Source organism: Rhinolophus hipposideros (assembly GCF_964194185.1).
Source record: "Rhinolophus hipposideros genome assembly, chromosome: 6".
NCBI lineage: Eukaryota > Metazoa > Chordata > Mammalia > Chiroptera > Rhinolophidae > Rhinolophus > Rhinolophus hipposideros.
The window spans coordinates 50,243,722-50,387,900 of record NC_138052.1 but is presented as its reverse complement, the minus strand read 5'-3'; the positions used below and the strand labels follow the sequence as shown (position 1 = coordinate 50,387,900).

At 36.8% G+C, this 144,179-nt stretch overlaps 4 protein-coding genes across 9 annotated transcripts; 2 read left to right on the top strand and 2 right to left on the bottom strand.

Annotated features, from left to right (window-relative positions):
* Positions 1–46,469: 46,469 nt before the first annotated feature.
* Positions 46,470–86,861, top strand: GPR155 (G protein-coupled receptor 155). Of its 3 annotated transcripts, XM_081052379.1 has the most exons (18): positions 46,485–46,697; positions 48,875–48,958; positions 50,327–50,450; positions 50,786–51,280; positions 58,146–58,545; positions 60,254–60,419; positions 61,708–61,863; positions 65,336–65,419; positions 66,026–66,143; positions 69,365–69,449; positions 70,107–70,197; positions 71,198–71,408; positions 74,233–74,337; positions 76,724–76,860; positions 78,355–78,450; positions 80,479–80,543; positions 81,802–81,939; positions 84,554–86,861. In XM_081052379.1, the coding sequence occupies exons 4-18, from the start codon at positions 50,815–50,817 to the stop codon at positions 84,843–84,845; spliced, it is 2,610 nt and encodes an 869-aa protein (XP_080908505.1). In that variant the 5' UTR covers positions 46,485–46,697; positions 48,875–48,958; positions 50,327–50,450; positions 50,786–50,814; the 3' UTR covers positions 84,846–86,861. The 3 variants fall into 3 exon arrangements, with proteins under 3 accessions (XP_080908503.1, XP_080908505.1, XP_080908504.1); XM_081052377.1 differs by lacking the exon at positions 50,327–50,450 and having other exon boundaries at positions 46,470–46,697; XM_081052378.1 differs by lacking the exons at positions 48,875–48,958; positions 50,327–50,450 and having other exon boundaries at positions 46,588–46,697.
* LOC308499281 (T-complex protein 1 subunit zeta) lies at positions 62,431–64,436 on the bottom strand. The gene has a single exon (XM_081052380.1). It carries the CDS (start codon positions 64,334–64,336, stop codon positions 62,741–62,743), a length of 1,596 nt encoding a protein of 531 aa, XP_080908506.1. The 5' UTR covers positions 64,337–64,436; the 3' UTR covers positions 62,431–62,740.
* Positions 81,949–114,001, bottom strand: SCRN3 (secernin 3). 3 transcript variants are annotated; one of them, XM_081052382.1, is made up of 8 exons: positions 113,911–113,996; positions 111,938–112,106; positions 110,327–110,508; positions 109,574–109,773; positions 107,120–107,332; positions 96,648–96,810; positions 95,514–95,694; positions 81,949–83,517 (listed from the first exon to the last, which is right to left on the bottom strand). In XM_081052382.1, the coding sequence occupies exons 2-8, from the start codon at positions 112,094–112,096 to the stop codon at positions 83,494–83,496; spliced, it is 1,122 nt and encodes a 373-aa protein (XP_080908508.1). In that variant the 5' UTR covers positions 112,097–112,106; positions 113,911–113,996; the 3' UTR covers positions 81,949–83,493. The 3 variants fall into 3 exon arrangements, with proteins under 3 accessions (XP_080908508.1, XP_080908507.1, XP_080908509.1); XM_081052381.1 differs by lacking the exon at positions 81,949–83,517 and adding an exon at positions 86,843–89,419 and having other exon boundaries at positions 113,911–114,001; XM_081052383.1 differs by lacking the exons at positions 81,949–83,517; positions 111,938–112,106 and adding an exon at positions 87,684–89,419 and having other exon boundaries at positions 113,911–114,001.
* An 18-nt stretch (positions 114,002–114,019) lies between these two features.
* Positions 114,020–142,624, top strand: CIRSR (corepressor of RBPJ and splicing regulator). 2 transcript variants are annotated; one of them, XM_081052385.1, is made up of 10 exons: positions 114,044–114,175; positions 118,181–118,275; positions 120,238–120,311; positions 120,890–120,900; positions 120,990–121,054; positions 121,427–121,475; positions 122,664–122,781; positions 137,873–137,979; positions 139,102–139,187; positions 140,384–142,618. In XM_081052385.1, the coding sequence occupies exons 1-10, from the start codon at positions 114,104–114,106 to the stop codon at positions 141,108–141,110; spliced, it is 1,404 nt and encodes a 467-aa protein (XP_080908511.1). In that variant the 5' UTR covers positions 114,044–114,103; the 3' UTR covers positions 141,111–142,618. The 2 variants fall into 2 exon arrangements, with proteins under 2 accessions (XP_080908510.1, XP_080908511.1); XM_081052384.1 differs by lacking the exon at positions 120,890–120,900 and having other exon boundaries at positions 114,020–114,175; positions 140,384–142,624.
* Positions 142,625–144,179: the final 1,555 nt, after the last annotated feature.

Genomic DNA, 144,179 nt, shown 5'->3' with positions numbered 1-144,179 from the left:
GGGGGGGGGGGGAATTCATTGCCTCAATGAAGTCTGATAAAATTTAATTACAGGATTCTTGGGGAAACAAGTCTGGATGGTATTAGATATTAATCTCAAATTTAGCTTAAATCTTTGACCAGGAAGATGGCTGCCAGAACACCTGGAATATCCATCATGGACTTAACATAAACGTGTTTTAGTCATGAGGAACTCCTACTTTTTCCCTGTTTGCTGTCCTTCTTAGCAAGTTAGTAAGTTCAAGGTTACCTGCCAGAATGCTATTTCAGATAGGTCCCTGAAACAAACAGCAGCAGATAATGGGGAAAACCCTAATGTTTCATGGAGCTATCATATTCCGAGATTCATTTTTACATTTATTCATTCAAATCACCAACAAACACAGATTAACTACTATTTAAGCATTGGAAATACAAAGATACACATCATTCAATAGAAAAGTACTAGTCCTAGAACCAAGGGTGTGCATTTAAGAACTTCAGCCTACTAGAGTAGGCACAGTCCCACTCTAGTACTGGTTCTGGAATGTTCTTCACCACTGACACTGGATTGGCTGTGTGCATGAAAGGGAAATTCTCCTTGGTACTTTCTGCTTAGACTTACTCTTAGAGCAAAGGCATGGATAAGTCCCAAATGAGACTACCATGGAATAAATGGAAAAACATTGAACACAGAAGTGAAAACACACTAATTTCATAACATTGTGTCCTTCGCCTCAGTCTTACAACCTGGGACTTATTCACAGGAGAAATGAAGGTAGAGCGAAAAGACAGTCATACCCAAGAGAAGTGAAGTGGTTCTACAATTTTAAAGCATTTTCACATGTATTACCTCATTTTTACCCCACAGCAGCTCTGTAAAAGGAAGAAACTGATTTCCCATGTTACAAACGCTGGGCTCCGTCCCTGAGAGGTGACATGACTCAAAGGTCTCACAGCTAGTGGGTAAAGAGGCCAAGACCAAACCGTCTGTTGCAATCACACTCTTAAAACTGTGTTTTTACCCTTATTGTCTTCATTCATTTGACAAATATTGAGCATGTTCTCAATAATGAGAATGAGCACATTCTCAATAATAAGTCTAGAATGAGGCAGAATATATGTGCTATTCAAAGTCTTGAAATAACGCGCCACGGGGATCCAAAGCAGGTACAACTCCTATGAACTTGGCTGAGCTTTACTGTCTCACACTCACATCCATTTTCCTCCTCTTTCTGACTCAGACTTGCAGTGTTTCTCAGAATGAAAGTTAAGGACCACCTCCACGAGAATCACCTGGAGTGCTTGCTAGAAACAGATTCCTGGGCTTTTTAGGCCTCCCAAAATAAAAATCTCTCAGAACCCTGAGAATTTATATTTTTAACAAACTTAAAGATCATTCTGATGCACATTCAGGATTCAGGACCACTGTTCTAAATCTTTGACCTTGCATTAGGTCATTAAAAAGAATATACGCATACACAAAATGTATGAAATCATATGAAGATTAAATCACAAGATGGCATTTACTTTTTTGTCATATTCATTGACTCCAGTTAACATTGCCCTATGCATGCTGATTCATTAGAATGTTATTTGTCTCTAAAATGCTTCGTTAGAAAATTATGTCTGTCTATCTATCTAATAGTCTATTACCAAACTCTGGTGCTAAGAGTGACCTTATCCTCTCAGCCAAAGAAAAATTGTATAATGACAGCACCACACAGTCCAGGCCAGGCCATACTCTGTACTAAATGTATGTCCTACTGTGTTATCTTGAATTAACAGTGTTTGCAATGTGGTCTTTCCATACCATTTTCTGGTGAGTTCTGGGAAATAATTTTGACCCACAAGGCTATCAAGAGATCACAGTGCAGGTTTTGCCATAAAGAAATGTAGAAAGACATCGTGGTAAATGTTAAATTTTTTAAGCAGATCATGATGACTTTAAGGAAATGGTTATAACAGAGGGTAAGAAACAACATGAAGTCAGGCTGGTAGAAACCTTCTGACATTATGATGGGTATCATAAAGGTCCCTCCTACCAAGGGGGACAGACAAACATTATGACTGGCAACGGAAAGAAACTATGGCTTGGGAGGTCAGGAGACCTAAAGAGAAAAGAAAACCTACTTAACAGAAAACCCTGGATTTGAGGACTTGACCAAATGAGCCTGTTCACTTAGGCTTCCCTGGAACACACGCCCCTGTAGTTAACAGGGAATACCGATAGCGTTGCCAGGATTGGAGCTTCTACTTGCCAATGTTTCACTGTAGCCTATGGAAAACAGTTACAAGATGTTAGAGCAGTGGTTCTCCAACTTCAGAGAATGACCTGGAAAGCTTGTTAAGACAGAGTCCTGGCCTCCACTGCTAGAGATTCTGATTCAGCAGGTCTGGGTGGAGCCTGAGAATTGGCATTTCTAACAGGCTTCTAAGTGATGCTTGATGCTGCTGATTCTCAGACCATACTATGGCACTGATGACTATCTATAATAATGGAACACTTTTCTTTGCATTCAACCAATATGTATTTATAGCATCAAACCTAAATACTGTGTCCATTATTTGCATCATGGTTGCAGAAACTTAGCTGACTAAAGTAGAAAACCAGTGGACATGGCATTGTTGGACCTGAAACAGTACTCTCTCTTTGACCATTAACATATCTATTCATCTTTTTTGTTGTTTTTGCCTTGCCTACATATCATGGGGGGTGGGGGTGGAATCCACATTAATAAGTGTTAATTATTGAGTTTTAAAAATCAAACCAGCAAATGTCATGAAAAAATAATTCATAAAAGCTGACAAGCCTTCACCTTTAATCATCAGTTCAAGGTTAAATAATGATCCGAATTCTTTCAGTTGCAGTACTTATGTTGCATCTTGATGTTTGACTATCATATAAATATAACTGTGCTATTAGGCTCTATTTTTCATTGCAGATGAAATTGATGCATCTTTGTGTGGTATAGTCTGACATAGTAAAATTGTTACTCTCTAGGTAGGATATTCATAAAAATGTAATTATCGTAATCAGAACAGTCTTTAAGCTCATGAGAGGGGATTGCCAGACTTGTGATTGGCAGTTTTCAATCACTTCACTTATAATAAAGAAACTTAAAGCAGCCTTGGAAATCACTCATATCTTACAGAGGGAAAGCATGCTGACCAAACAATAAAAAGTGTTGGGACATGGTGATGAGAACTCCAGTTGGCTTCTTCTGCCTGGGTTTGGGCAGCATTGGACGGAGCCTTTTAACAAATTTCATTCAGTGCTGTTTGCTGGGAGAGTGTTTTGAGAAGAAAGAGATCCTAGAAAGACCACTGTTACTGACTAGAATGCATTTATCATTTTCCTTGTTGAGTTTATAACTTGCTGGAGGAACAGCCCTGGAGCTGCTGGGCATATACCATGCCACCTGGGAAAATGTGGCAAGTCCTTCAGTGGGATTCAGCCCTTGGTCCAACGGAGTCTCCAGTGTTCTTAATGTCCCAAATGCTGCATGTTTAGTAGATGTAGATACCACAGACAATCCTATGTTGGTGGGCTAGAGTAATAAAAAACCAACAAAATAAAATTCATAGGCTGTTCAATATGAAGAAGAAAATAATCTATTCAAATCAGAAAGCAACTTTGTTTTTGATTCCCTCTGTCCCTTTTGAAATTTTTCAGTGGGAGAAAATTCTTCCCCTGCCACTGGATTAAAACATCTATCATCCTATGACTTATTTTTAAACACTCTTAAGTAATAAGAAGTCCTACAGGCACTTTAAGTCTCCCACAGTCTCAATTTAAAAGTTAGAATATTCAATCTTGTGTAATAATCAACTCTTGGAATCAGATTTAAAGGTGCAATTTTTCCCTTCACTCATCTGGGGTCTTGTGTGGCCAAGAAACCAGGGAAGGGGAACATTCTATCTAGTGTTTCCAACTGTCTGCCCCATTTCACTAACATGGTTTTGTTCCAGAGTCAAAGTAGGAAAAGGGAAGAGAAGTAAGTGGGGAAGAGAGAGGAAAGTTCTAAATTGGCTGGTTATCTTACTAAGTGGCCTCTCTCTTTCTGGGCTAGGCAACGATATTGAAAGTCACCTTTTCCTCATGTGAGGAAAAGGGTTTTTCAGAGACCCACTACCCCCCATTGCTGGGGACCTCTCACCGGAAGTTCCCTTGATCAACAAAACTCAGTTGTCAAAACTGAGTTTTTGACAGTTTTGTGTCAAAACTCCAGCTTCTCCCTGCTGAGTCCTAAGAGCCCCTCTAGGTGGCCCTGTTGCACAGGAGCTAAGTTTCTCCTTTTCTCTCTTCCAATCCCGGCCTCGCAGTCCAGCCATCTCTCCTTCGCTGTTAGAATTCTTTCCTTCCGGAGTTTCCAGATGGGAACCAAATACCAGTTGCCAGCATCCTACGCGCGCATCCTCAAAGCTGCAGATGTGTGTAAAGCTCTCTGAATGAAGAAGCCTTTTCGGTGGGAAAGCAACTTTGGGGTGGGAGGGGCTTTCAGACTAGTGTCCTCCTGAGAAACCCTCTTCACAAACCTTCCCTCACCATCTTCAAACCCTCTGACTTTTGTTGTGGGGAATGGCTGTTCCCTACTCTTGTAGAGTCCTGCACTAGCTGTAACACTAGGGGCTCTTCCTGGCACCATTTATGGACACGATTCACTCTGTGGGAAAGCTTAGCCCAGTCCCCCTTCTTCCTTTTGGTAGTGGTTCTGCCCTCAGGCACAGACCGGTTCTGCTCCGAAGGACAGCCTACACCTGGCGTTCGGTGAACAGCCCCACTTGGCTGCCCTCTAAACCCTGCCTTCCAGCGCAGCCTTTTTCAGTAATGAACGTGACATTTTGACCTTCCATCTGCTACCTTTCATTTTGTTTCTCAGTTTGTTGAGAACCTGGGTGAGGAAGACAGGTGCTATTTATTGAGTCCCCTCAGAGCCCCAACATCTTTTTACTTTGAATGTAGGAAATGGATTTGAGTCTTGTTACCACTTTTTGGATAACCCCTTTGAAGATTTCTCTCTTTTTATGGCTCCTCTCTTTTGCTTGTCATGTATTTTATCTTGATATCTAAGTGAGAACTTCTTATTTAACAACCTGAAATGTTTCTTATGGGAAATGGTTAGGAAAAAGCTTTTAGAGTTTTCTTGAGAAGTAATTGATTATAGAAATTATTTGAGGACATATACTGGGGGTGCCAAAAACATGTATACATGTGGACACTTTGGTCAACGTTGCTCAAGCAGTAGTTCGCCGTAATGAGAAGTGTCTGGACGCTGATGGTAACCACTTTGAGCATCTCTTGTAATTGCAGAAGTCAAATGTGACCTGTATTCATCTTTTGTTATTGGTATATATTATCACAATTTTAACACAGTTTTCCTTTCTTAAAATGTGTATTTTTTTTGGCACCTTCTGTATACAGCAGTGAAATGAAGATCTTTTAGATCAAATTTTACTTTCAGGAGACTCAAATTTTTTTCTTGGCTTTGCCAAAGACTAGCTATATAACCTTGGGGAAGTCACTCCATTTTTCCAGATTCTAATTTTTTCATTTTTAAAATAAAGAGTGTGGCCTAAATAATCTCTCGGGTCCTTTTCAAACTCTTACTGTGATTCTGTGAGACCTTGAAGGAAGTGGAAGAACATTTCTATTACTAAGCAGGCAGTGCTGGTGATACGGGCATGAAGGTTAACAATGAAGGTTCCTCTCTGTTCATGAATTTGGCCCTTCCTCCACTGAATGAGACACACACTTACTGAGTGCGCACATTTGCATACTAAGATATTTGCGTGCATAAAATTTAGTCCTTAACCCAAGGAACTTACAAACATGAAAAAGCTGCACTGTTCACAATTATTGCTTAACAACATATGATATTTTATTTACCCAGCAAATATCTACCGAGCACCTACCATGTGTACAGTCGTCCCCCCTTATCCACAGGAGATATGTTCCAAGTCCCCCCGTGGATGCCTGAAGCTAAGGATAACCCCATATACACTATGTTTTTTCCTATCCATACATACCTATGATAACTTCAATTTATAAATTAGGCACAGTAAAAGATTAACAGCAATAACTAATAATAAAATAGAACAATTATAACAATATACTGTCATAAAAGTTATGTGAATGTTCTCTCTCTCTCAAATACCTTACTGTACTATATGTACAGCATGGAGATGCTGGACAAGGGAAGGATTCACATCCTGGGCATGACAGGGAGGGACGGCATGCGATTTCATCACACTACGCAGACTGTCACCCCATTTAAAACTTATGAATTGCTTATTTATGGAATTTTCCCTTTAATATTTTTAGACTGCCATTGACTACAGGTAACTGAAACCTTGGAAAACAAAACTGCAGAGAAGTGGGGACTACTATACAAAAAGACACAGTGGGATTGTGCTTGGGGTGCAGTGGGTAGAGTTTCCTCTCAGAGCACTGCAATACATATGCAAAGAGACCTCCACAGAGCCCAGAATCAGGATGGGTTTAAAGTACAGTGAAGGCCAGTGACCGTTCACAGCCTCAGATCTGCCCTCATATCCTTGATCCTGTGCTTCCAAGGACAGAGACAAAAGACATTTCCATTAGGAAAATAATGGTGGTGCTTTTCTTTTCTTTTCTTTCTTTCTTTCTTTCTTTCTTTCTTTCTTTCTTTCTTTCTTTCTTTCTTTCTTTCTTTCTTTCTTTCTTTTCTTCTTTCTTTCTTTCTTCTTTCTTTCTTTCTCTCTCTCTCTTTCTTTTTTAAGGCGTGACAGTCAGTATTCACTCTGTTTAAGGTTTGACTACTTCATAGAAAAATGTGTCTATAAAATACCTGGTAGTTGTAAAAGGCTTGGGTAAGGCCCAGGGAGTCAAATAAATATATGTTATTTATTCAGCTGTCCCAGCCATTACCAACCTCCTTACACCCAAGGATTGTCTGTCCTCTCCTAAATTTTATTTGTAATATTGTTGCTGCACAGGCAGGGGGAAAAAATGTAGACAATCAAAGCTCTGCCTCACTGAAAAGCTATCTTCCAAGTACAAATATTCTTCATAGCATTTCAGGAGTACTTTGACACTGAACCTGAACGGTGGTGGCAATGCATTTATCTGGAATAGCAAACACGGTAATTGCAGTAAAAGTCACTTGACATTGTAGTTCAGCAAGCATGTCCTGAGCACTTTTGGTGCACCTGATTCACTGCATTAAGTACATAGAAGATACCAGAGATTATGTTCTCCAAGCCACAGTGTCAGAGTAAATGGGGAGCCCACTGCCTGATCCTCCGCCTGTGAACAGCAATTCTGTGCCCAATGAGCTTGGAGGTTGCTCTTTGTTCATGTCTGATCTCCAACACTGAATGCTAATCCTGTTTTTTTCAGTGACTTTTTCAAGATAAATTATGTTCACCAGCTCAAATGTATCCTCTTAGGCATTTTTAAAAGCCTTGAACTTTATTGTGATAATGGACATTTCGCTCACTCTGAATTCTAATCAGGTAGCTTTGAAAGGAAGATAGGCTCCTACCTTACTTTATCTAATTTTAGTATTAACTATATTGAAATCCCTTCTAGGCAGGATCCCTAAAGAGAGGGTACTTCCACTGAAGACCCATGGGGGATTTTGCTCATTGGGAAAAGTTGGCAGCGATACCACCTAACGAAGTACCCAAAACAATAAGACATGTGGGGAAAACCTCCAAGTGGACCGAGAAGTTGGAAGGGGTTGTGGCATACTTAAGGTGATCATATTTCCCTAATCAGATCCCAGGGCAGAAGGCCTGGCACATGGTGTGAAGCAGGACAGATTTTTTTTGAAATCTGGGATGTATGATCACCATTTTCTCAGTGAATGAAGCAGCAAAAGCCAGCAGTTGTTCAGAGTATAAGTCATTAACAATCAGTCTTTGTGCTTTGAGGGATTCAGAGCAGTGGGTGGGGAGCCTGCTGATGTCACCCACTTAGGAGCCATCCATTGCACAACACAAAGAGGGTTTATTAACCAGGGTTTCCTGGAACCACTTGCTGTCATCACCTTGTCTGTAAGGACAAAGGTGCAATCTACTGACCAAAAAACAATGAAGCTTTGCTTCCAAATAACACAGTCTGGGAATGAAAATACAAGAAGCAGGAGCTTAATGTTACATATAAATTATATCTCAATAAAAATAAATAAATAAAGCAGGAGCAAGTACAGGACAGATTAATCGTCAGCTATCCTTTATTTTACAGATTTCAAACTTCATACTGTTTTTTAAAATTAAATCCCTATCAATTCTGCCTCCTAATCTTGTGCATTTGATTTAAAACTTGGGAATGTTTTGTTGCAAAGGTGGAGATCCAGAAATTCCGATTCTCTTACTTAATAAGAATGTTATGTCCAGCCTAACGTAATAGGAGAAAAGTTTCCCTTTGTTGCCAACACTCAAAATCAACTCTTAGTTATGTGCTTTGAGAATGATCCTTGGAAAATATCTTAACTCCCATTCCTATCCCCAACATAGAAGTCTGTATGCCTCCGTCTCCACTGTAAAGTTGCTGTATGCTTGTTCAACTTATCAAAAGATGATTTTTAAAAGAATGTACATCATAATAAATTAATTTTGATGATTCAATATTTTGTGCTATCTGTATTATCATTTTAGCTCTATTAGAGTGGATAAGAAAGACTTTGATTTTTATGGGAAACTCAAGGTCAAGGATCTATAGTTTTTTCTCTACATCAGGGCATTAAGTGGTAGGCAGAAACATAAAAGAGATGCATTTGAATATACTTGGTATGTTGGTTAGGTTTTTTATAGCTTCAAATGATCAACTAAAAGTGTATTAAATTTATAATCACACATAAATCGGGAGATACGGTATTTGCAGGGTTCGCTATTTCAGTGGCTTAGTGACTTAACGAAGACCAGGATTCTTCCCACATTTCCATCTCATCATCCTGGGCACATTGGTGTTAATTCTCAAGCTTGCCCCCATGGTCAGAAGATGTCCACCGTAGCACCATGATAACCTCACCCATCATCTAAAGGCACAAAGCTGAGAGTATCCTCTGTCAGAAAGAAAAGCTTTCCAGAAACCAGTTAGGCTTTGAAAAGTAAAGAGCTGGTCAGTCTCTTACATGGGAGGTGGGCTATGCCAGCACATAAAAAGGGTGAGAGGGATGGCATTTGAATAGGCAACCAACAATATTGCCACAGGTGAGAATTAAGAAGTATTCCATTTACATATGCTGAAGGTTAATAGAACCATCTAATTATTTTCCAAGGAGATCATGTCTTTGAAACAAACTCACAACTAAGTAACCATTTTCAAATCAGTTAAAACAGTACAAAGGAGAGGATATATATGAGATGTTTCCGAGGGGGGTCTGTAGCTTGATGGTTAGGTTGAGCGGTGCTCAAAAATGAAGAAGAAAATCTTTCAACAATGATAATTAGTTCTTGGTAGCAGTGTGTGCCTTCCTACGGAATTACAAATTGCCACCTACGAAGTGTTCTTGCCAAAAACAAAAAACCACAAACAAACAAATTATGTTAAACCTCTAGATCAAGCACTCAGCTTACAGGAAGTACAGGGAACAGAGGAACTGAATCTGGAGTGAACCCACAAAGGCTGGCAGCAATGACCTAACCAGACGATTTCTGCAGAATTTTCTTGGCTGTGGCTCCCTTGGTTCTTGCTGATTTTCCAAGCCTGATTTTCAGCCTTCTTTCTGGTCAGTTCTGTGAACTACCTAATAGTCTGCTGATAAATTATTTCTCTGCATAAATTAACCAGACCCAGTTTCTATTATTTACAATCAAGAATTCTGATTGATACAAAATGTCCTACCTGTCTGCTCCACACCCATTTAAGTAAATGCTTCCTGGGGACATTCCCCACCCACCTACAGAGAACTTACATCTGGCATTCAGAGGAGAGGTCTGTCAGCACCCCCACACAAAAGCAGATAAAACCCATGACACTTACCTACAATAATCAACCTAGTTCTTCATTTGTAAAAGTAAAGGGTAACACAGGATCGCCAGGCATTAAGGAAAGCCAGCTAGGCAAAACGGAACAAATAGACCTGACCTGGAAGAAAAAGAGCAGAACAAAATTTTCATCTTAAAAAGAAAGAGTCCATTTGATATATTCAGGAATATTTGAGAATATTTTCCTACATACAAAAAGAATATTCACAGAGTAAGAGTTATTGGAAAATAAAAGTCCAGTAAGAGGACTTCATTCACCACTGAATCTCAGCACTTAAAATAATGCCTGGAATTCACTAATATTTGTTGAATGAATGAATGATCAATGAAAGATATACAAGTGAAAGTCAAATTAGTGATCTGAAAGATAAAGATAGGAAAATCTCCCAAAATTTGAAATAAAAAGGTCAAAGTAAATGAAAATTTCAGAATAAGCAATATGGAGAACTAATCAAGGTGATCTGAAATCTACCTAATAGGAGCTCCAGAAAGAAGGTACAGAAAAAATGACAGAACAAATGAAAGAAAAATAAATAAATAAAATTTCCCTGAGCTGAAGAAAGCACAACTTATAGATTGAAAGAGCTCACTGACAAATCCTGGAGAAATCATAAAGAATATGATTCTGAAAAATTCCACATAAATAAAATTTACAAAGAAACAAGAGGCAGATTAACATCAGACTTCTCATCAGCAACATTTGGTGCCAAAGACACCAGAGCAATATCTTCAAAATTCTGAAGGGAAATAATTTTCTACCTAGATATCTATACCAAGGCAAACTTACAATCAAGTGTGAGAGAAAACTCGAAATATTTTGAACACACCAGGACTCAGAAGTTTTGTCACAAACACACTATCTCTAAAATAATTATAGTACTCAAAAATGCACTTGAACAAAACAACAATGACAATAAGTAATCCAAAGAAAAAGATAATATGGGATAAGAGAAAAAAAGTGAGTCAAGATAAGCCAAACACACTGTCACGCAGGGGACCCTGCTCGCTGCGCCATTTGTCGTGCAGGGTCTCAGCTCCCACTCCCCGCCCAAGAACGCAGGACACGGTAAGGCCAAAAAGGAACACCCACGGAGCCATAAGTAGGGGAGTCAAACCAATATATTCTCGCTGGCGGCTGGGCTGGAGACACAGGAAGCAGGATCTACATAATCTGCCTAACAGCAGTCCGCACTTGCCAGCCACCATCTTCTCGCTATCCCCCATTCCTTTCTGCTAGCGTAGCCACAGCCGTTATATTAGTGGCCAATGGCCTACGGGTTACAGCTGACGGCCAACTAGCCACAGCTGCTGGCCATCTGATCACAGTTGATGGCCATTTACTACCCGAGCCAGCACCTTTCTATGTGAGGCCGAGAGCCTGGAAACTGTTTTTTTGGGGTTTTGTCCCCACACTCCACCCCTACAGGGTCTCGCCTCACAATCTACGCGACAAGCGTCTTCTGCGAGGGGCCCTGTGCAAGGAGCCTGGAGGTGAATGCACTATCCTGAACACAGCCAGGCTCTCTGGGCACAGCCAGGGTTTCTCAGGGCACCACCAGTACTTCTGGGCACAGCCAGACTTCCTGGGCTTCTTAAGGTACCACCAGTCTCCCCGGGCACAGCCAGGTTTTCTCAGGGGACCACCACAGTACTTCTGGGCACAGCCAGACATCCTGGGCTTCTTAGGGTACCACCTGTTTCCCCGGGCACAGCCAGGTTTTCTCAGGGCACCACCACAGTACTTCTGGGCACAGCCAGACATCCTGGGCTTCTTAGGGTACCACCTGTTTCCCCGGGCACAGCCAGCTTTTCTCAGGGCACCACCACAGTACTTCTGGGCACAGCCAGACTTCCTGGGCTTCTTAGGGTACCACCAGTCTCCCCGGGCACAGCCAGAGTTTCTCAGGGCACTGCCACTCTCTCTGGACACAGCCAGACTTCCTGGACACAGCCAGGGCCTCAGGGCACTGCCACTCTCTCTGGACACAGCCAGACTTCCTGGACACAGCCAGGGCCTCAGGGCACTGCCACTCTCTCTGGACACAGCCAGACTTCCTGGACACAGCCAGGGCCTCAGGGCACTGCCACTCTCTCTGGACACAGCCAGACTTCCTGGACACAGCCAGGGCCTCTCAGGGCACTGCCACTCTCTCTCTGGGCTTCTCGGGATACTGTGCTGGAACAACAGCGGCTCACATCAAGGTGCTTACATATTATCAATGGCGGCCAGTCAAGACACAAAAGCAAACATCCACCAGTCCCACTACATGATGGTATGTTCCCAAACAGTCAAGCGTCCATTAAATTAGGGATGGAAGGCAATTCCTCATAGTCCATAGTCATTCGCCAGGGCTGTCCTGGGGGTGAGGGAAGACCTTGACCTCACCCTCATCTCCCATGGAGGACTTAGCAAGCGTTTCCTCCTGGGACTAAAAGTCCTGCATCCGGGCTGCCTCAGCAAGCAGTTCCCAGCCCACAGGGCGGCAACAACCTTCGCTTTCTCCGCTTTCTCCGGCCTCTGCTGGTTGGGGAACCATCCACATCTTTCCACCCCTCCACGGGAATCGAGCTCTCCGGCAGCTGCTCCTCCTGGTCTTCCTCAGACTGAGCTTTCATAAGCACAAACTGCTCCACTGCCCTTCGGAAAGCTTTGGCCAGCACTGTATCCTGCCGACTACGCCATGTGTCACGCAGGGGACCCTGCTCGCTGCGCCATTTGTCGTGCAGGGTCTCAGCTCCCACTCCCCGCCCAAGAACGCAGGACACGGTAAGGCCAAAAAGGAACACCCACGGAGCCATAAGTAGGGGAGTCAAACCAATATATTCTCGCTGGCGGCTGGGCTGGAGACACAGGAAGCAGGATCTACATAATCTGCCTAACAGCAGTCCGCACTTGCCAGCCACCATCTTCTCGCTATCCCCCATTCCTTTCTGCTAGCGTAGCCACAGCCGTTATATTAGTGGCCAATGGCCTACGGGTTACAGCTGACGGCCAACTAGCCACAGCTGCTGGCCATCTGATCACAGTTGATGGCCATTTACTACCCGAGCCAGCACCTTTCTATGTGAGGCCGAGAGCCTGGAAACTGTTTTTTTGGGGTTTTGTCCCCACACACACACACACACACAAATAGAAAACCCAAACAAACAGTAATCCTTAACTAGCATAAAACTAATTTGGTAAAAATTGCTTACACTTGTAGAGGTAGCAATGGAGGAAGGAGGAAGTCAGAGAGTATAAATTTCTTGCTTACAGGGAACATATAAAGATAAATTAATTCTAGATACTGATAAAAAAAACATGAGAGTTCAGATTTTAAGTTAACCATTGAATAATTGAAACTGAATACATAACTTTGCCAATCCTTCAAGGAAAACAAATGGAACAAAGAAAATTTGATGAATCTAACAAGACGAGAAAGGGAGAAAGACGAAACAGCCAAAAAAAAAGCAACCTGAATAGAAAACATAAACCAAGATAACACGAATCTATTTAAACATGTTAACAATTAAAATGTGAATGAGTTAAGTTCCCATTTTTAAAACACGAGTTTTGATTTGTGATTAAAAAAAATAAAAATAAATCCAGCTTTATGCCATTTACAAAAAAAGACACTTCCAAAACATAAAAGGGAAAGAAGGATATTTCCAGCAATAAAAACCACAATTCACTAACAAGACATGAAAATCAAGAACTTAAAATTTTGAAATGCAAAAGACATTAGAAATGCATTAAAATTGATCAATCTCTAATAACAGTGGAAACTTTTTATACATCTGTTTCAGAAATTGGTAGACCAAACAAAATTTTTTTAAGCAAGTATATTTGAGTACAGTCATGCATTTAACCACCTGGAATAACTTTGTAAAGATCACAGGGACCAACTTCCATTGCACGAAATCTAACTGTGTTCATCTTACTCCATCTCTCAGCAGCAACTGATAAATTTGGCACCCCTCCTCCCCAAAATGCTCTCTTCCTGGTCTCTGGAGATGCCACATCCTCCTGACTTTCCTACTGCTTTGTGGGGTCAGGTGCCCACTCTGCCTTGCTGGCTCCACCTCTTATTCCTGACCTTGTATTGAGGTAGCCCAGTACTCAGTCTTCCTTCTTCTCTTCTCTCTCTACACTGCCTTCCTAGGTAGTCTCACCCGGTCCTCAGTCTTTAAATGCCATTTCTATGCTAGTAGTGACTCCCAGATTTCTTTTTCCAGTGCTGAATGTTCCCCTGAGCTCCAGATTCCTCCATCCATCTCCACTTGAATATCTAATAAGCATCTCAAATTAAACATGTCCCAAACTAAATTCTTGAGTTTCCCTACATACATTCTAAAATTTTTGTTGTTGCCTCAGATTTTTCTTTATTGTGATAAAATTTTAAAGTGTATAAGTCCGTGGCATTTATCACATTCACAATGTTACACAACCACGTCTACTGTCTATTTCATCACCCCAAATGGAAACCTCTGTTAGTCAGTCACTCCCCATTTCCCCTCCCCATCCTGAGCCCCCAGCCAAAAATAAAAGAAAAGAAAAAAGCAATCTCTGTGACTCTATAGATTGGCTTATGCTGCATATTTTATATAAACAGAATCATCCAATATGTGGCCTTTTGTGTCTGGCTTCTTTGACTTACATAATGTTTTCAAGGGCTGGTCATGTTGTAGCATATGTCACAGTACATCATTCCTTTTCATAGCCGAACAATATTTCATTGTATGGATATACTTCACTTTGTTTATCCATTCATCTGTTGGTGGACATTGGGTTATTCCACTTATACAAGCCAATGTTTTTCTTCCATTCCTCCCCCCGCCCCACTGTCTTGATCCCAGTCATCTCTATCTCACGTGGTGGCACTAACATTGACTCAGTTGTTTAGACCCAAAACCTAGGAGTCACCCTTGTTTAGGCCCCAAAACTAGGAGTCATCCTTGATTATTCTTTTTCCCTTAACCCCACCCCACCCCTGACATCCAAACCATCAGCAAGTCCTAACTGTTATATCACCTAGATCCTAGATACGTCCCAGTTTTGGTCATATTTCACTACCTCCCTAGTTACTACCTAGTTCAAACTACTGTCCCTCTGGCTACAACTAAAGGTCTTTTTGTTTTCTTTCTTCCTCCTCCAATTGATTTCCCCATAGCAATCAAAATGATTTTTTATTAGTATGACTCAGATCAAGCCACATCAGTGTTGAAGACCCTTCAGTGACTTCCCCTTCCATTGGAATAAAATCTAAATGTCTTGCTATGGCCAAAAAGGCCAACATGATCTAGCCCCTGCCTACATCTCTGAGCATCTCTCCTACACTCTCCAGACACACTGGCCTATCTCTGAGTCTCTCCCACACCAACCACTTTCCTGACCTAGGCTCCTCAGGCTTCCTGAGCTTCTGCCTGGGACATAGGCCTTCCCTCAAATTTTGCTTGACTCTCTCCTTTTCATCATGCAGGCCACCTCTGCAGAGAGGCCTTCCCTGACTCTTCTATCTGAACTAGAATCCTCACCCTAGTCTCTCTCTCACCCCTTACTCTGCTGGATTTTTCCCTCATGCAACTTAGAACCCTATATCATGACATTATTTGTCTGTCTGTTTATTATCGATCTTCCCCACACAAGAAAGTAAGTACTTTGCCTTCAGCCAAATCCCCACGGCCTACCTCAGTACCTAGAATGTATGAAGCATTCAGTAAACATTTGTTACTTGAATAATGAATGCCCTGCATAATATACACACATAGAAAGAAGACTTTGTGCTTAATAAGCACAATATCCATTCTTTTCAAACACCCTTAAACATTTATATAAATAGACCATGAAGTGCTCTTCAACCATGTTGGTGAAAGTATAAGTATAAGCTTTCGGGTGAACAATTGGATAATACCCATCCCATTTTAAAATGCAAATAGCCTTTAAACCAATACCAATATTGAAAAACTCTTCCTTTCCCCATGAATTTCACTGGCACCTTTATGATAAATCAAGTGATGTTCTATGTGTGGGCCTATTTTTTTCACTCTATTCTGTTCTGTTTATCTATTGTCTATTTGATCACTTTCAAAGATGATATAGAGGTTCATATGGACCTAAGGAAAGTTTCCTTGCCACAATATTATTTTTTTCTACTGTTCTATGTTCTAGAACTAATTACTCTATACAACAATAGATTTAGTAAAAATTTAATACTATGATAACATAAAGAATACTTTTGGCTTTGGTAGGAAGATTTTCACCATAGTTAGGAGAATATTCTGGGACACTGTATTCTTGGACCTTGGTGTGTGTCTGGAGGTGGGGAGTAAATTTTTTTAATTAAAGGAACTGCCATTTTGCATTTTTATATTATTATCAAATATTTCTCTCCCCTCCCAAATTCCTGAAGGACACTGAAATGATCCATGTTGCAAATAATACTGAAATGGTGACATGTTTTGAATAGCTCTCAGGTATTAGAAATGAAGTATCTTATAAAACTAATTCTTGGTTTGAAAAAACGTCACTGTGGTCCATTGTGCTGAAGCAACTAGATATCCATGTGGAAATATAAATGGGACAAGACTCAAATTTTTGTTATGTGAAGGACTCCAGCAGAGTAGACTTTTATTTGTTCACTATGCAAATAGGAGAGAGCCAAGGATCCTCTTCTGATTTGACAGAGCAACTCTGATAATATTTACACCATTAGGTGTCATCTACAACATTATCACCAGGGTAACAAATAAGACTATCTTAACAAGTCTTAACAAGAAGACAGAATTACGAGTGTCATTGAAGGTTATATTCACATAACATGGAAACAATTTCTAAAATCTATAGTACCTACAAGACTGCTTTGTTCAAATAATAAAGCCAATGAAAGATAGATATATATTAGAGGGAACAGAATGAGCTGGTAGCAGTTGTGAATATTTGCAGAATCTTCATATTGCAAAGGAAACAAGACTGATGCCTCTGTGAGAGTTCAAATTTAAGACCTTATCTCATCAGATTCTCTGACCAAGTTTTCAGATGAGGAAGGATGTCTCTCCCTTTGTAACTGCAGTAGAGAAGAAACATCCTTTTCATTTCTTTATTAGACTTTTTCTAATTTAAAGTTCTGTATTTTCAGAGCCAGGCTCTGAAATTTCACTACTTAGCATTAAAAGCAGAATGTAGACCTATGGAGCTCAGACCTATAAAAAAATGGATTGTCAGAATTTGACTTGACAGTAGTGAAATAGGTACAATTTATCTTCCACATTACAAACAAGAGTCAGACTGACATCAGACTTCTCATCAGCAAACACAGGTACTAAAACATGAGGAAATAACTACCAAGTTCCTTGGCAACATGATTATAAATTAGAATATTGCACACAGACAAACACTATTAAGTTTGACAATGGAATGAAGACATATCATACATGCAAGGACTTGGAACATTTATGTCCTACATGCTCATTTTAGAGAGGTTGTCTGAAAATATTCTACAGCACTGGGTATTTGTCCAAAGAAATCCAAAACACTAATTGAAAAAGATATATGCATCCCTATGTTTACTGCAGCACTACTCACAATGGAAACAACTGAAATGCTCATCGATAGATGATTGGATAAAGTAATTATGGTACAGATATGATGGGAGAGGCATGGAACAGAAGGAGTGTAGAGGAGATCCAAGATGGCGGAATAAACACTGTGCCTGCTTCTTTCCATGAACACATTAAAATTACAACTAAATTACAAAACAGTCAACTCGGAGAATCATCTGAAGTCTAGCTGAACAGAAGTTTTATAAAGAAGCCACGGCGAGACTGATAAGAGAAGCAGAGACCACAAACCCCAAACCTCCATGTGGCGCTTGAGAACCGGGAGGGATATCTTGTCCCAGACATTCCCCGCAGAAGAGGGAGGGACCCCAACTGCAAACCAGTCTCCCCAGCCTGGAGTACTAGTGCCGGGAAGAGGAGCACCCACAATATCTGGCTGTAAAAAACAGTGGGGATACCAACAATCTAGGTGGGATGGAAGGCTGCGGGAAACACAGATGTCCTCTTAAACGCCCGTGCACAGACTCACTCACTCGCGGGCACTCACCTTAGGTTCCAGCCAAGCGACAGTAATTCAGGGGGCATCGTATGGGAGACAGACTGAGGTGTGTGGCTTCATAGCAAGAGCTGGAGGACCATTGCCATCTTCTCTGTGTGGGGTCCTTCTGAGCAGCTAGCAGATAGGAACCCTTTTTCCTGTGTTGAGCCCGCCCCCCACAGGCCAAGTCTGAATCTGATTGGCCAGGTGAGCTCTGCTCTCTTCACCCTGCTGACTCACTGAGTGAGTGACACACCCAACGCCAGAGGCACTTTCTCTGCAAGCAGCCAGCCCCTCCCAAACTGCACTTTTTCTTGGAAAACTATAGGAGTCCACGGGCACAGGCAGGTGGCAACTGGCCTCAGTGTGCTCTGAGACTTTTGCAAAGTAGCTCCAGGCTCAGCACTAGCACCAAACCAGAGTCTACATTAACCTACTTACCACAACTCTTCCACTCTAGTGACTCCCTGAGACCCTGCCTCACCCAACTTGTGTACTGCACAAGGCTTACGGAAGCTGCCAAGTGGCAGCACATCTTGGGGTGTCCTGGCATTTTGTGGAGCTACCCCAGGCCCAGTGTTGGTGGCAGACATCCTCAGTTTGCAGCATGGACTCCCCTATGTGCCTCCAGGGTTAGCAAAGGCAACAAATCACCATGGATCACTTTGTAACTCCTACCAGGTAGTCCCCAGCTGGTCACAGGCAGTGGGTGACCTGGGCCTGCACCAGAGGCCCCAAAATCAATATACTTGGAGATTGGCTTAGACCACAGCACAACACTGCCCAATTAGTCCCACAAGCAGCACACCCAAAGGGCAGTCTCAACTGGCAGTAGAGCTGGCTGGGGTGACTCCCATTAGTGGGGTAGGTCCCCTGCACAACAGCCTGTAAGCTGTGAATATGGCCAAACCCCATAGCCAATCAGCCTGAGGGTCAGTCCCACCTACTAATGTGGCCAATACCGACCATGGCTCAACTATAACAGGAAGGCACATACAACCCACACAAGAGACACTCCAGGAGCACCCAGTGCAGGTGACCTGAAAACTGTGCCACTGGGCCCCACAGGGCACCTACTATATAAGGCCACTCGGCCAAGACTGGGAGACACAGTAGATCTACCTGATACATAGAAACAAACAGAGAGGCAGCCAAAATGAGGAAACAAAGAAATACATCCCAAATGAAAGAACAGGAGAAAACTCTAGAAAAAGAACTAAACGAAATGGAGGCAAGCAATCTACCAGAGACAGAGTTCAAAACAATGGTTATAAGAATGCTCTAGAAACTCAGTAAGAATTTCAACAGAAATAGCAAGCATAAAAAGGACATAGAAACCATAAAAAAGAACCAGTCAGAGTGAAGAATACAATAACTGAAATGAAGAATGCACCAGAAGGAATCATCAGCAGACTAGATGAAGCAGAAGATTGAATCAGCAATTTGGAAGACAAGGTAGTAAAAAACACCCACTCAGAACAGCAAAAAGAAGAAAGAATCCAAAAAAAAATGAGGATTGTTTAAGAGATCTATGGGACAACATTAAGTGTGACAACATTTGCATCATAGGGGTACCAGGAGGAGAAAAGAGAAAGCAAGAGATTGAGAACCTATTTGAAGAAGTAATGACTGAACACTTTTTTAACCTGGTGAAGGAAACAAACATAGAAAACCAGGAAGCACAGAGAGTCCCAAACAAGGTGTACCCAAAATGCCCACCCCAAGACACATTATAATTAGAATGGCAAAGATTAAAGACAAAGACAATCCTAAAAGCATCAAGAGAAATGCAACTAGTAACTTGTAAGGAAGCTCTCATAAGATTGTCAGCTGATTTCTCAACAGAAACTTTGTAGACCAGAAAGAATTGGCACAAAATGTTCAATGTAATGAAAAGCAAGGATCTACAACCAGGATTACTCGACCCAGCAAGGCTATCATTTAGAATCAAAGGACAGATAAAGAGCTTCCCAGACAAGAAAAAGCTAAAGGAGTTCATCATCACCAAACCAGTATTACAAGGAATGTTAGACGGACTTCTTTAAGACGGAAGAAAATATATCAAAATTATGAATGATTAAAAGGCAATAGCTATACATCTATCAGTAATTGCTTTCAATGTACATTAATTAAATTCTCCACTCAAAAGACATAGGAGGGTGAATGGATGAGCAAACAATACCCTACATATGCTGCCTACAAGAGAATCATTTCAGATTGAAAGACACACACGGACAGAAAGTAAAGGGATGGAAGAAGACATATTTCATGAAAATGGAAATGAAAACAACAAAAAAGGCTGGGGTTGCAATGCTTACAGCAGACAAAATAGACTTTAAAACAAAGACCATAACAAGAGACTAAGAAGGACCCAGTAATCCCACTTCAGGGTATTTATCTGAAGAAACCCAAATGCTACTTTGAGAGGATGTGTGCATCCATATGTTCGTTGCAGCAGTGTTCACCATGGCCAAGATGTGGAGGCGGCCTGGGTGTCCGTCGATGGAAGAATGGATAAAGAAGAGGTGGTACATAAATACCATGGAATATGGCTCGGCCAGGGAAGGGAATGGGTTCTGGCCATCTGCAGCGTCATGGATAGACCCGGAGGGAATTGTGCTGAGTGGAGTGTCAGACAGAGAAAGACAGACGCAGTGTGATTTCGCTTTTACTCGTGTGTGGAATGTAAATAACAAAATAAACAAACAAAACAGAAATAGACTCATAAATACAGAGAATACATTGGTGGTTCCCAGATGGGAGCGGGGATCAGGGGTGAGTGAAAAAGGGAAAGGAATTAAGAAGTATAAATTGTTTGTTATAAAGTAGTTACAGAGATGTAGAGTATAGCATAAGGAATATAGTCAATAATATTGTAATAACTATGTATAGTGTCATATTGGTACTAGATTTGGAGGGGTGATAGATGGGGGGGTTGAGGGGCAGGGCAAAAAAGATGAAGGAATTAAGAAGTAAAAACTGGTAGTTACAAAATAGTCATGGGGATGTAAAGCATAGCGAATATAATCAATAATATGGCAATAATTATGTATAGTGCCAGGTGAGTACTAGACTACTCAGGGGAATCATTTCTTAAATTATACTATTGTCTAACCTCTATGCTTTACACCTGAAATTAATATAAAATAATATTGAATGTCAACTGTAATTGAAAATGTTTTAAAGGTGGGGAAAGGTGAAGGGGAATAAGAGGTCCAAATTTCCAGGTATAAAACAAACAAGTCATGGGGATGTAATGTACAGCATAGGGAATATAGTCAACAACATTGTGATAGCATGGTATGGTGTCAGATGGTTGCTGGACTTATCATGGTGATCACTTCTTTAGATATATAAATGTTGAATAACTATAGTGTACACCTGAAACTGATATAATATTGTATGTTAGCCATATTTTAATAAAAATATTATTTAAAAAATTGTGGTACATATATGTACATATATACATATTACTCTGCCATAAAAAAGAATGAAATTTTACCATTTGCAACAATATATATGAACCTAGAAGGTATTATGCTAAATGAAATAAGTCAGACTAAGAAAGACAAATACCATATGATGTCACTTATATGTGGAATCTAAAGAACAGAATAAACAAACAAACAATTTCTATGAGAAATAGACTCATAGATACAGAGAACAAATTGATGATTGCTAGAAGGGAGGGTTGGGAGGATGGGTGAGAAAGATGAAGGATTAGTAATACAAATTGGTAGTCACAAAATAGTAACGGGGATGTGAAATACAGTATAAGAAATATAGTCAATAATATTGTAAAAACTATGTGTAGTGTCAGATGGGTACTAGACTTATTGGGGGGGCACCACTTCATAAATTATATAAATGCCTAACCATTATGCTGTACACCTGAAACTAATATAAAATAATATTATGGCGTGGCCAGATGGTTCAGTTGGTTAGAGTGCAATCTCTCAACAACAGGGTTGCCAGTTCGATTCCCACATGGGCCAGTGAGCTGCACCCTCCACAACTAGATTGAAGACAATGAAGTACCGCTGAGCTTCTGGAGGGGTGGCCTGATGGCTCAGTTGGTTAAAGCATGAGCTCTCAACAGCAAGGTTGCCAGTTCAATTCCCGCATGGGATGGTGCCCCCTGCAACTAACGACTGAAAAGTGGCGACTGGACTTGGAGCTGAGCTGCGTCCTCCACAACTAGATGGAAGGACAACGACTTGGAGCTGATGGGCCCTGGAGAAACACACTGTTCCCCAATATTCCTCAGTTAAAAAATAGTAACAATAATATCAAATGTCAACTATAATGTAAAACCTATAATGTAAAACATACATAGTCATAAAATATAAAGTACAGCATAGGGAATATAGACAATGGTATTGTAATAGCTATGTATGGTGTCAGATGGGTAGTAGACTTGTTGGGGTGATCAATTTGTGAGGTGTGCAAATGTCTAATCACTGTGCTCTTTTATATGCCTGAAACTAATAATAAAAAAAGAAAAAGAAAAAAATAATTCTGCAGCAAAACAAGAGAAATGAAAGGGGAAGAGCAGTGACTCAGGAAACAAAGAAACAAACCTCCAGAGCAGGAAAGGGAACTTCAAATATGCTTTGCTGTGAAGCAAGATGAAAGAGCAACCAGGAGAAATTGAAGAAAAATGTGATGCCCAGGAGAGGGGGCACCAGGACAAAACGGCGTGTGGAGGAGAATGGGAACAAATGAGAGAATAACTAATGAAATATCTGGGAAAAGTTGAAACTATTATAATTATAAAGGTAAATGGCAGAAAAACAAAACAAAAATGCAAAAACTACCAGAAAATCCCACACAATTTAAAAAAGGAAATGAAAGCATAGTGTGCCCTTTGGTTTAAAGTAAAGAGAGATTTTTTCTACAGGGATGAAAATGTGTTGTTGGAGTGTAGTAGCCCATCAAATTGAATGGATAAAGTCTGAGTAAATGACAGAAGGCCTTCAAAGCTCGGCTCAGAGATTTCTTAAGGAAGAGAATGAAACATTAAAGGCAGTATTTTACTAATGTTAGTGTGGCAGTAGAAAAGGCAGGAAGCTGAAGGATAAGTCTTGAAATTTTCCAGGCATGAGGTGAAGGAATAAACTGACAGTAGAGAAGGAAAAGAGAGGACATCAGAAAGGCATTTCAAAAGAGGGCTGCAGGACTTGGGTACCAGGACCGAACAAAGCGGTGAGGATGGCTCCAAGGTTTTCTGGTCTGGGAACTGGGGAAATGGTGATGGTTCTTTACCTAGTATTGCTGTGTTATGACATACATATTTTCCCTCCTCCTCTTCTTCGTCCCCCTCCTTCTTCTCTTTCATCTTTTCCTTTTTCTCTCTCCAGGTTATTAATCTCCTTGATGGTGGAGACTAAAGCCTGTGTTTGTTTCCTTGACCCCAGTACTAACTCCTACACCACCAACAGGTATTCAGCTGGTGCTCTGATGGTGACTGTAGGTGGTGGTGACAGTGGTGATGACGATGGTGATGACAGTGTCAATGCCTTAAAGATAAAATCGGAAGAGCAGTGTCTTGGGCATAAATAAATGACAATGGAATTAGAGCTTTGGTGAGTTATCAGTTTCCATTGGGAGTTAGAAGAAAATATTTTTTGAAAATATTGCTGTTATTTCATTAGTGAAATGCTTTCATTTTTCTTTAACATCTTTTACATAATTTTATATCTACATAGAATTAAAACTAAGCAGTATTGGGACATCTGCCCACAGTCAAGTAAATTTGCGTTCAAATTCTTCTTTCAAATCCTTTTTGACTGAAAACAGACTCTTTTTTTTAGGAAGGAGAGTTATTTAAACAGGCTTTGCCCTGGGAGTATGGGCTTTCTATACGATTTTTTGTTTGTTTTTTCTGAAGATAAAAAAAAAATATGTTATTTTCAAAGAAAGCTCTAGGTGGCACTTGTGATGTATTCAATAGGTGCCTCAAATCCTTTTTGGAAAAGGTTTGGTAAAAAGAAATGTCAATAAATATTAAAACAGAAAAATACCTTCATTACAGTAATGAAGATCAGTAACTTATGACTGTGTTTTCTATATTATTATGTATGAGCAATATCTTTATGCAGTGTTTGCATTTAAAATTTGGGCTTCAATTCCTTTTTAATAACTGCAAGAGGGGAACCAGCATTTCTATAATATGTGAAAACCCCACATCACTAAAATAACAAATAAGAAAGTAATGTTTGATTTGCAAAAGGATTGGCTATATAAATATTCAGTTCCTCTATTCTATTTAAAGTATTTCAATTTATAAAACTAGATTATAAAATTAGTTTTCCAAGGTTCATCTATTGTGTAAAGCAAAATAGGTTATCATTAATTTAAAAATAAAGCACTACAGCTTAAAGTGGGGGGTTTTTTGTTAGTAATATTAACAAAAAGAAAAGAAATTTAAAGCAGATGTCTTAAGAGTTTTTTAGCCAAGTGATAACATAATGACTTCAAGCAAATATGTTGTCTTTTCTGTTATTTGGTTAGGCAGTTCCTATTTAGCAGGTTGATTAATTGTCTCATGGTCCCACTTTAGTGTAGAGAAATTGCAAGCTCTTTTAACAGAAATGCAGGTTGAGAAGGTACTATTTCAAGTAGAAAATATTGTTGCCAAATACCATGGCAACAACAGTAGCCTGCTATTGCATCTTTCTTCTACCTACTGTCTAGGCCTTCACGTTACCATTTTATGGATTAGGTTCCCTTGTGGCTGTCTCACTTTTATACCTTTATTCTCCCTTTGTTTTATTTTCATTTCATACTTTAGATGTATTTTTTCTTTCTGTACCTTTGAAAGACTATTAAACACAATGAAATCCTTTGGGAACAAGATGGGTTATAAATAAATTGATAATAATGCTAATATGCTGTCTCGTAATTGCACTAATTTGTAGGTTTTAGATGAAATTGACATTTTGAAGGTAATATCTCAAGTAGTAGTAAACTCAGCATGTCAGAACTCAGAACTAAATATGCAAAACTGCACCAGCATTGAAAAAATCTTGGATCTCAGAGTAATCGTTGAGTTTCTTTGATTATGATAGCAATGGATTCTTGCTAACTTGAACAAAAAGAGACTTGAGCAGACTGCTAGCCAGAAACTCACGGGATAGATGAGAGGCCAGAGGCCAGGCCTGGTCTCAAAACAGGAACAGGAACAGTTCCTAGAGTCCAGAAGCACAGACAACTTATATTGAGGTGCTACTGCTCCAGGGTCACACACTCCCTTTATTTCCCGTCCTGTGTGTCTCTGCTCAAGATGAAAAGTTCCATGAGTCCAGATTGTTTAATGTGTTCTGTGCTTTCACAGATTTCCAGGGCTAAAATCATGGGAAATTCAGCATGGAGTAAAAGCTGTAGCTTGAAAGGTTGCCAAAATACAAGGAAATATAAATTTGAAAAGATAAAATATCCCAGGATCCAGTTGTCTTCCTTTGGGTCACATGTGGCTCCTCGGTATGGCAAGGTAGGAGTATTGGTTCCCATCCTCACCACGACTGCCCACAATTGGAGAGGAAATTCGGGTGCTCCTGGGGAGGGACAATGGTTGCCAGCCACTGAAAAAACAACCCATGTCACTACACTATATTAAGAGTCGATTGTTAGTTTCTATGTTGTGTTGTAAACCCCTGCAATGAGTTGAATAGCATCCCCCAAAAAACAATGTCCACTCAGAACCTCAGAATGAGACTTTATTTGGAAATAGTCACTGGAGATGTACTTAGTTAAGGATCACGATGAGATCTTCCTGGTTTAGGGTGGGCCATAAATGCAGTGAGAGCGTCCTTACAAGAGACAGAAGAGGACAGGCAGAGACACACGAAGAAGACGGTGATGTGAAGATGAAGGCAGAGATTGGAGTCATGCGTCTCCAAGTCGCAGGATACCACGGATCGCTGGCCCCTGCCACAGCTGGGAGAGGGGTGTGGGGCGGGTTCTCCGCCGGAGCTTCCAGGAGTCGACCTGCCCACACTTGATTTTGGACTTGTGGCCTCCTGAATGCAGAGAGAATAAATTCCTGTTGCTTTAAGCCATTCAGTTTGTGGTAATTTGTTATGACAGCCCTAGGAAACTAAGAAAACTTCTTAGAACTGTTTCCTTGTGCAAAATCCTAAGTGGTAATTCCATGAAAGTGGGTGCTTAGTAACTGCATTTTTTTTTGAGTGAATAAAAATTCTCTTTTTCTATTTCAAAATAAAATAAATCTATGACTGTTTTTGTTTATTTATTCCCCAAAGAGCTATTACATACCTCTTATGCACTGGGCATTATTCTAGGACTGGAAATACACATATAGCAGTGAACAAATTAGGTAAGCTCACAGAGCTCGCATTTAGAAGAGAAACAGACAAGTAAACAAGAAATATTCTGTTGAGTTCAGTGCTATTAAGAAAGTGAAACGGGATGATTTATCTAGAGTGGCATCCAGAAAGTGCGCAGCCGGTGGAGACAGGATGGTCAGGCAAGGAAGAGAGAGCTGAAATCTGACTTATGAGAAGGAGCCAGACATTTGTGACTTGAGGGAAGAAGGTTCCAAGCAGAGGGAACTGAGAGAACACAGAACTGAGTGACCACTGACAAGTGAAATGGGATGAATGGGGAGACTTAGGCAGAGACAGATCATAACTTCTAATCTACAGCATGGAAGTGGAAGATTTTAAGTAGGGGATTAACATTGCTCTGTGTGGGTGGGGGGAGAATTCAGGGGGCTCGAAAAGGCATGTGGGAGACTAACACAGTAGGCTAGATGGGAGTGGGTGGAGCTCAGATTCGGGTGGTATGGTGCGGGTGTAGAGAAGTGAACTAATTCTGGAGGTGTGTGAAGTACAGTTTGACAGGACCAGTACGTCTTAGGTAAGCTGCTCTTGGTCCAGCATTGCTTAAAATTCTATAAGGGATACAAAAATATTATATTACCAAGACTCTAATATCCAGAAGTTTTTCATTTAATTGGACAGGTAAGATACATATATGTGATATGATCGTGCAACTCAGACCCATTACCACTGATGCTAAATTTAATCAATACCTTAGAGAATTTGGAAAATATAATATTAATTTACAAAGATCTTTGTTTGACTGGGTAGCAGCATCCTGGAGATTAAGATAATACCTAATACATTATCCCTTAAAACATCTCCATGGCAAACAGCCGGGGAAGCTACTAATATAATAGTGAAATTAGGATTACTGAGTCTGACCTGTTATAGGAGACAGACAACCTCACTACTGTATGTCGAAGCAACAGAACAAATTTACAAGGTCATCTTAAAAGATGTACCCCCACAGGCCATAGCAGCACTATTTACAGTATTTGCAGGCACCGGCAACACAGGAGAGCTCACTGACTTGACCAAAACAGCTGAGAAGCTAAGTCAAGGTAAAAGCTATAGCTTTAACACTAATGTATATAGACAAAACAGGCTATACCTAATGTAAACAAACCAAATCAACACAGACCATAGAGACCTAAATTTTACAAGGCCATTTTGGCCACCTAAACAATTTAGACCACTACCCTTTAATCCAAATTAAAAAAACAAAAACCTAAATAGAAACCCCAGAAACCATTTACAGTGGCAGAGACATGGAAACAATCAACCTTTTAAAGGAAATGCACCTACAAAAAATAGAGTTAATAATCCATTTATTGTAAGTAATAACCCCTTTATAAAACCTAATCCCATTAATTGACAAGCCACTGATAAACAAAGGAGAGAAAATCTGATGAGTCCTCTCAGGGACTCAGCAATCTCCTGGCCCAAGCTGGATGTTACATGTTACAGTGGCCTACATGTTACAGTGGCCATTTCAATAGAAAACCCTTTTATAAATAAAAACACTATGTATATTACTATGTTGTTAGATATAGGGTCCCAAGTAACAATGATACAAGGATAGCCTACTAATTTAGAAAACATTAAAAATAAGACAGGACTAATCAAAATATTAGGAAGAAAATTAACCCCAAACACAGAGGTACATGCCGTGTTTCCCCAAAAATAAGACCTAGCCAGACAATCAGCTCTACTGTGTCTTTTGAAGCAAAAATTAATATGACTCGGTATTATATTGTATTGTATTGTATTGTATTATATTATATTATATTATATTATATTATATTATATTATATTATTATTATAAAACCCGGTCTTATAGTAAAATAAGACCAAGTCTCATATTAATTTTTGCTCCAAAAGACGCATTAGAGCTGATTGTCCAGCTAGGTCTTATTTTCGGAGAAACACAGTAGATTCCTAACAATTGATATAGACCATCCCTTAAGGCTAAATGCTTTATAGGCCCCAATTTAGAAAACATTCTTAGAATGGATGAACAGGAAATCATATAATGAAGAAAGATGTAACAATTCCTAAAACTAATTTGGCTATGGCAAAATGGATTGCAATTAAATTGCCTATCCCACCTAAAATAACTATATCCCAATACAATTTTAATGGAGGACATATTCAGATTAAGGAAAAAATTCAGAAACTCCTAAAAGAACAAATTATTGTGCCTGTTATTTCACCACATAATCACCCAATCTGGCTTGTTAAAAAGCCAGATGGATCATATGGATTTATAGCACATTATAGGAAATTCTCCCCAAATCGAGGGAATACTCCCAGATATAGGCACTAAAATAAACAATATCACCATTGGATCCGGAACTTATAAGACAGTGATAGACTTTATCTGACATGTTCTTTGCTATCCCTATTGATGAGAAGAGACAGCCCATGCATTCACATGGGCAGGTAGACAATATCAGTTTACTAGGTTACCACAAGGCTATCTTAACAGCCCAGTGATAGCCTACAACCTTCTAACACAAGACATCCAGGCCTTTCAGGAACACACACAAGCAGACCATTATTTCTTGTGTTGATAACATCCTTATTTATGATGATAACTGGGAAGAACAAACTGGGGTCAAAATAGACTTCATTGAATTCCTTACACTCGGAAGATGGACAATCAATCCAGCTAAAGTCCAAGGACTTCAAACTACAATAAAATTTCTAGGTATAATTTGGTCCTCTGAAGGTAGGAAAATATCAGACCCGTTCATAAACAAGATAAAATACATACCAACTTCTACCATTAATGAAGCAGCTCAGAAACTGATAGGATTGTTTGGATATTGGGTATTGGAAACCGCACTTACCACATATGGGGATAATTTTAAAGCCCATCTATGAAATAACTAGAAAGAGTAGGAAATTTAAATAGACAAAGACTCAGATGTGGCCTTTACGTATTTGAAAAATGCTATCAGAACTCTTAACACGCTGACACCAGCTAATGTGGACTTTACATATAAACTAGAGAGCCTCTATACTTATAAGGATTTGCAATATGGTCACTGTGGACTAAAATGACAGGACCCCAAATTTTACCCAATTGTGTTTTAGACTAAGAAGTTCCCATGGTCTGAGAACATACCAACCAATTGAAAGGCTCACCTGGACAACTCTATGAGGCCCTACAAAATACAGAACCACTAACAGAAAATAAATTCAAACTTAAAATTATACTTAAACACCAACAGCCTATTCTGGAGTGGGAAAACAGACCCATGACAAATAGAGGGGAACTACCCTTGACCATAAAGCCCTAACATGGAAATGGTATACTTCTGAGCAGTACATATGGATGGATAGTTGACCCTCTGCATTAACTGAGGAAATCTCAGCGATGCCAATAGTGGACTCACTGGAATTTCCAAGGGGTTTGTTTTCCCAAGCTTAAACAGTTGGGCAATGGGGACCACCCTGGTCCACAGCACTCAGTAATGCATTTTATAGATGTATCAGCCTCTGTGACACAATTAAAAATGTGCTGACAGGTTGTGGCCTTGAGGACTAATGAAGGTCTAACTCGATAGAATCAGGCTCGAGAGAATCAGCACAATATGCTGAACTGACAGCCATGAAATTGATAATTGAACAATCTCTAAGGAAAATCAGAATAAAGTATGAGGTATAATCAAACAATACAGTGAATGTTTAAATAAAATTTATTACAATAAAAGACACATTGCCATTAATTTCCCTCAAAATACTCCACCTCACTTTGAACACACTTATCCCATCATTCATGCCACTTTCTGAAGCAGTTCTGGAAGTCCTCTTTCCTGAGTGTCTTTAGTTGCGCTGTTGTGGCTGCCTCGATGTCCTGAATCATTTTGACTTTGGAGAAGACCCAGAAGTTGAACAGTGCCAGATCCTGTCAATAAGGTGGATGAGGACACACTGTAACATTTTTATTTGACGAAAAATTGCTGTATAACAGAAGCGATGTGTGACACAGAATGCTGTCATGATGGAGTATGATTTATGGCACACTTTAAAACACACCTTCCCTTAACTGTAGCTCACACCCGACTGACTGCACCGAACAAGTTGAAACTTGTCACACACTAAGGTTCGAATCATCGCTTCCTCTATTGAAGACCCGTGCCTTTCTGTTGGATGGCACTCGGCAGCAGCAGCATTCACGTATATAATCACACCTCATATAATGGGAAATTGGACCATGATAGTATGCTCTAATCCAAACCCTACCCTAACCTATTGGAGCCAAGGGAAAAATAAAGAACACAACATGATGGGTTGTGTAAAAATAGAACAGATAATGAAAGTGACAATAGAAGGAAAAAGATATTATTCAAAGTCAATAGAAGATAAAGGAACCATTACAATAACCAGAGAAATATTCCACATTATACCTCCTAAAATTAATCTAATAAATGTAAATCATATATTAGAACACATAAGTAATAGAACATCTGAAAGTTGAGACTATTAAAGTCAAAATAACTGGAGGAAGTGAAAAGAGAACAGAAACATGCATTTCCCAAAATAATGACAGCCTTAAATTCTGATGTATGGCTTTTGAGTACCTGCTTGATAGTGCTATGCAAGCTTGTACCCTGTGGTAAAACTGGCTTTTACATGGAAATGCAATTGTCAAAGAAACTTAACTGAGTGGTTTAAGAAACTTAATTTTTGGTCTTTTAGTGATTGGATATGGCATCATGTAAAAGAGTTCTTTACTATGCTTATACTGATATTAGGAATATAGTTGCTTAAACTGGTCATTAAACTACGGTGTAAAAGAATGTGTGTCAAAAGAAAAACATGGTAAGGGGAAAGTTGAGGGGATTAGAAAGCACAATCAGTAACCACAAGATTGCCACAGGGATATGAAAGTCAATTTGGGGAATGTAATCAATAATATAGATTTTGTAGGGTATCCGATGGACACTGGTCTCGTTAGGGAGACCACCTCAGGGATGATGTAGATGCCTGATCACTGAGCTGTACACCTGAAGCTGAAGCTGAACAATAATGAATGTCAACTACAAGTTCATATATATATATATATATATATATATATATATATATATATATATATATTTACAAGAAGTGGAGTACAGCATTAGGAATAGAGACAGTGGAAATGTAACAGCTGTATGCGATATCAGAGGGGTAGTAGATGGGGGAAGTGGGGTTATCACTGTGTGAGGGATATAAATGATAAATGTCTAGCTATTACATTGTTTTGCATACCTGAAACTAAAAAAAAAAGTATATGTGAATAAAGGAAATACTGATGGATAAGAAGAAAAAGAAAAATATGCACAAAATATGATTGAATGATATAGAATCACAGAGTGGACTGATATTTTTGTGAACTTATATTTGTACAGGGCATTAGGCCCTTAGGATTGATTGGAGTGCGAATGATTTAAAATCATATTAAATTGTGTATTGATTTAATATGAGTTCAAGTCCATTTGTTTATGACTTAAGTGAAATTGTTTTAATCCACTTATTTATGACAAAGATAAAAAAAAGTTGTTTTCAGAAATTGTTTTGATAGAACAATGAAGTTGTATCGGGATGTCACCATCTCATCTGTTGTGGTCGATAAAGCACGTCAGCAGCCCAGCTGCTGAGGGACCCCATTGGAGGGTTATCAGCAAGAACATGTGGAAAAGCAGTTACGACAAGAGGACATTTAGACTATAACTATTGCACGTCTTTGAGGTCTATTGAGAGTTTCAGTTTGGGCAAGGTGACTCTTTGCTAACCTAGAAAACTCTCCAAAGACGCTTGGGACATTAGACTACTCTCTAATCAGCAGTGGTGAGAGCCTGGCAGAGGCCCGATGAAGGAAGGTAGCCTGCCTGCCAACACCAGCATCTTCGGCCCCGAGCAATGTGCTCTGGCAACAGCAGACTTTTACCTTTGCACTGGCAGCTGAACACTAGCTCTCAGATGGAAAAGCTGGCTGTCCCAAGAAACCAAATTCATATAAAAAGATACACCTCTATTAAAATTTGGACTTTATTCTTTTTATCTCCCCTTGCCTGGAACAATAGTGTGATTAATCTGTTATTTGATTGAAGTATGTTATTTCTTTATTTATGTTATTAAGAGATATTACCCTGTATGCTATTGACTTGTGAAATCATAATTCCCATAGAGAACTTGTGCTAAACAAACTGCTGGCAAAGACAAAATCAGTCTCCGAGCATAACTTTGCTACCTCCTCTCCAAACGAAAACAAAATAGATGGGCCCTTAACAATACATAAGGCTGAAGGACGGCATTCAGGTTTGGATAAGGCATGAACAAAAGAGAAAACTGGAGAATGAATGTGCACTGTCCGGGGTAGGTGAATAAACTAATCTGATTGGATTAGAGAGCTTGTATACAGTGAATAATGCCAACTAAATTAGATCAGTAAGGTGAGGATAGATGATAGAGGGCTTTGAAGTCCAGGATGAGTTTAGATTTAATTTTCTAGGCTAGAGGTCAGCAAACTTTTTCTGAAAGGGCCAAGTAACAAATACTTCAGGTTTTGCAGATCATATGGTCTCTGTTACAACCTCTCAACTATTCCATTGTGTTGTGAAAGCAGCCATAGACAATAGTTTTTAAGTAAGTGTGGCTGTGTTCCAATAAAACTTTATTTATAAAAACAGGAGGCAGATCAAACTTGGTCCTTGGGCTAGAAAAGCAGAGTAAAATAAAAATGGTGGTTTGTTAATTTTTTAAGTAACCACATACAAGGGTAGGGGCATTTCTTAGTTATGTAGCATCCATCTCCCCCATTCTCTTTCTCAGTTTCCAGACTTTCAGTCAGACCGTGACTTCTCTTACACATTTAGGGAAAAGCTGATTGAGGTCCTAGCTCTAGGAGTGAACTCAGGTTGGTCTAAATTCATCAGATCATCACATTTCTATTTCTACAATGATTGGTTCACGTAACCCACACCTAAGGCACGTAGTGCACGCCATTTCTTGGTTGGTTCAGGAAGGGCATCTAGACTAATTGTGGCAAGTGACATACAATGTACCTTTTGTAGTATTTGGGCTTCTACACAGGAAAGAAGCCTTTTCACTTCTCTGGAAGAGCTACCAAAAGGGACATTCTCTTTCTTTCTGGGCAGGGTGATATATAATTATGAAACTTGGATTTCTGAATTTGTTTTGCCACTCCGAGAGAAGCCAGGTTTGGAAAGATGCTGACAAGACTGTAGGCAGAGCAGAGAAATGTAAAGAAACCAGATTTTTTATGACATTGTTGAACAATTCAATCAAACCAACCCTGAAGCCTATCCCACCTTGGACTTTTTAGTTCTATTAACCAACAAATCACTCATTGCTTAAATCTGTTTTGAGATTTTTTGTTACTTGAGATTAAAAGTATTCCACTGTCATAGAAAAATAATACGGAATGGGAGACAATGAAAGGAGTCAGACCAGATGAAAAACTAGGCATGAAGTGATAAGGCACAAGACAGCAGTAAGGAGAAGAGTCACTGAAGAGAGAGAATAAATATGTTAGAATTAATATTGATATGCCTGGAATTCCCACACTGAATAAAAGCCTAAGGGAAAATTTTTTTAAATATTGGAGGGGCGGCCAGTTGGCTCGGTGGTTTAGAGCGCAGTGCTCGTAACACCAAGATTGCCAGTTCGATTCCTACATGGGCCAGTGAGCTGCACACTCCACAACTAGATTGAAAAAAAAAAAACCACAATGACTTGGAGCTAAGCCCCCACAACTAGATTGAAAACAACGACTTCACATGGAGCTGATGGGAAACACACTGGTAAAACACACTGTTCCCCAATAAAAAAATTTTTTAAAAAAATATTGGAAGTAAGGAGTTTGAGTCCACTCACAAAGAAATACACGTAAACATAAGAGAATTGAAAGGTTAAAGATGAAAGAGACATTTATTTGAAGTCTCAGCTGAATCATAGTCCAAGAGATGATATCACTCTCATAACAAAAGATGTGAAGCAACAAGTACTTAAAGCATATAAAGTGTTCACCACAAAAGCTACAACCAGAATCTATAAAACAGTGTGCAAAACCGTATGATGAAAAGAAAAAAATAAACATCTGTGAAAATAGGATAAACTAGTGAGAACTTTTGGGTTATATCTTAAAATGGAAGAGGGGTCAGATTAAGAAACCAAAAAGAAGAGGGGCTGGGTGACTAGATGACAGATTGGGAAACTCTTATTAGAAAGGGTAGGACTGATCAAGCCATTCCAGTTATTTATATTTTCATATTTTTGGCTAAGGGACATTCTCTCAACAGAACATGTAGTCTACTGACTTATAACTTCTGGGAGTCTCAATGAAATAATAGAGTAAACCAGGGGAACAGATGAGAAATGCTTGAAGAAAGAGGCCTAGCAAGGATTCACCTGGGCACCAGAGCCCATTAAAGCAAATCCTGCTTTGGGGACTGGGGTAAGCCCCCACACATCTCCTCCTCTGTATTCACAGCCATTCCTCACAGCCAATCTGCCTGAGGGTCAGTCCCTCCCATTGACATACCAACAGCAATTAAGGTTCAATTAAAACAAGAGGGCACACACAACCCACACAAGGAACACACCTACCGCAGCTCAGGTGACCAGGAGACTGTGCCACTGAGCCCCACAAGACAACATAAAGTCACTCTACCAAGATCAGGAGACATAGCAGGCCAACCTGATATATAGAAACAAACACAGGGAGCCAGCCAAAATGAGGAGTGAAAGAACCATATCCCAAGTGAAAGAACAGAACAAAACTCCAGAAAAAGAACTAAACAAAATGGAGACAAGCAATCTACCAGATACAGAGTTCCAAATATTGGTTATAAGGATTCTCAATGATCTCAGTGAGAACTGCAACAAAGAGATAGGAAACATAAAAATGGAGATAGAAAACATGAAAAAGAACCAGTCAGAAATGAAGAATAACAATAACTAAAATGAAGACTACATTAGAGGGAATCAACAGCAGATTAGATGACGCAGATTATCAAACCAGCAATTTAGAAGATAAGTTAGCAGAAAACACCCAAACAGAACAGCAAAAAGAAAAAAGAATTTTAAAAATGAGGGAGTTTAAGAGACTTCTGGGACATCAAGCATACCAACATTCACATCACAGAGGCACCAGAAAGAGAAGAGAGAGCAAGCAAGGAATTGGAAAACTATTTGAAGAAATAATGACAGAAAATTTCCCTAACCTGGCAAATGAAATAGACATACAAGTCTAGGAAACACAGTGAGTCTCAAACAAGATGAACCCAAAAAGACCCACAGCAAGACATGGCATAATTAAAATGCCAAAGGTTAAAGACAATGAGAGAATCTTAAAAACAGCAAGAGAAAAGCAGTTAGTTACCTACAAGTTCTGTTGGCTGATTTCTCAACAGAAACTTTGCCGGACATGAGACTGGCACAAAATATTCAAAGTAATGAAAATCAAGTACCCATAACAAAGATTACTGAGCAAGGCTATCATTTAGAATCAAAGGACAGGTAAACAGCTTCCCAGACAAGAAAAAGCTAAAGGAGTTCATCATCACCAAACCAGTATTACAAGAAATGTTAAAGGGAGACGAAGAAGGACAAGGAGAAGGAGAAGGAGGAAGAGGAGGAGAAGGAAGGGGAGGAGGAGGAGGAGAAGAAGAAGAGATCAAAAATATGATAAAATGGCAATAACTACATACCTATCAATAATTACCTTAAATGTAAATAGATTAAAGTCTCCACTCAAAAGACATATGAGGTCTGCCAATTAAGTTTGAGAACTTGTTGCAACAATGTTGCTAAACTTTTTTGATATCAGAGGGATTATTCATTATGAATTTGTACCAACTGGACAGTTAACCAAGTTTACTAGTTGGAAGTGCTGAAAAGGCTGCGTGAAAAAGACGAAAAAGACCTGAACTTTTCGCCAACAATTCGTGGCTCTTGCATCACGACAATGCACCAGCTCACAAGGCACTGTCTGTGAGGGAGTTTTTAACCAGTAAACAAATCACTGTATTGGAACACCCTCCCTACTCACCTGATCTGGCGCCCAATGACTTCTTTCTTTACCCAAAGATAAAGGGAATGTTGAAAGGAAGACATTTTGATGATATTCAGGACATCAAGGGTACTATGACAACAGCTATGATGGCCATTCCAGAAAAAGAGTCCCAAAATTGCTTTGAAGGGTGGACTAGGCACTGGCATCAGTGCATAGCTTCCCAAGGAGAATACTTCAAAGGTGACTGTAGTTATATTCAGCAATAAGGCATGTAGCACTTTTTCTAGGATGAGTTCACAAACTTAATTTTCCAACCTGGTATGTTTCTGCATATATTAACTGAGATTATTTCTGTTTGCATTATTAGGTACTTGTTTTCTACTATACACATTTTGGTACTGCTTGCAATTTTTAAAGTATGTGCACATTGTCTGTTATTATAATCAGAAGGGGGAAAAGAAAATGTGATCTACGGGGAAAAGAAGAAAGAAGATGTCATGGCTTGCTCTGTCTGGCCATTCCACTATTTTCAATCATTTCATTCCTATTGACCTCAAACAGCAGTTAATATGAAACATTCCTTGGAGATCAGAGAATCCTGATTCTTTGTATTACTAGAAATACTTATAGACTTCAACATCACTAAAAGCAAATAAAGAAAAGCATGGTTGAGGGAGGAGAAATAACAAAACTGCATGCACACCTTGACGTGGCAGTCCAACCCCAGGTGCCTGGATGAAGGGGACCCAGGCCCCATGCACCCAGCCTGAGACCCCGCTCCTGTAGTAGGGACTGGTTTTTTCCTCAGATGATAATACAAATGACTGTGCCTGGGGATGGCAGACTACTTTCTTGGAGAAGAACAGCTCCCTATGACTAGAAGTTTTGACCAATGTGGAGGTCTGTACAGGCAGACTCAGGGAAATCTACCTCCATAAGCGGAAGGCAGGGAAAGACCAAAGCTGGCCACTCCTATCTGGTAATTAACAGAGTGTATGAAGGGAAGCTTACAGATGAGGCATGTCTTGGGCAGCTGCAAGATGAAATGGGTCATCACCCCATCGCTTGGCAGGTGCTAAAGAATCATATAGGGTAAAGGTGGGGAATAGTCACGGATATGAGTACATGAATGCTACCTACCAGGTACAAAAAAATTACATGCTTGACCAGGTCAGGAAAACAATCTGTTCCAGGAACCAGCACCTAGCAGAAGGCAAGGGAGGGGTGCTCATGTCTGTCAGAATGAACCTCACTTATGATCAGACAGTCTCTAAGGGGGGGTTGCAGAAAGCAACCTTTGTTCTGTCCTGGGTCCAGCTTGTGGGACAAAAGCGGTCCATCATGGAGCAGTCTCTCCTCCATTAGTTCTTACTCTTCAGGTCGACTTTAGGGGTACAATTACTCTCTCTCCGCACTTTAGCCACCAAATCTTCAGCTTTCCCCTCTACTCCATCAGTTTGCTGAGTTCAGTATATTGGTTCATTAGCTCCACTACCAGACGTCATGCCCAATCAGACCAGCTTGTCCAATGGTAACTCTGACAACTGACCACAGTCTGTATTATCTTTTCTGCTACCATGAACCTTCGTCGTCCCCAAGACACACAGAGAGAGAACTTGTGCCCCCTCCCCCAAGACTGAGCATCCTTATTCTTATAAACGAAGACTTGTTGAGCACCAACTATGGGAAGGGCACTAAACTAAATGCTAAGGGCCAAAATTAGGGGTTTATAATCTAGTTGGGAAGACAATACACGAGGGGCAATTATGCTTTTACAAGATGGCATTAATTTAGTTTGTGAATAATCTGTTTGGTTGGTGTTCATCTGAAAATATGTGTGGTAGGCTGAATAGCAGCCCTCCAAAATCCATGTCCTAATCCACAGAACCTGTGAACATGACAACAGGGGCTGGGGAAAAAGTACACAAAACAAATGCGTGATTGAGTGAAGAGCCTTGAGATGGTAGGACCAATCAAATCAGATGACTCTTTAAAAGTGGAAAAATTTTCCAAACTGTGGTCAGAGGGTGATATGACTACAGAAGGAGGGTCAGAAAGATATAACATTGCTGGTTCTGAATAAGGTAGAAGGGAGTCACAAGCCACAGAATGCAGGTTACCTCTCCTCTAGAAGCTCGGAAAGGCAAGAACAGACTCTTCCCTAGAGCCTCCAGAAGAAACCAGCTCTGCCGACCCCTTGACTTTAGCCCAGTGAAGAATTTGGACTTCCAATCTCCAGAACTGTAAGAGAATAACTCTGTGTTGTTTTCAGCCACTAAGTATATGATCATGTGTTACAGCAGTAATGGAAAACTAATACAACACGCGTAATATGCATGTTGTCCCAGCTAGTGCAGGATCCAAAAGGCCGACCAAAGGTTCAGTGGTTGTGAAGCACATATAAAAGGTTATGCTTAAGGCCAGGTTCCTCTCCGGTGGAACTCCATCTAGGGATCCTCAGCGAGTGCCTCTCTATTAGAACTGGGGAATTTGGGGGGAGGCAGAAGGGTCACTCATGCTAAGCCTCACCTGGGTCACGGGCACACGCTGATTCCTGGCATAGGTTGGGGAGGACTACTCAGGATGTCCCCCATAGTGTGACTGTGCCACTCCTAGGTGATCTAATCTGTATGCCCAGGACAGAGCTGTAAACTCGAAGTGACAGGAATACCTTGGGGGGCTTACAGAGAAACTAACTCTAGGATCGGTGGAGTTGAGGTTTACCAGCAGAGAGGGAACACTGAGAGTGGTAATAGTTCACCTGGGACTGTTAAGAAAATAGAAGAGAACTCCAGACCTACAATTCTTGAAGCTAAGCTAAGCAGGGCCCTAAGCTGCTACAGGAACTTGGTGACAGATGAAATCTATGCGGCCTGACAGCTCCTCAGGCACAAACCCTGCTTCTGTTTAGAATGTTAACCAATGGGGGCATTACACAGCACAGATGAGAGCCCACAGGCAATGATTGTAGGAGAGATGGGGATTTGGGGAGATCCTATGGCAAAGTCTCAGATTTCTGGTCTATCCAAGGCAGAGAGAATTTGGAAGTGGCAGAAATGAAAGAATGTCAGACTTGCGTTTGTACTGAGACAGCAGACCTGGGGAATAGAACACAAAGTAGTGAGGAAGGAAAGAGCCAGCCAAGGCAGCTAACCACCCGTCAGTTCTGCCTCATATCCAGAGGCCCCTCCTATCCAAGACAAAGTTACAGTGACAGCATTAACCTTCTTAGAGTAGATGGTAGGGAAAGCTGCTACTGGGGAGGACCAGAATCACCCTTGGGCCCACCCAAAGATCAGATTTCCTTAGTGAGAGGAAAACAGATCTTTCCATCAGGGGTGGTTCTAGTTAGCCCAGGGTAGCCTAACACAAGTCACACCTTTGAAAACATTATTCTATAACAATAGAAATGCCACCTTTGCTGAGATGATTATCAATCAGACCATTTGAGTATGTGGAGAGTATCCTAAAGCTTTGGCTTTGCAAGTGCAAGTAATTGTCTCCATCAGGTAACAGTTGGAAAGTTATGGCCGGAAGCTTATTCTCATCAGCTTAAGATGGTTTTAAGGATCCTACTGGAAGCCCTATGATTCTGATTAGATAGAGCAGAGTGTACAAGTGAGCCAAGTCAATCGCGCTGTGTATCTGACACAATCCTCGATGCAGGCGGAAGAGATAGTAGACAACAGACATTCATAAAGCAGTGCAGCTGGAGCCCCAAATCCAACAACCAGGACTCGAGGAAGTAGGTGGGCATGGGAGAGGCCAGAGCAGGGGTTCAGAGGTGGGACATCTTCCAGGAATTTTATCAAAAAATTACTTTCTTCGAGGTGTTTTTTTAATTAGACCTGACATGAATCTGTAAAGTGACTTTTGCTCAAGGGCATCTTAAAGCTCCTGCTAGACATTTGACAAACATAAGATTAGCATATCCTTCTTAGACATTTGACAAACATGAGATAAGCATATCTACAGCATGATTACCAGCCATTAGTCCACAGGTCCTACATTTGCTCACTCTTCTCAAGGCTTAAAGCCCCACCATTTCAGTATTTCTAGGGAAAATATACATTGACTATAATTTATATTTCCATTAATTGATACTGCTCTGCTATCTTCTTTGACCACATTTCATAGATTTTTATCTCTTTGTACATTCCTCTTCTATTCTGCATTGAGGATTTTTTTATCTAGACTCTGTAGCAGGAGCTACGGAAGTATTCTTCTCTGTGTTGGGCAGGAACTTTCTATACTTTGAATCTAGAGTGGGGCTCTAATAACACATGAAAATTTGAAAAATGATACAAGGAATAACAATTTTAAAAGACATTTCATTTAACTTTTAGAAAAAAATGTAAATGAATATCAGTATGACTTTGATGCAGGACAGAATTTTTTTAAAGACACCAAATGCACAAACCATATAAAGTAAAAGATTAGTAAAAAGTCATATATTAGAAAATAACATCTCTGAGAAAAAAGGAATAATGATTGTTTCCCAAAAACTGATGTTTTAAGGGGTGGCCAGGTGGCTCATTTGGTTAGAGCGCAGTGCTCTTAACAACAAGGTTGCGGTTCCATCCCTACATAGGCCACTGTGAGCTGCACCCTCCACAACTAGATTGAAACAACTACTTGACTTGGAGCTGATGGGTCCTGGAAAAACACACTTAAAATAAATAAAAGCTTAAAAAGAAAAATAAACTCTTTTTAAAAAAACAAAACCTGAAGCTTTAAGAAATGGTGAAATGACTGCACTGGGATTTTGCTACATAACCCACAATATAGTAAATGTATTGGCTTAGTTATTGAATGTGCCAGAAAATTACTTCATCCAGTTTTACCCATAATGTGAACTTTCTGAGTGGGATTTGAGAATGGCACTATAGTGAAGACATGGTGTATACATACAAGAAACGAAGACAGTGATAAGTTTTGTTTTGTTCTGCTTTTCTTCACAAAGGAGAAACCAGAAATAAATGATTTTCACATGAGAAACAACGTCCTGATAGGAAAGCAGCTATTGAAATAGATTTGGAAGGAAGTTACCAGACTCAGTGTGCCCTTTTTCCTATAAAGAGAACATATTTCTCCCGTAGAGCACTGAGACTCTAGAAAAATTTTCTGCTCTCATCTACGGTAAGGCAAATATTCCTGCCTACCCTTGAAACAGATGTATAATTTCTAGTTTGTTCTCTAGAGTAGCTCTTAACTAGGAATTTGCGTTAGAATTAGCTGCAGAATATGGAAAAAAAATAAATACAGAACTTGGACTCAATCCTAGTAATGTTGATTTAGTAAGTCTGGCTGGGGCCCTGGTATCTATATTTTTAAAAATTATATTCTCCAAGAACAACCATCTCCAAACCTGGTGTCCAGTCCTCTTGCTGACTTGGTCTGGCTAACACTATTGTAGTTAAGAAGTCTTAAGTTCTTCCTGTTTCAACTTTTTGGAATGGTTTAGGGAAAGAAAGCCTCCACAGAAGGGGGGATAAAAGGAAAGTCTAAATACTTTTGGAATTCTAGGGGCATTTAAATATTTGTAGAATTAATTATTGGATATATTTATCATAGTCTATGTCACAACCAATGATGATTACCCCATGATTTCTTCTGTTTCAGCCATTGCCAGTCATGAAAAACTATCTGATTCCTCTCCTGCCACATAGAGATTAGTGTTCTGTTACTTCTCTGTCAGTTACTTTTATTGATGGTTGAAAGAAGCAGAATATGAAAGAAGTGTTTCCATTTTAAGTGACTCTCTAAATATAGAAATTTTACAAACTTATTTAGCTAGCATTTCAAGAGTTAGTAGGTCAACAAATATTTATCAAGTGCCTACTGTGCCAGGCACTGAAGATCTTATGGAAATCAATACAGAGCACCTACCCCTTCAAGGAGGGAAAGAGACTGGAATTCCTGAAAAATGTACTGTACTGGAAGAATACTTCTGAGGTCTGTGCTTAATTGTTGTGCTGAGGATGTGACAGCCTTTTCTGAGCTAGCTATTTACTCAAAAGTTCCACCCATGTTTTAACTAGAATCAGCTAAAGACCTTCTTACTCCAAAGTCAGCAATCTGAGGAAAAAATAAAAAATCGAGTACTACACAAGAGTTATACCACAGTTGGTTGTATCGAATAGTTCCCATTGAATAGAAATACACTTTAACATCCTGGATAGCCAGTAGGCAATTATGTTTTATTCAATCATTCACAAACCACTTACGGACACCTATCATATGTCAGGGAACATACTACTATAAGTGCTAGGGATACAAAGATTAACAAAAACAAGGTCTTACCTTGTACAAGTTCACATATTGCATTATTGCAATGTTCCTGAATTGTTTTACTTTGTGGATTTTTGTATGCCTACCTAGTTAAATACATAGTAGTGACTTTTAAATTTGTTTTAGAAAAATATTTACTATTAGGTACTGTTCACCATATCTATATAGCCAAAATATAGACTTTAAGACTTATTTCAGACCTTTTCCTGATAAAATGAACACACATTTTTTGGTAGAAATTGCGGGAACTTTCCTACACAGAAAACAAAAATCATGTTAATTTTTACTACTCAAAGATAATTATTGCTGGCATTTTCTTCCAGAATTTTTTTCTATGCATTTGATTTCAAGTAACAGAAAACCCAACTCAAACTTGTTTAAACAATTAAAAAAATTGATTGGCTCAATTAAACCTTAAAGTTTCAGTTCCCTATTGTAAAACTAGCAGGAATCAGATTAATAATGAATGACACCTGAGTGCTTCCAATGGGAAATAGATGGAACATATTAAAATAATAATAACAACAACAACAACAACAACACCAGTAAAAAGGTACCCATCTCATGGCCAGATTGTGAAAACCAAATACGTGTATGGTTGTGCCCTCAAACTATAAGTAAATGTTATGCTAGATGCAAAATACAGAAAAGTGAGACAGCAAAACTTAGATCATGATGGTTTGAAGGTTAAAAATGATCCAGAGTTGTTGTTTTTTAATGAAGGCATATAAGACGGGCCTGCCTCCTATTTACCTGCCTTTCCTTTTTGAGAAAAATTCAGCTTTCACTTCCAACCAAGGTTACAGTCTTGTCCCATCCCCAATCGTCCACCATTTCAGCAAAGCAAACACCAACACTAAGACTTCCTAGGAAAGAGCCTTCCTTGCACCATGGGACCACATTATCCATCCAAGAGGGCGGTCATCAATGTATCCTTTGAGTTGATTTATGACCAAAAGGGGGAATTGTGGACAAAAAAGAGGCCACATACTAACTCTGACAAGCTCAGGATAGGCCTGCATGGCAAGTCCTTACACACTAAGAGATGGAAAGTAACAACATAGAATGGTCTGAACATAAAAATTCCTAACTAAAAGTGGGCATGGTGGGTAGTCACGTTCAAGGTCTGGAGTTTCCTTGACAAAGGTCAATCTTTACTGTAAAGAGCCTGTCTATTGTCTTTTTTGCATCTAAGATTACATACTTTTGAAATGTGAGGGTAATCTCCCTTTCCAGAACTCTCAGGGCAAAACCACCAGCACAAGACCACAGAACCCCTCCGTTATCTTGCTCCCCTGCATACCATCTCTATGTATTGTAAATGTTAAATATTAACTCTCCTATACCCACCAATGTAAAAGAAGTATGTGTCTCTTCATTTTACTTTTTATCCAATCCCAGAGATTTCCCTGCTTTGCTTTCTCCTGCCCCCTTATTCTACCCCCAATGGTTTCTTATAACCCTCCCTCCTTACATCTTCTCCTTTTATTCTAATGTATAAAATAAGCTGCAAAACTGCCATACTCTGGAGCATTTTCTCAATCCACTGAGATTTTGCTTCCTGGCAATTGTCATGTTTGCTTAAATAAACTCATTAAAAATTCAAAAAAAAAGAAAGAAAATTGATTGGCTCACATGAATAAGAAGTCCACAGGCTAACTGGCTTCAGGTGAGGCTTGATTCTCCAACTCAATTCATTATTAAGGATACATTTACTTCCTTTCTCTGTCGTGCGTTCCTTGGTGTCTGCCTCATTATGACTGGCTCCTCTCACGGTCCCAGGACGGCTGCCAGCATCTTCCTCTTGTTCAACAGGAAAGAGTAGATCAGTATTCTTAGCAAAAGTCCTAAGAGTCATTATATCAGACTACCTTAGAGCCAATGCCCAACACGACTCAATCACTGAGTCCAAAGGGATGGAATGTACTGATTGGATAGCCTAGGTTAGTTATATCACCTCTCAAGGCAGAGTGAAGTCAAATACTCTTGGAGGTGCACAATGTTATTGGTAAGGGGATGGGAGTTTTAAAGATGTTAAATCATTTTAAATAAATTTGAAATCATATTAGATATATTCAATTTTAGTGCATGTGCTGCTGAAGCAAGTACTAAACATATTCAAACAACATATTTTAAATCACTCTAATCACTTGTACTATTTTATCTTCCTTTTCTTTACTCATCTTTGATTCAACTTTATGGATGGCCCAGAATTCCCACTTTTTCAACGAAGATTAGCCTCAAAATTTCAATAGGGAATACTTAATAGGTATTAAAATTTATGATATAGATTTATATGGATAAAAGTTAATTATATATTATTGAAAATGTCAGTTAAAACAAAAATTATGTCTATTGTATGATTTTTCTTTATATATATATATAGAAAAAAATGATACATATAGTAGTAAAATGTTAACAGAAGTTATCAGTAGGTGTTGGTTTTCACTGTCTTCATTCCTTTCTGTATTATCTAAATATTTTACAAGTACTTATTACATTCATAATCAGAAAAAAACAAACATTAGAAACTGTAACTGCAATTATGTTACGTACTAAGCCCCTATTTGTGATGTGGCCTAGTAGAAGTGACTCCATTTGGGCCCTGCGGGTTTTTTTTTTCCGTTGGTTTTTTTTAAACAATTGAGAACAAAGGTTAAGTGAGGAAGACCAGAGCAGAATGGATGACTTTTCTATAGTTTCAGTTTCTGCCCATTTTTCTCCTGCTTAGTTTTCAAATCCTTTAACCAACCCTTAGCTTACTGTGATTTTTTTCAAGTTAATCCATATGTTCTCGTATCTTTGCACTACAACTATCAAGATGATAGGAAGACCCTGAAGTTACCAGACAAAAAAGTTAAAAGATGCAAAGCAAACTAGAGGCTTTACAAAGGACAGATACTTGTGGAGACATTAAGTGGGATCAGATTATAAATATCTTTAAGTTTGAAATAATTTTGATTCCTGAAGATTAGTTCAAGTACAGGGTTCCTTCTGATTTCAAAATAGAGCTCTGTAGGTCCTCCCTAAATTGTCATGGATACGTTCTCGGAACTGCCGGGGGTTGGGGGGGCGGGGGCAACCACATACAATGGAACCAATTTTACTAATTAAAATAAACAAGTTAAATTATTGGCATCTCACCAACATTAAAAGAAACAATGTTGGACCAAACGGTGTTATTGGAGGACCCCTTTATTTCAAGAAACTAATAAAAAGTTTTCCACCAGTACAACCAGTTTCCTCTTGATAGACCAGGAGGCTATGCATGCGGTTTCCTCCACAATAGGAACACAGTCAGGGACTGGGAGCTTATCCGAAATCAAGCACAATGCTAAAGCTTTGCAGACATTTTAATGTCAATTTAAGTCAAGTCAAGGTCACACACTGCCTTAGGAAAGGTGGAAGGTGGGATTCTCATCCCGGTCTAAACCCTTGCGTTTCAACTCTGCTATAAACATAACTAGCCAGGTTAACTAAGAGAGGAATTGGCGGATCACACGAAGCTGTGGGGCGGAAAGACTAAAGGCGACTGCCTGTGAGTTTACGAACACAAAATCAGCAATGCCCACAGCAGCCGCCATCTTGCGGGAGCCGATAGGCCGGAAACCCCGGCAGGGAGCCTAGGGAGCGGGCCGCGCGCGGGCGCGGGGTCTGGGGGCCACAAGCCTCCGCTTCCCGGCAGCTGGAGGCGGAGCCTGAGGGCGGGGCCCGAGGCTGCGTGGCTGGGAAGCTCGCGGCGAGGGCGGGGCCTGAAGGCGGGGCGCGCGGGGCGGGGCGGGGCGGGGCCGGGCGGGACCTCGCGGCCGGCTCTGGGAGGAGCTGACCCGGCCGCGGTTCTCTGCACCTCACTTTCGCGGAACGTGACTGAACTGCTGCAGCCGACAGCTGGCAGCTCTCTGCGAGGAGGGGTGGAGGTGGGAGATGACGGTGATTTCCTCCCTGCTTGGCCCACGGCGAGCACAGACTCCCTTCTCCTCGCGGCCCCGGGAATGCAGACGTAGCAGGTGAGATGGGCCCCGGGTGCGGACCTGTGGGTCCTGGCGTGACTTGGCGGGTCCCCGGTACCCTAACCCTCCGAGTCTGAGTAGATGGGCAGCACCCAGCCCTTGGCGCCCAGGCCCACTGCCTGCGCCTGCCCACCTCTGCCCCGCAGTGCCCTCCTTTAGGACGTGCATAGCTTCCCGGGAAGGCTTACATAGGGGAAGAGGGAGCTTGCCCCGTTTGAGGAGCATCTCCTTGCACGTGCATCTAGCTTGTCATTCTCGGCCTCTTCCCTTTATTCCAAGGAGTGGCCTGAGTATCTGCCCTCCTGGGAGCTACTGCCTATGTACTTGGAGCTTCGCCCCCAATTTTCCCCTTACCCCTTTTTGGAGCATGTCAGTTACTCTGAAGTTGTGATTCCCATGCCCTGGGGAAGCTGAACGACCGACTTTTTATCCCAGGCACAGACCCTGAGCTGCCTTTCGGCTTCCACTGCTGCCTGCCCAGCTGCTGGGTGGCAGCTGTTCTTTAGGAGGCCTATATGGTTAAAGAGTCTCCACACCCTTATCTCGGAGGGCCAAAGTCTATCCCTCACGGCAAGGGACAAGGGAAGAGCTGTGCTGAGTGCTCCCCACCCCGGATCTCTAGGGAGGACACTGGTCCTCTACGAGTAGGTGGGAATGGGTGGATAATGTGCCTGCCTGTTGACGTTGAATTAAGAGTACTTTAGTAGAACCACACTGTGTTATGTTTTTTTCCCATGGGTAAAGGATATTGGGTGTTTGAGAAATGAACAGCCTAAGAGTTTAAAGCTTTCTCTTGGAAGCTAATCAGAAGCCGGTTCCCTATTTTCACTTAATAACATCAGTTGTTACAATTTCAGTGATTCTCTGATTCTATCCAAACCCAATATGAAATAGCCCAAAGTGATTTGTGTATAGTATTTTTCCACTCCCTGCCCCAGTGAGTGGTCAGTGAATGATTTTTTACTGTGACAGATCAACTTGTTTATTCTGCAACAAGCTTTGTTTTGAAAGAGATGAAAAAACTGGATGTAAGTGTTTTTAAAAACTTCCGTTGCTGTGGTTCCTGTTCATTTTAAAAGAATGCTCTAGAAAGCATATTTTCCTCCCATTGGGGGGGAAAATGGTTAAGATGGGATAAAACTCTGTAAGTCCATTTTGGTTATTTTGATTTTCCCTCAGCTACAGGTATTGCTTTTATAATGTTGAGGAACACTAAAAGAAACCTCATGGAAAAGGGCACATTACTTTTCAGAGTTTTTCTCTTCAACTAACTGAAAGTTAAACCTGGGCATTGCTACAATTATTCGACCATCACCTTGAGAGCTCTCCCTTCCCTGCCAACAACTATTTACGATCAAACTAATACATTAAGTTAAACTCCTCTTAATCATTAGGTATAAAATGACAACTGGTAACCTTACGACCCTCCCCATCCCTCTATTTTAGTTGGAGGATCTTTAATACCAAGTATTCTTTTAAGATCTGGCATAGACCAATGAATTATATTTGTTACCATTCTTATCATTAGTAGTAGCACTACAACTTCTAATAGTAATTAATACCATTTATTGAAAGCCTGCTCTGTGATAAGCTACTGTGATAAGCTGCGTATAAAATCTCCAGTCCTCACAATATTCCTCTAAGGAGGTTTTTACTCTGATGTTACCGTTAAGGAAGCAAGCTAAGGTTCTGAAAGGTTAAGTAACTTGCCCAAAGAGTTGATAAGTGATAAGGCCCAAAATTGGATTCAGGTGTGTTTGACTCTTTTCACTGAACAACCACCAGTTTAGTTTAAACTGTTTGTTAAAAAATTTCCAAGATTAGCTATATAAGATGTCAGAAGGGTAGTGGCTTGGCGGGGTATAAGTGTCTAACTATTACATTGTTTTGTACATCTGACACTATAAATTAAAAAAAAAAGAAAGAAAAAAATAAAACAAGGAAGCTAGGTTTTCAAAAAAAAAAAATTCCAAGATTGATATGCTAGTATGGTACAAATAAGGGGTAGTGAGCAGTATGAGTTATTAATACTCCAGGAAGAGAAAAATAGGGAACTCTAAAAAAAATAACAGAAAACTGGGCTAGTTTATCGCCTTGTTCTTTAGCACTGCCTTTTCAAGTCTATGTCGTTAAAGGCTCCAAATGTTTAACACCTTTGTTTAATTGTTTACCAGCTTCTACTTCAACTATGGGTACCTGTAGCAACCAGTAGCTTTCCCAGGATATAATTTGACGCTTATTTGCTAAACTTCAAGCACGTGAGTATTGTAGGGTTTGTGTATATTGACCACTCCTATCTAATCTTAGTAGAAAAATACTTGTCCTGATCCAGATTAAATGTAAATTCCCTTTTAAGTGTTCAGTTTATGCCAGGGTAGCACAAAGAAACTTATCTCGTTCACACCTCTGAGTATCAGTTGTTGCTGGGTTGTGGCCTGCCATCTGAGTCTTTTTAATGTGATGTAGGTGTTTGAGAAGTTAATCTAGGTATTGTACATTTCAGGAAGCATGAGCTTTTTTTACTTTCTACCTTATTATATAAGGCCACTTTAGATGGTTAATGCAGAATCATTACTTAGCAATTGGCAATTGTCACCATATTAATTTCAAGTTACTAATAAGAACTGATTCATTGCAGAGTTGTCCAAACCGCATGTTGATTGTGTCCCTGGCAGCAAGAGGGGAGTCTGATAAGTATTGTGATATTAGCATAAAGAATTTTTCCTTGCTTTAGCATTTTCTGAACATCTTTAGAACATTTTACAACACATTTTGTGTTCTTCAACATTTTATGAACAACTTTTGAACATTTTGGAACACATTCTGTGGTCTTGGGCCTATTGCTATAGTGAAAAACTTAGAATACTTTGTAAAAAGTATATATAGAGAGAGATTTCTGTCCATGAAGTAGACAGTTCCTAAAAGAGAACATTGATTCACTAAACGATGAAATAAATCTATACATATGGAATCTGCGGTCCATACACTATGTTAGGGACACAGCAGTAAGCAAAAACATACACAGACCCCGTTTCTGGGGACTAATAAAGGAGATAGACATAAATCAAATAGTCACTCTAATGCGTAATATAACTATAAAATGAAAAAAGTGGCTTGAAGGTAAGGAACATGATTCTATTTGAGAAAAACTCCTGGCCTGGCTATGGGGTCAGAGAAGCCTTACCTGATAAAGCAACTCCTGAACTGTATCATTTGGAGGATGAGTAAGTGTTATGATGTAGAGACAGTGGGCGGGTAGAGAAGAGAACATTTTAGAATTAACTGCATGTTCAAAGTCCCTGTGGCACAAAGGCACTGTGGGGCATTCAAAAAGACCCTAATGTGTGGCAGGTGTAAAAGGAAATAAGAGTATGTTGGTGGGATGCCATCATTTCTCTCTCTTACATGCTACCAAAAATTATATTTAACTTCTGTTAAATGATTACTTTGTGCCAGATGTGATTCTAAGGACTTTCCTTGAATAATCTCAAGGTCCTCTAAGGTAGGTACTGTTATTACCATTACACAGATGAGGAAAGTGAAGCACAGAAAAAATAATTTACTGGTGCAAAGTTGATAAGTGATATTCTACTATAGCCTTCTTCCTATCCTATGTATGACCACAGGCTGGAAAGGCTCCTCCTGTCCAGTGTGTCTCCTGGATGGAGCCCTGAGAACTTATGACATTTCTGGAGAATTTTGATGCAGGTGAACATTCAGCAGAGATTCTGAGCTCCATGCTCTTAATCAGTAAGTGAAGCTCAAGTGTGGATCACGGGAGGGGACCCCGGGGCATCATTGCAGCTGTAATATTTGTGTATCTTACTTTACTCAGGTCTGATACTGAATAAAGGACAGGCACATAAATATTTTGAGGTGACCCACCTTTGAGAGACAAGAGGTTATTCTTAGCTAGGAAACACTCCCACCCTTTTTTTGGTTTTCCTTGTATTTTTCTCTGATGGTAGTTGAAGAAAAGTATGTGTATTTATTTGGCCGTTTAAGAAGTCTAAGTTTGCATATATATCCTTTCAACTAGAATTGTTCTTATTGATTGTCACATTGACTCTTCCTTGTTTCCACAGATCTGGTTGGAGTTGGAGGGTGAAAGAAAATGAATTCTTTTTCTGATTTACCTGCCAAGAACTTAACCATTGCAGTCAATATGACCAAGACTTTGTCCTCATCAGTAATGCATGGATTTAATTCCACTAATGACCCACCTTCAATGTCAATAACAAGGCTTTTTCCAGCCTTACTGGAATGCTTTGGCATAGTCCTTTGTGGCTACATAGCAGGAAGGGCCAATATCATAACATCAACACAGGCCAAAGGACTGGGAAATTTTGTCTCCAGATTTGCACTTCCAGCTTTATTATTCAAAAACATGGTTGTACTTAATTTAACCAATGTAGATTGGTCTTTCCTATATAGCATCTTAATTGCCAAAGCTTCTGTATTTTTCATTGTATGTGTATTAACTTTATTGGTTGCCAGTCCTGATAGTCGATTTAGCAAAGCTGGACTCTTCCCTATTTTTGCTACACAAAGTAATGACTTTGCCTTGGGATATCCTATAGGTAAGTTGTTTTTTATTTTTCAAGTGTTTAAAAAAATGCAAGTGTTTTAGAAGGTAACAAAATTTAAGGCTTTTAATTTATCTAACCATTTGTTAGTGATAGATACTCTTATATCTGAGAAATCTTTCATATTTTTTCTTAAATACCTTTTAAATTAGGATGAATTATATTTTTTCCTTAACTTCAGAGTTTGAGGCTCCTTCAAAGATCTACCTAAAATAAATGGTCATATCCAAATAAGCTTTGTGAATTTTCTTTCTAATAGTATTCTTTTTCTTCTCAATAATAACATGTGAAAGGAATTTAATGTCCAGGAGAGATTGAATTCTGATTTAAGTTATGTAAAAAAGATAGGCATGTGTCTGTATAAAAACAGTCATTATTAAATGATAGCAGTGGAAATTTATGAGAGACTTTTTCCCCTCCCTTATTTTTCTTACCATCTAGAATATATATTAATTTACATTAACACTCATTTTTGAGCTTGTCCTTCAAAATGGCAATGTACTTTAGTTGAAGTTAATTCCTTGTTTAAGAACAAAAATGGTGAGGGTTTTTTCACCTTTCCAACTCTTTATTTATTTATTTATTTTAAAGATTTTATTGGAGAAGGGGAACAGGACTTTATTGGGGAACAGTGTGTACTTCCAGGGCTTTTTCTGTCAAGTTGTTGTCCTTTCGGTCTTAGTTGTGGAGGGTGCCGTTCAGCTTCAAGTTGTTGTCCTTTCAATCTTAGTTGTGGAGGGCGCAGCTCAGATCCAGGTCTAGTTGCCATTGTTAGTTGCAACTAACAATGTGGGGTCACAGCCCACCATCCCTTGCGGGAGTCGAGCAAACCGGCAACCTTGTGGTTGAGAGCCCGCGCTCCAACCCACTGAGCCATTCGGCCACCAGGGAGCTGAGCTGCAGCTCATTGACTTCATCTAGTTGCAGAGGGTGCAGCTCGCTGGCCCATTGCCCAGAGCTTGCGCTCTAACCAACTGAGCCACCCGTCCGCCCCTGAACAACATTCTTGCACATATTGAATTTACATCTTAATGGGAAAATAAAATTAAAATAATATCAGGTAATGACAAGGGCCATAAAAATAAGTAAAGTAATAAGTTATAGAGGGATAGGAAAGAGGAGGTGCAATTTGATGTAGGGGGTAAGTAAAGACCTTTCTGCTATACCTTGTGAACAAGAGACTGAAATAAATTTAATAAAATGGACAATTGAAATCTACCATTAACTTTCAGATTTCTTATCCAGTAATTTTGACATCCCCCCCCTCAGATTATCTCACCTCTGGCACCAAAAGGATTCTAGTGGACTATACTTTTCATCTTTCTCCTCCATCTCTTTTACCAGAAACAGATATACCTTAAAAATTAAATAACTATGAGTAAAGGAGGAGGTTTATGAGAGGGGTAAAAACTAGGCTATTAAATAACTGAGCTGTAAATAGTCAGAAACTAGGTAGGTGTTCTTTAATGTTATTGAATTTTAAAATTAAGGATGAATCAAGCATTTAAATAAAGACTTTGGAAATAAAGGCAAGGAGTTAATGTGTTTATCCATTTCTTCAAAGTCATTAATACTTTAAATTTGTCAAGGTATTTACATTATAAGGACCTGAGAGGTAGCTCAGTGTCATAGTGTTAAATATTTAATATATATTGCTGTATCTTAATTTGGACATAAACTGTGAGTGTATAGTTTCATGCTCATAGATTAGTAAGCTCTAAATAGAACTAACATTTGTAACTTAATAGTTTATAGAGTACTTTCTTAGTATCTATCTCTTTTGAGATAGGGCTGATATTATCATTCTCATTTTCAAATAAGAAGACAGGCTTATAGAGATTTAATTGCCTTATCCCAGGTCGCACAGTTTACAGGTGCCTGAGACCCAAACCTAGGTCTTCGGGTTCTAAATCCGGGGCATTCTCTTATGCTACACAGTTATGTAACATGCCCATTTACTCCTTAGAAGACCCAACTAGCCCTTGTAATACATTACTTTCAGAGAGAATCAACATTTTTATTATATTGACTTTAATCTGTAAGTATTCCATAAAATGAGTAGTAATAGAAAAAGACCTATTAAATGAGTTTGTCCATTTTCATATCAAAGCAGACTCTCCAACTAAAAAAAATGTAGTCAGCCATGTTCGTCGCTGCTTTTCTTATGCCCCACATTACATCGGTGAATCTGGAAATAATCATGTTCCCAGCAGTGTGCTGCCCAATTTTTCCTGATGATTAGGCTTATAGATTTTGAGTTGTAATATCTGTGGGGTGTTTTTTTGTTATTAAATTACAAGTAATATAAGAGCTCTTGTAACGTTAGATTGTAGACAATAACTACCAGAATCTAATAGTATACACAGAAGTACATTTTTCATATACCTGCAGATTAGAAGGTGTGATACAGAGCTACAGGGTCGTATGTCTGCTGCAGTGAGGTTATTTTTTATTGAAGGCCATGCCCATCTGCCTGCTGGCCTCATTCAGTATGAACAGAGAAGACTGTGTCTCTAGAGAGAAGACCCTCTCACTTTGTTACGTGGCCTCTCCCAGGAATTCCCACTCTCTTGTTCACAGATAAACATCACAGCTTATAAGAAATATCCTTTTTAAGACTTTGGTCCACAACATCAGTCCAATTTATATGTGATTCAGGAGAAAGTAGGTAATGAATAAAGAAAAAGGACAGCCATGTTTCCTTTTTCTCTATACTATGACAATTATAACAGTCTATGAAACTACATTAAAATGATTTATCTATACCCAAGTGACAGGAAATTACAGTGCCCTATTACAGACTAAAAAGCTCACTATTTGTTAGAATAGTTCATTTCATAAATACTTAAAGAAATCTGAGTGTGAGAAGAAACCAAGAATCTACCACAGTGAAATGTTGATTTCAGCAAATGAGAGCGGTTCCCTGCCTCTGTCATTAAAAGACACTAATAGGGCGTAGTTAAATCCTATAATTTATTCTTGAAACAATGCTGATAGCATAAGTACCCTGACTAATCATAATTATGCTCTAGTGCTTGAATTGTAAACAAAAAGGAAATGAAGCATTTAACTATATGCCCATTAAATAATAGAATGATCTTGTCTGAGTCTTTGTATTAGTTGCTAGGGATTGAAAACCTGCCGGAATCAAAAAAGGAGCCACAGTGGGTGGCTAATTTTGTCTTAGTTCTTCAAAGCTATGTATAATAATTCCTCATAGTGGGATTCTCCCCTCCCCCCAAGAGCCTTATTTAAAAGTATTAATTAATTAGAACTTAATAGTTGATATATTTGACTATAACCCTAATTTGTTAATATGGGTCACTTTTTTCATACATTTTTTTCAGATTTGGAAAACCATCTTTAGATTGGTAAAAAAAGAATAGCACTACCAATTTATAAAGACGTAATGTTAAGTAACTATGCAAATGAATGGCAGAAATGGGCTGAAATTTCCATGTTGAACCATTTTCTTCTATTAATTTAACAAGTGTTTACTTATTCCCAATTTTTTGCTGTCCCACTAGACTACACTTCTTTTGCCTTTAAAAACCTGTTCAACTGATTTAAAATACCCCAGTAGTAACCTGCTTTATAAATATTCAGAATATAGAAAAAGGAGAAAATTTGGATATAAAAAGAAGAGGTTAACAAATAACAATTAAATTACTGTGTGTTATAAAATACATTTTTACTCTGAAACCTTTGATATTCATTGATGTGTTAATTGCATTCAGCAACTATTTTCAGATTTGCTCAGCACTGCTGGGAACTGGAGGTGATAAATGGATTTGAACTTAGAATTTGTTTAAGTGGCACTAGTATAAAACAAGGTATTAGAGCCATCCAGAGAAGAGGAGATCCATGATATATTTTGGAAGGTTGGTGGAAGAAGTGGTACCTGAGAAACAGTAGGCAAGATTTAGATTAGAAAGGAAAGATTTCAAGAAGTTGGGTTGATGGTCAACATATAGAACTAGTTATGAATCTGATGTTTGTCTGGTGTAACTATGATATTAAACTGGCTAATTGAGGCTTTGCATTAAGGAATAGATGGGTATTCCCAGAGAGATGAGCTGGGTAAATAAAGGGCCAGTTGTGGAGATTGGACTGTGAAAGTCAAAAGAAAGGTTTTATAGCTGTTCTTACAGGTGGTGAGAGCTGTGGGAAAATCTTAATTTTTGAAAGTTAAGATTTAGATGGTATTGTATTGTCAGCAGTGAATATAATGGATGAAAGGGGTGGTCAAGAAAAATCAAAAGGATATTGGTTGGAAACACATTAATCTGATTTTGAAATTTTTGACTAGTGGCCGTAGTAGAAATCAAGAGGAGAAAAATACGAAAGATCCTGCAAAAGAAGAAAGTACTTAGTGAATGGCTGGCCACCGATAATAAAGACTGTTGCTCATATTTGCACTGAGCTTTCAAACAATCGAAAGTCTAGATTATATGATGGAGATTAAGTGCTAGTGTGCCAGGAAAGTAAATTCTGGGGAGGGGTTTTGTGTGCTGTAAGTTGTCAAAGGAAATTACCTTATGCATTTTATCTTGGCCACTTGGGAAGATTCTTATGCTCAGATTGAAAACACAAGGCTTTTCCAAAATATACTCTATTTTAAAAAGAGTGATGGGCAGGTGCGGATGCCTTTCTCTTAGAGATAGAATATCTCATCAGAAAAAGTATAGGTACCTAGGAATGGTTATCAAAAGTGCTGCTTTTTTTACTTAAAAGATGAAACCTTATGAAACCTGAAAGAAAACTACTGAGGGGTATAGAGTTGGTATATTTAATTTGGAAATTGCAAAGAATTTGTGAAATTTTATGTAAGCAAATATGTATTGTTTAACCACTGCTTTATTTCAGAACTATTATAGACCTCTGTATGTGCTTGGCTAAAGAAAGGGAATTGACTCTCATAAAAAGTAGTTTTTAGCTAATGAGAACAAGGTGAACTTCTGCAGCTTATATAATCTAGTTACATAACTTTAATGGGACATGTGCATGATATTAACTGAACTTACGTATCCCAAGTAAACAAATATATTTTCCTACCTTTGTCACTTTATCTTAATGTAAATTGAGAAAGTTAATCTTGAACATTTTTTTTCACATGGTTGCCTCCTTCCTTGTGAGTGATTGTGTTTGTTCTTTTCATCTTTCTTAACCTCAAATCATTTATGAATCAGCTTTCATATAATAGATTGAACAATTTCAGAACTCATTGCCAAACATGTGCCTACAGACCAGGTTGCTTACTTCAAAGTTCTAAGTTGCCCTGATCAACATGACCAGGCCACCACCCCTCACTTCCACCAAGAAACTGCTAAAAGTCTGATCCAACCCAACTACCCCCTTCTAAGGCGACTCAGAGGGATTAAGTTCTAAAGTCATCATGTACATTCAAACCCTTGAAAAGGCCCTTAAATCACCTACAAAATATAGCACACATACTTTGTTTGTGTATACTGTACCATTTCTTCTAAGTCTAACAGAGCCAAATTTTTTTCTCTCGCATTGTTGTTCTTCATTGAACAGCAAGTGAAGTAATTAGTTTACATTTCGGAACATGCTTTATGAAAAACAAAAAAAAACAAAAACAAAAAAAAACTTTTCCTAAGAGGGTATAGTTGAATTTGTGTTAGTTTAATGTGCTTTACATGACCACTATATTCCCCTCCCAAACATTTCTTATCCAATTTTACATCCCTAATTCTTCCGCATCCTCACTGGTCTTCTCTAAAGCCATTCATTCCCTTTCATTCCTCTCAAATGGAGGTTGCCCGTTCTCCCGCCTGCATACTGCATGAGCAGTGGTAGATAGGACTGGCATCCTCATAGACACCTTGTACCTCTGGTGGGCCATTGTTTTTTGTTGTTTTATAAAAGCTACGTCTTTGAGATTCGTGCTCCTGACTAGACCACTTAAACTCATTGCTGTCATCTGCTGACCTCGTTCTGGTCATTTCTCCTGCATTGAAGACTTGACTGTCTGGCTCCCTGTTAACTTCTCTACTCCCAACTTTTGCCATTATCTTGTTTGACATTAGCATTCATGTGAACTACCCATCAAATTCTCTCCCTCTTAGTTCCTTGACCTCCTAATCTCCAGTGATGTTCTGTACTCCATTTCAGCCACCAACTAACCTGGCCATCTTAGGTCATCCTGGACCTAGTCATCTGGGAAATAATAAATTCAGTAGCTCACTATCTGACTTACTCTGAACTCCTAAACTTCCAACACCATGTACTTCTTAGACTTCGCAGAGAACTCCAGTGTCTGACCCCTCTACTTTCTGTCAGCCACCTCCCATCTTTACTTCTTCTCCTGTATAGCTTGGACTCCATCACTTCAGTGGTTGTTTTGTGTTCGTGGTCTCCTACATGCTTCTCAATCCTCCATACCCTGACTTCTGCTTCACCACTCCAGTGACACTTCTCTCTCAAAGGAACCAACAACCACTTTGTTGCTATTACTACTTAAGCATTTAATTGGTTACAAGAATTTTACTTTGAATTGTTTCTTTTAGGAATTCTACAATTCTGCCCTTTTATTGTGACTAGTCTAAGCCGCTATTCAGTAAAAATTAGTGGGTATTACTAAAAATCATTTGTAAAACTTGCTTATGATTTTATAATATAATGTGTGGTTTTGGGGTTTTTCTTTTCTTTTTTTTTTTTTTTTAGCTTTCTTACTAAAAATGTACTTTTTCCAAAACAAGGCTAATGAAGTCATTCTGCACTATTTAGATTAATTTAAAATATGCTGTAATTAAGCTCAAAAAACATTATATACATAATTTATTAATATGCTTCTGTGGTAATTATTTTTAAATCAATTTTAATTCTTGTTTTTCAGTTGAAGCTTTATATCAAACTACATACCCAGAATATCTCCAGTACATTTATTTGGTGGCACCAATATCTCTTATGATGTTAAACCCTATAGGGTTTATATTCTGTGAAATCCAGAAATGGAAAGACACCCAAAATGCTTCTCAAAACAAAGTAAAAATTGTGGGACTTGGACTTCTGCGTGTATTACAGAACCCAATAGTATTTATGGTCTTCATTGGCATTGCCTTCAATTTTATTCTTGATAAAAAGGTGCCCGAATATATGGAAAATTTTCTTGATGGACTTGCAAATTCTTTTTCTGGATCAGCTCTATTTTATCTTGGTCTTACAATGGTAGGAAAAATAAAGAAACTGAAGAAGTCGGCATTTGTTGTACTAATACTTCTCATCACAGCTAAACTGTAAGTTGCACTTATTTAACTTGGGGATTATACTTTGTGGAAGCCTTGAATTTAGCCAGTTTATTAGGATGTGTCTGTAACTATTTACTCCTTTCAATAGTCTAATAATAATAATCCCTCTGAATTGAATAGTTGTGATTTAAAGGAAAATATGATGTGGAAAGTCATTTCCTTATTCCGTGTAGGTAATCCATTTTTCTGTCACAGGATAAAGACTATAGGTTTCCCTTCAGCTTTTATATAATTTTACTTAATATCTCCTACTGCCCCAATTCGATCGTATTTTTAAGGAATTTTGCAGGATTTCTGAGTTTTCTAAATCTATTAAAATCTTAAAGTCAAAAGCATCTTAATCATGATAAAACAATAATTTTTAATATAAATTATTTTTTATCATGAATTTGGGGAAAATATTCTGTAATTCTGAGGGTGGCTGAATTTCTAAATAGAAGTAAGTCAATATGCATGATTACTATCAAACATCTGATCCTAGCCTGACAAATAAAAAGTTCTTATCAGCTCCTTAGTTACTAGTTCTTCACCTTACTTAGCTCATTAGCCATGGAGTTATATTTCATGGTGCAAATGACATCAATTTTAGTGCAAGATTATCCCAAGTTACTTTGGGCATATTTAACTATGGAATTCAGCTCTTGTATAGACAATTCAATTCATGAGACCAATGCAATATGAAATAGTATCTATATTTTCAAAATAGTAAAAATAAATATAAGTTATGAATATTATTTATCATGGTATTATGATCCTCAGAAGTAAAGTATTAATTAGTATTGCCACAGTAATAAATAGGGGTCTAACAATAATAGTATTATCAACTTCAACTTAGAAGTAGAATTTAAATATTCTCATTTTTAAAATCTTTTTTTCTGTGTCTTTGATCCCTATTCAGTGATTTCATGTTTGTTTGTTTGTTTGTTTTTGGAGTAGTTCTTTACTCCACCCTAGAGCATCTCTCTATGTGCTGCTGTGACCATATCATCAACCATGGTCTTGTTCTTTTTAAAGGAAAGCTCCAGTAGCTCAGCTACTATTGATATGCTCTTTCTTGTTTAATAATTGACTCTTGACAGAGTCTGGATTTCACTAATATTCTGCCCTATTTTAGTTGTTTCAGTTCCCTTTGCTAATTTTTTTTGTCTTTACAAAGATGAAAAGCTAATTGTAAGATACCTATTTTTCTACTGGTTTTGAGAATCTAATTGAGCAGCATTGTTATCATTACCAGAACCACTTAAACCCCTGGTTATAATAAAGACCAGCTTTTTTTTTTTTTTACAGAAATGAGTTTAGTAATTTTCTTGAAAAAAGTTTACTCAGATTGTCAATCTTTTTTTTTTAATGTTTCAATGAACTAATAGAGGAAGCAAGAAACAGCAACTATTACTACAACTTTTTCAAGAAAATTATTTGTAGAATCAAAAAAATCTGAATTTTTTTCCTCCTAATCCCTGATATTTGAAGTGTTTCTAGAATAATGTTATACTATAAATGGCTCCAAGTTGAATTCTTGATTCTTTCAACAAAGGGTCCACTAGTGGGCATACAGGGAATGTATTCATGCCAATAGATATACCTTCTGGGCAGGAAGAAGAAGAATAACGTAATGCCAAGTTCACTAGAGTAATTTACTCCTTGGGGACCAGCATGCTTTAATATTCAAGTTATGATGCATTTCTTGTTTCTCCAGCCTGGTGCTGCCACTTCTGTGCAGAGAAATGGTGGAACTCTTGGACAAGGGCGGCAGTGTAGTGAACCATACAAGTTTATCAAATTATGCATTTTTGTATGGTGTCTTTCCTGTAGCACCAGGAGTGGCTATCTTTGCAACACAGTTCAACATGGAAGTAGAGATTGTATGTATATACTACTTTCTAAGTTTGATCGTTTGTGTGGTTAGTAGAAAATGAATTTCCAAAACACAGAAATCAGCATTCTTTTATGAGAATTTGATATCTATAAGCTATTTCATTGTGTATAAAGAGGTATCATGTAACATCACATAACAGAATTATTTAATCTGGGTCTTTATTCAGTCATGACTTTTTTCATTATTCTTTTTTAGTTTGAGTGTTTTATTGCTGTACTTATACTTAAGCCTAAAAGTTATTTACAGAAGGGTAACTTTTGAAATTTTGAGGGAAAATAACCTACTTCATTCATTGATAACTTAACCACCAGATGCAAAAAAAACCACATAATCAACTGCAGTAAATAGCTAAAATCAACACCAAATTGTTACCAGTGTCTAAGCATACTGTAGATGTTATGTACAGCATTAGAATAAATGTTTTTGAAATATAACATGAAGGAACTAAATTGTTTAACAAAGGTCAGTGCCTTTTTTTAATCTGTAAAATGTTTGCATAATAATTTTTCTCTTTTTGAGTTGCTCTTATTACCCTATATTTTATGAAATAGTATCAAAGGAAACTGGTCTTCCATTTAATTAGATCATTAATATGGTTTACTCCCTAGAACCTGGAAGATAACCATGAGCAGTGGAATATTTATTATGTGTTATGAGCAAATATAAATTGAGTATAGATTAGGAAAAGAGCCAAGGGAATATAACTATGTTTCCTTTTTTTGTTTTTAACTGATCTTATGTTTTTTTTTAATGCTACTTGAATTTTTTTTTAATTGGGGAATATTGGGGAACCATGTGTTTCTGCAGGGCACAGCTCAGCTCCACGTCCAGTTGCCATTTTCAATCTTTAGTTGCAGGGGGCGTAGCCCACCATCCCATGCTGGAATTGAACCGGCAACCTTGTTGAGAGCTCACGCTCTAACCAACTGAGCTAACCGGCTGCCCCTCCAAAAGCTCAGTGGCAGCTCATTGTCTTCAATCTAGCTGTGGAGGGTGCAGCTCACTGGCCCATGTGGGAATTGAACCGGCAACCCTGTTGTTGAGAGCTCGTCCTCTAACCAACTGAGCCATCTGGCCACCCAACCGTGTTTTCTTTTAAGAACTCTCAGAAAGGGGGAATATGTTATTAGATAAAATGCTGGATTGTATGATGTCTTTTTACTGACTTTTGCTTTTATTTTAGAATGCCTTAATATGCTGTGGCTATTTAAAGTTTAAGGTAATTGTTTAAGTGTGACTGTGACCCTTTCCTCAATTTGATTTCATTTTTGTAGATAACCTCAGGGATGGTAATAAGCACGTTCGTGTCTGCACCCATCATGTATGTTTCTGCCTGGTTACTGACCTTTCCCTCTATGGACCCTAAGCCATTGGCATATGCCATCCAGAATGTTAGCTTTGATATAAGTATTATCAGCCTCATCTCCTTGGTAAGTACGTTTCAGTGTAAAACTGAATGAAAACCACAGAGTGAGTTTTCATTGGTAACAGAAGTTTAGGGATTTAAAAATCTAATTTCTTAGGCAATAGAGAATGCTAAAGCCTGCCCATAAAATGTAACATCAGCCATCTGAGTTTTGTCTTTCCAACTGAGTCAGAGTTGGGTAGCAGACAAGACATGAGATTTAGTCAGACTTGAATTTGACTCCTCCTATCACAAACTAGCTGTATATCTCTGTAGAGTTACCTTAACTTCTCTAAGCTTCAGTTTTCTCACTATAAAATGGAGATAATAATTTTACCTATTTCCAGGGGTTGTTTTAAGGATTATATGAGATAATATGTGTGAAAAACATTCTGCACATGGTGAATCACTATACAAATACTAGCTGTTATATAATGAATCATGGGGTTGGAGGATCCTTGAGACCATGTCCAACCACCCATTTAATTTTAATGAAACTTCTTGATATATCTACTTCTTGGACAACTAGAGTATCTTTTTTTTTTGTTTGTTTGTTTGTTTGTTTTTTGTTTTTTGTTTTGTTTTTCAAGCAGTATTTAATAAGGCAGGTAACATACTTTTCTAACATGGATTTTTATCACTGAAGCTACAGCAAAACATACTGTTCACTGGGTGAAAACAGCCTGCTTTATGTGTGTACACTAAGTGCAATTAAAAAAACATGCTGTAATTATAATTTCAGACTTTGGAATAGAACAGGTGCCAGTGTTCTCTCCTTTTTTCACATGGGAAAAGAAAATTCCGTTTAAAATTATTTGAAGCTTAGACAAAAATTCCACAGCTGTATTCTTAGGGTCACTCTGGAGTCTTCATGATTCAGATGATACAAACGAAGCTTCAATTCAACCTTTGAGAGAAGACATTCCAGCTCGCATGATCTCATCTACCAGGAGAATGTTGGTAGCAATCACAGTGCAGGAGTGAAGAAGCTGTTTCTTTACACAATAGTTATCCCATACGCCTGCTTGTGCCGCCACCATTGGCTCACCTGTGTTCAAGTCCACACCCACAAGTTGACCTGAATTTGAATGTTCTGCTTGAATTTTAACCAGTGTTTCCTGAAGGTCAAAACCAGAATTCTGAGCAAGTACCTTGGGAATAATGAGCAATGCATCAGCAAATGCTTGGACTCCCAGCTGAGCCCTGCCCTTTACACTGGGCTTGTATTTAATCAGGGCTTCTGCCATCGCCACTTCCACTGCACCAGCACCTGGAACTACACAGCCATCATCAAGAGCATTTTTAACGGCCCTCAAGCCATCTCTTATTGCATCTTTGATTTGAGTGAGGGTGTGCTTATTTGGTCCTTTGATCAATAACGTGACAGAGCGAGGATTGTTACATTTCTCAATGAAGGTGAACTTCTCTTCTCCCAATGTATACTCATAGACAAGTCCTGCATATCCCAAGCAATCAGGATTTAAGTCATCAAAAGAATTCAGAGCTACCCCACCACAAGCAAGAGTCAGCCTTTCCATATTTCTCCTTTTAGCTCTGCGTAGAGCTACTATGCCTTCTTTTGCAAGAGAATCTAAGGAAAATGGGTCAATTCCCTTTTGATTAATAACAACAAATCCTTTATCTGAGTCACCACAGACTTTCTTTTTCAGTTCTATTATTTTTTTAACTCTATCTTCAATGAATTTTCTTTCAGCTTTCACAAGTTTCTCTCTTTCTTCTGCACTCTTGTAAAAAAAGCCAGAATTCACTTCTGTTTTTTCATATTCTAATGACACATTGCATGTGAGGATATATGCATCTTCTACTCTTTTTTTCATATCAGGATGCCGTGCCCCATGGTCCAAAACAAGACCTCTGATTAAGCTTGTGTCGGTTTCAGATTTATGTTTCATTTCCATGATCTCAACCATGAAGAGGTCAATAGGTTCATCCTGCTTTTTAATGGCCAAAATGGAGTCAACTACAGCCTCTGTTAAGACATCAGCAAGTTCAGCATGAACTTTAGTACGTAGAGATGTTCTGGCCACATCTATGAGTGTTTCCCGGACCATCTCTTTGCTTACTTTGACTTGTTCCAAAAACTGAAGTGCCTTTTCCTTTGCAGCTTCAAATCCTTCTGTTATTATTCTGGGATGAAGACCTTCAGAAATGTAGAGATCCGCCTGTTTTAGCAGTTCTCCAATGATTAGGACATTGGAAGTGGTACCATCACCAGTTATGTCATCCTGGGCTGTTGCTACTTTGGCTATTAAGGAGGCTGTTGGGTGTTGAATTTGCATTTCATGAAGCAGCACGTTGCCATCCTTAGTAAGCTTGATATCTCCAGCACCAGAAACAAGCATCTTCATGGTGCCCTTAGGCCCCAAGTTGGTCCGCAGCACGTCCTGCAGCCCCCGGGCCGCGCTGATGTTGACCGCCAACGCAGCCTGGGCTCGGGCCACCTCGGCCTTGGGATTTAGGGTCTTCACAGCCGCCATAGCTGACCCAGCAACAGAAGACAAGACGAGCAGGCGTGAAGATGGCCCACCCAACTAGAGTATCTTATAGATCATGTTGCCTAGTAAATTCAAGTAGTATTCTGGCTGGAAAAGAGTAAGACAACTTTTACTATTAAAGGAAAGGAGATGGGAAGGCATATACATACACACACACACACACACACACACACACACGCAACTTTTACCATTAAAGGAAAGGAGATGGGGAGGCATATATATATATATATATATATATATATATATATGTACATATATATGTATAATATATATGCAACAAATAAAGGCACGATTAATGTAATTTTTAGGAAATTTCACTTCTGTTGCATATTAAAATCAATGCCCGCTGATAAGAAGGCAGTTTGGGAAGAGAGACAATATAAATTTTAATTGACAGTGAAAGGAGAAGAAAGAAGGACATGAACCAGCAAATTTAGCTGGCCACTGTCTAGGTAGAATAAAAACCCAATCCTTTTAAATATAAGAAATGCAAGATAATCTTAAGGGAGGCAATGTGTATTGTTTGAAGTAAGACAGCCTGGAATTTCCAATATTTACTTTATTTATTACCTCCTGAGCCAAAATGGTAGAATTGAAAAGGAGAACTTAGAATAGTGCATTGTAACTGCATCTCCCATCTAAACTCTTTTCCTGAATAGTTGGCTATGAACCTGTGTCCCACCCCAGCCACCAGAGGTAGGGAAAGCTAGAACATGGTCCTCGTCAAGGCATTAGTTCTTAAAGACTGTCACTTTTGGACAGTTAGTTTACAATAAGATCTCTCCGTGCTTTTTATTTTAATTTGGATATAGTAATTTACCTTAATACTCTTTTGGGAACTAGACAGGTTAAAGTAAATATTGGAATTTCTTTCTGAACCAAGATAAAGAGGATTTTTTACAGAGGCTAATCAATGAACTATTTAATAAGTAAGTATAAAGACTAAGAAACTAAATAACTTTTGAACTCTTTGTCTTTAAGATCTGGTCTCTCGCTATTCTTCTTTTGAGTAAGAAATATAAACAGCTTCCTCATATGCTTACAACTAATTTACTCATCGCTCAGGTTAGTAAACCAACAAATATTTAGAATGATGCTTTTCTCATTGATTAAACTACTATAGAGGAGAAAATTACTTCTCTGTGTTTTTTCAGTTATAAAGTCAAAAGTGTTTTTTACCAAATGCAATCAATTACAAGTTGATTACAATTAATTTATCCCTAATTTATTAAATATTGCAGTAGATCTTGAATTATATAAAGTTGACGCTAATAATAGCATTTGATGATAATTTTGCATTTTTTAATAGAAATAATTGAATCCTTAAAAATTAAACGCTCACAATCTTATTTTTCTAGTTAAACCTTTGCACATCTTAAATTATAATGGAAAGAAGGTTAGCATTTTCTGTGTAAATCATTATTAAATATAAGGTTAGTATTTAGAATGTTGTCATCTGTGTCAATTGAGTATGTAAATTGTTAAACATGGTATAACAGGGTTTCTTTTTACCATAAAACTTGAAGCTTTTGTGTAACTAGTATGCAATAGTTTATAATTATTCAGCAATAATTTAAAATAAATAATAATAACATATTTGCTGTGAATAAAACATGAGTATGACTCATATGAATATGACTGACTTTGTTTTTTTCATAATTTTTTCTTTAGTCTATTGTGTGTGCTGGAATGATGATATGGAATTTTGTTAAAGAAAAAAATTTTGTTGGACAGATTCTGGTGTTTGTTCTATTGTATAGCTCCCTCTATAGCACCTACCTATGGACAGGTAAGTTGGATCATGAATGGAAATTTAGGTCTGTCCCCCCACTAGAAGCACTCCTATTTGAAGTCTCCTAGTACAGGATTAAGGCATTCTTTCAGGCAGTTCCACCCACTAACATAGGCAGTCTGCAAAGCTGAGTCTGTTTCCTGATGTACTCTATTTTCTGACTGGGTTCGGGCAGTTTCCTGTCACGTGGTCCTTTTCCTCAGCATCTTTGGCTCTAGGCCACAGTCAGCCCAGCTCTCCTTTGGAAACACTAAGAGAGCAGGCACTGGAGGCAGGTAGAGAAAGTAGGGAATGGGCAGAGAGGTCTGAGGTGTAAAAAGTGTGTCCAGAGCTCACTATTAGAATCCAACTGAACTGAATGAAAAATTCTCGTTCTGCCTTAAGCAAATGACTTAACTTTTACATCTCCATTTCCTCATCTGTAAGACAGGGGACTGGGTTATCCCACTTTACAGAGTTATTTTGAGAATTAAATGAAACGTGGTTGTTTATGCCTGGTACATGGTAGGCACTCAACAAACAGAACTATATTATTAAATAGAGGGAAAAGTGGTGATATGAGAATAAGAAAAGTAAGGGTAAAAAGGGTATGGAAATAGAAGAGTACCCAGTAAGAAAGACTGTTTCCCATTTTAACTAGCTCCAAAAACGGTATTGAAAATGGTTTAGCACTTTGGTATTTTGAAGTATAGTATTTATTTGGATGCATACATTCTGGCATGTTTGTGAAACATTCTAATCTGGCTGTTTTGTACTCATACATACCACAAATGTGAACCTGTAAAATAGCACATAAAAGGAAATTGTAGAAGGGTAGGGCTGGTGACAGCCAGCCTGTTAGGAGGCAGGTGTCAGGAAGTGACAGTGAGGGCCAGTACTTTGATTTCATGCCTCAGGATCAAAAGCAGGACCCATCTAAGTCAACATCCTTTTGAAGTTAAACAACAGTGTGGTGAGGAATTACTGAATGAAAACTTCAGTGCCTAGGGAAGGGTTTGTGCTTTTTAAAAGCAAGTACTTCTTACATAGCGTAAGTTTTCATGAGATGTCAAGTTAAAACAGCCTAAAGACTTTACTTCCAAATACAGATGAACCAACTTGATTTCTAATACTTAGGGTTATTAAGGCTAAATTTATAATGAGAATAAGGGAGCAACGAATAGACCAGTGCATCAGAAAGGCTCCCTGAACTCCTCAGGTAGGCATGCCAAGATCTATCCAACAGCACTTCTGAATGTCTTCACCTGATGAAGTGCCCTTTAACCTTGAGATGATTATAACAGAATTTTAGGCCTAACATGCCATTTTAAATCATCTCATTCAGCCACTTTCAACATCACTTGTTTGCATATCGTTCTTATGACTTTTGTCATGTCTGCATACCACTTGTCCTTTTTTTCCCCTTAAAATTGACTCACTTTTTTAATTTTAATAAATTGAGCCTTTATCAGTAAAATCCCAGGTTTCATGAGCTAGTTAAATGTTTTTCAAGCACATGTTAAAATAAACACGTAACTAGTCAAAACTTTTTCAACCTTCTGTTGCCTGTTGTCTCTATGCTTTTGGAAACATTGGTCTGGTTTAAATTCTTCATTTTGCAAATGAGGGACATAAGGCCCAAAGAGTGTAACTGATTCAGGCAGGAGCTCTCACACCTTAATTAGTGGGAGATCCAGGGCTAGACTGGGCATGTTCCCATATCAGTCTTTTCACAAAGGAAGAAATAATGAACATTAGAAATTTAAAGAGTACCCTTGCGACTGTTAACACAGTTGGCGCACTTTGGTGATTGGTTACTTGTTTCCTTTCCACTTTGAAAACTTGGAACTGTAGAGTGTACAAATGTGTTTAGAGAAGAGCAGAAGAATTATAGTACCTCTTCAACTTGAGTAATATGTGGGTCCCTGTAAAGAAAACTGATTCTCAAGGACCTTAGTGTTGATTTATACTATTTTTAACACAGTGTTACTTAATCTGTACAATCTTAAATCTTATATATGGCTAATATATGTTTGAAATCAAAGCAAATTCACAGATGAGATTCAAACAAAACTATAAACTCAGTAATTCTAATTAGCAACATTAATTGACACGACAAAGGATCTTGTTTTGCTAATCTGAATCACAGCTTGAAATGTAAAATGGAACTCATTTCTCTGGTTAGGTTTGGCCCACCTTTATTTCCATGTGTGGGTTTATGACCTGCTTTTCTCACTGCTTTTCTCTCTTCAAACTACCATAGAACATTCATTTGGACCGTGTGTTGTGATATCATTTCGCCTTCACTTGGCTCAAACTGACTATAAAACCAAATGTAAGCCCTGAAATCATGAGACTATACTTTGGTTATAAGAAGGCCATCTAGGTGATTATCATTGAAAATATATCAAAAAGACTTAAAATTTCTCATAGAAATTTCCAGATCCTGAAGAATATGTCTTAGGAACCCTCCAGATCTGAGTTTTAGAAACACTAATAGAGTTGGACTTACCAGGGAGCAGATGTCTGGGTTTCTAGTCTTGCTCTGCCCTCTGCTGGCTGTGGGGCTTGGGCAAACCCTTGTTTCCGTATCTGTAAAATGAAGCTGTTCTTTTAAAAACAGTGGTCCCTTCTGACAGTAAAGTTCTAAGATTCTATGGCCATGTAGATTTATTAAACACGATGTTACTTGTACAAATAATTAGGCATAAATGATATGGAAAGCTTAAGAACTGTAAATCTTTTTTATTAAGTACATATTATATTTGTATTAAGGTACATCATTTAGATTTGGGGCATTTTCCAAAAACAAAACCTGTGTAAGAATTACCTGTGTAAGACAAACCTGTAAGAATTACCTGTGTAAGAAAAACCTGTGTAAGAATTAGCACAAGTAGAGTGGGTTTTTTTTTATGTTTAGAATTGTTCTGTAGCTGCTTAAAAAAATTAGATTCCAACACATCAGTCAAAAGAATAAGATGATTTGGGGCTTTTGAAAAAATCCTCATGTATAAAACAAGAAGATTTGAGTAAAGACATTATAGAAGGGAAAATACAAATGATTTTGAGTTAAGAAAACTTGCTTCAAAATACTGGGGACAGCTTTTACTTAGAAGGAGTAAATTCTAGGGCAAAAACTACAGGCTGCTACCGAAATAAGCTTGGCTAAATAAAGTTCCATGAACTCTGATCAACATCAAGAGTAATTATGTATCTTTCAATCTGTTTCTTGTTCGAAGGCCTTCTAGCAATTTCTTTGTTTCTTTTGAAAAAGAGAGAGAGGGTACAAATTCCTGTTGGAATCATCATAATATGTGGCTGGGGGTAAGTTGGTAGTTTTCTGTTTTCTTACATGTTTCCATATGTGCAATGTTAACGAAAAAATGTAACTTCCACAGCCGGAAGTCTTTTTAAAACAAAGAGTGTATTAGTCCATTGCTAGCAAAAAAGACCAGTCTTGGGGCATAGAGGCTAAACCACCAGCAGCATGGCTAGGTAGGAAAGAGAACATGTCCATTGTCTTGGAGTTTGCAAATTTTTTATACATCCAAGTAAGGGGAAGGAGAAAGAAAGATGTAAGCGTCTAAAGAATTTACGTTAGCTATAGGCAAAGGAGTGGGAGAAAGTGAAGCAGGGTCAGCTCTGGGATGGGCAGAGTCTGCGAAAAGAAATGTTTGCGCCTGTGGACTAGCTTTGGGCAGCAGTCTGGAAAGTAAATAGTGGGAAGCTCCTGGAGTTCCACGGTGCCTGGCTAAAAAACAATCTGTGGAAATAGGCACCTGGAAATCAATCCAAAATTCCAATAGATTAACAGAAATGTGAGCAGTCTTTTGTTAGGAGGCCCACCGCCATTACTAGACTAACAGTTCTGTCTCTCTCATTCTTTGGCCACTGTAATTCGATTTAGAATATCTCAGAATTTTCTCCTGTCAGCAGTAACTACTGTTCATCCTCTTTCTCTCTAAACGCTTGTTATTGCAGAATTCCTGCTGTCCTTGTGGGTGTTCTTTTGATAACTGGAAAACATAATGGAGATAGCATTGACTCAGCCTTCTTTTATGGCAAAGAGCAGGTGAGAGAGAAGAGCTTATTGACAGTTCTGTTCTTGGTCTCTTTTTAGCTTGTTAATGTGTTTTGCTATACTTCCATTAAAATTAATTTTGAAAATCTATTCCAACTTACTACATTTCACACTGGTGATCCTATATAACTTTTTAAGTCACACTTCAAAATGTGAAGATTTTACTTGTTTATGTTTTTAGCTGAGGATCTTCGAATGTTTGACACTTACTAAGTCTTCTTAACCACATTTATGAATTTATGTTCTACTCGAGAAAATAGTGATTAATTTAAAACCATTTAATAAGTTAGCAATAACATAAAAGCCAAGTTTTTTACTTGCAATCCTGTAATAAATATAAATTTCAGAACAAAAAGTATCAGGGGGAAAAAGTGTGCTTGAAAGCCTATAAAGAAGGAGACTTGTGGGACCTGCTGACTCAGAAATTCTCTAGGCAGTAGGGCCCAAGGATGTGTCTTTTTTAAAAGCCTCCTCAAGTGATTTCAATTTCTTACCCTTTATTTTTTTCTGTTTTGTAATTTTGAATTTTATTGGGTTGTGAGAATAAATAAGATTATATATAGAAAATAATTAGATTAGTGCTGGCATATAGTTAATACTCAATAAATATTAGCTATAATTATTTATCTTTGATATTATTACCATAACAAAATCTCTAGTTGAAGTACGCTTGAACTATGTATTACAGCAAGCAAAAACCTTGAGGTAAAGGAAATCTGTAAGCAGTCATTTAGATTGCTTATAAAGGAAACCCATGGCATTGATGTAGAGTGAAAGGAGCTCTAGATATCTTACATGATGACAAGCAAACTCTGATATTTCTATAAGCAACGTACATCCCTTCCATATTCTTCCTCTTTTTTAAGAACCACTGTTCTAGAGCATTTATAGGTATGGAGATATTGCATTTTCCACCAAAAATGTGCACTGAAACTATTCTATCAAGATGGGATTGTAACAATGGCCCAATGTCCTTTTGCACTGTTGGCAGATGATCATCACGTCAGTCACCCTGTTCTGCAGCATTGTCATGGCCGGGGTATCACTCATGTGCATGAACCGCACCACCCAGGCAGGACACTATGAAGGTTTCCAGCAGTCTCAGCACCACGCAGCCGCAGAGACTGGCAGCACCGCTTTTGAGGAGAGCCCAGTGCCGATAAATGAACCCGAACCTTTTACAAGTGCCGTCCCAGAGACAAGTATGATCCATAAACATAAAGAAACTCTTCCTTTTTAGCATGTGTCCTAAATGTTTTCTTTAAGGCAATTTCTTTGAGCTATTTTGAATATCACAGGTATTTGTCAAATGAGGAATTTGAGCTTGCAAGTTCATTCATTAGATTCTTGTTTGTAAGTCTTTTGTTAGGGTAATCTTTTGGTAAATCCTAAAACTTCCTCGGACCTGAGAGTTTTAGAAGACAGTAACAACTGAAGGAAGGCCCTTTCTAGGAACTTAAGTACCTACATTTGTTAATGTAACAGCATCGTACCAGGCAAGCACCATCAATAAAATGAAAAAGGCGGCCTGATTAAAGCAAGGTTAATGGTGTAAGTCAGGAGTTGGCATGTAAAGTGCATGGGCCAAATCTGGTCCCCCACCTGTTTTTGTATGGCCCAAGAGCTAAGAATAGTTTGTACATTTATAAAGGTTGAAAAATTACATTTGTGTTTCCACTTACATTTTTAAAGCCACTCTCCCTAAGTCGACAGTACTTTCCTAATCATAACCAGCATCCTCTCCTTCCTCACTTTCTTCGTGAATTCTTGCATTTATCCTATAAATCTATCTACTGTTTGTTTTCAGGCAGGGCTAGCCCACTGTGTCTTCCTCTCCCATGAGTGTTTCAGAATAGGCTACAAAAGGCCTGAGAACTATTTGTGGGAAGCCCTAAACTAAGTGTCCTAAGCCCAGAGACTTTTGTTGCTACCTCTGTACCTGTCTTTACATGTTCTTTAAATGCTGTGTCTTTACCTGTGCCATACATTTTCTTTAAATGCTGTGTCATCTCTAGCAGGAAAACTAGCTTACACCTTTACTGTAAATAAATGGAAAGCCAAAGACAGTTCTCTCTCACCTCCTCAGGAAACCTTCTGCATTGTTTATGTTTCCCTCTTGTTATCTCACTTTTATAATTGCTTTTGAAATCATCTGTATAACCCACTAGACTGTAAGAGCTGTGATTTACTTGCCTATCATTATGGCCTCAGCACCTAGCATGGTATCAGACTCACTGTACATGTTTAGTAACATTGGTTAAATGGCTGGCTGGCTGCCTGGATGGATGGATAAGATATGCCATGATTTTCTGAAGCTGCCCTGGAAACTGCCATGGCAGAGTACTTGTTTATTTGCCTGTTCATCTGTGTTCCTAGGTTTCAAACTTGTCAGGTTCTTTTCCTTCCCTAAATCCTGCTCTCTTCTGCCCTGCTGCTAGTAGTATTGACACATTACACGTGGGCTGCCCAGCCTGGCCTCCCCAAAGTCAATAATACAAACTAGTTCACTCTCCTCTGCCCCTTGCTACACATTTGTCAGAGACCCATAGTTTTCACATGTTATAATGTGGAATTATAACTGAAAGGAAAATTACTCCATTTTAATATGACATCAAACATTTGGTTAATAAAAGAAAAGACTAGTGAGCTACTTATATATTCTTCTTATATGTTTAAATGAAAAAACTGCCATAGCACTTTTCACAGTGACCATAATCTGTGTGTGTGTGTGTGTGTGTGTGTGTGTGTGTGTGTGTGTGTGTGTGTTTCCCTATTGTATGTCATTTGAGTGGACTGGCTTTATGTCTGTTTTCTTAATAATTTTATCTTAGCTGATTTAAGCTTTCAGGTTTCTGAAGATCAGAGCACTGGGCCAGATGATCTCTGGATTTTCTTTTTTATTATTCTGTGGCTCAATTTTAACTTTAAGATAGCATCATTATTGTAAATTTAGAAGGACATTTGTAATAGCTTATTATAGATTGTAGTGTTCATTCTTTTGAAATCTTTTGTTTTGTTTTTAAGAACAGTACTGAAGAATTAAAGCACATCATCAATGAAAGATTCAGCCTAGGAAATTATTCTTTTTTCTAGCATACTAAATTTTAATACAGTCTATCACTGAAGTTATTACTCTGTTATGATCCACATCAAGGAATGCCATATCTATGTATGTGTGAAATGTTTTAAAGGACACTGACTATATAAAGGAAAAAATTACAGTTCTGTAGCAGATGTCTCAGTGTGACTTCTGTAAACCAATCTACCTATAAATCAGTAAGAGATTTTCAGCAGTATATATTTGAAAAGAAAACAGGATATAATAGTTTTTACTATATCTTCTAAACTAGTGGAGACATTCTTGAAGTGAGTTTGAGCTAAACTTAGAGGAGGAGAGTTTGGATGAATTAACGAGAGTGGTAAGTCCCTCTCAAACTACGCCTGGAGACCCAAATAAGCATGTGATTTGTGGAGGACACTAAAGAATTGTTCTGAAAGAAGGGAGGGGCCTTTGCTGAATAGTGGGAGTGGCTGGATAGGGAGCAAGGGCCCAACTGAGAGCTTTCAAATTCAGGCCAAGGAATTTGAATTAACTACCATTAGCCAGAGAGCATTAGGGCGTATTTTTGAGTAGTGATGAAATAAAAGTTGTATTTTAGGAAAGTGTTCAAATACTTAGTTCCCAAAGCACAGTGGAAACTAGCAAAACAGCATGGATACAAACATTTTTCCTTGTCTCATACAGTGAGGAGACAATAAGTAAAGGGCTGATCTTCTGTCAGGCACTCTTTAAATGTTAACTCTTCTGTATGAGCACATTTGAATATTTTTCGATAGATACCATGTGACAACATTTCCATTGAGGCTGCATGGGAAATTTGTGTGTGTGCATAATTGGGTTTATTTGGGTGTTTTGTTGTTTGGTTGGTTTTTTGTTTGTTCGTTTTGTTCTGTTTGGCATCTCTTGAAGATGTCTACTTGTGTGGTGATTGGGCTCTGTCTTCATGCGTTATTTTATCTATATAGGTTGCTGCTCCTGCTCCATGGGAAATGGTGAATTACACTGCCCATCCAAGGAGGCAGTAGCAAACATAAACTCTAGTGGGCCTGTGACTACTTCATTTGAGAAAAGTAAGTACCTCTGGGCTATAAGGAGGGGCCTAGGGAACGGATTGTTCCTTATCCTTATGTCTTAAAAGAGCTCTGCATAGAATTTCTGTAGAAGTTATACTGTTTGAGAATATATGTTCTCAAATAAGATGGGAGAAAGTGTTAATAGGATAATAATCATGCGTAGATGGAATACTTATTTAAAAAATAAAGTTCTTATAATGTAGTAATAGGTAATATTACACACACACACACACTCACACAAATTAATTTTTCCAATAAATTTAACCCAAGTAATAATTCTAAGAAGTTTGCCCTAAGCACCATTATTTTTTTGGCCTTTTTTCTTGTTTTAGAAGCTGAGATTTTCTGCTGCTCCTCCCCCAGGGCCAGGACTAATTAATTAGTGCTTAATTACATTTTGACTCCATATACTTAAAATATACCCTTTCTGATGAAATAAGAAAATGTTTAAAAGTAATAACCTTTTGGCATACAGACTAAAAGATTGAATTGCATTTGTGGTCTGAATTTCAAATTATTCAAAGCAATTATTTAGAACACTTATGTGAAGTTACAATGCACTTTTAGTTGATTATGCTTATTTATAATCAAACTAGAAAGGGAAACCACAAAAAGTCCTTTTTATGATGAAGCATATGTCAACCGTGTTGTTGCCAAAGGCAATATGTTCTTATATAGCAAATGTTGGGAGGATTATAAGGAATGACGCAGGCAACTCACTTAGCACAGTGAGTGGTGTACAGAGGAAATGCTCACTAACCATCGCAGTAGCAGTGGTAGTTGTTTGTTATTCAGGCAGGGTTTATATTGCGCTGCTATTTGCCGGCTACTAATGAAAAATAGTAGAATTCGCATTTCTATTAAAAAAAGTAAAAATATGTCTGATGTTGGGCCTTCACTGACTTTCTGATAGGAAAACCTATTTTCGCATTCAGTTAAACTGTCTTTCAGTTTTTATTTGTGTGACCCCTTTTTAAAGCTAATGTTTCTTTACATCAGAATTCCCAAGCCATTCCACCTTATTTTTTTCTCCCTACACAATCAGTGTACCTAATAATAAAGCCCACTGACAAATTTAACAACTTTTTTTCTTTTGCCTCCAAAAATCTCCTTATGCTTTGCTTATCTGTCATTCTCTTCTTTAATAATGCTGATTCTTGAAAACAAAAGTGGGGACTTCTTAGATTTTCTGACCGTATTTTACAAAAATTATATAGAATGGGCCATTATAAATGGACTTCATCTGCTCATACAATTTAGTTTTATTCCTAAGCCTGAAATAAAGCAAGTTTAAAGAAATCAACCATGGACAAACGAGAAATTTTAGAGTTTAATAATATAATTAATTACTCACCCCCAAAACACTTGGCACAGCACACAGGCAAAATAAATATTGCAGTGTATAAAAAACGCAAATAAAAGATACTAAAATTTGTTTTATCCATTTTTATAATATCTGAATATTTTAAGAGTAGTATATAATTACGTATACTGCTAGAATTTTTCTACAGCAAGATATACACAACTAATTTTTATTAAAATAGGATCATATTACAGAGATAGTTTGGCAGCCTGCTTTTGTTTTATTTAACAGCATTGTGAACTTTCCCCCATGCCATTAGCTATTATGCTAGATTACGTTTAATGCCCTGGGAGTATATGTCCTTTTCTAAAAAAAGTGGTTTTAGGAAATAAAGTTTTTATTGTTAGCTTGAGGGTGAGAGGTACCCTGTATTTTAGTCATTGAGTCTTTAAAACAAGGCTGTATGTTAGACTACACATCTATTTTATAATAACGCTTTCCCCTGCTTTTGATGCCATACATATATAGTGAAGCTGAGGTAGGAAAACAAAGGTTTCTTGGGAAAGGCGCCTCATCCCTATTTTAGGCCAGAGAAGAATCATGCTTGTGACTCTCATTTGGTTCCATATGTGAAGAGAATAAAGTGTATATTTTTTATTTGGTTCCTTAAACGTCTTTCCTAAGGCAAATTTTAAACTCTGTAATGAAAGGCAAGTGGTAGTAGTTTGTTTTACAGTTAGCCAGAAATAGGGTATTCGTGACCAATATATATATTTATCACAAGTGAAATTTGAATGATTACTTCACCCTTCCAAAAAAGCATATAAATGTTACGTTGTTAAATAGTGTAGAAGGGAACTATTGCATACTACTCATGTTTTTTTCAGATTAAAAACACTCTACATGTAGAACTCTCCTGAAACAACATGAAGGAGCCTTCCTCAGATTTCATCTAAAATAATATACTGATTCTGAGCTGAAAGCGCGTATCTGGTGGTTTGCTTAGGAAGTCATTATGAATTTAAAATGCATTCAAATAAGAAGCTCTGATTACAAATTGTTGTACTTACTGTTTTATAGATGATCATTGTGTGAGCCGCTGTAACTCCCAGAGCTGCATATTAGCCCAGGAAGAAGAACAGTATCTACAGAGTGGAGACCAGCAACTGACTCGACATGTGTTGCTGTGTTTACTTCTCATTATTGGCCTGTTTGCTGTAAATGTTCCTTCTGATTTTGTTTTGGGGCCATTTCTTTAAAAGTCTGGCAAAGGTTTTATTCAGGCATCTGGGAGAAATTTAGTGACTACTTCCCCTGGGGTGTGGTGGGTAGGCCATCTGAATCCTAATCTTGAGCTAAACGTTTTGGGGGGAAAGAGGAATGAATAATTCACATTACTCTATTGCCTAAATGCTCCAGTAGCTTATTTTGCTTAGAAGCACTTGCTCATTCTATGTTCTGAACCTAGAACTTGGTAAAACCAGGTGTCTGCATGATGTATGCGGGGCTACTTATTCCTAACGTGTTTCTTGACTGACCTCAGTGGATAAATGTCTACATGGCCTCTTAGAAGATATACATCAGATGAACAAACTTTAAAAAGTGATTTTTAATTATGAAAATAACATAACCACTTCATACAACAGATACAAAAATAGAGAAAAGAGGAAACATATCCATCATAGTACTACTGCCTTCTATTTTTTAATAACCTTTTTCATGGTTCTCATCATACATACAGATTACATCCTGCTTTGTCATTTATGTCAAGCATTTTCATGTTGCTACATAGTTGTTCATAACTGTTACTTTAAATGGCTCCTCAGTGAACCATAGAGGAGATACATTATAATTTACTCAACCATTTATGGATGGTTCCTAGTTTTTCAAAATGCTCTAATAAACATCTCCATGCAGTATATTTCCTAATGATAGATGCCCAAAGTTGGGAAACCTGGATCAAAGAGTATAAATAGTTATTTGCCTTTGGATGCATTTTACTAAATTGTTTTCCAGAGGAGCATAATAGATTTGTAAAGTACTCTCACCAATTAAATATTATAAAAATTTTAATTTGATAATTTTATAAGCTAAACATAGCACTTTATTTTTTTAATGCATTCCTTTGTTTACTAATGGTTTTTTTTAACGTTGTTCTTCTGTGCTTTTTGAATTGTCAATTATTATAATTGTTTGAGATGGTTCAAGTGTAACTTGCCTAGAGGTATGAACTGGATTATATAACCTGTAAAGAAACCCTCTTACCCTTTTTACATTGGGATGGTCATTACATAGAATGATAGAAGCCAGCACCATTTTAACTGCTGTTTAAGAACCAAAATCAAAAAGCAAGAAATGCTGCCAAGAATTGGTGCTTAGTGATGTGATTGTTTTCATTGTGTAGAACTAATTTTAAAATCAGCCCTGTCTTAGGTTAGTCGGCAGTCCTGATATATTATGTAAGCTTCTGTATTATGGCTCATGTCTTCTTGCTTCAAATCTGATCAGAATAGATGTTGTTTGAGTGACATCTGTCAAGAGGAGAGGTTGAAACCTCTTGTTTGAAAGACAAAGCTTCTATAGTCTCTTGGTGTTTTTCCCTTTAGTCTTTTTCTCCCTAATTATTAAGTAGGTAAGTTATTGTTCTGTGTTCTAGATAGAAATGATTAGCTTGTTTCATTTTAAAATACTACTTTCCCTTCCTTTTACAGAATCTTTCCAGTTGTTTATGGTGGCTATTCAACCAAGAGCCTGGAAGACTATATGTTGAGTTACAGTTTTTCTGTGCTGTGTTTAACTTTGGCCAGGTATTTATTTACTGAGAACTTTGAGAGGTTTTTGTTTGCTTGGATGGATTGACTGGGGGTGGGGAGGGTGTTCGGAAGTTGTTTTCTTTTAAATCAAAAGAGTTTAGTTAGTTTGCCAGCTGCTGGTACGCGTTACAGCTGACAGCTGCTGCCTGTCTCCTAGCAGAGATGAATTATTATATAGGTTAAAGTCATCAGAATGCACGCAGAGTGTTGTAGTCAGAAATACCAAATAGTTTTTTAGCTATGGTTTTGAGAGAAAGAATGATAACTTAAGCAGGGACAAGATGTTCCAAGTTCTGTTTGAACTTTGTTGTGGTCTTAATAAATCACTCTGGGAAAGTGACTTACCTTCTCTGAGCCTTTAGTTTAGTCACTTAAGTTGGTGGACATTATTTCATTTACATTTTTATATCTCTTGAACAATAGGTACTTAAATCTTTTCTAAAAATTATAAATTGGTGTATAAGTAAATTTTGGCCAAGTAAATTAGTTACCATTCCTTGAGAGGCTACTATATGCCAACCATTGTTAAGCATTTTACATTAATTATCTCATTTAAATATCACAATACCTGTGAAGTAGACACTATTATCCCCAATTTAAAAGTTAGAAACTAAAATTTCATGAAGTAGTACAGTAGGGGCTATTGTCTTTATGTCAGTATTAAAACAGATGTTTAAGATAAATGACATTTTACATGTTGGAAAATGTTTATGTGCAAATTTCAAAATTTGATTCTGTATTCAATCCTTTAGTTTTTAATTAGAGACGACTAGTCCTCATATTAAGTAGCAGGTTGAAAAAAACACTGTTTGAAATTACTGGGTGTGCCTATTAAATCTGAAAAGAATTGGCCATATGCGTTAGCTAACATCCAACATAGTAGATGTGCCTGCAAGTTTTTCCCTAACATGAATGTCTTGAAATATTTCGAGCTTGTTTTGCCATTATTGTGGGAACAAATGGCTGTGCCCGTTAGCGTATTACAGACAGACATAAGCTTCCCAGGGCTATGTGATACCACCTCACTCTGGTATACTATTTAAGATCTGATTTTGTACTCAACAACTATAAAATACTAGGTTGGGAAAGCATAGCCTCACTCGGCATTTTGCATTTTGAAAGCCCTCTCTAAGGTACACCACCCCAGGACTGGCACAGAAAGGGTCACAAACAGAAGCTACTGCCAGGAATGCTGCATTTGAAATGCTGCCCCACAGCTAGCTTATGGTTCAAGTGCTTCAAAGGAGGGAGGGAGATACAACCCCACCACACCACCCCTACATCCCATTTTTCTCCTGGGGAGATGAGGTTTAGTAGTCAGGTCATTCCCTTTTGGTTCTTTATAGTTTGGGGGTGAAGAAAGGTAGGTCCTTCCTGTAATACACTGCATTCTCCATCCCACCTCCCAGCAGCCCACACTTGGATCCTTACCCACCTGCCTGACTAATGGCAGTTCCCCAACTCCTGTCTCCCCAAGCAGTCCTCATGTCCTGGTCTGTGGCTGGTATCTGGTGCCAGGTTGCATGATCACCCCCAAATCCTTCATGCCCTTTCCCTAAGCAGTAGCCAGTTTCATTTCACATAAACTTTGTTCAGTTGCTCCATTATATTCAGAAGCTATAGCACTTTTAAATTCTATCATTTCTGAAGTTTTAACAGAAAAATAATAAGGAAATAAGTACAATGTGAAATATTTTATTTTAAAAAAGGGAAAAACTCAGAAATATAGCCCTTAAATGTTTCTAGTTTTCTCAGTAAGCTAGCATGCACATGAGGTCACTCATTACTGGCTTATGTCACACGTGATAATCAGCACGACAGACGACTGGAAGGAGGCGGCCACGTACATCTGTCTCCAGGCGCTGGACTTCAGAGGGCCTGCCTTGTGTGTTCCATGTAAAATGTTGCTCGAATCACTTATGGGTTTGCTACCCCAAGCACTAAATTTGGTGGTTTCCATAATTTTTCTGTCTTAAAATTTTATTGTTGTATTCATAACATACAACTTTTTTTCTTCCATAGGGATTTATTTCCTTTGGCATCTTTGGATTGGACAAACATTTGATCATCTTACCTTTCAAAAGAAGGTAAGTTTATTTGAAATAAATCTATTATCTGTAAAGGTAATGACAAAGGCATTCTATTAAGATACTGATATTGTTAAACCTCTAGTGACTAACTGCTAGGAAACCACAGAAAGTGTGAGCTAAACACTACAGGAAGATTATCTCTTGACTCACATATTTGTTGTAAATCTTTGCAGAGAAAATATTGAATTATTAATCTAACATTGTAATTTGCATTTTAACAAGAATTGATAGACGCTGGCTTCTATCTATGCCATTAACTACATAAAGTAAAATGAAACTTGAAAGTGTATTTAAAATGGAAGTAATAGGTGGTGTGCTCCCAACGGTCTGTATTTGATTGTCTTTCGTCTTTGACAACAGGATTTCACTATCAAACTGACAATTTATAGAAAACTCAGTTTTGTTTTTTTCTTTCTAAATTTTTGGGGTTTTACTAGCTTATTGAAGAGTTTCTTTGAATTCAGATCAGGAATTTCTTTATGAAAAATAATGAAGTAGGAATACTCCAACTTGGGGGTAGGAGAGAGAGGCAGTGGGGACAAATCCTTGTACTTCTTCATTTGTTTTCAAAGTCAAAATTAATAGAAACTGGAAGTGGTAATGGAATTTCTCCTACTGACTATATAAAATGTGCCCAGTAATTGGTAACTGTTCTTTCTTCTTCTCCCTTTTCATCATCAACATCATCATCATTATTAAGATATAGTTGCTAAGGTCATAATTCTTTCATGGGGGAGGAAAACCATAATAGGAAAGTCACTGAACTTAGTTACCAGACTTATAATGTTGATCAATTTAAAAAGTCAACAGATTTGTTGTCTGGGTTGGCAGAAAAACAATTGTTCTGAATTCCAGATCCCAGTATGTCTCTTGGGTACTGAGATTGGAACATGATTAAATAAAATGCTTAATCTGTGTAATTATTTTTGAATTTCAAAACAGTAGAATATAGAATCAGGAACCTCATTTATGGTAGAAACTGAAATGGGTCAAATGTGTCTGGTGGGTATTTTACAAAATATTCAAGCCCTCCACTCCACCCCACCTCACCCCCACCCTAGCCTGCTTTGAATAGGAAACCAAATGCCAGCTAAGCATGTTTCTGCTTCAGACACTAATGATGTCTGCGTTGTAGATGACAGCTTTGGTAAATGACAGCTTAGGAACAGCCATGTTGATGGGGTAATAAGCAGGAAGGGTTCTCTCTCAGTGCTTTTCTTTCCTTCAAAACAGCCTCCTTAAATTTTGGTTTCAGACTTGAATTCCTATGGAACAATAAAGAAACAGCAGAAAACAGGGATTCTCCTGTTCCTGAGGAAATAAAAATGACCTGTCAACAATTTATCCATTATCACCGTGACCTCTGTATCCGAAATATAGTCAAAGAAAGAAGGTAAGTATAGGTTCCAGATAACTATATTTTAGATGATTAATTTTGGTTTGTAACAGGTTAAGTAACGTGGTTGTGACTAACTACATGATTGTTCTTTTTAATAACACGCATACATGTAAAAGTTAAAATAGCTGTAGGTCAGTTTATAGTATAAGAAACAGCATATATAAGAGCCATATCACTTTGATTTTTATACTGTGTTTCCCGGAAAATAAGACCTAGCCAGACCATCAGCTCTAATGTGTCTTTTGGAGCAAAGATTAATATAAGACCCAGTCTTATATAAGACCGGGTATTTATTATATTATTATAGTATAGTATAGTATACCTGGTCTTATATTATATGAGACCCGGTCTTATGTTAAAATAATATTAATTTTTGCTCCAAAAGATACATTAGAGCTGATGGTCCAGTGAGGTCTTATTTTCAGGGAAACAGTATTTTTAAATGTCATAGAACTTCCAATTTCCATATAAAATGTGAAAACTTGAGAATGAACCAAAGTGTAGTAGAATATTAACATTCACATTTCATGGTGGCTGTTAATGTTTCTCATAAAATTTTGAGATACATTTAGATTTAGAAGTGATTTTATATTCCCCATCTCCTAGTGGTATATTATTTCATATTGCTAATGATATGGTCAAGAAAATGAAATGAAGTTTCTGTCTCTTGATTAATTCTGCTGCTTATTTTTCACCTCAAGTCATAATCTTCAGTCTGTGACATCGTATTTATTCTTCTAATCCTCAAGGTATAGAGTATGCAGCAGGAAATCAAAAAACAAATGTTATAGTGCCAATATTTTTGGTTGTCATGAAAGAGAAAACAAAACAAAACATAAAGAACCAAATACTTTGATGTCTGTAACTAACAATTTGAAAATGATCATTTAGGATGATTTATTTACATATATTATGCCACTATATTTCATTATAACCAGAAGATAGTCTGGTATAGCTAGTGGAAAGGGGACTCACAGGTGAGGACTAATACTAGAACTCACCTCCTGAATCTGCCGCGTATTAGCTATGTGACATTGGGCAAGTTCAATTCTCCAAACCTTAGTTTTCCTCTTCTTTAAAATATCTGGATCTCAGGGTTGTTCGAATTAGATGACAAAATCTATGATGGACCTAGGCCTGTTTCTGGAAATGGTAAACTATGAAGAAATGTTAATTTTCCACCTTTAAAGGGCTAAACTCAATTATTTCAAAGAACCATCTATGGATAGTTTCAACAATTTAAAACTGCTTTTTAAAATTAAAAAAGGGAACTCCATGTTGGCTCCTCCAGGCCCACTGTGATTGCCGACTGTCAGGAGCTGCCTGGGTCCCAGGTGGCTGAAGGGGCACTGGCTGGTGGCACACTGCTCTGCAGCCTGCACAGCGGCACGTTCTCTGTCTCTTTGTACAACTCCGTGGGCTGTGGTTGTAGCTGCCTGATCAGGCATCAAGAAGCAAATATTATTCCGCTGGTGTCGGATAGAAGGTGTTGGGCTATAAAATAATAATCAGCAAGCAGGAAGAAGGCTCAGACTCAGGTTGTAATATTTAGGCTTCCGTTGAAAGTGACATCTGTAGTTAAAAAGCATGAATAAAGATATCTTATTACTAAGTAAAATACTGATGTTAATATATTGTAATTTTTATGTACTTGAGAAAAATTTTTATGTCTATTAACCGCTTTTCTAATTTTTATATGCACATCTAATATATATTCTCATTTGTGGTTAAATGTTTTAAAATTTTTGTCACCTGTTTCTCATTTCATCTTGATTTTCATCCACAGTTTCCTATTTTTAAGCACTTTAGGTTTTACAGCTTGACTGATGCTTTTGGACAGATTCATGTTGTCTGTTGCATATTTATGAAACGGTACAGAATCATTTGTTGTTGGTTTTTACATTTCTCTTTCCCTTGTTAATTTGTTTATACCTGTGGCTCCCCACATTTGCATTAGGAAGACAAATTTTAAATAATTAAGAAGTAGATTTATAATCGAAGTACATTTTAAAAACCTTAGATTTGTAACAAGATAGATCTCACTTATTCTTTCCTTCCTTCCTAATGCAGCAAATTCCTGACAAACAAATCATTAATATTGTCTTGGCTGCTGAAGGCAAGAAGAAAGGCTACTTGTGGGCACTGTGATAAGCAGAAAAATATAAAGTTTGATTTGAGTAGTTTAGTAAAAATAGTCACTTCTTAAGAACTTGTAAAAAATATTAATGTTCCTGAGACAAATTACTTATGAGTATAATTTATAAAATATATAATACTCAGCTGTCTACAGAATGGATCTGATCATAAAAGGCCATCTAATATAAAAAGAATATTTCTTTGTAGATGAATTTACATTATGATTCATTTTTTGATTTAAGCATTTCCGTTTTCATAAGTATATTATTGGCAGATTTTCTGTCTCCAGTGGGTCTTTCTAGGGTCAGGTGAGTTCAACCCTTTATATTCAGAATAGTTTCATCCTGCCACACTCTTAACTATCATGCTGTCTTTCCCTGTCTCCTTCTATTTTTCCTTGCTTGTCTTCTATCATGCAGTGCTGATACCAGGTTTACAGAACATATGGGTGAATCATTCCTTTGACATACAGGTGTGGTACAAAGAGTTCTGCTGGGACCTTCTGTGGCTGTGACCTGGTGAACTGGCTAATTGAAGTTGGCCTTGCCTCCGACCGTGGTGAAGCTGTGATATATGGAGATAGACTGGTGCAAGGGGGAGTCATCCAACATATCACCAACGACTATGAATTTCGGGATGAGTACTTGTTTTACAGATTTCTTCAAAAGAGTCCTGAACATAGCCCTCCTGCTATTTATGCAACCACTCCCCAGCAGGAAAGATATAAAGAAATTGAGCATTCATCCCTATCCCCTAAGACCTAAATTATGAAGGAGAGAACACCACATGGAGTCATATTCTAGCCCTAGATCTGTTACTTATTAACTGTGTGACCTTGGGCAAATCACAACCTCTCTGAGCCTCAGGTGCCTGTTCTGTAAAATTTGATAAGATGTGTTCCTACCCCATGCTAACGTTCTGTGATTTTATGTGTATGCAAAACACACAGGAAACTGACATAGGAAAAAAGAAAAAAATCAAAATTTAGAAGTTCTGAATGAATATAACTACTCAATATTAAATGTTAATAACTATGCCAACATTTAAAAACATTGCTTCCTGCAACTGTTTGCTATAATTTCAAAATCAATATCCAATTTACTATTCCTTTAAATTGCCAAACGGGGCAGGTATATTGCTGGCAGGACATGGACCTTTAATTATGACAACTTTGCACTTACTGATAGCACTTCCTAAAAAAGAATACTAATGATTCTAATAAGAGACCTTCTAATGCTATTTTTCCTATTTCCTTGACAAATAATACTCATTAAAACTTAAAAGTAGTATATTTTTAAGATTCATCTTTTCTTGCTTTTCTATCCAAAGTACTAATCTGTACCACTAGAAGGGGAATAAGAACTTCCATAAATCTTATCTTCTCCAAAATCCACCAACGGAAGAGTAGTCTAATCGTTAACTTTTGTACTAAAAATAGTAACTAGAACAGATTCATTTAAATTTTGTCAACAGTTATTGCCGTGTGAGGCATCATTTCTGTTTGCACAAAGTACCACAGTGCAGAAGGATAACCCTATTACCTTATTCCTTGCAGTGAAAAAGAAGAAAAAAACTATATATTTCAAGCCAAGAATTTTAAAATTCTAATCCTAACATCTTTTGCATTTAGAATTTAACCTTTGTTAGGTGTCCATGTATAAAACTCTGTAAATTTAAAAATTACTAAATGTTGCCCTCAGACAAGCTTTATCTTCTTCAGTAAAGAGAGATCTAGCCACATGACCTTTGAACCTCTACTTAAATAGTAGGTGTCAGTTTTGGTTTAACTTATTTAAAACATGTTTCAAATATTTATTTATCCACACTTTTAGTTTCTCATATGTAAAAGTCATTTAGAAAATAATTTATAGGGTTAAATCATTGCCCTTTTAATATGTAATTTTTTAAACCTGTATAGGAGCCTAGTATATTTAACAAGTACAGGCATACCTTGGCGATATTGTGAGTTCAGTTCTAGATTTCTACAATAAAGTGAATCACACAAATTTTCGGTTTCCCAGTGCATATAAAAGTTACGCTTACAAAAAAAAAAGGTATACTTACAATATACTGTTAAAATGTACAACAGCATTATGTATGAAAAAACAATGCACATACCTTCATGAAAAACAACTTTATGGTCAAAAAATACTAACCATCATTTGAGCCTCTAGTGAGTCGTAACCTTTCTGTTGGTGGAGGGTCTTAACCTTCAATATGTAAAAAACACAGTATCTGCGACGTGCAATAAAATGAAGCACAATAAAACAAGGTATGCCTGTAAATTATACTTTAGTGTGTAGTATTAACCTATACCTATTTTAAGTTATGAGTTATGAGTAGGGAATGGGGATGTTTTTCAGCAGAACTGTCTTGCTGTAGAACTTTTTAAAAAAATGACCACTCTCATATGTGTAACTCTCAGAATGCTCAGGAGTAAGCATAAAGCCTCGTCGGTGTGCCAGGAGACTTATAGCTACAGTAATGGAGATAATTCACATGCATGCAGGCAACTCAAACATAAGCGGAGAATTTGTTGTGTTTGTGAATAAGTCATACTACACGTGTTCTGTTACTGCACAAACAGCATCAGCAGCATCTTTTTTCATGGGAGACGTTAAAACACTGGGTCAGAATGATCTGTTGTTTCAGATAATGAAGGCTTTTAAGAGATGTTTTTAGGATTAAGGATATGCTAATTTTATTAAATGAAAATATTTGTAACTTTTACTCTTTCACTGACAAAGCAAGTTTCTCAATAAAACACCTATTTTAACTTGCATTGCCACATCTTTTCTATGAGTAATGTGAATAATGCAGAAGCCATCATAGAAGTCTTTCATGTAAGTTTTCAGTGTTTTCTTACAGGGGTCTCCTGAGATCATTCTATTCTTCATTACCCTATAGGATCTATGAACACAGGGCCTTGCCCAATTATGCACTCAGTAAACACTATTTGTTAATGACTCAATATGACATTATCAGTAGAGTCCTTTTCACATGTTTAATATGCAGGGTCACTGCTGGGAAAACTATCTGATCCAATTTTGTTTAAAATCTACTAATCTTCAGCATGATCAATTGTTCTTTTCTTTGTTCTCAGTGAGTAATCCCATCCTAGTTTGAGCTTAAACTTCAGTATTTTTAGAATAAGGTAAAGTGTGCTTGGCATTTTAACAATAACAGTTAATGATCAGTAAGTTTCTAAAAGCCAAAAGAATGTACAACTATTATTTAACATATTTTCTATGCAGCAGAGTACAGCTCTTGGTTTTTGTCCCTTCATATTTCATATCATATAAAATATATTACTGTAGACCATGGACATAGGTAGTCAAGTGATGCGTGATGGTTGGAATTACAGTTCAAGATCAGAAATGTTATGACCATTCTTCAGGAAAAGAGGAGATGATAAATTTCTACAATTGGTATGATAAAAGTAATTTACATTCACTCTATGGAACCTGTTTTTGGCAAATTTTACAAGTAGGCACTAAATTGCCAAAATTCTAGGCTGTGTAATTATTTCTAGGGAAAAAATTTTTGGTTGAAGATTAATATACTAAATGATGTTTTCATCAAATATCAAACAAACTAGCTTTCTCTAAAATAACTCAGTTTATTAGATTATTTCCTCGCTTTATTACAGAATTGTAAATATTAAATCACATCACTTAAAGGTTGACCAAAAACAAAAAAAAGCTTAATTTCAGCTACTACAGTTTTTACTCTTAAGAAACATGAAATTTAAGAAAAATCTTAAATTTTCTAATATATACCACAAGGCGTTAATTACCCACAAAGTACCAAAGCCCAAATACAATATTGGATTTGTAGAATGAAAGTCTCCCAAACTGTTTTATAAATTAATTTACATGTCCTTATAATAATCCTTGTCTTTATTGGGGTAGTTATTCCCATTTTGAATAAGGAAAAAGGCAACAGATTGACCTGAGACTTGCCAAAGGCTACCAAGTTGTACAGATAGATTGTCTATCTAATTTCCTTAACTTTACAGGTAGAGAAGGGGACTGTGTAAATTCTTTACATCAGTACCTGAATGTTCATTTAACAAAATATTTATCTAGCTTGAGTATCAAAGCTTGTGCCAGACACAATGTTGAATACTGCGGATACAATAATAGAAACAAATATGGTTCCTAGCCTTATAAAGCTTCAATTCTACTGTGAGAGACAGATGTAAAACATATAATTACACTTGTGATCAGGATTACGTGTGGCTCTGAGCATATGTAACAAATAACTTGACAATGTGGCGTGGGGAGAACTTCCCTGAGAGTCGTATCAGCAGTACTGTAAAGGATGAAGCTACCTACTTACATAAAGAGGAACAAATGAGATGAAAGGTGCAGGCAAAGAGTACTCAGTACAGACATGATGAAGGAATGGGCACTTTCAAGGAACTGAAAAAGCAACACAGAAATTCAAAACAGCAATTTGAGACACAGAAATGGTATCTCCTAAGATCTTGGTTCCCTTATCCCATTTCCTAATATCCCAGACAAGCTCTTCTAAAATATTAACATAAAGGCCTATTAGGGGCATGGCCAAAAAACTGCTAGATACTTAGAGCTAAAGGCTCACTGGTCAGCCAAGTCTTGACAAAGAGCATGTTTGAATTTAATAAAAGTACATCTGCAGAATTAATTCACTGTAATAATATAACGTAAATCTAGAAAATTTTGTTAAAGCAGTTAGTACTTGCATAAAGCACAAAAAAGTTCACTATGTGAGAATATTTTTCATTACTAATGAAAAATGTGCTTTCTTGTTATAATTGAGAAAATTATTTGAGGACAATACATAATTACAATAAACATAAATCCATGCATTATTATAATTATTTCATGCTTTATGCAGAATTAAATATTTAATTATTGTGATATTTAAAAAGTTATTGTAGCTAAAAACAAAGTAACACTGGTCGGTACCTGATGTAACTAACACCTGGTTCTCCCATGATGTATGTGTCCAATTCCAACATGTTTTTTCTCACCATTTCAGCAATTATATGTAGTTTTAACAGTCAAGCTATAACTTGAATGCTATTAAAGAATAATCATATCTGTTCACAACTAGGGTTATATCATTTACCAAGGTGACTGATTCTGACTTTGAAGGAGATTGCTGACCATTTACATGATCATTAAGAACTAATATTTGACTTGTAAATCCTAATTTCATCTTTTGCACACTGAGGAAAAAGATTAACACATTTATCCACATCAAGATGCTTGTTTTGAAGGATTGATTCCATCTCTTTGAATAGTTCTTTCTCCAATTTCGTCATGTTGTCCAACATTGTTTTGGCTTTTTCCTAAACAATTGAAAAAGCAAAAATAAACACACAAACACACACACAAATCTAACCAAATCTCAGCCAATCTCTACAGACAAGGTTTGTTCATTCAGGTTTCTACTTCTGGTTTGGTTCCCCGCCCCCTCCCCGCATTCTTTAGATATGGAACGAATGCAATTCTTTCAGAAAAATTATTTCTTTAGATTGAGTTAATATATTAACCCAATCTGAATTGTTAAAACCCAATACAAATTGTTAAGTAATTTTTTAGATACTTTTTAGATATAAAAAGATAAGAATGATTATGTAGGATTAGTCTATAAGCAAGAAACCTAAAAGACAACAGGACAATTGAAAATCTTGTATTATTTATGTATGGGGAAGGCGGCTGAAAATTGAGGCTGAGATATTTTTATGATTTTGGATCTTCTACATTTTAAAACAATGTTATCAGATTAGACAAAGAAACTAAAACTGTAATGTTCAAGGGAAAGAGAAACTAAAAGATACTAAGAAGTTACTAGAAAGTGTGCATAATTTTTAAAATTTAAGCCACTATGGGGCAGAACTCCACAAAACAAAGAATCTTAACCTTAACATGGACTTCAATATGACATATTTTCTGAAGAAACTGCATTTCATATCAATGGAGGAAAAATATATATTTTGTCTATAAAGGGTATTGGAATAATTGGTCACCTCTTTAGAAAACAAAGTTAGAATCTCTACTTGATAGCATACACAAAAATAAATTCCAGTTGAATTAAAGAACTAAGTATTTTTTCAAACATATACATACTGGAAGAAAATATTTTGCAGTGAGGCAAGCCTTTTGAAGCATGAAATCGAGATAACTTAGGACTTATATTTGTTAGGAAAGGACTAACAAATATAATTGACTAAATATAAAATTTTTGTCTGACACAGTCAAATTAACTGAGATTAAAAATTTGAAATATGATATAGACAATATTCACTTATATTGCCTCTTTGAGGCAAAAGAAAAAACAACCAAGAAGCAACGGAAAAATAGGCGAAGGAAAAGAATAAACAAGTCTTTTAAAAGGAAATACTAATGGCCAATAAACATGAAAAGAATTTAAACCTCATTAGTAATCAAGAAATGTAAATTAGAGATCCAAGATGGCTGAGTAAACACTGTGCCTGCCTCCTTCTGTGAACAAATTAAAATTACAAATTAAAATTACAACTAAATTACAGAACAATCAACCTAGAGAATCATCTGAAGTCTGACTAAACAGAAGTTTTAGAAGGATATAAAGAAGAAGCCACGTCAAGACTGGTACTAGGGGCAGAGACGGGGAAATGAGTCCCAAACCTCTGTGTGGTGGTTGAGAACCAGGAGGGATATCTTGGCTGTGAGGGTTCCCCCCAATAGAGCAAGGGACTCCAGCCCACTAGCCGCCCCAGCCCAGAGTACTGGTGCGGAGAAGAGGAGCCCCAACAACATCTGGCTGTGTGAAAAACATACAGCCACGTGGCTGGGATGGAAGGTGGTGGGAAACCCAGGCATCCTATTAAAGGGCCTGTGCACAGACTCTCATTCCCAGGCTCCAGCAAAGAGACAGTAACTCGGGGTATTGGAGACAAAGGGACAGACTGAGTTCTGTGACTTCAAAATGAGGGATGGAGGACAGTCGGCATTTTCCCTGAGAGGTCCTCCTTCCATGCAGCCTGCAGGCTAGTGCCATCTTTCCTGTGTTGAGCCCTCCCCCTACGCTTACGACTAAATCTGAATTTGATTGGTCTGGAGAACTCCGAAGCTGCGCCCTGCTGATTCACCGTGATCCCACCCCACTCCTCAACTCCCATCGCACTTTCTCTGCAAGCAGCCAGGCCAGCCCACATTGCACTCTTTCTTAGAAAACTCTCAAGAATCCAACAGCCCCAGGTGGGCGATGACTGGCCTTAGTGTGCTCTGAAACTTTTGCTGAGTCATTCGTGGCTCAGCACTGGCACTAAACCAGAATTTACATTCACCTGGTGACCACAATTCTTCCCCTGAGTGACCTGAGACCTGCCTCACCCAACATGCATAGTGCATGAGGCTTTATCAGTGGCTGAACCTTATGGGAACTGGCAGGTGGGGCAGGCTTCAGGGTGTCCTGGCATTTTGCCAAGCTACCCCACGCCTGGTACTGGTGACAGATGTCCTCGGTTTGCAGTGTGGCCTCTCACACACACCTCCAGGGTTAGCACAGGTAGCAAACAACTGGAAATCGCTTTATAGCTCCTACCAGGTAGTCCCTGGCCGAACATAGGCAGTAGGTGACCTGGGCTGGCACCAGAGGCCCTTGCAAGAGGCCCCAGGACCAACATACTTGGAGTTGGCTACAGACCACAGCAGCACACCCAAAGGGCAGTTTCAACAGGCACCAGAGCCAGCTGGGACAAATCCCACTCAGTGGGGCAAGCCCCCTGCACAGCAGCCTGTAAGCTGTGGGTGTGGCCAAACCCCACAGCCAATCAGCCTGAAGGTAATTCCCACCCAATGATGTGCCGATAGCAACCAAGGCTCAATCTACCATGTTTCCCTGAAAATAAAACCTAACTGGAAAATAAGCCCTAGCATGATATTTCAGGATGACATTTCCTGAACATAAGCCCTAATGCGTCTTTTGGAGCAATAATTAATTTAAGACCCGGTGTTATTTTCGAGGAAACACGATATAACAGGAAGGTACACACAATACACACAAGGGACACTCCTGGAGCACTTGGAATAGAAAACCAGGGAGACTGTGGCACTGGGCCCCACAGGGCACCTCCTGCATAAGGCCACCCAGCCAAGACTGGTAAATGTAGCAGATCTACCTAATACAGAAAAACAAACAGAGAAGCAGCTAAAATGATGAAACAAAGAAATATGTCCCAAATGAAAGAACAGGAGAAAAATCCAGAAACAGAACTAAACAAAATGGAGGCAAGCAACCTACTAGATACAGAGTTAAAACAATGATTACAAGGATGCTCAAGGAACTTAGAACTTCAACAAAGAGAAAGCAGGCATAAACAAAAGACATAGAAACCACAAAAAAGAACCAGTCAGAAGTGAAGAATACAATAACTGAAATGAAGAATGTACCAGAAGAAATCACCAGCAGACTAGATGAAGCAGAAGATTGAATCAGTGATTTGGAAGACAAGGTAACAGAAAACAGCAAAAAGAAGAATCCAGTAAAATAAGGACAGTTTAAGAGACCTCTGGGACATCAAGCGTAACAACATTTGCATCATTGGGGTACCAGAAGGAGAAAAGAGAAAGCAAGGGATTGAGAACCTATTTGAAGAAATAATGACTGAAAACTTTCCTAACTTGGTGAAGGAAATAGATATACAAGTCCAGGAAGTACAGAGAGTCCCAAACAAGACAAACCTAAATAGGCCCACACCAAGACACATTATGATTAGAATTGCAAAGGTTAAAGACAAAAGAGAGAATCCTAAAAGCAGCAAAGAAAGGCAACTAGTAACTTATAAGGACAACCCATAAGATTGTCAGCTGATTTCTCAACAGAAACTCCACAGGCCAGAAAGGATTTGCACAAAATATTCAACATGATGAAAAGCAAGGACCTACAACCAAGATTCTTATTCCCAGCAAAGCTATCATTTAGAATCGAAGGACAAATAAAGAGGTTCCCAGACAAGAAAAAGCTAAAGGAGTTCATCACCACCAAACCAGTATTACAAGGAATATTAGAGGGACTTCTTTAAGATGGGGAAAAAAAATATCAAAATTGTGAATAATAAAATGGCAATAGCTACTAATATAATGTTGTATGCTAGCTATATTTTAAGAAAAATCTTTTTAAAAAATAAAATAATTGGAAAAAAAAAGAAATGTACATTAAAACTACCAGTAGGACAGACTCGCCCTAAGACACAAAAGTAGTGATTTAGAGAGTGAGGACTGGAATCCAAATCTTTATTCACTTCTATATTCAAATTCTATTGTCCTTCTACTACTTTATGTTGTCAATCAATATTTAATACTTATTAAATAAAGCCTAAAATGGTAACAGTTTTCAATATTTTATTTCAATATTACTTAGGAAAATTTTAATCAGCAATTTAGTTTAACATACATTTAATAATAAGCCTACAAAACCCACCTGCTGGAAGCAGTATTGAGGGGTAAAAGGAAGCTGACAATTCCAGAGAACTTATAAGCAATTGGGGCATGTGATGGCGGCTCAGGGAGGAGGAGCGAGGGAAAATCCCTCTGGAGCAAATGATTTTGAAATGTCACTGAGGAACTAGAGCAAAGGCAAGACAAACCAGAGGGCTCATTGAGTTTCACAGTGCTGTGCTGAATCTGGGGGATAATAAAGCAAGTAAGCCCAGGGAGTGGAGGATACCTTTGGCCCCAAGAGATTAGTGGACTCCTAGAACAAACACTTGCCTCTTACTCTATGCCAACAGGCTACAAAAACGTGTTTACACTGGAGGTCTGAAGTGAAAACAAACTGGTCCCAGATAAAGCAACAGCATGTCAAGAATTCATAGCACACAGGAGGTCTAGACAGACTTCTCTGTTTTAAGCATAAGCACTATGAGGGTGGAGAAATATTCCATGTAATAGTACCATGGTGTTTGGTGTATAATAAGTGCTCAATAAGTAGCTATCGATATTACGTTTAATATACTACATTTCTTTAATAAAAGATTCACAACACATTCTCTTTTTTATGTTAGTTTCAGGTATACAAAGCAACGTAATAGTTAGACATTTACACCCCTCACAAAGTGATAACCACCCCCAGTCTACTACCCATCTGACATCGTATATAGCTGTTACAATACCACTGCTTATCTTCCCTGTGCTGTACTTTACATCCCGTGACTATATCATACACATACACACACACACAAGGTCTGCCAATTATACACATACACACACACACAAGGTCTGCCAATTAAGTTCGCGAACTTGTTGCAACAATGTTGCTAACATTTTTTTGTTACCAGAAGGATTATTCATTATGAATTTGTACCAACTGGACAAACAGTTAACTAAGTTTACTATCTGGAAGTGCTGAAAAGGCTGCATGAAAAAGATAGATGACCTGAACTTTTCGCCAACAATTCATAGCTCTTGCCTCACGACAATGCACCAGCTCACATGGCACTGTCTGAGGGAATTTTTAGCCAGTAAACAAATCACTGTATTGGAACACCCTCCTTACTCACCTGATCTGGCCCCCAGTGACTTCCTTCTTTACCCAAAGATAAAGGGAATATTGAAAGGAAGACATTTTGATGCCATTCAGGACATCAAGGGTAATACGACAGCTCTGATGGCCATTCCAGAAAAAGAGTTCCAAACTTGCTTTGAAGGGTGGACTAGGCACTGGTGTCGGTGTATAGCTTCCCAAGGGGAGCACTTCGAAGGTGACCCTAGTGATATTCAGCAATGAGGTGTGTAGCACTTTTCCTAGGATGAGTTTGCAAACTTAATTATCTGACCTTCATATATATATATATATAAAATTATAGTTGACATTCAATATTATTCTACTTCAGCTCTTCAGGTGTACAGCACGTTGGTCAGGCCTCTACACAGTCTATGTAGTGATAAGTAGTGTAGTAATAAGGCCAGTGCCCACCTGGAACCCTACATGATCTTTACAACGTTATTGATTATATTCCCCATTCTTCACAACACATTCTTAACTATTATTTTTAATCGAAGGTAAAAAATAACACAGCTCTACTACAGTCTAAGCATCTAAATTACCGTGTTTCCCCGAAAATAAGACCTACTCGGAAAATAAGCCCCAGTTAAAATCTCAGCCAGACGGACACATTTAGTACGTTATGACAATATTCCAGAAGAAGATAACATGACTGTATTTGAATAAATGTAGATTGTTGTACATGAAAAAATAAGACATCCCCTGAAAATAAGCCCTAATGGAGCAAAAATTAATATAAGACCCAGTCTCATTTTCGGGGAAACATGGTATTTTTAAACCTATTTGTATGTGAAGGAAGGAAAGAAAGCTGAAATTCCAAAGTTCAAAAACAGATTGAATCACATTTTTAAACTATTCTTAATCATAAAACGGAGTGTATAATCTAATCTTACCTCCTTATTATCTATTGCTTCCAATGCCTGTTGATGCTCTTGGTAGAGTGGGTGTCTTCTGTCAGGCTTAATCTTAATATGTGGCTTCTTTTTAACTGCATCTTCAAATTCAAATGTTGGTGAAGTGGTGTCCAACAGTTGTGAAATATTTGGTACAAATATGAAAGGCTTAAAAACAGATCTAGAAGAAAATATTTTATTAAATTGGCCTGTGAGGATATAAAAATATTCAGCATTATTCTAAATCTTCTAAGGTTCCCTCTAATTAGAAATTTCTATTAATTTGTTACATACTAATGCATTCCTGTCTTACTGGCTATAGCCATGCCTGTCTTCCCACATACACTGGGATCTCCTTTACCATACTTTACCATACTTTATTTAGCCTTGTATTCCCATGGACCTAACAAGGGGCCTGGAATGTAAATACTTTCAAATGAAATTTTAGTTCATCATTTTCTACTGCAAACTCCACACTTGGAGGGAAAGAACAATCCTTAATATTATGAATTGAGGATTTGAATTTGGGATGAAAATCAGCAGCAGTTTTAATAAGGGTTTCACAGGTTCCATTCCATTTTCTGGAAAATATCTTTAATAACATGAGAGACTGTAACACTACGAGATAGTGAATATAAGATCATTTCTAAATGTAACGTGCTTAAAGGTTTTTGAGAGATATTAATGACGTAAATCAAAAGTCTATACAAATCCTACTAAACTTGAACTCTTGATATTTTAAGTTTTACATGGATGTATTTTCTAAATGAGTACATAAATCGCCATCTAAATCTTATTATAAATCCTATTATTAATCATCTAATATTGTAATACTGAAATTTGCTTAAGATAACCTATCTACTTTCTTTTCTTGACCATGTTAAATATACTTGGGAAAAGAAGGAATAGGGATGACAAGAAAACTATTAACATATTTTTCCCATAAAAATGAGAATAGTTATGGCAGTGATGCTCATATGGAAATGGCAGAAAAAAACCTGAGCAGAAAATGCGTCCAAAAATTATTTTCATATTTGTGTAACAAAATTTATCTTGACAAAATCATCAACAGACTAATGACTTTATCCTCCCCCCTGTGACCCCTTGCTGGTTTATAGTATTTTGTGACTTTACCTCTCAGGATCAGGAGTCCCTGTAAAGAAGTGAATGCAAGGAAGGCTGGAGTCTTGAGGTAAAATAGAAACCATGCTAGCAGTGGTCAGGAATTCTCCCTCCATATTAATGCCACTTGGTTTATCTCGGAGAATTTCCATCATTATTTCAAAAGTGATGTTTCCTAGGGAAATAATTTTTAAAACCATCAAATATGTATGAATTTGCAGATTGGTATCCTGCAAATATAAACTGCTTTCTCTACTGATAATATGCAACATGAGATACTGGTCTAGGAATAAATTAAGAGACTGTAAACACACCTTGTATCATAACTATTAGATTGGATACATTCCACTGTTGCAAGATATTTTTTAATATAAAATATACAAAGTCTTAAAACCATTAAAACAGGTAAAAATCTATGTAACTTTCTAACAAAAAGGAATCAATATGCAAAAACATACACTATCTCATTGTCCTTACAAAATATTTTAAGGTATATTTAAGTAACAATGAGCCAACAATATCAGTAACTATAAACTGAGTATATCCATTCTGGCAACAAACTATTAAGAGAATATTGTGCTTAGTTTCCCATACTATTTATTCAAGATGTTCTTTACAAAATAACAAATTATTTTTTCTGTAATAATTTCTGTGCCTGAAATTAATACTCTTATATGAAAGTATGAATTGTAACCTGAGTGGGAGTGAAGGAGACAAAACACAATCGTTCATCGAATTTCTATGTATGTAATTCTGCTGGACCACTTTCAAAATCTAAATGTTTATTGTATGTGATGAAAATAGATGGTATCATATTGTTTTATGCTTTTATATGTAAAGTGTGAAATTTTAAGGAGGTTTTTTTAGAAAAATAGAAAATAATCTATTTTATCTCTTTAGCAAACACAACATGTCCATGGTTACAGAGAGCCTCAGAATTCCCTATTTGGAAGGCATTTCTACAAAAAATATAAAAAGCTTATCATGCCTTCAGACACGTCTGCTCCTTTTATACATATCTCTAGTCAAAGATGTAGTTTGCGATCTAACTTCCTCATGACAAGATGAATAACCTTTCTCCTATACAATGCAGTTCTCTAAAAGTAGCTAAAACACCTTCTCACATGACATAATTCTCTTCTCCAAAATTTATGACTCTCCGTTCCTCCTGAGTCAAATTAAAACACCTTCAAATGAAAACTTACTACTAAACTTAACTGAAATGACCTTTTCCTCTCTGTCTATAAGCATTCTTGCTCCTTTGTCTACAAATTCTCTAAATACGAGAATGGGATTTTTCCCTGTTTACCTCTCATTTGTTCAATAAATATTTATTGAGGGCCTTTTAATGCCAGGCACTGTTCTAAGCAACAAAGAGAAAGAGAGATGGGCAGACAGACAGACAGACAATGACATAGACATAGATATGTAGATCTGTGAATATAAAGAAGTGAAAGTCCCCTGATCCAATTTCAACTGAGGTAACCACAGTTAACAATTCAAAAAGGATCTTTCCTGAAGTTTCAGAATAGGTTTAAAAGCTTTCCTTTGGATAAACACAATAAATTCTTATTATCAGAAAAAAACTGGTACCAGCAAATAGCCACTTAAAGCAATACATTTAAAATGAGAATCAAAATAATGGGGTAATAACTCTGTGTAGTGCCAGGTAGGTATTGTTGAATAACTATAATGTACACACAATATTACACATAATATTGTATGTTAGCTATATTTTAATAAAAATCTTTTAAAAATAAAATTTTTAAAAAGGCAAAAGCAAAAATAAAAATAACAAACAAATAAATAAAATGAGAATCAAAATGTCATGGTAAATAGTGAAGGAAAATGATGGATTGAGTCTTTAAAGTGAAATAAAAACATAAAAGTAAATTTATATAAGCTTACAGTTAACAAAATTTAGGTTAAAATTTTAACATGCTAATTCATAAAACAAAAAAGAATCAAGTGTAATTTTTCCAACAAAAGGGTAATAGAATTCGACTTTATTGCAGCATGATCATAAAGATACTGCAAAAATATTTGAGGCCTTCGTCAAATTTCTCAAGTCCCTGTGTTAGTTCTTTAATAGTCAAACATTCGTTTTTTGAAGCAATTTGTCATATATTGTACTCAGTTTTTTCTTCAGTTCTTAATAGGTCTAACTCTCTGCCCCATTTTTCATGTGTCTATCAATGGCTTTGTATGTGACTTAAGCAATTATCCAACATTACTTTCATGGACTTCTTGAAATCTTGATTCTTTAACAAGACTTTCAGTTTCCATTTTATTTTGTGTTGTGTATTGTTTTATTGAATATTTAATAATTATTTAGAAATTGATCAATAAAAGTGCTGACAGTAGAGGAAAGGTAGCGTTAAGCAGGGAAAGATGTTGGAACGAGGACTAATTTTATAAACAGACAGCTCATCAGGGATTATCTTTATGTTTAGGACTACTTTTGCTTCCCTATGCAACCCTTGTAACTTTGGGGTATCAGACTGAAAACTCAGACAGAATGGACATCCTTCCTAACATCCATCCATCACAGCTCTCTGCAATCTTTTGCTTCATTAACCAGCTGATATGTGACTAAAATGAGGTCATTAGATGTCAATTCTCTCCTAAAATAATCTACAGTTTTAATTCAATTCCAGTCAAACCCCAAAAAGATTCTTTTGGAGACAAACTGAAAAAATTATTGTAAAATTCATCTGGAAAAATGAATATTCAAGGAACATTACCAGGAAAATTCTGAAAAAGTAGAGTAATAGGAGGTACTTGTGCTACCATTTAAAAAAAACAGTATTGTAGAGTGGAGTATGTCAGACAAAGACAGATGCAATGTGGTTTTGCCTATGTATGGAATCTACTTAAAGAACAAAATAAATGAACAAACAAAACAGAAACTCATAGATACAGAGAAGATTTTAATGGTTGCCAGGTGAGAGGGGAAGTGGGTAAAAAAGGGGAAGGGATTAAGAAATGCAAATAGTTGCTACAAAGTAGTCAATGGGGATGTATGGCATAGCATAAAGAATATAGTCAATAATATTGTAATAACTGTGTATAGTGTCAGATGGGTATTAGATTTATCAGGGTGATAGATGGGAGGGGACTGGAGACAGAGGGTGAAGGGAGTAAGAGGTACAGATTGGTAGTTGCAGAATAGTCATGGGGATGTAAAGTACAGCATAGGGAATAGTCACTACTATGGTAATAACTATGTATAGTACCAGGTGGGTACTAGATTACTCGGGGGATCACTTCTCAAATTATATAAATGTTTAACCACTATGCTATACACCTGAAATTAATATAAACTAATACTGAATGTCAACTGTAATTGAAAAGTTTTAAGGGGGAGGGGAATGAAAGGGAAAAGAGATTCAAATTCCCAGATATAGAACAAGTCATGGGGATGTAATGTACAGCATAGGGAATATAGTCAATAATATTGTGATAACAGTGTCAGATGGTTGCTGGACTTACCATGGTGGTCACTTCTTTACGTATATAAATGTTGGATAACTATTGTGTACACCTGAAACCAGTATAATATTGTATGTTAGCTATATTTTAATAAAAAATCTTAAAAAGCAGGATTGTAAATTCATATTGTTCCTTGGCTCATAAAGCAAGCACTGAGCACTTACTATGTACACTTACACTATTCTAAACAAAACTGGACAAACCAGTAATTTACACTTGGGTTTACTTAGGCATTTATATTGATAAAATTGGTTGGCATTTCAATTCAGCAAAGATAATTCATTTAATAAGTGGTGCTGATATCATTGACAAATTATTTGAGGGGTGGAGGGAAAAAAGCTGAGTCCTAATTCATACATTATTTTAGAAGAAGTCCAGAGAATTAAAATTTTAATTTACAAAATAAAACTATAAATATAAGATGTCAATAACCATTTCTGGTACAATGAAAATGACCTTTCTGAAAGCATGACATGAATGCTAGAAACCGTATAAGAAAAATTCCACATAAAACAAAATCAACAATTTTATTACTAGTTTTCTATTTATTCCAGCTATACTTTGTCCCTTTTTCTTTTTTCTTGCTGTCTTTTGAATTTTTCAAGTATTTATTATCATATTTCTATGCTATTAGCTTATTCTTTATATATTCTTTTATCATTTTATTAATTTCTTGACTTACTACAGTCTGCCTTAAATTAGTTCTACACAACTTATCAGTTAATGCAAGGATCTTACAATGCTTTCACTCCAATTACTGCCTTCTGTCTTCTCTGCTATTCTGATACATTTAATTCTACTGTGTTCATCTGGCTCTTCTGAGAGGCAAATGCTACAACATGGGATTAAATGAATAAGGACTTTATCAGGGGGAATGCCTGTGAGAGAAACTGTGTCTGAACCTGGGTTTAGTAGAGAAGGAATAAAGGCAGGGGGGGAATTTCCTAGACTGCCATACTGTCTAAGAAAAGCGTGGCAAGGCCATCAGGAATCCTTGACCCAAAGTCAGCCATCCGAGGAGTCCCATGCATCCATCTGCCTCAGTCTGCCTGCCGCTGTCAGCCAGGAGCAGCCGGTGGGAAGCGTAGTCTCAGTACTACACAAAATCCATGCACTGTAGCTGTGGCCAGTGGTCACACAATTATTATTAAATGGTCAATATTCACTGAGTTTTATCCATGTATTTACTGTTTCTGTTGCTCTTCCTTGCTTCTATCTGAGATCACTTTACCAACTGCCTTCTGCTTGATTTCTCAGTGTTTCATCCTGCATACATGAAGCTTAGAAGTCAACAATTGCTTTAAGGAGAAAATTGTGACATACAGGTCAAGCTTTGCTCAATGTGTAGACAGCCTTTTCTCAATCTCTTGGATGTAGGCCCCTCATAACCTGTTTTGGGTGTTCACTCATGCCTTCAAACTGTTTCATTCCTACAGTTTTTATAGTTATTCTTGAGGGGAGGTTAGTCTAACAATAGGTAGCTACTGCTTCATAACCAAAAGCTCAAGTCCAGCTCTGTGCTTTTAACCTCTCCACTATTATGGCTCCCATTTACTATATACATCAGACTCTTTTTACCCTCAAGTAGTATCAGTTTCTTAATACAGGTGTACCTTGTTTTATTGTGCTTCACAGATAAAAAAATGTGAAGTATCGTCTGATTAAAAAATGCTTCACAGTTATTGCATTTTTTACAAATTGAAAATGTGTGGCAACCACCAACAAAAAGATTATAACTCGCTGCAGGTTCAGATGATACTTCACATTTTTTAGCAATCAAGTATTTTTAATTAAGGTATGGGCATTTTTTTTTTAGACATAATGCTATTGCACACTTAATAGACTACAGTATAATGTAAACACAACTTTTATGTGCAAAAATCTGTGTGACTCAGTTTATTGCAATATTCACTGTGTTGTGGTGGTTTGGAAGCAAACCTGTTGTAGTATCTCCGAGGTTTGCCTATAACAGGAACGAACATAGCAGACCCAAGTACAGTTCAAAAAAACATACAGGCTTGCCATCAGGTAAGATATTTTCAGATACTTTATATAGAAAGTTTTAATTATTGCATTAAAATTAGATCTAAAGAACAAAATAACTTTCATAGCTAGTGGACCACAGGTATTTGTTTCCTGTCTCCCAAAACTCTATTACAATGACAATAAAGGAATTAAAAAATGAAATAACTCACAAAGACAAAGCATGAAAAACAAGAGTTTCCCCTATTTCCATGATATATGGGAATCATTAAAAAAGTACAGCAAGTCTGTACCCAAATTGTTAAAATAAAATTGACTTTCATATAAAATAATCTAATGCTCCACCTTCAATTAATCATGCAAGCTACCAAATGTTTTATGTTAATAGCAAATTTCCAGTTTCTCCATAGTATAGCTATGACTTCAAATTCAAGAAAAATAATTTATAAATAACTTGTTACAGGAGCAATACCTTTCCGTTAATTTTGAAAGAAAAAATGCAGGAAGAAAAAAAGGTGCACCTGAAAACACGCTTTAATATTAAAACTAAACAATAAAGCAGTAGCCTACCATCCACACCTATCTATCAGACACATTAGCTTCTGCACCGACATAGTGAGATTTTTAAATGATTCACATCTAAATTCCTATAGATGGCAAGTTTTAATGAAAACAGTGTCAGAACCATAACACTACAATAATACAGGTATTATGAAAATATTTTCTGTATTCAAAACCTACAATTCTCAACATGAAAGGAGGATTTACATGATCACTTAAGTGGGATAGCTAAGTAATCCACTAGCAAGCACTGAATAAGTACTGAGACTGCAGGATTCACTTAAATGAATGCAAAACATAGGGTGCAATTGCACTGCAATTTAAACTAGTTATTTAAAATACATGAATGAATATATATATACAATTTGGATATACATGCAACACAGTTAATAGCTACCAGGCAGGGATAGTTGGAAAGAAGAGAGTTCTTCCATCTAGAAAAATCATAGGAAAAATTAACCATAGTGTACTAGAAGTCCATTTTCTATGAAAGTTCTGGAAAGACACATTCTTTTGGCAAAGCACAGAAAACTGGGTGAACTGTACTTCACACTTGGGAGAAAAAGAAGTTTCATGTCAGCTGCATCTATTACTATAATCACGTATGCATTTCAAATATATTATTCAGTTATTTTGTAGCTAAATAAAATATAATTAATTATTATGATGCAGTGACTAATTAATTTGTAATTGTTTCTGTTTTGTCTTCATTTTGTCAAATTACCTAAACCTTAGGATTCTTGACATTTTCCTCTCCATTTTAATTATATGTTGTTTTTCATTTTTTAAGAAGGCCTGCTAATTTTATGTCCTGAAACTTTAAGTTTATTGCCAAGAAGAAAAGCACCGTAAATACTGGTGTTTGTTTCGTGTTTCAAAAGTCTTAAAACATGCATATTCTCTGACCCCACATTCTATGTCTAGAAACTCATTCTAGGAAAATAAGCATGGATGTGACTATAAATAAGCTATAAGCATTACATATAAGCTAAAAATTTCAAATGAAAAACTAAAAACAATCTAAATAACAAAGACTTTGTTAACTCAAGTATTATTTATACAATCAATCTTTGTAATGATTAAAGTACAACATATGGAAATAAATCTTATCATTTGCAACAACATGGATGGATCTAGAGAACATTATGTTAAGTGAAATAAGTCAGAGAGAAAGACAAGTACCATATGATCTCACTCATATGCGGAATCTAAAGAAAAGAATATGTGAATGAACTAATCAGAGACAGTTTTGAGGACACAAAGAAAAAACCGAGAGTTGTTAGATGGGCGGGGGTGGGAGGGGGGGTTGGGGATAAGGGGAAAGGTGAAGGGATTGGGAGGCGGCTGGTGGCTGCAAGATGGCCTCAGGGTTTTCTGGAAATTAATTTGGGGAACTTATTCAATAATGTTGTAGGGGTTTTGTTGGGTATCCGATGGGCATGCGTCCTATTTGGGAGACCACCTCAGGGATGGTGTGGATGCCTGATCATGGCATTGTACACCAGAAGCTAAACATTAATGAATGCCAACTATAATTTTATGTGTGTGATGTGATGGCTGGGTGTGAGGTTGGAGGGATGGTGGGTGCGGGGAGGGGGTTCACAGTGTGAGGGATGTAGATGGTGGGCGTCTAAGTATTACCTTGTCTTGTACACCTGAAACTAATAAAAAAAAAAGAAAAACAGAAAACTAAAATAAATAAATAAATAAATAAAAATAAAGAGCTGTGAGAATCAAATGTGAAAAAAAAAACAAGATATCAAAATAATAGAATTCTATGCAGCTGTTTAAAAACAGAAAGTTCTGTATGTATTAAAATAGAATGATCTACATTATATATTGCTAAAGAAAAGTTATGTGCATAAAAGTGTCAGAAAAGAAATACAATGATCACACCTGAGCTTTTTAATAATTCCTTAATATTATCAAATAGCTTTAGTTAGCTCTAATTGTCCCTTGCATGTGAATTTCCTACATTTGTTAGGTCTATGAATTAATTATTCCGCTCTTAGCACTGAATTTGTTCATGTGTTTATAATTTTTTTCTGTGAAATCACCTTCAGTGGGAATTCTCTTCTGGGGGAATCCTGGCAGGCCACACAGGTAATACAGGCCTCCAGATGGTTGGTTACTATAATACATATGCATAAATCCTCCTTACCTGAATCTAAAATATCTGGGAAAACACTGAATAACTGAAGTCTAGAGTCCATTATTTTACATGGGAAAAATAATCATGTATCCCTAGCCTATATTTAAAAACTCAATTTCCCCAAATATTACTAAAACATATTTAAAACCTACATAACAATATACGAAGAATGTCTACATAATAGATAGAATATAAAATACTGATTACCTATTTATTTAACTCTCAATGAACTTAGAGTAGTTGTATTTATGTACAGTTCATAATAATAATGTATTTTATTGGATAATAATTGCATTTCTCATCTATATTGCAAATAAAAACCCAAAACACTATAATGTAAATAGGACTTCTGCTTCCGAACATGAAAGAACAGGGTCCAGAATTACCATCCTACTGTAAAAAAAAAGAACAGAAAACTATAGAAAAACATATAAAATAAAAAAATATATACATAGAAAACGGGTTTTAAACACTGGACAGTAAGGAGAGTAAGATAATGATTCCAAGAGAGAGGAAACAAAGAGGGTAAGCCCTACCATCACGCTGACTCCAGAAGTTCAGTGTTGTTGGGGGGCAGCTTTCAGAGCACAGTGCAAGGAAGGGGAACATAGACAGAGCCCAAAGATCACTCTAAGTTGAGGAAACAGTCAAAGTTCAGGGAGACGAGGGTGACTAGAATTTGCAGAGCAGAATACCAGAGACGAAGGAGCTACTCAAAGAAAAAGTTCCAGAAATGTGTACAGTGGTACCCTTCAGCCTTTGGCTGAATAACAATTCATACACACACACACACACACACACACACACACACACACACACACAGAGTGAAAATCCACAGGCCAAAGAACAATTTTTAAGGCTAGAGCAATTACCAGGAACTATAAGTAAAAAAAGTTCATAGATCTAACACAGGGCTGGGAATCTATTGAGTTCCCACCAGCTGGAGTAGAGAGATCTTGTTTAATACACAGGGCATTCAGTAGACATCCCAGAAGAATCAGATTCCTATTATGCTAAAACAGCTATAATAAATATGCTGAATATGCTCAAGGATTTAAAGAAAAACATAAAGGTAATGAATAGAGAAATGGGAGATACAGTGTACACTGTATGTAAAAAGAACCAAATGAAACATGTAGAAGTGAAAACTACAATATCTGAAATGAAAATATCACTAGATGAAATTAACAGCATGTTAGATAATGCAGAAGAAAATATCAGTTAACTTGAGAACATAACAGTAGAAACTTTAACCTTTCATCTGAATGCCTGTGTAACCTAAATATTTTCAATGGCACTTACATGTACATTCATTATAGCACACTTACCATTTGGATGGAAATTTTGAGTAAAATCTAAATATTTGTCACAAATATTTGTTACATCAAATATTCTCATAGTGGGTATAGACAAACAAGTATGCTGGGATCCTGTGTGGTTAACTGGTTCCAAATCAGTGTTTGTTTCTCAGAACAGCACAGGTAGCCCCAGCTGAGCCTACGAAGTATACATAGCTCAGAGTTCAATCTCTCACTGAGATTGTATTGACCCAACACCTGAGACAGCAGATAGCTCAATTCCAGCTAGGACTCTGGGCAGAGAGCAGAGTAACATTTTTCATACTATAATCTTGGTAAAGAGCCTAGTTCCTGCTCCCCAAATGGGTCTTTCACTCAGACACCTACGTTAACATGGATGTAAAAACTAGCCTCTAAGGCTTTTATCTGGTCCAGAATCCCCATTTGACACAGAGAAGATGAAGATTACGTGGGAAGGAGACACCTCAAATCTTGCTAATACTACGGGTCTCTTCATTTTTGGTACCTAGTGATTTCCTCTTCTTGTGTTAGAACCTAGCTATATATGTCTTCAATGTTTAAATATTTTAGTCAGCATTTCTAAAGTTTTGGAGTGGATAATGGAAATTCTTAATCTGCTCAGTTCGTCTTTTTGACTAGTGTAGCTATAACTTTTGTAATTAAAAAATAACCAACAATGGTACTATCAAAAGATGAACGATCTCTGTCTCCATGTGCCAATGAACTCCGAGAAAAGTAATCTCAATTTGGTTTTAAGAATATCAGTAAGAACTGGAAAAAGGGTCTGAGGATTACAAATCCGAACTTGTCCTTCAAAAAGAATCCTTACCCTCTCAGTTATACAGTATTTCACTCATCTCAAAAAATAGCTTACAATATCATAATGTTTTTAGTTTAAATAAAACTACATCTTTACTAAGAATAATTCCTCAAAAAACATAGTTTTCATTTTGGTATTATTTAAATGATTACATTACCTTTGTGTTTATTCAGAAGCTTGTAGCCTTCACAGAATCTGTCTGATGAAATCATCATCTTGGCTGTGTCAATATAGGAGTATGTTGCCGTAAAATCAAACTCCTTTTTACCATCCCACCAGCCTTTCTGCTTAGCGTAGTTTTTCATGTCTGGGTGTTCCCGATCAATCTTGGTTGTTATAGAAAGCTGATTAGAAATATTACGAACTCCCTCTATTTTTCAAAGAAGAGGGGGAGGGAGAAGAAAAGTCACAGTTAACATAATGTAGCTGTCTGTACATTATGATTCTCAATCACTATGTAAATGTAAATAGAGACTTCTAAATTGTGTACTATAAGCATCTAGTATGTATTCAGGAAGATGAATGAATTACTTTTTAAATTAATTTTTTTATTTGGGATAAGTATAGATTCAGATGCAGTTAAAAGAAGTAATGGAGATATCCTGTGTATCCTTTACCCAGTTACCTCAATGGTAACATACTGTATAATATGACAAGCAAACTATTGATATTAATATAGTCAAGATGCACAATATTTTCGTCACCACCAAGATCACTCAAGTTGCCCTTTTATAGTCATACTCACTTATCTCCAACCCCCATCTCCTCATTAACCCCAGGCAACCACTAGAATCTGTTATCCATTTCTATAATTGTCATTTAAGAATGTTATATAAATAGAATTATACAGTATGTAATCTTTTGGTTTATTTCATTCAGTATAATTTTCTAAAGATTCATTCAGGTTATTATATGTATCAACAGTTCATTCTTTTTTATTGCTGAGTAGTATTCTATAGTATGTATGTACTATAGTAGGTTTAGCCATTCACAAGTTAAAGAACATCTGGGTTGCTTCCAGTTTGGGGCTATTATGGAAAAACCTGCTATAAATATTCAGGCACGGGTTCTTGTGTGAATGTAAATTTGTATTTCTCTAGGATAAATGCACAATATTGCAATTGCCATGCAATACAAAATACCATGTTTACTAATTTTTTTAAACTGCTATCCAGAGTAATTACATTCTTACAGTATCAGTGATCCAACTTCCACATTCTCACCAGCATTTGGTGGTGTCACTTTTTATTTTCACCATTCTGATAGAATTATACTGATATCTCATTGTGATTTTAGTTTGCCTTTTCCTAATGGCTAATGATGTTGAACATTTTTTCTTGTGCTTTTTTGACATCTGTATATCCCTTTAAATAAAGCATCTCTTCATGTCTTTTACCCACTATTTATATATTTATATATTATTTACCCACATTCTCACTACAAAAATTAGACTTAAGTCATGATAGAATTAAAGACAGAAAAAAGGAATTTTCTATCTAACAGCTAATTTCCTACAGTTTAACTGTTTAGTTCTTGGGCTCATTAGTAAAGGAAGAGAAACCAGTTGGCAAAGTTACTCTACAGCTGGATAATCAGACGCAGTGAAAGTGTTCATTTTGGATGGCTAGGTAGGGCTATATTTTTCAAAAGAATACATTTATTCAATCAAGCCAATTATCACAATAAGAAAAATAGTCTAAATTCAATTATATGTATTAGTAAACATACATGCAAAATATAAAATAAAATGTCCATCAAAACAACTGGCAATAACCTATTATGAAAAATAACGTCCAAATCCTCCAAAGCTCGAGGCTATCTTCATAAAGCCTTTCTGTACTGCTCCAGATCACAATGACTTTTCCTTTCTCTAAATGTATGCAGTATCTAAGTGTCTGTATCATTCATGCACCATTTAATATTTTCACATGTGTATCTCATCTCCCTAGTGAAACCAGGAGGTCCAGGAGGTCAGCACACAAGTATGGGATTGTGCTTGAGCACCAGGCTGTACTCTAGTGCAAGAACATTGAACTGAGAGTCAGGATGAAAAGATTTAAATTCTAAGTCTTTCACTCACTGCCTTGAATAATTCACTTCACATATCTGGATTTTCTCACTTGAAAAATAAGAGGAATAGTTTCACAAAGAAAAGCAAAGTATTCTAAAACAATCAAATTGTGTTATTTTACTATGATATCAATTTTTTATACTTTACTATTGTATCAGTATATTCTTTCCAACCACTAACCCACAGATACTGCACCCCTCTCCTCATCTCCATACCCACACAGGATAAAATTTTGGAGTTCAGCCCAATGTTAAAAGAGAAAGAAATGGTAAATGATTATTAAAAAGTGGGAAAGCATTACAAAACAACCAAGAGCTACTGTACAGAAAACATGTTATTTAAAATTTATGTCATATATATAAAAAAGATAGCGCCACCTTTTTTTCTTTTTTTTATAGTGCTCTTGCATTGTTTGTTCTTTGAAATGTTTCAAGCCTTCATTGTACTGCATTATAAATCTTGAAAGACAATTAAATTTAATGTCTGCAATTAAGGCAGTTTTTATTAATTGTAGAACAAATGATGAAAAGCTGGCCATACCTTGTACTTTTTCTGCTGCCCAGTACTTCCCTGCAGTCTCCAGAATCCAGGCTTCGTTCCTGTCAGCTATCAGAAAACTGTTGTGATAGCTAAATGCTATCCCACCCTCTGAACAATTTCCACCCTGGCCATATTTTTCTAATAAATCAACAATGATATCGAGGGCTTTTTCAGCGGTATCAGCTCTTTCAAGGCCAAGTCTAAAATAGAAATATTAAAGTTCTCAGATTAAAGTAAATTTCCATTATTTTGCTTAAATAATTTCATGCACATGAGATTTAGCAATTTTACGCCATGTAAAAATTCCTTCGAGTTAACAGATGAACTAAAATGTAACTTCTAAACTATTCCTTCTGAAGTCAGTTTGGAATTGAAAACAAAGTTTTTGGAGTCAAATAGATCAACGTTCAAATTCTAATTTGGTAATTTCTTGGCAAGTTACTTTATCTCTGAACCTCAGGTATTTCATCTGTAAAATGAGGATAATAATATATACCCCATGAGGTTACTGTGAGAATTAGTTAAGGCCTGATAAAATATGTTAGGTACTTCCAATGAATCATAATTTTCAACTCTTAGCCTTCTCCCAATTAATGATATTTGAGTCTTTGTATTGCATGCCTGTAATTTTAAGCATTTTGACACAAAGTATCAAAGTCCAAAAACAATTTTTTAAATAGGAAAGTAAAACATGTGAGAGTTACATCAAAATTTAAAATTCAGACAAGTGCAAAAATATATCAGAAAAATTACCTGACAAGGTCCATGCCCAATAGCGCCTCTTCATCACAAATTTCTTCTTTTCCCCACACAGCTTCATTCCCAATGCAAACTCCATGCTCATTGGCTCCCATTTCCGCTCCCCATAACCAAGCTGGGCGACTGAGGACAACAGCATATGTTTCAGGAACTTGATCAATTTCTATGTAAGTACACTGTAAAGGAAGTCATAGCAACAGCCATTAAACAAAAACAGAAAAGGTATCAAAGTCCAGAATCTTAAAATCAATCAGAAGAAATTTCATTCTGAAAGAGATAAATGAAGTATAACTAAATTGAAATTTTCAATAATAAAGGCATTACCCTTAAAACATATTCAGAATTGGCCCTAAAGCATTTATTCATTCAAATACTTGCTGAGCATCTCCTATTATAAAGCACTCTGCTAAGAAATGTTACAAAGATGAATCGGATACAGATCTCACTTTCAAGAAACTAAGACTTGTACGTTAACAAGATACAACAAAATATAAAGTAGAAAGGCCATGAAGAAAAGTGAAGGTAAGGAATTAATGGAAGCTCAGGACAGAGATGGTTTCTAGTTGTGAAACCTTCAAACATTTTGTAGAAGATGCATGTGAGCTGAAGTTCAAAGAAGCAGTTCTCAATCTCAATGTCCAGTGTTACTTGGTTAGTGATATAAGTCCCATATGGTAGCCCTTAACTGCAGGGTATTGCCATAGAAGCCCATGTCACCTATCTGGTATGTCCACAGCAGTGAAAAGAAGGAGAACCACTGGTTTACAGGATAGGCTAGATTTAAATATGAGGAGATAAAAGCGGAAATGGATCCAAGATGAATAGTCTCAGCAAAAGAAAAAAAGAAAACGTCTAAAATTTAACACATTATAGTATCAGAATATCAATGAAATGAAACCTTAAAAAATATATGTTAACAATTAAAGCATAATGTGAAACTTCTATTTTAAGTTCCAGGTTGAACGGATTTTTTTAATACAAAATTTAAAGGATCCTTTAATTAATGTGTATTCTATCAAATGACTGCATAAAAAGCACGTTGATAGTGTAATCCCTGGGCCCAATAAAACTTCTATTCCCAGATAGTAAAACTGGTAGTCCAGAGTCTGGAATGACTTTTCCTATTCTACACCAATCAGTATCCTTTTTGTCCATCAAACTTCAGCAGAAACCTCAAGTCCTCATGAAGCCTTCCTTTATGCCTAGTCTGAATTAATTGTTCCTTCCCCACAGCGTGCTGCTCTTCAATTTAGCATTTAAACCATCCTACTTTAGAATGGGGTTAGTTGCATACACATCCTATTTCTCTACTCGAATCTAAGCTTGACAGCAGGATTTAAATCCCTGCAGTATTTAACATGCTTACATATGGTAAATTTTCAAATATTTCATCAAAGAATCAACAATTATTGTTATTCTTATTTCAGCCTCCTCCATATCATTGAAATAAAAGACCAGAAGTCTAGTTCTGATTCAAATTATTTTTCAAACTTAAATTCTTGAATTTTTAACTTCTATAATCTCTGCCAAATAGTTTATTAATAATATAAATAACAGTTTATGATATTTTTAAAGAAACAAATTGCTAACATGTATTTCACCTACCTTGAGACGTTCTCTCAGGTTATCATGAACTGTAGCAGGAAAATAAACTACCTCTTGTACTTCATCACAGGGTCTATCTGAATTTTTCCCAAAAATAATCCTATTTTCAACTGTTGCTGGAGGTAGTGCCACAAAAGTGTCACAGGAACAAGGTTCCATTTTTTTAAAACTAAAACCATATAAAGGATGCAAAATAAAAAGAGAAAAAAGTTTTAAGTATATACAAAACAGAGTTTTACTTGATGACCAAGGGATATTACTGCCATATCTAATAAAAGCTGTTCATTCAATTTTTAAACTTTAAACTGTAGTATAAATATCAGTAAGAAAATGACTTAGAAATGAATCTTGTACTGTAAGAATTAATAAGAAAATGGCAATGACAAGTACCTTCTAGTCTATAGGTCAAATTTACCCTCTAATATCTTTTTTTCCTGAAGTCTTCCATAAGTCACCTTTGACTTTCCATATGTGGGAATCCTATCCATTGCCCTGTTGTAAACAGGACTATATTTATAAATATAGTCTCCTTACTGGACTGTGAGATCCTTGAGGGCTGAGAGTATGTCTTATTAATCTTTATATTCTCATCACTGGGACTTACTACGTACCCAGTCTTTCCTCAAAGGAAGAAGGAAGGGGTCTCCTTTAAGCTGAAGAAGGCTACACACAGATTTTAATAATGGTAAGACTGACATTTTGAAACAGACTTACTGAATCAGACAAATACAAAAAAATGTCAATAAAATTTCAAATTGTTGCTATTTCTAGGAGGAAGTTCACATACGTGACTTGTAAATCCTGATTGTAGAATATAATATCAAGATTATGTCTTCATGTGTAATTCAGAAAAATCTTAAATCCTAAATTTTAGCAGAGCACTTAAGGGTCTCAGGCTTTTCATGTGGCTTCCAGAATGAACTTTAGTTTCCTTTATAATGCCCAAACTTAAAATGGTTTCATGCAGGCATCTTAAAGACAAAACTTAAATCTAATGTTTCATTCAAAAGAAAGCAAAATGATTCAAATAGGGAACAACTTCAGCCTGAAACTCCTGCAAGTTTTTCTCTTTTCGTCAGTGATGGGATGAGAGAGGTCACCATTGCTTCTGTTTATTTCGTGTGTATTTCAACCCTTATTTCCTGTATCGCCTTCTGTTTGAGTTCCTAAGTTAGTTCTCCCACTGCATAACCTCGGCAGGCTACTGAACCACTCTCTGTCTAGCCTCCCTGGTTAAGCGTCTCACCGAGTTGTCATGAGCATTTAACAAAACAATGTGGAAAGTGTTTTCCCAGTGCATAGACCACAGAAGACACTCAAGTGAAAGCCGTTATTGTTGTCATTTGGCAGAGGAGTAAATGTCTCCAATAAGACCTCACACACACTCACAAGGACTTGGCTGACGGATACCCTGTGGCCGTGGCACTCACGTCCCCGCAAAACCCTGGATCCTCAAGCTGCACTTGCGATCCGAGCTGTCTAACCCGCGTGATCGAGGAAGCGAAGGAAACACGTAGCCTGGTCAGGAAGGCACCTAGCCCATTTCTCAAGCGAAGCCTAACACCTAGCGTGTGTTTATCATTCAGTAAATGTGTATTGAATATCTTTCTGCTCCGGGGACCGTCTAGCTACTAACAAAACGGTCCTCGCTCTTTTAGAGCTGACGTTCTAGTCTATGTGCTTTAGTTCACCAACTGCTTTCAGAAACATCCTCACAAACCTGCTACATAGGGCTACCTCGAGAATTACTAGTTTCGTCAGATAGGAAAATCAGTACAGAAAAGAATCCGTTACTCGAGCCAGAAGTCACCGAGTCAAGGGCTCGAACTTCAAACACCTTTTGCAGAAGCGCCACTGCCCAGGCCGCGCTCTGCGCCCCAGCCGGCCGTTCAAACCGCAGCCCGCGCCGCACTCACAGGCTTCCTACTTTACAGCTCAACTATGCACGCCCCTCTCCCGTGCACGCCCCTCACCTGGCTTCGGAGCGACCCAAAGAGAAAAAGAAAAGGGGAGGAGAGCGGCCGGCACAGGTGTTAGTTGCCGGAAGCTGTCACCTTTGACCCCGGAAGTCCCCTGTGCCCCGGGAGGCGCAGTTCCGGTGAGGCGGCGAGGGTTTGTTTACGTTGCTCACAGCTAGCGGCTACCTTCGCGAGCTCAGCCTCCAAGATGGGGAAATCCTTCGCCAATTTCATGTGCAAGAAGGACTTTCATCCCGCCTCCAAATCCAATATCAAAAAAGTGAGTAAGGGGAGCCGAGGAGGATGCTGGGCCTTGGCGCCTGGGTTCTCAGGGGCTGCTGGCAGTGAGAATGGGGGTGTCCATAGGATCCCTAGGAGAGTCGCCTCTCCTCCAGGCCTGAAGCCCAGCTGTTGTCGTCCCTTCTTCCCCACGGAGAAGCTCGCTGGCAGAACTGGCCCTCGACGTTTATTCCCCGTCTGCCTGCAGGCCGGCGGCCCACGTCTGCTCTGTCGGTTTTGTCAGCAAGAACGTAAATCCGTGAGCTACGGAGGCTGCTCGTAGGGTTCCCCGTTCGTCCCCTCAGCACCTTCTGGTTTTGTCTCTTGGGATCCCAGGAACCACGACTTGTGAGCGCTGCTATTCTCTACAAAGGAAACTCCCTATTTATTTACGATAGATCTTGAAAGGAAAATAGTCACCCTCTCGCTTCCTCTTTTTGTACCACCCGATAATGTAGTGTCTGTCTGATGACCTTGAAGTTTGGCTTTTTAAGTCATCAGTCACACGTCCGCTAGGTGCAGGACAGAGAAACGGTGCTCAGTCTTCCGGCAGTGGAAAGCGGACGTGCAGTAGGAAGAGGCTGAGCGTTAGAAGTAGACCTGGGTTCTAGTTATTCCCGCACAGTCACGTCCAGCCTTCGGGCCGCGCACAAAATAGTTCATATCCTCGATCCCAGACTCCTAAACTATACGTTCACTGTAAGTTAAGCATGATCGGTACCAGTTGCCTCGGCTTGTGAAATTGTTATGAGGATGAAATGAAACGGTGGAGAGAAAGGCTTTGAAACAAAGTACCGTCTAGCGCTCCGTCCACCATACAGAGGGATACTCCATAAAATACTAACTGCCCCTGCGTACGTACTTATTCCTCAATACAATGTTGATTGGCCCTACACACGTACTCATTCTTAGCCTGCTCCTAAAATGCAGGTGTTACCCAGAGTTTCACCCTTGTTCTCTGCATGCTTTCCTAAGCAAGCACGTCCAATTGCATGGTTTTAACTACCCCGCTCTTCACTCGTGACTCTTAAATCTGCAGCCCCCTAGATCTCTCCCGCCAGCTCCAGGCACCTCCACACAACTATAGGCTAGACAATTTCATCTTGGTATCCTACAGGCATCTTAAACTCAACGTATCCAAAAGTGGAACTTATCTCTCATCCGAAATCTTGCTGTTTTTAAACTTCCTATCTCCTGAGTAGGACATACAGGTAGTAGCACAATCCTTTGTGCAGTCATCCAAGCCAGGAATTCAAGTTTCGGCCCTTTCCCACCACCCCTTTATCTAGTCAGCTAATACTATTACTCCTACCTCACAAATATCTCTTGAATCTTTCTCTCTTTGTCACTGCTGTCTGTGACTTAGCTTAGACGCTCATCATCTTTCACCTAGATTGTTCGATTTCTTTGTTATTTTTTTTTAGATTGTTATATTTCCTAACTGGTTTCTCTGCCTCCAGTCTTGACTCTTTTCAAATCCATTCTCTACATAGCAATCAAAATAATTTTTTTTTAATTTAGCCGCTTTACTGAGATATAATTTACATACTATACAATCACCCATTTAAAGCACACAACTCAGTGGTTTTTAGTATATTCATGAATTTGTGCAGTTATCACAATTTTAAAATATTTTCATAACCCTCACACCCAAAAAAAAACAACACAGACTCATATGTATTAGTAGTATCTCCCCACTCATCCTTTACACTTCCTCTTCTCCAGCCCTAGGCAACCACTAACATTTTTGTTTCTGTGGATTTGCCTATTCTGGATATTTCATGTAAATCATGAAATACATAGTCTTCTGTGACCGGCTTTGTTTGCTTAGCATAATATTTTCAGAGTCTATTCACGTTGTAGAATGTATCAGTATTGCATTCCTCTTTATTGCTGAATGATTCCATTGTGTGAATATAGCATATTTTATTTCTCTTCAGTTGATGAATATTTGGGTTGTTTCCACAAAGTAGTCTTTTTAGAGCACAAATCTGATCTCTCCCCGCTCCTTATTAAAATACTACAGGATGAAGTCCAGGTAATCTGGCTCCAGTTTATTTTTTCTTCTTCATCCCCTACTGCCATTGTTCCACATCAGATTTTATACTCCAGTAATATCAAACTACTTAATTCCTATTTTATACCTGTGGGCCTTTGTCTTAGTTGCTCCCTCTGCCAGTAATACCTTACCTTGTTTTGTCCTTGGCAAAATTGTGATCCTCTTCAAAACCCTGCTTAATATGTATGACGTTACTTGTGTATAAGGTTATTTATGGTGGCAGAGTTGTGATGGTAGAGCCCCACAATAGAATAATATGCAAATCCCTTCCCCCAAATATATAAGAAAGCTTTTTGTTTACTGAGCTGGGAATGATTTCCGTGGTACAGAATTTTATTTTATACATAATGTGTGTGTGTGTGTGTGTGTGTGTGTGTGTGTGTGTAGTATATCTTACCATTTATGAAAATAGAAAAAAATGTGTATATTTTATATATATTCTCTTAGCATATGTGCATTACAACATCTTTGGAAGGATATAGATATATAAGAAATGGATAACATTGGCTACCTGTGAATATAGTTACTTAGTTTTAAAAAATAAATAACTTGGGGGCGGCCGGATGGCCGGATGGCTCAGTTGGTTAGAGCTCTCAACAACAAGGTTGCCGGTTCAATTCCTGCATGGGATGGTGGGCTGCGTGCCCTCCCTCTCCCCGCAACTAATTTGTAAAAGGCAACTGGACTTGGAGCTGAACTGTGCTCTCTACAACTAGATTGAAGGACATCGACTTGACTTGGAGCCGATGGGTCCTGGGAAAAACACACTGTTACCCAATAAAATTTATAAAAAAACAAAAATAAAATAAAAAATAAATAACTTTTTAAAACCAAAAGTTTCTGTAAAGCATTCCATTATACCAGCCTTCCTTCCTGCTCCCTAAAGTTAATCACTGTCTTGTTCTCTTTCTTGTACGTATCTCTTATCCAAATATCAAACTATTATTTATTTATACAATTTGCATCTTTTTATTATGAATAGCTTAAAAATACAAAAAAGTTAGTATGATTTTCCATTAGCAGATTCTGAGCACTCATGTTCATTAGAATGTTATTATCAATATGTTAATAACTACCCCTTTTTGCTTCTAAAATTGAATAAAGGCAGTCTTGTCCCACATCCTCCTCCCCCCACTTATCTGCCCCCACCCACAGTTAATAATTATAATTTTATCAATATAAGTATTTGTCCTCAAATAAGTATTTTACCTTCTTAAAACTTAGCATGTTTAGAGAGAAAGTTTTGAATTACTGTTTATTTTGAATGATTATCACACACTTCGTCATTTATTCTAAAGGTGGTAGGAAGGCATTGATACCTTTTAAACCTGGAAGTAACTTCATTAAACATCCTTCATGAGTTCTTTGGGCTTTTTCCCTTCACCACTGTTATGATTTTGAGAATTTCACATGGGGACACATTCAGCCTGCTGTGTTGGTGCCCTTGAGAAATCTGACACACCTCTTTCTCATCTCTTCATTTCCTCTCTGGTCTCTTCCCTTTTTTCCTACAACTATCTTTCATTTACTGTCTTTTTTCCCTCTTTCATGTCCTCCATTTCTCCTTTCTTGGGGTGTCAGTGACATCCATTGGCATCCATGTTAACCGTACTGGTTGTGCCCTCTGTTTTCTAGTCTAGACATAGTCCATGTAGAGAGATAGTCATTCTCCTCTGAAATGACACAGGTACTAAGTGCAAGAAGCTGGTGTACCACGTACTCAGAGTGGTTCTCAAGTTTGACATTCTGGCTTGAAAGTTTAGCTGTTTTGAATGGTTGGACTTGAGGACTTGTATCAAGGCACAAATCAGACTTTTCAGCTGTTACTTTATGACATCATTATGAGCAAAATAGATTATGTTGTAAACTATACAATAGAATTTTATATTTTATTATAAAAGAAAAGCAAACTTCCTACTTAATTTAATTTTTATATCACTAATTTAGGTATGGATGGCAGAACAGAAAATATCATATGATAAGAAAAAACAAGAAGAATTAATGCAACAATATCTTAAAGAACAAGAATCATACGATAATAGGTAAGTAATTCCATTATGCTGGTGATTTTAGGATAATCAATTGCATGAAAATGATCCCTTACTGAATCATATATTAAATTAGCTTTTTTTGAATTGAACATCTTAATAGTAAGATTCTATTCCTTGTGAACTATCTTTACTCATATTTGTAGATGGCCACTTTTTCCAACCTTACTCATAATTCACATAAAATATAGATTGATGACTTTATATGCGGTTGATGAACTTAGGCAAAACTTAAAAAAACAATAAAAGCCTACACTCAAACTACTGAGACCTCACACAAAGATATTTCTTTAAAATACATTGAAATGAAGAGATGCACAGGACAGCTTCAAGAAGCAAAGTGAATCATCTCTACTTGACCTGCATGTCATTGTTCTATTAATGGCAGGATCCTAGCTAGAGTTCTTCATTAGTTTGTTCCAGGAAAGTACTTGCCCTTCAGCTATTGTCATTTTTTTTCAACTACAGTTGACATGTAATATTTTATGTTAGTTTCAGGTATACAATGTAGTGATTAGACATTTATATAATTTATAAAGTGATCACTCTGATAAGTCTACTTACCTAGCACCATACATAGCATAGTTATTACAGTATTATTGACTATATTCCCTATGCTGTGCTTTACATCCCTGTGACTATTTTGTGACTACCAATTTGTATTTCTTAATCCTTTCACCTTTTTTCACGCAGTCCCCTAATGCCCCTCCCATCTGGCAACCATCAGTTTGATCTCTATGTATCTATGAGTCTGTTTCTGTTTTTATTTGTTTATATTGTTCTTTAAATACTCTCTTTAAAATATAATATAATATATTGAGAGCAAAATTAAAGAAACAAAACTTTTAATTCAATTAAGTACTTTTCTCACTAATTTTATTTAATCTGCTTAAATTTTACTGAGTGCCTACTTCATGCAAGAGAACACATGGTGTTGTAGGGACTTATAAAAGTGTGACACATAGTTTCCCTCAAGAAAATCTAGGAAGGGATATATAGTTCAAGGTTGAATATCATAACTGATGTATTAAAAACACACTGCTTTAAAAACTAGAGCATGCTAACCTAAGACAGAATAATTCCATTTGGGATAACAAGGTAACACTTTGTGAAAGAGGTGACATTTAAGCAGAACTACAGAGAATGATAAAGATTTAGATTAATGGTACTCAACCAAGGGCTGTTGCCCTCCAGGGGGTATGTGGCAATGTTTGGACAAATTTTTGATTGTCACAACTCAGGTTGGGTGCTACCAGCACCTAGTGGATGGAGACTAGGGATGCTGAAAAACAGCCTACGATGCACTGGGCAGCCCCACCCAACAAAGAACGACCTAATCCAAAATGTCAACAGCACCACTGTAGAGAAACCCTGATTTACATATAGTAAAAGCTTGTTAAATATCAGCACAATGGGAAGATAGAGAGGGTGTTGTGGAAAAAGTCAAACAGTTGAGTTAGATCGATAAATAGCGGAGGTGGAAAAGTAGGTTTGCAACAGATCGTAGTGTGTTTATTCTTTATCTTATCTTAAAAAAGAGTTACTTTTCTTCCCTATGTAATTAATAAATATTTGAAATAAATACCCTGTTTCTCCTGGAACTTTTGCCCACTAATTTTAGCATTCATTGGTAGGTTTTGCCTGTATCAATTATTACTGTGGTATTCTAATGGTGATTTTCTATTTCTCTCGTTCCCTCTACGTTTTTTAAATTTGATTCCCTCTAGAAAGGAGAATTTCCCTTTCCCTCATTTAGTTATTTATTTAATCATTTATTTCTATCATTATGGACTCAGATACTTCAGATGTCATCTAATGAGTGGAGTTAAGTTTTGGAACTTTATCTCTAACAAAAATATTTTATCTTAATTCCCTTAGGGTTTTTGGAGATTGGGGGACAGTTATGTAATTTTTTTCCTCCTGCATAAAATTATCTTTATATCTTATTTTATTTAGATTGCTTATGGGAGATGAACGTGTAAAGAATGGCCTTAATTTCATGTATGAAGCCCCACCGGGAGCTAAAAAAGGTACTCACCTCATTTCCTGTTTTTAAGTCTTTGATACATTTGCATCTAAAGTTTGAGAACTGTTATGACAGACACTTTTTAAAAGTTGCTCTTCATCTTTTAAAATTGGTATTATTCTGAAAGAATTCTTTTTAAATAGTGTAATCAATACAGTAGAATAAATACTAAAAATATTTGTCTAATCTATTAATATTTCATAACTTGTCCTTTGGAAAGGAAAAAAGTCTCAACATTAATTAGTAGAGGTGTATTTATTCTTTTATAATTTATGTATATATCTTTAGTCCTTACTGAATATTTTTCTAAATAGAAAGCATAATATTCACTGTCAATGAAAAATGTAAAAGTTTAAAAATTAGGTATTAACGTGCTTATTAAATACTATCTCTTATTTAATATTGTATATATCCCTCTGTGATTTGAATATTATGAAAGAAAAACAGTCAAACCAATAAATTCTTAAAAATTACACTTAAATACCGTGCTATTCTAGTGTAGTATATGATACATGATAAAGTTTTATAAAGTTTTTAACTTGACCTATCTTTTTCCCCCCATATTTTTGATATGCAATCAAGAAAACAAAGAGGTAAAGTACTATTTTCTGTGTTTGAACTTAGTTGCAATGGATTGTAATTTTATGGAAAAACTGAAAGACTTTTTAATGAACATTTTTAGAAAGAAGAAACGGAAGGAGAGACTGAATACAAATTTGAATGGCAGAAAGGAGCCCCACGAGAAAAGTAAGAACTGGTTTTCTTTTAAAATAAAATACGTATTTATCTGATATCCCATCTTACATTGCCCTTTATATTAAGTAGAGAGGCATCTGATATGAAAAAGTATTTTCAATGATTTATCATACGCAACTAATTTGCTTGATTGTAATCTTTAGTTTTATTTCTTTTTCTTTTTTTTTTTAAATTACAAATCATCAGACTGGACACATAATAACAAAGTGATGTTTGGAAATACTGAATAGATTTTATAGTTCTATATTTCTATTGCAGTTACACATTTTGTCATGTACTTGGAACTATAAGACTTCTTCAGAATAACTGCTGCTTAATTTATTATTCTTAATATTGTGTTTGTACATTTTTTCTACTTAATAGATATGCCAAAGATGACATGAACATCAGAGATCAGCCCTTTGGAATTCAGGTAAGTGACATATTTTAATGTGTAAGAATAATTTTTATTTAATAATTACTTCTTTATATTGTCCAAAAGATACTTAAGCTGAAAAATGGCTCTGATGTTTCTACTTGTATCAGATAATAGAAGGAGTAGGGGAGAAAACATTAAATGTAATAAACTGATAAAGGTAGGAATCAAAGTTTTGTTGTGAGGGTTATAATGATAACGATCCCTACAGTTTTCAAGGAATTTGGAGAATTAGCTCAAGGTCAACAAAAGATGTAAAACTGTTTAGAACCAGGACAGACTATCACCAGTGAGCCAGATCCTTGTTATAAGTAAAATTTTGGAACACTGCCATGCTTGCTCATTTACCTATTGTCTATGGCTGTTTTCCTGCTTCATGGGAAGAGTTGAATACTTGCAACAGAGACCACTGGCCCATAAAACCTAAAATATTCACTCTCTGGCCCTTTACAAAACGTTTGCCAACCCCTGGTTCAAGAAATCAATTAAGCCATGACATAATTCTTTTTTGGTATTTTACCGTTTCTTTTTGGATAACATTGTTTTATCTCCACCAAGTAAGAGTCAAAAAGAAATAGGATTTAGCTTAGCTTTTAGGTAGAATTTATAGTAAAATAATTTAGTTTTTGTGTTAAATTACCAAATATACTGTGGCTGCCAAAAAAATGTATACGCATGACTTGTATTCATCTTTTATTATCAGTATATATTGAGTATTACAATTTTAATACAGTTTTTTTCTTTCTTAAAATGTGTATATATATTTTTGGCACCCTCTGTAGTTATGGAGTTTCTTCCCCTGGAGATCTTTCTTTTTTTTTTTTTTTCCCTTCTAAACTGATTTTTTTTTTTCAGTTGTTTGCGTTGTGTGTTTTTTTAAGTTGGGAAACAGTGTGTTTCTCCAGGGCCCATCAGCTCCAAGTCATTGTCCTTCAATCTAGTTGTGGAGGGCGCAGCTCAGCTCCAAATCCAGTCACCGTTTTCAGTCTTTAGTTGCAGGGGGCGTCCCAGCAACCTTGTTGACCTCGTGCTCTAACCAACTGAGCCATCCAGCCTCCCCCACCCCCCTGGAGATCTTTTAAAAATTAGAGTAATTTAACTTAAACTCTGCCAAGGAGTAGGGAGTTGAACATTGGTTTGATTCTTAGTTTTTTAATATCCAAAATAATGTTCACTATTTCTCAGGTTCGAAATGTGAGGTGCATTAAATGTCACAAATGGGGTCATGTCAACACAGATCGAGAATGTCCTTTGTTTGGTCTTTCTGGAATCAATGCAAGTTCAGTTCCCACTGATGGCTCAGGTAGGCACTATACATGATTTATTTGTTTGTTTTAGATTTTATATTGAGGACAAACAAGAAAAGATAAAATAACATTTTTCTTTAATCTCTCTGGATATTGTTTTATTTTGGTTTGGGTTGGGTTGCAGTTTTTGAACTAAGGCACATTCCCAAAATATGATGATTAATGGGAAACTTGGATCATATGGTTTGAATTTGAAATGCTGTATTTTAGAAATTCAATGTTTGTATCCAAGGGCCCAATGAACTTGATTCTAAAAGTGAAAATATAGTAAACACAGTTTATCATGTTAGTAACCTAATAATAGAAGGAAGAAATGGTTATTTCTCCTGTTTAAGTCCTCCTGAATTGCAAAAGTAGCCTGGACTACAAGCCTTAACAATCTCCTCTTTTTAGTTCAAAGATAAAATGAAAACTGAGTTTAAAAGATATTAACTATGTTATAATTGCTTTTACTTTAAAATTATTTATTTTCTTGCATATTGTCTGGTTAAGAATAATTGCTCTAATTTGGTTTGTACCTTTTAGTTTCTTTTTATAAAAAGATATTAAAACAGACGTTTTAACTTAAATTTATCAGTGGCTTGTTAGTATATTATTGAGACAGCCACACTTATCCAACTCGTAATAAATTGTAATAGAAACAACCTGCTTAACCCTATAACCTTAAGGAAGACATTTCACTTTTATGAGCTTCCAACTCCTCATTTTATTAATAAAATAAGGATGATAGTATCACTCAAAAGATTTTCAGCATTTTTAAGCAACTATAAAAACTTCTATCGTTTATTTTTTTTAAATTCATATGCAACCCAGTAAATAGCACATATAAAGGCAGAGCTGCTCTACTGAATCAAGTGCTCTGGGCATGAAGCCCCACATTTCATCTAAGCCTCTGATGCACCTCTTTAGATTCCCAATGGCTTTCACTGCCACCTCTGAGCCCAGGGTTCACCCTCAATCAGCATATGACCTTCAGCCCCTATTCTACAGAGATCCTGCTTCCTTCCAGCAAGCCAAATGCAGACTGTAGGATTCAAGATGCCAGTTCTCATGTTTGAAGTTTAGGAATTGGATCCATGATCAAGTTTGACACTATTTCTTTAATGGTGTTAATGGATGTCAAAATAGGTAGAGGAAGTGTACAGATAGAAAAATTCCTGAAAGGACATAGACCAAAATATTAACAGTGGTTGTACATTTATAATTTTTAAATGAGTATTATTTTAGATGGATTAAAAATTGCACATAGAAATAATTACTTAAAATTGTATAGCTTGGTTAATACCTTTAAGTTTGACCTGAATTTAGCTGTACCACTTAACTAACTCTAATAGAAACTCTTGAACATTTCTCAAAAACAAAATCGAAACTATATCAAAAAGGAAAGCAAATAATAATATTGTATTCTAAATTTGAATGCAATGAAAAACAAACCGGCCAATTTCCTAATCCACTTGAATCCAGATTCAAGCTAAAAAATCTTTTCATTTTAAAAAAACACCTATTGAATAATGTCTCAACAGTGAATAGAGATTATTTTTGCAATAAGGCAATTTCAGTGGATGTGGTTATCATGGGATAATCACACCCCTGGGGTACAGCCTTGTGCCTGTAATCTCCCAGGAGTGTAATTATTTCATGATAACCGTACCCCCTGGTGTTGCATTATTTCTATTATGAAATTCTTAGTTTAGTATATAAAGTAAGTTACTTTGATCACTGGAAACTGCAAGGTGCTGTTAGGATATTCCAGCTGTGAGGTTTACAGAGACCAGCTATAAGATTTACTTCTCCTTTACAAAGTTAAATTAGGCAATCAAAATGCTTCTTTTGCTAAGCTGGTTTAGAATATCTTTTCTACTGATAAGATCATCTTAAGTTTATAAGTTTTCATCCATTCTAGATACATCAAAATTATACATAAAACTTGGAAGCTTCGGTGGTGACTGAATTTTTATGAAATATTTTTATATTACAATATAAGTAAACAGGATGTCCACTGGCCTTTTATCTATACTCCGTGGCTCTTATTGACTTACCATTTGTCACTTGTTTTTGATGTATGTTGACATTATTTTTTAATCTACAGTGGGATTTTCAACAAAGCAAGTCGGGTTTTTTATGGTTTTGTTTTTGGCTTTCTTAATAGATTTAATAGTTAGATATATCTCTATGCCTTCCACTTAATCTTTTTGTTTGTTTAGTTTGTCTTGTTTATGTTCTTTCTTAGTAGACTTTATTTTTAGAGCAGTTTTAGGTTCACAGCAATATTGAGAGGAAAGAAAGTACAGAGATTTCTTGTATCCTCCTGCCTCTTGAAATGTATAGCCTCCTTCATTTCCAACATCCCCTATGAGAGTAATACCTTTGTTACAATTGATGAACCTACATTGACACATTATTATCACCCAAAGTCTATAGTCTACCTAAGGGCTCACTCTTGGTGTTATATATTCTGTGGGTTTGGACAAATGTATAATGACATGTATCATCATTATAGTATCATACAGAGTAGGTTTCACTGCCCTAAAAATCCTCTAATGCACCGCCTGTTCATTTCTCCCTCTCCTCCAATCCCTGAAACAATTGATCTTTTTACTGTCTCCATAGTTTCGCCTTTTCCTGAAGATCATATAGTTGGATTCTTAACAATATGTAGCCTTTTCAGATTGTTTTTTTTTCACTTAGTAATATGCATTTATGTTTCCTCTGTGTCTTGTCATGGCTTGATAGCTCATTTCTTTTCAGTGCTGATTAATATTCCATTGTCTGGATGTACCACAGTTTATTGATCCATTCACCTGCTACTGAAGTGAAGGGCATTTTGGTTGCTTCCAATTTGGGGCATTTATGAATAAAGCTGCTATAAACATGCATGTGCAGGTTTTCATTTGGGGATAAGTTTTCATCTCCTTGGGGTAAATACTAAGGAGCGTGAATGCTGGATCATGTGGTAAGAATGTGTTTAGTTTTATAAGAAACTGCCGAACTCTCTTCCAAAATAGCTATACCATTTTGCATTCTCACCAGCGGTGAATGAGAGTTCCTATTGCTCCACATCTTCGTCAGCATTTGGCATTGTCAGTACTACGAATTTCGTCCATTTAATAGGTGTATAGTGGTATCTTGTTTCATTTGCATTTTCCTGATGACATATGATACAGCACATCTTTTCATGTGCTTATTTGCCATCAGTATATCTTTTTGGTGAGGTGTCTGTTAAGGCCTTTGGATCATTTTTTAAATTGTGTTGTTTGTTTTCTTATTGTTGCCTTTTAAGAATTCTTTGTATGTTTTAAATAATAGTCCTTTATCACATATGTCTCTGCAAATGTTCTTCCCAGTCTGTGGTTTGTCTTTTTATTTTCTTGAGCAAGTGTTTTTTTTAAACAGCTTTATTGAGTTAATTTATATACCATACAGTTCACCCATTTAAAGTGTACAATTCAATGGCTTTGAATTCGTATTTTCACAGAGTTGTACCTCCATCACCACAGTCAGTTTTAGAACATTTTCATTTCCCCAAAAGGAAACTCCACACCCCTCAGCCCTCACCAGCCAGCCCTCAGTCTCCCTCAACCCTAGGCAACTACTAATCTACATTTTACCTTTAGATTGCCTATTAGGGACATTTCATATTAATGGAATCATACAACATGTAGTAAAGAAAGTGGTTTTAACATCCCTTTCTTTGTCTTTAAATTTTACATTTTAACACAAAATTGCCCGCCTTCCCCCACCCAAAAATATTTACTTTCTAGCGTCCTCTCCCCATGGCATCTGTCTGGACATGTCACCCTCCTTGCACACTGTTTTGTAACAATATGCACAGAGTATTTATTGTTAACCAAGGAAGCTCACCCAAGCTGTCCAGAGTTTTTATTAGAGTTTAATTATGTCGGCATGGTTGATGGAATCATTGGCCATGTGGTTGAACTCAATCTCTAGCCTCTCTCCCTTTCCCAGGAGTCAGGCTGATATCATATGACTCAAAGACCAAACCCTCTAATCACAGGGTTAGTCATTTTGGTGTGACCAGCCCTATCCTGAGTCATCTCCATAGTATAACCTATGTAGGTGCTCACCATGATCACCTCATTAACATAAACTATTATATTGGGTTTCACCATGAATAACAAAGATAATCCTGTCACTTCAGGATTTAGAGGCTCACTCCCGGGAACTGAGTACAAAAGCCAGCCTAATTTTTTATTACACAGCAGTTGTATTTTTATTTTCACTTACTTCAAAATATTTTTTAATTTCTCTTGAGACTTCTTTGACCCAAGTGTGTTGTTTAATCTCCAAATATTTCAAGGATGTTCTCACTATCTTTCTTTTACTGGTTTCTAGTTTAATTCCATTTTGGTCTCAGAGCGTTCTTTGTCTGATTTCTTTTACATTGGTTAAGGTATGTTACGTGGCCCAGAATGTGGACTACCTTGGTGAATGTTCCATATTAGCTTGAGAAGAATGTGTATTCTGCTGTTATTGGATGAAGTATTCTATAAATATCAACTAGACCTTGTTGATGGTGTTCATTTCAACATATCCTATTGATTTTTTTGTCTGCTGGATCTGTTTCTGTTAGAGGGACATTGAAGGCTCAGCTGTAATAGTGGATTTGTCTATTTCTAAAAACATTTGTATCAGTTTTTGCTTCACATATTTTGATGCCTTTTTGTTAAGTGCATGCACAAGGGGTTGTTAAACCTTCTTGGAGAATGAAATGAACCCCTTCTCATTATGTAATTCTCTCTCTTGATCCTTGATACAATGTCCATGGTCTGAAATCTCATTCGTCTGAAATGAATACAGATACTCCAGCTTTATTTGATTACTGTTAACATGGTATATCTTTTTCTATTCTTCTAATCTATCTGTGTCTTTATACTTAAAGTGGGTTTCTTGTAGACAACATGTAGTTGGGTCTTGTTTTTTTATATGTTATTGACATAATTGGATTAAGACCTGCCATATTTATAATTGTTTTTTATTTGTTGCCCTTGTTCTTTGTTTCGTTTTTTTGTCTTACACTATTCTGCTTTCTCTGATTTTAATTGAGCATTTTATATAATTGTTATCTTTCCTCTTAGCATATCAATACTTATTTTTTTAATTTAGTGTTTGCCCTAGAATTTGCAATATATATTTACAACTAATCTTAAGTCTACTTCCAAATAACACTATACCACTTCACAAGTAGTGCCAGTACCTTCTAACAGAGTAAACCAATTCCTATTATACAACACAATTCTTTACTCCTGTCCCTTACAACATTGATGGCGTATATTTCACTTATTCATAAGCTATAATCATTCAGTATTTTGCTACTATTATCATTTTCAACAAGATGTTATCTGTTAGATCACTTAAGAATAAGAAAAATAAGCTATTTTATCTTACTTTTATTCCTTCTCAAATGCTCTTCCTTCCTTTATATAGATCCAAGTTTCTGATCTATGTCATTTTCCTTCTCTCTGAAGAACTTCTTCCAATATTTCTTATAAGACAGATCTTCTGGTGACAGATTCCTCAGTTTTTGTTTGTCTGAGAAAGTCTTCATTCTCATTCACTTTTGAAGGATAATTTCACTGGATACAAAATTCTATGTTGGTAGGTTTTCTTTCACTCTTTTGCTTACATGGTTTAAGAGAAGCCTGATGTAATTCTTATCCTTGTTCCTCTGTAGGTAAGGGTTTTTTCCCCCCTCTGGCATCTTTCAAGATTTTTTCTTCATCTTTGATATAATGCAGTTTAAATATGATATTCCCTGGGTGTAGATTTTTTTTATTTTCCTGCTTGGTGTTCTCTGAGCTTCCTGGATCTGTGATCTGGTGTCTATCATTAGTCTTGGGAATCTCAGCCATTATTATTTCAAGTGTTTTTTCTGTTCTTTTCTCTCATCTCCTTCTGGTATTCTGTTGTTACATATGTTACACCTTTTATAATTGTCCCACAGTTCTTCGATAGTCTGGTTTCCTTCCCCACTACCCCCCATTTTCTTTTTCTTTCCTTTTTAGTTTGGGAAGTTTCTATTGACATACCTTAAAGCTCAGTGATTCTTTCTTCAGCCATTTCCAGTCTACTGATGAGCTCATCAAAGACATTTTTAATTTTTATTAGCATTTTTTATTTCTAGCATTTCCTTTAGATTCTTTCTTAGAGTTTCCATCTCTCTGTTTACGTTACCCATCTGTTCTTGCATGTTGTCCACTTTTTCCATTAGAATCCTTGGCTTATTAATCTTAGTTATTTTAAATTCCCAATATGATAATTCCAGAATCTCCATCATAGGTGAGTCTGATTCTGATGCTTGCTTTGTCTCTCCAGACCGTAATTTTTGCTTTTTAGCATACTTGCTAAATTTTTTGTTGAAAGCCAGACGTGATGTATCAGGTAGATGGAACTGAGGTAAATAGGACTTTAGTGTGAGGTTTCATGTTTGTCTGACTAGGAGTTAGATTGGGTTTACCGTTTGTTGTTGTTGTAGATGTCAGAGGCTAAAATTTCCTCTAGTGTCCTTGTTTTTGTCTCCCGTTATCTTTGGGTTTCCCTAGAGACTTGTTTAAGAGTCTGAGCCTTCCTTCAGTTGTAATCCCTTGTTATTATAAAGGAGCCCTGTTGATGCGGTGGTAAGATATGGGGAGAGTTCTCACTCTTTTAGTGAGATATGCCTAGGTCTCACTCTTCTATTTAGTGAGCCTGTGCCCCTGGGCTGTAACCTTTACAGGTACTCCTTAGCTTTTTCCCCCTACTTCTCAGCTTTTTATTCCCATGTTGGTTAGGCTCTGATAAAATAGCTTCCCTTAAGAGTTAGCATTTGTTCAGGACAACAAAATGTTCTGGGCATATTTCAAAATGATTATTTTTCCCTTCCCACTGTTGAAAGGGAAGTACAAGGGGATTGTTCTTTGTTCACAGTGAGAACCTTGTAGGGCACCTGGAAGTAAAACTCACAGAAGTGTGGGAGTTCCCGTTAAGGTTGGGCCCCCAGGAGTTTTCAGTCTCTCAAGCTAGTTGTTGCTTAGTCTACAACAATAGTCAATCATCCTTTAAGTAATCCTACCAGTTGCTGGCTCCATTGATGGTTTCTGGTTCTGGTAAACTGTGATTTCCTGTCGCCATTTTCCCTGTGACCTCAATTCTGTGATAGAGCTAAGATTTGTTGATTTTCAGCTTTTCCAGCGTTTTTCTTATCATGAGGATGGAAGGACTTTCAGGCTCTCCATATATTGAATTGAAACCAAAAGTTGTAAAAGCAACATAAAAGTGAATAAACGTTGAGTCCAGATTTGTTAACATTAGTTTCCCATTGTACTAATTATTTGACTTTTGGTTTTTTTTAAGCTTAAGTTGCTATATTTTTAAAGTTACTTTGCTATTTTTTAAAACTTAGCCATAATTTAAAAAATATTTGGAACTAACTCAATGTAGTAATATGGCAAATTTCACACATTTAATAAAAGCAAATTTCAAATTCCCAATGATGTCACTAGATAGATAATCTTACCGTGTACAAAATTTCTTTTTACAATGCCTCAGTGTGAGATCCAGCAACACCACAAATGGCTAAAATGATGATAGGTACTTAATGTTTCAAGTGGCTCTATCCAGTCTTGTTTACACCATAGCTTTTAGTGTGTTTAAACAATATGAAAATTAATAAATAGCTTAAATTGAGGAATATATTATTTTACACTTGTTGCAAAGATTTGTTTGCATATCAATGTTCTTTTCCTTACCTGATTTTCCCTAACTCTTGATTTAATTTTTCTTGAAAAATTTTATACTAATAGAAGTGTTCTGTAACAGAGCTCCCACGTGCTCCCACAACCTTTCATGTTGAAGGCATTTTTATTGCTTGAGAACATGTTTGGAAAATTTACCAAAATAATTGTCTGATCATAAGCCTTGCTAGAAAGACACCTAGAAGCATTCTCAAGGGACTTTATGTAGAAAAAAGGTGGTAAACTTAGTTGCCCTTCTGGCAAATCCCCCTGATTTATGGAGTTCCCTCATGCAACTCCTTAAAGGAGCTGAATTCTCCTATCATAGCTACTAGAGAGCTCTGCATCTGATGGCAGAATTTTTTTAAATCCTCCAACATAATTCTACTGCAGAAAAAAGTATTTGTGTTACCAGAATCTCATTAAAGCTAAACTCCCAAAATAAGCAAATATCAAAAACTAATAAATAAAGGATTAACTTCACAATAAAGAAGTGAATTTAGGCACCATTTCTCTTCTTTATCGTATGTAGTTAATCAGTCAGAAACCAAAATTTTTTTTAACGCATGAGAAAGCTAGCTGAAAAGAAATATTGACCTACCAAAGAGATTCACTAAACTTGTCAAGTCATAGAGTTTCAAAGATCAAAGTGATGCTCTTGATTAGTACTTTAAATTTTGGCTATTTTATTTTAAGTGATTATCAGTGGTTAAGTCATTTCGACTATTTATAAGCAGTATTGTAATTCCATGATTAATATTGTTGTTTGCGTGACTATGCCTTGAAATTCCATTGACGTTAACAAATTAATTGCAATCCTATCAGTAAGTAATATTCTGCTCTGTATTAAAGGCTTATGTGGGGCTAGTGGAGGCTACACCTCCGATAATCTCAAAGAGGTATTATGGTTCTCAGATCACAGTCATAACTCTCTTTTACATGACTTCCTGTTAACGTCATTCCATCTACTCAAGGTCTGCCAGCTTCAAGTAAAGGAAATTAGCTAGTGATTACCTGGGAAAAGGAATGAAATGTAGTCTTCCTAGTAAATATTAATTCTTCTACTCAAATCAAACTAATGAAGTTAATATGAACCTTCATCATGTTCCACTCACTTAGAATGCCCTACTTTTTACCTTTTCCTAAATCCTATGAGAATTTGAAAATGAAACTGTTTCTAGTTCTTTCCTAGCAAGTATAAGCTTTTCTGAAATAGCGACTGTATCCTATTTGTCTTTGTATCTCCAATGCCTTGCACAATCTACATGCTTAGTAAATAATAGTTCAGTAAGTGAATGGAAAGGCTCTGCTAACTATTCTGAACATCACTATTTATCATCCTCTTCTGAATATACATTTATAACACAAATTTATAATTTATATTTTTTCTGTTCTTTCATGTGAACTAATTTTTCCCCAAAATTATAAGCTTGAAGGAAGAAACCTAAGTTCTCTATTCTTTCTCTCTCAAGTACCTAATGAGATAAAATAGTAAGCCCTCAATAATACATACTGATTTTTAAAATCAATTTCTGAATTGTATGAGTACTAGGGATGAAAAGGTTGAAATTCCTCATGCAGGGCTCTCTCCATAGTTAGATAATATAATGTAGAAATGCACTGAGAGTTTATAATAGCATAGTCATTCAGTAATTACTATTGATTGATTTAAAATATCATGTGTAACTTTTATTTTTTAAGTAAGACACAGTGGTCTTAAGTGGAGAGTTTGAGTTTGACAAATGTATGCACCCATGTACCCAGTTTTTCTAACAAGATACAGAGCATAGACCACTTCAGTCACCCTAGAAAATACACTCTGTCCCTTCCCAGTTGGCCTCCTGCGCCCACAATCACTAATCTAATTTCTAATCCCATATATTAGTTTTACCTGTTCATATAAATATACTTCATATGAATGGAATATATAAACTTCATGTAAATGGAATCATACACTATGTACTCATTCTTTTGTGTCTGATTTCTTTGACTCAACATATTTTTGAGGTTTGTTGTTGCATAATTTTTCAAGATCATTCATATTCTCATCTTATTTAAAATATAGTGCTAACTTCTAATACTTCATGTTTATCACAACGCAGATGTTTTTAATTAAATTTATTGGGATGACATTGGTTAATAACATTATATAAGTTCATCTATGATTTTACACATCATCTGTACCTTGCGTTGTGTGCTTACCACCCAAAGTCTGGTCTCCGTCACTACATAACAAACAATTTTTCTTAGTCCTCTAGAGTTATGAATTCACTTTATTATAGTTGGGCATATTATCAGTGAAGTATTAGTGTATAAGTTAATTTGAAAATGTAAGTTTAAAGATATAACCAAATATAAGTCTTACATCTTTAGCTGTATTAATTCTGTAAAGCTAGGTTGTTTCTAATAAACAATATTTTCTACTAGCATACAATAAGCACAGCTTCATCTTGCCTTGCTTTTGTGTATTTTCCAGACACATAGACTGAAATGAAATGTTTAATTTTCCTTTACATTGTATGTTTTAATAGAGATCAAATTAGCTGCCTTGAGTGTGAACTTGGGATAAGGGCAATGAGAAACCCTATTGTTTCCAGCCTCCACTAAGAAGAACTGGCAGTGTGTCAGGAAAATTCCCAGTATGGAGCAGTTTTATTACAATTCAGTATAATTTGTTCTTGCATAACCTTTAGAAAATCATACATAAAACATTCTCTTCTATATAAATAAAAATCACCCACACACTTTATTAATAGCTTTGTTCACTTTTTCCCTGGGACTTGCGCTGCATGTTCCTACTGTGCCCCTTTTTTTAGTCTTTTTTTTGAGATAACTTTCTATAAGCTTTTTTAAAAGCAAAAAGGTTAGGTAATATTAGGAATCAAATGTAAGTGTAAGGTAATTCTTGATAATTCCTACCAGACACAGATCTATTCTCGATCATGTACTAGAACTACTACCTCTAAGTGTCTTTTTTACAGTTAATAACAGGGGGTGGCTTTTTCACTAGATTCAATCAATTTAACTTTAGGAAAGAAAGAAGTTCGTACTTCCATGTACATAAGAATCATAATGTATTTTATTTGTGATAATGTCTGGGGGTTTATTTTAAAACACACATTTTTAAGGTTATACCACTGTTGCTATGACTACAATAAATACATGGTGAAAGCAGGAGCATACCAGGTGAAATCGCAGCCTTTTTTCTTAGTCTAGTTAATTAGCCAGAAATGTGTGTGTTTTCACGTGTCATTTCCTGAATTCAAACTTTATGAGACTTCCCATATATTCCCCCAAAGTATGTGGTGTAAAAATACCAAAATAACTTAATTATAAGCCTCTAGATCTAACTATAGGAAACAAGGGCTAGAAGAACATATTGAATGACATCACTCTTCAGAACAGGAAAAATGACCCCGTGTCTTCAACAAATGAAAGTAATAAGGAGGAAGAGGGGGAAGATGGCTAAATGTTCTTAGATTAAGAGACTTAAGGTATGTGTCAATTATATGTCAATTAGGAAGAGAGAGACTCATGAAATACATGAGCCAACTGCCGTGTGGGGTCCTTGTTTTGGTCCTAATCTGAACAAACCAACTATAAAAAGATACTTTTGAGACAATTGGGGAAATCTGAACGTTGACTGGATATTGGATGTATTTTAAAACTGTCAGTATTGATAGGTGTAATAAAGGTGTTAGGGTTTTATTTTTAAGAAACAGTCCTTATTTGTTAGATATTTATATAGCTGAAATTCCATTTAAAATACTCTATTAAAAAAAGTTGAAGGTAATCGATAAAACAAGAATGTTAAAGCTGTGTGATGAGTACATAGGGTTCATTACATTATTCACTCTAGGTTGGAAATTTTCTATAGTATGAAGTTATTAAAATACACAACGAGAAGGGAAAAAAATGATCACCACTGCAGTGGCAAACAAAACTAGATTCACTTTAGGAATAGCAGTTCAGTTTCAGCAAACAGTAGCATCCTATAAATTAAATTAATGTTTTAAATTTGGAGGAAGGAGGGAAAGGCATTTCTAACACAGCCTTGTCTAACCTACAACTTAGTGCCCTCTTCTCCCACTGAATACCGTAAAACTGTAGAAGGTAATTCTTCATTCAAAAGAATTAGGAAGAGCAGATGGACCTAGTGCTAACGGAAACACAAAACGTGTCTGCCTTCAGCATTAGTCTTCCTCCTGTGCCATTTGTGGGATTCCCCTGGGACTGCTGTCCTCTAATTGTGATGTCATCCACATGGCCTACAGGCCATAACTTTTGATTTCCCATATTATTCTCTGATAAAATACCAATTTTACTGTGCATGGTCCATTTTTTTTATCTTCCATCGCTTCTGCTTAGTTCTATAAAAATGAATGCTGTCAGTAGATTAAACACTTTACAAACTTATCTTTGTACAGCATAATTCACTTTCTGGGGAACTTTTTTTTCCCTGAGACACTGATTTCATGATATTTTTCTAGTAGAAAATAGCCTGGGTCTAATCCGGACACAGCACTGAGTACGGTAGATACAATCAGTATTTTGATGCTTACCCATATCACACAAAGAAAGTTTCCAAATTAATGAGTGTCAAAAACAGTTTCTTCAGTGGTCCTGTCTTTGTAGGAACATTCGTTTTCATGCTATGGAGGCTTAACCCAGCCTAACTGAAAGGATCTAGAAAGGAGCCCTCACAAATCTACATTTTAAAACAAGTCCCCTTTTTCTGAATTATCTAAAATTATTCTGCCATAGCAAATTTAAGAGTAAACCAAACATCCCAACTCCAGCTGTAATTTAAAGTATTAAGACACCATAAATAAAAGTAATAATTTACACATTTGTAACACCTTTTTTTCAACATATCTATGTAATCTATTATATCAACTAAATTTTGAATTCCCAGAGAGCTGGAGTCATTTCTGTCAATTTAACTCTACATAGCCATTGTCACAACAGCATGAAAGTATAAAGATATCCTGCTAAATATATCTTAATTAAATCCCAGTTGTCACATCTTCCAAACCCAGAAATTTTGATAATAGAAGAAGGTTTAAAGTACAAAAATATATGAATAAGACTGGATTTTGAAAAATGTTACTATTTCAGTATTTTTTAATTATGAAGATATAAAATAATCAAGAGTTTTATAGCTACTGGCAAAAATAATAATAGTTGGTATTTATTGGGTACTTTTTGTCAGGTACTTCTCTAAGCACTGTCTTAAAATGTGGTATGCTAAGCATATACACCGAGTTCAGTTGAGGTTTTGGAGAAATATAAATGCTACATGAGTAATGTTTATTTCATAATCTGGATCATCTCAGTCAGACAGGAGAAAGAGAGCATTTTCTTAAAGTAGTTGAAAGTATTGTAATGAAAATGTAAAAAGCATGTTTTCTAAAACATCTTATTTAAAATCTTTAGATGAAAACTGATGAAATTAGTAACCTCTCCTCATAATGACCAAACTCTGACCCTTTACTGGAGTGGTTTCTATCCTAATTCTTAGTATGTCTGCTTTCTAAATTCATTTGACATCTAAAACAGTTGTTGACAAGGAAATGTAGTTTTGACACTTCAGAAAAGACGTTTTCTACTTTATAAAATTATGTTTTTACATGTAAAATTTGAGAAGCCACCAAAGTGAACATTTTCTGATTAATTTAACGCTATTATGTGTTAGTACTTTTATGCCACTTAGAGGCAATCAGTGTTAATATTTAAAACTCAACTTTTATTTAAGGTTTTATTATCAATATTTTGAACCAAATTGGATAATAAAAAGGTCATTAAAGTAATCCATAGTAATTAAGTATCTTATATTTAAAAACTCAGAAATCTTATATATTAATGAAATAAGATGCTGCTGTATGATGTTTGCTTTGTTTCAACTAAGTAAGACTTTTTCCTCCAATAAATTAAAGCATCACATTATTAATAACTTCCCATAGTCCAATAATAGGCATTTTTTTTCCTATAATCTCCCTAATACCTGGAGCCAACTTTAAGTTGTTCTTAGTAATATAAATAGAGTGGCAAAGCCCATAGAGTCCAGTAAAAGATATTAAACCTACACCTGAATTTTTCCGACCAAAATTTTTACCAAAGATGCTACTGACAAGTGAACAAATTTGAATTTTATTGCCATGTGTTTTTCCATGGTCATGTGTAGGTAAACATGCAAATAAGTGGTAAAAGACCAATAAAGCAGTGGGGGGAAAAAGAAATTGGTGGAGTATTTAATCAACAAACTAGAAAATCATTTTCTAGATGTTTCTCTATCCCCTACCTCCCTTATGAATTTGTTGGCAGGAATTGTCTTATTTATCCTTACATTCCAGATGCGTTGCCCGGTATAGTTCATTTAAGCCAGTGTAGATGATTTAGGCCAGAAATTTTAAATAGCTTTCATGAACTGTCATTTGCTAACTTCAGGGAAAACAAAATGAAACTGGAATATATGGAAAAAAAAGAGTCTCCTCCTACCTTATATAAACCTAATAATGTTTGAGGGAAAGGTGCAAACATTTAAAAATTTTGTTTTTTAATTATATCTGTCTTTAGTGCATGTTATTTATCTTTAGTATATACTATGCAACTGAATTAGCTCCCTTTTCACTTTGGGATTTTGCAAAAGTGGAAACAGCATCTTGTGAAAAATGTAACATATATACACCTATGGCCAGCCTAAATTGCTTGTCACCAATCACATGCTAATAACTAGAAATGTCAAACTCTGGAGATACACATGAGTGTGTGTGTGTGTGTGTGTGTGTGTGTGTGTGTGTGTGTGTGTATGAGTGAGATTAACTGAAGTGCTTAAAGTAACCATACCCGTAGCATGTGTGTGTATGTGTGTTGATAATTAGCAGCCACATGACAAGGTATTCAGAATTGGTATTTGATAAATAAGGGTGAGGAATTTTGAATTGGAAACTGGAATATAATAAATTGCTCATGTACCTTTAAAAGTATCTCCTTTAAATTGAATGCATATTAAGAGAATAACTGTTAAAAGTTTAATTGCAGTGTTTTTATCATTTTGCTTTTATTTTATACTAAAAACTCCCAAGCAGGTAACATCTAAATATATCTTTTTCAATATGACAAAGTTACATAAGAAGAGAATCCCCTAGCACGTAAAGAAAAATGCAATTATTTTCTATTCTGAATCTCCAGACTGCTGTTTTAGAAAATCATATCTGATTATTTGCTCAGCAGAAGATTATTGAGTTGATTTAGCTGTGATTTTACTTAACAAAGCTTCAGCTGCATTCCTACTGTGGAGTCCGAAAAAGGTAGAGAGATATAAATGATACATTCAAACTGTGATTTTTGTGAACAGGGCCATCGATGCACCCCTCGGAGCTAATAGCGGAGATGAGAAACAGTGGGTTTGCACTGAAACGAAATGTACTGGGGAGAAACTTGACCGCAAATGATCCATCACAGGTAATGATCTTTTTATCAGTAAGCTGAAAATGTCTATAAATCTAAATGTGATTGCTTGTGAATTGCTACTTAATGTTTTCCAATATGCATATATCCATAGGAAAGCAAGATAGAGCAAAGAAAATGCCTAAAATTTATTTTGATTTGCTTCTTTATTATTTTAGTATAAATGAGAAATTGTTTTTAAACCTATATTTTAATAAATGAAACTGCTCCTCTGGTTTTATGTGGATGAAATATCTAACTGAACTGGTGATAAGGGTTTTTTTTCCTTTCTGCTAACTTACCCTTGAAGTGATATTAAATAGAACCAATGAGAAGAAGTGTATAAAAGAAAACACCTAAAATAATAGAAAATATTTTAAACATTAATTTAACTGTACATAGATCTAGAAAATGGTTGCATTTAAAGGGCTGTAGATAGCCTAATGCAAACCATTTATTGTATTTAATGAGGAAACTGGAGCCTAGAGAAGTTAAGTGATTTCCCTAAGGTCATGTTTCTATTTCAAGACAGAACTGAGACTACAGCCCAGACTACCATTGGCTTAAACTTATGCTGCTCTGAAAAGAGGCACATTACTTTTCCAACATTGCTAGGAATTGTTCATATAACCTCGAATATAATCATATACTGTTTGATGTATTTGATACGTATTTGCTGATCATATGTTTGATAATGTACTGTTGAATTTATAAAGGCTAAAGTTGTGGATGTTTTCATCTTCCCGAAAAGTTAATGATCATCTTGGTTTTAATATTTAATATTTCATTAAATTTAAAATAAAATATTTGAACCGTCAAGTATTGATTCAAACTCAAGAGATAGAAAGTAGAAGCCATACTATAAAAGTTTTATCTATGTTTCTCTATCCTCCTCCTCCTAATAGTTTGTTGATGCTGGCAAAGCTGTCGTCTTAACCTCTTAAGTACATAAATGACCCTCCTTAACAGGTAGACTACAAATACTTTTGAATTTCCTCCTCACTTTCTAATCCACAATGTCACACTCATCTACACTGTGTCCCGAATACAGAATTTTTTATTTGCTTATGTTTTCTTTCCTGTTTGATAACTAACTTGTCTTGCAGTCTAGCAATTTAATGATCTTTGTTGACTCAGGAGTACGTTGCAAGTGAGGGTGAAGAAGATCCAGAAGTGGAATTTTTAAAGTCACTAACAACCAGACAAAAGCAGAAACTTCTCAGGTAATTACACAGTGTATATTTAATGGATTCACTTACTTTTTTGTGTGTGTTTCATCTTAGTATCATATTCAACTCTGATCCTAAAAGTTACTTAAACCACACATCACATCTGTTTAATGATTTATTCTTCAGCTATGGTAATACCACTTTTTCTTTCAGTAATATGAAAATAAACGTAAGATTATACACTCCAAGTATAACACAAAAAACATTGCAGTTTTCAGAACATTTAGAAATAGGTTTATTTGTAGGTTTTACTTGTTATAGATTTCTATATATCTTTACAGTTTGTTATTAGAAAATATTGTGGGCCATGTATTGCTCTTTTTATATTTTGTAAGATTTTGTCAAGGATGCTGAAAAATGCTTAAATTTAAGGTAAATACGAATTTTACTCAACAGACTACCTGTGGATTAAAGAATACAAGAAATGTCTGCTGAGTCCAATAGAGGGAGCTCTTGATGTTTCAGTGTATAGAGTTTTGAGAATGGCTGGACAGAACCCAGTGAAGACATTTTTATTTCAGAGTAATTCAAACATATATAAACAGGTTACTCTTCTGAGAATGTGAAGTACTCTTTACAAATTCAGAATTTCTTAATAGAATTGTCCTAATTACTTATAAATCTAAACATTGTTAAAAACTAGTGTGTAATCATTTTATATAACAAAAATAAAGAGTATAAAAAATGTAAAGTGTATTCTCATTCAAAATTTCAGGAGACTATGCTGTTGAATTTGGAAAATGTTAATACTGATTAATAGTTCCATAGTTTAAAATAGTACATACATAAAATTAAATTTTTATCTAATTATAGCTGTATACTTTGCTGTAGGTCCAATTAATGAATGTTACAAACCTTTCTTTAGGTCAAGATCACCATTTATTCAGTGTTACATAATTTTAAATTCTGATTAAGAATTTTTAAAAAAAATAGTCATTACTATTGTGCAAAGTATAGAGAGAGAATTGGCTTAATGAATTTAATTTTTTAAATTTAAACTTAATGTATATGTGACGTGAATAATTTAAAAGGAAGACAGTGAGTTGTCATTTAACAAAGTAAAGAATATGTTTATATTTAAATGCCACTCTTAATAGCTTCTAAGAAAATATATTGTCTATTCAAAACTTTGTAATTGTCAATGAAAGAACTATTTTTACATAGTTTGTTACTATTTTTCCCAATAATAGGAAATTGGATCGACTTGAGAAGAAAAAAAGGAAAAAGAAGAAAGATAGAAAGAAGAAAAAGCTTCAAAAGAGCAGAAGTAAACACAAAAAACATAAAAACAAATCCTCCTCGACTTCCTCCTCGTCCTCATCCTCTAGTGAGACTTCAGAAAGCAGCAGTGAGAGTGACAACAAAGAAAAAACAACACAAAAGAAGAAAAGAAAGAAAAACAAAAGTTCAAGGAATAACAACAGTGATGTTGAAGAAAAGGATAAGTCTAAAAAGAGAAAACTTTATGAAGAACTTCCTAGCAGTCACAGTAACAAGGAAAAAGATAAGGAAAAGTCTAGGTTTTTAAAACAAGAGAGTTCTGGGGAGACTAGCAAATGGAGCCATTCTGATTCTGTGAAAAAGTCCAGAAGCCATAACTACAGCCCAGAGAAGAGAGGATCTGAAAGAAATGAGAGGAGCGACAGGAGCCAGAGCAGGAGTAAGAGGAGCAGGAGAAGCCGGAGCAGAAGTCACAGTAGTTACAAGCAAACAGAAATAAGGAAACAGCCACAGCGAAGTCCCAGTGATGAGCAAAATGGAAGAAATGACACCAGAAGCCATTGCACAGATAGATACAGAGGAGAAAAACTGCACAGAGAGAATTCAGGAGATAAGCCTATTAGAGTGACACAGAGAGAACGAAGCAGAAGTAGAGAGAATAAAGAGAGACTGCATGTGACAATTACTTGGGAATAAAAATATCTCCACTTATTGAATATATTACGTACTATTGTCTTTCTAATTAAAAAAAAACCTCTAGTTTAGTTTTCCATCTCTGTAAACTGCCATATCAAGTACAAAAACTACATAAATCCTGTAAGAATGAACTTTGCATATATTTGTAAGTAATCTATTTGGGGGCTATAAAAATATTTTCTGTTGATAAATGTTTCTTGGGCCCTATACCAGATAAAAACTCCATATAACTGTGACATTTTCTTTGTTCTGAAACATCATTAAAAGAATGTATAATTTAACGGACCTAACTTTTTTTCAATTCAAATTTATTACTTTTAAGATTCAAATTTCCTTAAAGTATAATCATTGTTGAAATTCACTAGTATGAATTAAATAATGAACAATATTTCTTTAAGGTTTTTAAACTCCCTTCAGGTGTTTTGTTCTACTGGGTAAGCTATTTATATTTGGATGAATATTAATTTTCTATACTTCCATAACAAATTACTTCAAACTTAAAACAACACAAACATACAGTTTTGGAGATCAGAAGTATGAAATGGGTCTCATTCGGTGTCGGCAGGGTTGGTTCTTTCTGGAGACTCTAGGGGGAAACCTGTTTACTTGCCCATCTAGCTTCCAGAGCCCATCCTTTGCTCTGGGCCCCTTCTTCCATCTGCAAAGCTAACAAAGGCTACTCAAGTCTTCACATCTAATCACTCTAACACTTTGACATTCTGCATCCCTTTTCCACTTTGTGATTACAGTGGGCTCACCAGGCTCACCAGGAGAATCATCCTATTTTAAAATCAACTCATTAGCAACCTTACTTCTATCTGCAATCTTAATTCCTCTTTGCCATGTAACCTATTCACAGGCCCCAGGAATTAAGATGTGGATATCTTTAAGGCGCCATTATTCTGCTTACCACAGATGGCCCTTCTACTGCTGACATACAACTACTAAAGATTTTACTTCTAAAGATTAAGTATTTATGTAATGTCACAAATAGACTCATGTACACTCTTCAGATACATTTAATGAATGAATATAGGTATATAAGGCATATTTAAACTTAGCTGCAAATTTTCCCTTGTGTCTCAAAGGATCTGATAAAACTAGAAAAAAATCAGTACAAATTACAAGTAACATTCAGTTCCAAAAGATATATACTAAACATCATAAACAAAAGTGGTTTTCATCAGGGTTCCACATTTTTTAAACATGTTATTTAACACAATACAAATATTAGATGCATTCGAGGGTTGGGAGTCATAATGTCATAAATTCTGTAAAAAAGTAAATAAGTTTGAAAGAGGAGGTAAATAAACCACTCCATGTAGTCTGATATATATGTCTTTGTTTTGTATAAGCGCACATACAAATGTCTTCTGATTTGGAAGCAGCTAAGTAAAGTCGTAAGCAACCCTTTGATTACTTAGATTTTTCAGAGAGTTAGTGGGGAAGAACTTAAATTCTTTCTACAGTATTTTTTAATAACTTTCAGTGCACTTCAAAGATCCCTTTCCTTTAAAAAAAAAAAAAACATGCATTTGAAATGGATAAAGACTGCTAATTTACACCTTGAGTTCGTTAGTGTTGCACTGATTATTTTCTCTTATGCCTCTTTAGACTTTATAATTTTTATAATGTCAAACCTATGCAATATCTACGGCCTTAAAGGGTTTCTGAACCAACAGTGTTCATGAAGAGAAATGCTGAAATGCATCTTGTAATTAAAAATAAATACATTATCATTTTTAACACTTTTTTCATTCGACTTTCAAAAAAATGGTCCACTTTTAACTTTATGTGACCTTAGGAATTCTTTTTAATCTCTGCTTTAATTATTCTTCATTGTTAAGATTGAGAAACTATAAAGTGCTACCTACCAATAGTCCGGATATTCTTACCCATTCAATGGTGAGAAATATTCCCATGTAGTTGTGGAAGGCACTGATTTGCTGTTTGGCTTTCAGCCTTGGTCACCAAGGATGCTAGACAGCCCCAAGAGGCTAGCGTTCCAGCCATGCAAACTTAAAAGCTGAGGGAAGGTATTTCCACATACAATTATAACATGGTAACAGCTTTAAAGAGGCTCACCTTACTTGTTCCACATACTCTAATGATATGGGTAGAAGGAATTTAAAGTGATAAAAATGTTAGGCATCTAATTCTGCTTTTTTGAAATATAAAGTAGAAATCGAACACATAAGCCTCATAATAAAAAGGATGTCTAGTTGTATGTGTAGAGATTCCCTTAAGTACTGAAAACCAAAAAAGAATCTTCCAAGTTTAATGAATGTGATTCAAGAACAAAAGCCCTCAACAGTGACTTTTTTTTTTCAGAAACCACAGGGAAAATCTGTCATTCTTATCCTTATTAGAGAAATTCTTTTTTAAAAAAACCTGTGTGTACCTAGTGACATTTATTTGTCCAGGGGACTGGAACTGCACTGGCGGAATTAGGACGCATTTTGGGACACTCCCTTTTTCCCCAACGTTTAAAATAATTTAACACTAGCAAATTAATTCCTATAGGAGGTGCTGTCGATTTACAAATGGCCAGGAAGGATCAGGTTACTAGGTTAGGACTTGTTTGTTTATCTGAATGTTATGTGGTAAGTTAGTCGTAATTTTATTTAATGTGCCAAAATAGGCAGAGGTTGCTGCATAACGGCAGGTCTGCTTACCTTGCAAAGTGAAATGGAGATCTTGTTTTGAATAATACGTTTTCATCTGAAGAAAGCATTTTATATGAAAGGCTGGGAGAGAGAGACCTGTTTTGCTCTTCGCCCATGACACAGCTTGCTGATAATGAATCAGATGAGTCCCCGCTGCTGGCAGCACCGCCGTCTACCAGTTTTAATCACCAAACATTTAATATACTTGAGCCTCGAAGTTAAAAGATTTCCAAAATCCACCTGAGCCATTTCATTCTCCTTACTTAATGACCGCTGAGCCAAGACGCTGGTGGAAGCCGCTCCGTAAGGCTCCACACCCTGTGCCTAAGATCAGGAAGAAAGCTGCCTTTTAGCTTCAGTAGCTGAAGGATATTAAGAAATCTTACTTGGGTTTTCTGAGGAG

What these genes read in the sequence shown, in the direction of transcription:
- LOC308499281 (XM_081052380.1), bottom strand. Translation starts at nt 64,336, where the DNA reads ATGGCGGCTGTGAAGACCCTAAATCCCAAGGCCGAGGTGGCCCGAGCC.
- GPR155 (XM_081052377.1), top strand. Translation starts at nt 50,815, where the DNA reads ATGAATTCTTTTTCTGATTTACCTGCCAAGAACTTAACCATTGCAGTC. An exon ending in AAGTGCCGTCCCAGAGACAA is followed by an intron (nt 71,409 to 74,232) that starts GTATGATCCATA and finishes TTATCTATATAG; the next exon opens with GTTGCTGCTCCTGCTCCATG. An exon ending in CTGTGTTTAACTTTGGCCAG is followed by an intron (nt 78,451 to 80,478) that starts GTATTTATTTAC and finishes TTTCTTCCATAG; the next exon opens with GGATTTATTTCCTTTGGCAT.
- SCRN3 (XM_081052381.1), bottom strand. Translation starts at nt 112,096, where the DNA reads ATGGAACCTTGTTCCTGTGACACTTTTGTGGCACTACCTCCAGCAACA. An exon ending in GCTTCTGAATAAACACAAAG is followed by an intron (nt 96,811 to 107,119) that starts GTAATGTAATCA and finishes TTATTTCCCTAG; the next exon opens with GAAACATCACTTTTGAAATA. An exon ending in GGGACTCCTGATCCTGAGAG is followed by an intron (nt 95,695 to 96,647) that starts GTAAAGTCACAA and finishes ATTTTCTTCTAG; the next exon opens with ATCTGTTTTTAAGCCTTTCA.
- CIRSR (XM_081052385.1), top strand. Translation starts at nt 114,104, where the DNA reads ATGGGGAAATCCTTCGCCAATTTCATGTGCAAGAAGGACTTTCATCCC. An exon ending in CAAGAATCATACGATAATAG is followed by an intron (nt 118,276 to 120,237) that starts GTAAGTAATTCC and finishes TATTTTATTTAG; the next exon opens with ATTGCTTATGGGAGATGAAC. An exon ending in ATCAGCCCTTTGGAATTCAG is followed by an intron (nt 121,476 to 122,663) that starts GTAAGTGACATA and finishes ACTATTTCTCAG; the next exon opens with GTTCGAAATGTGAGGTGCAT.